General features: G+C 36.7%; 7 protein-coding genes and 2 pseudogenes across 14 annotated transcripts; 6 read left to right on the forward strand and 3 right to left on the reverse strand.

Moving 5' to 3' along the window:
- Positions 1-1,848: 1,848 nt before the first annotated feature.
- Positions 1,849-26,594, reverse strand: LOC306857690 (rho GTPase-activating protein 17-like). 2 transcript variants are annotated; one of them, XM_079397747.1, is made up of 20 exons: positions 26,164-26,575; positions 16,420-16,459; positions 13,934-14,038; positions 13,744-13,820; positions 12,702-12,813; positions 12,443-12,519; positions 12,249-12,366; positions 10,618-10,686; positions 10,397-10,478; positions 8,492-8,619; positions 8,094-8,205; positions 7,926-8,007; positions 7,756-7,836; positions 6,731-6,844; positions 6,547-6,638; positions 6,295-6,451; positions 5,707-5,970; positions 4,554-4,681; positions 3,868-4,401; positions 1,849-3,238 (listed from the first exon to the last, which is right to left on the reverse strand). In XM_079397747.1, the coding sequence occupies exons 1-20, from the start codon at positions 26,214-26,216 to the stop codon at positions 3,123-3,125; spliced, it is 2,541 nt and encodes an 846-aa protein (XP_079253873.1). In that variant the 5' UTR covers positions 26,217-26,575; the 3' UTR covers positions 1,849-3,122. The 2 variants fall into 2 exon arrangements, with proteins under 2 accessions (XP_079253873.1, XP_079253874.1); XM_079397748.1 differs by lacking the exon at positions 5,707-5,970 and having other exon boundaries at positions 26,164-26,594.
- Positions 26,595-27,707: 1,113 nt separating this feature from the next.
- Positions 27,708-34,370, forward strand: LOC306857736 (leucine carboxyl methyltransferase 1-like). 2 transcript variants are annotated; one of them, XM_079397854.1, is made up of 11 exons: positions 27,708-28,083; positions 28,393-28,484; positions 28,578-28,699; positions 28,889-28,965; positions 30,072-30,133; positions 30,238-30,340; positions 32,323-32,443; positions 32,543-32,644; positions 33,547-33,638; positions 33,760-33,857; positions 33,950-34,370. In XM_079397854.1, exons 1-11 carry the CDS (start codon positions 27,998-28,000, stop codon positions 33,970-33,972), a joined length of 978 nt encoding a protein of 325 aa, XP_079253980.1. In that variant the 5' UTR covers positions 27,708-27,997; the 3' UTR covers positions 33,973-34,370. The 2 variants fall into 2 exon arrangements, with proteins under 2 accessions (XP_079253980.1, XP_079253981.1); XM_079397855.1 differs by having other exon boundaries at positions 27,738-28,103; positions 33,950-34,369.
- A 1,299-nt stretch (positions 34,371-35,669) lies between these two features.
- LOC306857745 (aquaporin-8-like) lies at positions 35,670-38,375 on the forward strand. The gene is made up of 5 exons (XM_079397870.1): positions 35,670-35,957; positions 36,482-36,608; positions 36,752-36,966; positions 37,733-37,867; positions 38,106-38,375. Exons 1-5 carry the CDS (start codon positions 35,698-35,700, stop codon positions 38,146-38,148), a joined length of 780 nt encoding a protein of 259 aa, XP_079253996.1. The 5' UTR covers positions 35,670-35,697; the 3' UTR covers positions 38,149-38,375.
- Positions 38,376-40,604: 2,229 nt separating this feature from the next.
- Positions 40,605-42,615, forward strand: aqp8a.2 (aquaporin 8a, tandem duplicate 2). The gene is made up of 5 exons (XM_079397872.1): positions 40,605-40,888; positions 41,268-41,394; positions 41,493-41,707; positions 41,801-41,935; positions 42,029-42,615. Exons 1-5 carry the CDS (start codon positions 40,635-40,637, stop codon positions 42,069-42,071), a joined length of 774 nt encoding a protein of 257 aa, XP_079253998.1. The 5' UTR covers positions 40,605-40,634; the 3' UTR covers positions 42,072-42,615.
- Positions 42,616-46,093: 3,478 nt separating this feature from the next.
- LOC306857761 (hemoglobin subunit alpha-like) lies at positions 46,094-46,740 on the reverse strand (annotated as a pseudogene). Its single transcript has 3 exons — positions 46,645-46,740; positions 46,331-46,538; positions 46,094-46,222 (listed from the first exon to the last, which is right to left on the reverse strand). The product of its transcript is annotated as a hemoglobin subunit alpha-like (transcript).
- A 1,498-nt stretch (positions 46,741-48,238) lies between these two features.
- Positions 48,239-48,891, forward strand: LOC306857763 (hemoglobin subunit beta-2-like; annotated as a pseudogene). The gene is made up of 3 exons: positions 48,239-48,330; positions 48,443-48,665; positions 48,774-48,891. The product of its transcript is annotated as a hemoglobin subunit beta-2-like (transcript).
- Positions 48,892-51,316: 2,425 nt separating this feature from the next.
- On the forward strand, positions 51,317-51,980 carry LOC306858128 (hemoglobin subunit beta-like; the record flags this gene model as incomplete). The annotated part of the gene is made up of 3 exons (XM_079398525.1): positions 51,317-51,408; positions 51,549-51,771; positions 51,852-51,980. The coding sequence occupies 3 exons, from the start codon at positions 51,317-51,319 to the stop codon at positions 51,978-51,980; spliced, it is 444 nt and encodes a 147-aa protein (XP_079254651.1).
- A 1,261-nt stretch (positions 51,981-53,241) lies between these two features.
- LOC306857760 (hemoglobin subunit alpha-D-like) lies at positions 53,242-54,514 on the reverse strand. The gene is made up of 3 exons (XM_079397892.1): positions 54,130-54,514; positions 53,629-53,833; positions 53,242-53,531 (listed from the first exon to the last, which is right to left on the reverse strand). The coding sequence occupies exons 1-3, from the start codon at positions 54,219-54,221 to the stop codon at positions 53,403-53,405; spliced, it is 426 nt and encodes a 141-aa protein (XP_079254018.1). The 5' UTR covers positions 54,222-54,514; the 3' UTR covers positions 53,242-53,402.
- A 12,934-nt stretch (positions 54,515-67,448) lies between these two features.
- LOC306857685 (inactive rhomboid protein 1-like) lies at positions 67,449-104,704 on the forward strand. Of its 4 annotated transcripts, XM_079397737.1 has the most exons (20): positions 67,474-67,683; positions 82,789-82,882; positions 82,975-83,122; positions 83,219-83,361; positions 86,017-86,130; positions 90,263-90,476; positions 90,693-90,899; positions 93,672-93,794; positions 96,178-96,335; positions 96,458-96,709; positions 96,842-96,953; positions 97,033-97,107; positions 97,852-98,013; positions 98,091-98,191; positions 98,277-98,340; positions 98,439-98,533; positions 100,856-100,931; positions 101,136-101,236; positions 101,388-101,541; positions 103,191-104,704. In XM_079397737.1, the coding sequence occupies exons 2-20, from the start codon at positions 82,794-82,796 to the stop codon at positions 103,608-103,610; spliced, it is 2,808 nt and encodes a 935-aa protein (XP_079253863.1). In that variant the 5' UTR covers positions 67,474-67,683; positions 82,789-82,793; the 3' UTR covers positions 103,611-104,704. The 4 variants fall into 4 exon arrangements, with proteins under 4 accessions (XP_079253866.1, XP_079253864.1, XP_079253865.1 ...); XM_079397738.1 differs by lacking the exon at positions 86,017-86,130 and having other exon boundaries at positions 67,454-67,683; XM_079397739.1 differs by lacking the exon at positions 82,789-82,882 and having other exon boundaries at positions 67,454-67,683.
- Positions 104,705-116,309: the final 11,605 nt, after the last annotated feature.

Genomic DNA, 116,309 nt, shown 5'->3' on the forward strand with positions numbered 1-116,309 from the left:
GTTCTTGAACAAATGCATGATCTTCCTTATTGCCTGTTTTTGTGTATTTTTCTTAGTTTCTTGTCAGAACCAATCAACGAGGGAAAAACCTACAATTTGCATTTGCATGTAGCAGAGTATTTCTATTTATATAATGTATTCCTGTTTTGAGTGTTTCTGTATCGATTTGTTATATTGAGTATGTTCTACCAAATTAATTAGTTGTAAATTAATATTTGTGTACAAACTGTTGGCGTGACTAACCTTGTGTTTTCCTGAGCAGTTCTATATCGGCTTCAATATCAAAGGGCCACATATTACTGCGTTTTAATCAGACGTCTAATTTGTTTTGCCTGAATAAATACGCTTTTGCGGAAATTTAATCTCTGTAGAATTATGTTGTACTGTATCCATTTATGGAGGTCTTCTTTAAGAGGTTCCCTTATGGAACTGGCTTCCAAATCCCACAGATCTCAATCCGACTTAGAATCTGTAGGATTCTACTAAATTCTTATACTTTTTACTAATGGAAAAAAGTCAAAAAATGTGGTTTTATGAATTCCTAAAGTAATAGGCTAGTTATTTATTTACAGCTGCTTTACTGTTACATTTAACAGCGGTTTTAAATCTGATTTAAAGGTGTATTTTGTAATCATGTCAGATGGTAGTGTTTTTTTTTTTGTTCCATTTTCGCAATTATTCAAAAATCTTTTTTTTTTTTTTCTTCAGTGCGCTCTCCAAATCCACTATGAATGTCATCATAATGTTCTCATTACCAGGCAACACTATAAGTGCTTCAAATACCAAAGATCTTAGATATATGCATACAGAGTATGAGGATACAGGACAATTGCTAATAATAAACCCCTGCCTGCCTCTTCATCAAGAAATTTGAACCATCTAATTACACAAATACACAAAAAAGTAATTTACTGAGACAAAAAACACATTATGTGGCTAAATTCTCTCTTCATAAATAAATTATACATTTAAGAATGAGATCTGGTTTATATAAGTCCTTTACACCAAGGAGCTCTAAAATCAGAATGAGAAGAGAATCCAAAAGCAACTAACTGAAATTAAATGCATGAATTTGTCATATCTGTGAAACTTGATTCTGGTTGGCCGATTGTGATTATTCACTACATAATTGACTAGTGTCCTCATTGATTCCCCAAAGCTGTGCTGCTTGTTTTTCACTATGGTGTCTTTATTCACATGAAAAATAAAAATAATTATTTTGTAAGTTGGCCTGTAAGCAAAATAATGAACAGTCAGTTGGTCCCTTGAGGCTGTATATGAGTTGAGAAGATGCAAAATTCTGTTAAATGTAATTTCACACAGTGACAGCTTACAGTCAGTGTGCAAAAAGACTAGAATAGGTTCACTAAAAAAAAGAAAAAAGTTGAGCCAACTTAAAATTAAGGCAACCAGCTTCAGCAGAACTTATTTTTGTAGGAGATTCAAAATTTTTTGTTGTATAAACTATATATATATAAAAAAATCTGCTGAAGCTGGTTGCCTTAATTTTAAATTGGCTCAACATTTTTTTTTTTTTTTTTTACAGTGTTAAATTAATGAGCATACAACAATGCAGTCAAATGAATGATGGCAAGTGTGAGGTGTCAGCTGGAGAAATAATCATTCTCTGTTCATTGTCACATTCTCTCCACATCTGCATTCAAATGTGTGTAAAACCATTAACAGACTGTAATTAGAGGCATTGGTGGTGTTCATTTATAGTGTAGGTGGTCACAGTTAACTTAAAATGGTGTGATATTTTAGTTTTTTGCACTCGCTATACATCTAAAACTACTGGTGAAGAAATACATTTCCAAAATTAAATAAATTTGAGAAAACAACAACTATACAATGAACTGTTGAAACACCTGCTCGTTTCACGTTTTTATTTGACTTGGAAGCAGTAATACAAAGCATTTTTTGTCTTTTTCCAAATTCAATAAAGATGTAGTCTCCTAGATGTGAAGTCTCTGAACTTCAAATCCACCGTCAACTTGTCATTTCATAAGTGTGAAGTCAGTTTACTTTCCAAACCTTGGTAAAATAGCTCTTGTAAGTGTACTTGGGTAAGGCAGCATGGTAAAGGCAAGGAAAATATATAAAGAAAAGCTAACAGTGTGCATGATCGCCTACATTTTCCCCTCACACGTGAATCGATCAGAATCATATTCCAAATGTTTTGTTTTTGAAAGAGAGTTTATGGAAATGAGACAAGGAGGGAAAAAAAATGTAAGCAATTATGTCTGCTCTTAGCTATTATACAGTAAGACTCATATCCACGTGGCACATTTTTCCCCACTTTGGTACCATATCAGGGGTAAAAGGAGGGAAATACAAAGCTATCCTTGTCAAGGCCTGGTAAACATACAAACAAAGCCATAAAGTTTCCATTGCAGAATATCACTAAAGCACATATTTTGACCTTTTCCATTGCATAAACTGACAGCTGAACACATAACTTCTAATTTTAGCAATCAAATGTCCAATAACAAATGGCCTTTTTCACATATGATCCAATCAGGATTACTTTTACACATAGCTGAGGAGTGCTCTACCACATATTTTTAGGTCCAGTCATTTTAATGCCCCAAAATTATAAAATCATCAGCTGTCAAAGGCAGAAAACTAATCATTTGCATACCTTAAAACCAAAGTATTGCATGTAATTAGTTTCCAACCTAGAAAAGTAAGGCTTGCAAAAAAAAAGGAATGTAGTGTATTTGTACTGTATTAGATGACTGGAGACCTGCGGTCACAAGCTACGCATAAAGCCACAGTTTTCCACCTTTTAAATTGAGTAATTGCTTTGTTTAGCTAAGGCCACTTAAGACTCACCTCCAAGTACCTCGTTTACCAAATTCACCCCATCACCATACAGACCCAGTTCATCATGTAATACAGGTCATTTTTTTGCTGCCATCGTAATGAAAGGCATGTTTAAATAAACGTGCAATATCTCGGGGCATCTGTTTCCCTGGTGCCACTAGGATTGTTGATTGTCTTAAGCGTAGGGTATTCGAGAAATACAGCCAAGATGATAAACACTTTGGTAATGGTGAGAAGAGCAGCCCTTTAGCAAACCTTTGGTTAAGGGAAAGGGTGTTTGGGGGTCAAGGCCATTTTTACAGGACGGTGCTCTCTGTGTCAAGGTCTGTGTCCTTGAGTTGGGTTACAGGCTTCTCAATGGCGATATCAGGAACAAGAGCTCGAGCCAGTGGTTTAAATGTCATCCCCGAATCTGTAAGACACAGGATTAGGGAGTCAGACCATGCTAGAATTACTAATGGATGACTAAGGGATTGTTAATAATCAAAATACAAAATTAAGCTTAACAGTGCTTAAATTTATTAGACCACCACCACTCAATGTAAGGTTTGTGCTACAGCGGCCCTAAACTAACGGTACTGGTGATTACCAAAATAATTTTTTATGTTTCTGTAATGGTTAATCCACCAAATATGTGTAAGCTCTTAGTGTTTCTAATGATAAAATATAATTATTGTTGTTATCCATGAATTTTTGAATTTACTGATTTACAAGAAATTCGGAAAAAATTGTAAGGCACTTTATTCATTTTTTATCATATTCATCTGTGTAGTATTTCTAAAGTGAAATCATGTCTTTATAAACTAAAACAATGTATTAAACTATTTAAAAAAAAAACTAACCAAGCAGTGTTATTACAACTGAATGCACTTTTTTATTGATTACATTTGATATGTAGCTTGTTGCACTTCCTATATAGAAATTCTTTTCAGCTTTCAGACGCCATCTTCATATGCCCTGAAACCTTATGCAACTCACAGAAGCGCAAACAATCAGGCAGTTAAACAGAAGCTTAGAGTGATGGAAATAAAAGAGCTTCACCCATTGTTTTGAAAGCAGCACTGCAAATTCCATTGCTGTCGCTTCCTGTGGCTGGAGGCTGGGGCGGAGGGGGAACAGTAGGTCTGTTGCGTGGTTTAGGCACAGGCCTCGGGCGAGGAAGCGATCCTGACTGGAACACCGGGGGAGCGGTGGGATTGGGACTGTCGTGAAACACTGCAGTGGGCGGAGGGGTGCTCGGTGGAGTGGGAGTGCTGGGAGGGGAGGGGTCTTCTCCGGGATCAGCTGGAGCGCTGGGCTGGGGAGGGGGCGTGGCCTGCGTGGGAGGCTGCGGGGGCGGATGATTGGGTGCCTGAATGGCAGGCTGGTTGCTGGAGTGGCGACGAGGGGTCGTGTTGGTTTGAGCCTGTGGTTGTGTGGGGCTCAGATTGTTCGGAGAGTGACTAGAAACCGGTCTAGGGGAGGGGCTGAGGGACTGAGGGGTGCCTGAAGAGGCTTGCTGTGCTGACTGATTGGCTGGTTGGCCTGGTGGAGGGTTGGCTGGTTTAGGAGGAGCTGGGGCCAGCTTCTTGGTACCTATAAATAAAAAGAGAATTTAAAACAAGCTCTGTCTGGTGTTCTGAGCTGTTCTCATACAACACCCTGTCTACACCGGACGTGGCCATTGTTGCATTACACAGCGCAGCGGCCGTTTTAGTTTATTTACCTTCTGAGGTAAGTCTACTGACCTATGCGTGCCATGTGAGGACTGGGTACTGTAGATCCAGCCACAGGGGTCCCAACACTCAGCTGTCCTGATCCTCCAGTGCCATTTCTCTGAGCTGGAGGAGTGGACGCAGGGTCTCGGGTCTTTGAACTATTAAGCAAACAGAGGAAAAAAAAATATATACAAAATCAGTAATATTTATTAAATAATATTTATTTGACATTCTGCAACATGCAAACTCCACAAATACAAACTTAAGCCTTACTGTGATGGAATATTAAGTTTGAAATGGTTAAAGCTAAACTCAGTATTTTCTTTTCTTTAAATGTGGATTTTTTCTCAACATAAAAATGAATGAAAAAATGTTTGTTTTTCAGAAAATAATGCGCAAAAAGTAAGCTTAAGATTGTCAATGAGGCAGCAGATAGACATATGTATCATATCTACACCTAAAGTAGTGGTTCTCAAACTTTTTTACTCTAACTATCATCCTAAATATCCATATGTATTTTTAAAGGTTAAAAATTATATTCAAAGCTCCCCACGCCCCATATTTTATATATATATATATATATATATATATGAGACCCTGGACTACAAATCCAGTCATAAATTAGCATGGGTATATTTGTAGCAATAGCTACAAACACATTGTATGGGTCAAAATTATTGATTTTTCTTTTATACCAAAAATCATTAGGATATTAAATCTTTTTTGTCTATCAAAGATATGTATCTGTAATGTATCTGTGATAAAAATTAATATTAAGTTTCTAATATCTTAGAAGTAGATAAGATACAAAGGTCCACGTTTTGAGGGTACTATCCCAGTGATTTCGCACATTTTACCTTCCAATTTAAGCCAATAAATGTGGTTTTGTTTTAAATGGAGGAGCATGAGCAGTCAAATACTACTCTCTTTATCTTGTTAAACTCCCCTTCACTCACAAAATAAATTTATCAATCATAGCTACTTGTCATCTGTTGCTGAAACGCCATATCAGTAAAACTAATTTAATTTTTGGGTTGTTATAGATCACAACAATGTAAACCACTGGAAAAAGGGAGTTGAAAGATCGGTTTTGTCCCTCCACCGCTATTCCATGTGCATGCAGGGCTGATTCATTCGTGCATTGCACTGGTCCGGCACGGTCCGGAACATGCAGGAATCTTACCTGATCTCCTCAGTATGCTGAGCTAGAAGCTGCTGTGCTGCTGCCAGGGCGGCCATCCCCAGCGCCAGCGCGGGCTGACAGCTCTCTAAACCCAGGCCCACCTGCGCAGGCTGCTGGAGCAGGAGTTCAGCCATAGGCTGACCCCCTGCACTACCTGCAGCCTCCACTGGGGGCAGCGGGGGCTGGAAGGCAGGCGAAGCATGCTGCTTTCTAGGTACAGTATTGCCTCTACGAGGATTGTGGTCCATTAATTTATTAGCAGAGCTACAGAAAGAGGAGACAGCAGAGACACCACTAGTGCTAATAAGTTCCCAGGAGAGCGACACCACAGAAACCAAGAGGATAATCTGCACTGGTAGAAATCCCACTTACACCACACACATGGCAGGGTTAAGAGGGAAAAGCAAGAGATTTATCAGTAGAATGGACAACACCGGAGTGGTTAATGGGGAGTGCAATCTGATCCACTATTTTAATTGCATTCTAAATCAACTTAATTGCAGACCTTAATTCCAGAAAGGAGGAAATAACTAGTGTGATAGGTAATCATAGGTAAACTGTTAATTGAGATTTTGTGTGAAGTTTTACCTGTCTCTCCGGGGCAATTCACCATCTGGGCCCACCATGCTGCCAGGTCTCTTCCTCTCTATGGTGCCCGAGTCATAATCTGGCGGGGTCAGGTGGTTGACGTTGTTTGGCAGGGGTGCAGGCATAGAAAACATGCCAGATACATTAAACTCCACATCTGAAGGAATAACAAGAAACAGGTTAATCTTAAAACTGACAGCAATACTGTTTTCATTGGTAAATACTATATACTTAAAGCTTTATAACCCCTACCCTCAGGGAAAAACCAATCTGCATGCTGAATGATGGGTTCAATTATAGTAACCACGTGCACAGAGGTTGCAGCAGCCATTTCTGCTAGGCTCCTGTAGGTAAAGGGACAAAAAAGTTTAAACAATGAACAATTAAATATTTTAACTTTGCTGGAGGTTTGCTGGATATTTCAAAATATTCTGACCCCTCGGTTTTGGCCCACAGTAGATTGGGTCCAAGGACAATGGCAATGTTGCTGGGGGTCATCTTGTTAACATCACTGTCCTGTGCAAGCTTAGCAAGGAACATAATAAGGTATCTGTAAAACAGAAAAAAATAGTCTAAATGAGAACATAGCAATTTAGAAACAATGTTTTTTTATCACCATCTGAAACTGCTTTTTACTGTAGTCATTGTCCTGATGTATAAACAAGTTCTTTCAGTGATCTACTGATATCAGAAAATTTGTTTTTTTTTTACTACAAAATAAAATAAAAGAAGAAAAATGCATTAGGAGAGGTTTATGCTTAAAACAAGAAAAAAAACACATTTACAGGATAAATAACATGCTTATATTCAAGATATATTGTTGAATATTAAATCTCAATGTCTTCATTATTTTTGGGGGTATTTAATTTAAAAAAAAAATATTTTTATAATTTTATTTAATATTATTTATTTGGGGCCGTCATAGCCTAATGGATAGAGAGTCGGACTTGTAACCCGAAGGTCACGGGTTCGAGTCTCAGGTCCGCAGGAATTGTAGGTGGGGGGAGTGAATATCCAGCGCTCTCTCCACCCTCAATACCACGACTGAGGTGAGACCCTCGAGCAAAGCACCGAACCCCCAACTGCTCCCCGGGCGCCACAGCACAAATGGCTGCCCACTGCTCTGGGTGTTCACTGTGTGCGTGTGTGTGTGTGTGTGTGTGTTCACTGCTGCATGTGTGCACTTGGATGGTTTAAATGCAGAGCACAAATTCTAATTATGGGTCACTTCACTTATTATTTTATTTATTTTTATCAGCATAAATTAAATTTAAACGCTCTATTTCTCTAGTTTCTAATACACTTAAACTAAGGCGTATCATTGATTTACAATAAAATTTCAATAAATCTGAAACCTCTCTGCATACACATAAGTTTACAATTTGTGCCATTTCACACATGGAGCCCCAGAACGTTGCACAAGCGGATTAAACCTCACATTAAAATGCAGTTGAAACCCACCTGAAGTTTGCCTTGTTGTTTTTTGGTAACTGATCACAGGTAACCCACAAAGCTTGTAACCGTTTGTCTGGATCAGTGACACTAGACAAAATAAAAGCCCAGTAATTAACAACACAAACACTACAAGATTCCTTTAAACCTTTCTGAAAAAGTACTGCAAGATGGCTTACTTGGATGCCTGTATCCATTCATCATACAACTGGTAAGTCATCAAAGGTTCAGGCAGCTCTCTGAGATATGACTTTAATGCCCCTTAAATCAGGAGAATGCAGTTTTAAATTAACATTCATTAAGTGTGAATGACATATAACTGATACACACAACAAAACAGCACTTACCAGCAACAGCATGCGGGTCGGAGTAAAACTCCTCCAGCTGTGAGGTGGAGCAATCCAGAGCTGCCTTTAGCTTCTTCAGCTTAGAGGCTCCTGCAGCTATTCTGAAAAGACCCTGGAGAACGATGAATTTAAAGACAGATTTAGGGTGAAAGCCAAGACCTAAAATCATCCTTTTTAAATGTTTTGTTGGATAGCTGTAGCAGCAGTTTTAGAGATGTGTTGGTACAATGTGGACACTGTTAAAGGTTGAACAACACTTGTATTGTGGTTCGATAACTGAAAACATTTGCCGATCTGTCTTGAACGGATTGGAAAAGATTACTGTGGCAGATCAACAATACAGTATTTGATGTGTATGATTGATGTATTGTATAAACACTGTAGTGGTCTCGCCGTACCTCCTCTTTCATTCCAGTCTCCAGCAGCATCATGACGCAGGCCTCTATAGGCAGAGCGATCTCTCGGTTACTGCGCTTCAGGTGCTCGTCCAGAGCCGTTCCAAACGCTGGCTTCTCAGTCCACGAATCTACCAGGAAAACAGAAATACCTTTATTTTAAAAAATGTTTACTAGCAGCATCAGTCGAAAGCATCACACTTTTAAAATAAAAGACGTGAATTACAGAATGAGCATTAATCTGTGATTCATCAAGACAAACTACTGTAAACACTACATCCTGTTGTCTTGAAGCCCCCTTCAAGCGGTCTTTTTCCATCTTACCAGATGAACCAGGTGGGTGAGATCTGAGAAATATTACTCATGGCCCACATGCTGGGACACAAAGTCTGTTTGCCTCACATATGCTCGCAGGAAAACATCACAACAACAATTTATAGCACAGATATCCAGGCACAAATGAGAATGAAAACAATTAAGAGTCTCTAAGGACTGCACAGAAAATCACTGAAACACACCATCAGGCTAAATTCACTTCATTTTCGTTTGATATATCTACATTAGTCACTACTGTAGCTGACTACTCTGCTTGATAGTCCATGTAGGTTTTTTTTTTTTTTTACAGGTATTTTGTATATTTTTCCCAGATGTGATTTAACTAGTCTTAAAAAAAAATAAAAAAAAAATAAAAGTCTCTATAGATGGACATCTTTATCTGAAACCAGTATAATTATAAGGTTTCCTTAAAGGCATAGTTGACCCAAAAAATGAAAGTTGCGTCATTATTTACTCACTTTCATGTCATTCTACATCTGTATGACTTTCTTTTGTCAGCAGAGCAAGAATATATTTATCAGTGTTTTTTTCCCACACAATAAAACTCAATTGATGTTGATTTTGAACCCCACTGACTTTCATCGAATGGACAAACACAGTTGAAACATTTTTCTAAATATCTTGTTTTATGTTCCACAGAAGAAAATTTCTGAAAAACATTCCATTCCATCGATTAATTGCATTTAAAATAAAAGTTTGTTTACATAATGTGTGTGTGTACTGTATATTTATATGTAAATATAAACACACACACACACACATACAAACAAGAAATATTTACACACACACAAATAATAAAAAAAATAAAAATAAAAATATTCATATTCATATTTTATAACATATAAATAAATACATACAATTATATATTTAAGAAATGTAATATGTGTGTATTTATATACATATCGCGTGCCCCCGCTCTGCATATTTTGCATGTCTCTCTTTGTTAAGACACCGATTCAGATAATCAGCTCATTAGAAGTGAGCTCCGTGCATGAACTGTGCGCCGATTGACATGGTCCCTACACAGTGTACATTGCTCCCTACTCCCTGAGCAGGGGAAATCCTTTGAGAAGTTTACTTCACTTCGGAACATTCATTCATGGATTTGCGCTGCGCCACAGCCTACAGCGTCTTCACACACAGACGAAACTTACTAGAGAAGCGTGAAGTGTGACATAATATACCTCTGTAAATAAATACAATTTAAATTCACATCTCACACACTTCAATGCCCTCTGAATGGAACATATACGTTCACTTCGAACTGGAATCATGGCGGAATATCCTGTCATGTCCACTTCACAGGGCACTTACAGTCGAATAGAACAAACGTCTGAGCGATAAGAGAAACATACAAAATGTGCAGAGCGGGGGTACGCGAGGACTGGAATTGAGAACTGCTGGATTTGACAGTACTAGTTTTGAGTGAACTATCCCTTTAACACCAATTAGTCAACTAGACACTGATCTTCAAAATATGTAGTTTTAAGGATGCCTGTTAGTCACTAGATGCCAATTAGGTTTCACTGGTAGTTATTTCAGATACACAGCAATAAGAAACTGTGCCGTCACCTTGCTGAGCTTGAATGGTTGGCAGGACGCTCTCGAGCAAGGTGAGAGATTTTCGGTGATGATCAGCTTGTGCCTCTAATAACTGAGAACAGAGCAGACATTGAGGAAGGAGAGACACACAACAGTATGAACAATGGCCATTACAAACATGGAACTGAACAGGAATAAACATAGCAACTGAGTTATTGAACAAATGGATGACAAACAAAAAAACGTCTTACCATTACATAGTAGCTGGCATAGTCTGCCTCCTTTGAGAAGAAATTGTACATGTCTGCTGAAAGTTGATCCTGGAAGGGAAAAAAAAGAATGCATGATTGAAACTATAGGTTTTGTTCTGGCTGAACAGACAGAGAAATTGGATACTACAGGAAAGAAGCACAGCGGTTAGCCACATGCTCTTGATACATTACATTATGCATCGGCAGATGCTTTTATCCAAATTGACTTATACTCATTGCTATACATTTTATCAGTAATGTGTTCCCTGGCAATCAAACCCATGCCGAACAGGAACACACATGCTGAGCCATAAGTGCTCATGTGGTGGTGACGCAGGTTCGAGACCTTCTTTCACATCTCCATTTACCAAAAATGACTATTCAGTCAGAAAGAAAAGATTGTCTGTAATTACAACACTGATTACACATCAGATTTTTGCACTTATAACAGCTGCTGCATCATAAATCAGTCACCATATGGCTGATTAGCAACTCAATAGTTCTGCCACAGGGTAGATGAACTTTCAATTAAGCCGACTGATGTCTAAATTTATTTGAGACTGACTTGTGATTAGAAATATCATATTTTATTATTTAAACAAGAAAAACATTGTAGACTAAGAGCCACAACTTTTATTGGGAAAGGGGGAAGGGAAGTGGTGTGTGGCCAAGTATGATGACCCATACTCGGAATTTGTGCTCTGCATTTAACCCATCCAAGTGTACACTCAGTAGTGAACATACACCCGGAGCAGTGGGCAGTCAATGCTGTGGCGCCCGGGGAGCAGGTTGAGGGTTCGGTGCCTTGCTCAAGGGTCTCACCTCAGTCGTGGTATTGAGGGTGGAGAGAGTGCTGGTTATTCACTCCCCCCACCTACAATCCCTGCCAGACCGGAGACTCGAACCCGTGACCTTCAGGTTACAAGTCCAACTCTCTATCCATTAGGCCACGACTGCCCTTTATCATAACAGAAATCCTTCAGAAATCATTCTAATATGCTGATTTGCTGCTCAAAAACATTGAACAGATAAAATAAAGACTGAAAAGGATGTTCGCATTTATACAATAACTCACCTACAATACCATTCAAAAGTTTGGGGCTGGGAAAAATACAGTTTGGGGTTTGATGAAAAATATAGTAAAAAAGGTAATACTGTGAAATATTATTTCAACTCTTTTCTATTTTAATATCTTATAAAATAGTTTATTCCCAGTGATGGCAACGCTGAATTTTTTGCAGTCATTACTGCAATCTTTAGTGTCGCATGATTCTCCAGAAATCATTATAATATGCTGATTTGCTGCTCAAAAACATTTCTTATTATTATCATCACAACTTACTATTTTTCTGGAAACCCTGATACCTTTTAGGATTCTTTGATGAATAGAAAATAGTTTCAGTATGCTTGGCTGAACATTCTAGCGGTTATCCTTCTATGACTAGCACCCACTTACCTTACCTCAGCAAATCAGTTAAGAAAACTAAGCAAATGTTATGATATTCATCAACCAAGCCGATGAGGTGTATGATGCCATTGTTCTTACACGCCGCTACAATATGTTGCTGTAAAATCCATAACTAAGCAACTCATAAGGGTAAGGCAGGTTTAGGCATGTTGCACATCAGTACCTTACACAGCTCCATTTTGTTCATAGCTTCATCGACTTCTTCTTTAAGTGAGTCTGCTTTGGCTGTCAGTGCTTGTGTGTTTGTTCCTGAGATTATGGACTTGGTCGCCTGCAACCACCTGTGAAGAGACCGTTTCAGTTATACACTAGGTAAAACATGGTGTAATGAAAGCTGATGCATGACAGAAACCTCACCTTGCTCGGGCAGAGTCATAGTCCAGCACCAGCTTGGCTAACTGCCGCCTCTGTTTCAGGATGTTAGGAATATCCACCTGAAAAAAACAATGAGATTACATAAGCATTGTTATTAACATTCTGGCCTATACTAATCATTTTTGTCATATTATGTAAGGTAATCGTGGCTAATAAGTGGCTGATATTAAAATTCAGCAAATGTGATCTAAATGTTAAATTGGGGAAATGAGCATGCATATTCTTTTATGTTTGTCTGTACCTCTGCTAGCTGATTAAGGGGGTCTAAGATGTCCTTTTCAATGTTCATCTCATGCTGCATTAGTTCAGAGGCCAGTCTGTTCTCGGCATCTCCACACATCTCCATCATTTTCCTGCACAGAAGATACTGAATATAAATTACTGTTCAAAGATTTGGGGTCTCTTATGCTGACCAAGATTTAAAAAAAATAAAAATACAGTAAAGTCAGTAATATTGTGAACATTATTACTATTTAAAAAACGTTTTACATTTTTTAAATGTTTTGAAAATAATATATATTACTGTGATATCAAAGCTAACTTTTCAGCAGCCATTACTTCATTCCTCGATGTCATATAATCGTTCAGAAATCAAAATGTTGATTTAGTGTTCAAGAAACATTTCTTATTATCAATGCTGAAAACAGTTGTGCTGTTCAATATTTTTGTGGAAATCTTGATACAATTTTTTTAATTCACTGATGAATACAAAGTTCAAAAGATCAGCATTTATTTCAAATAAATGTCTTTGCTCTTATTTTGACCAATTTATTTCATCTTAGCTCAATAAAAGTATTAATTTCACTAACACTTTAGTATAGAGACCAAATCTCACTACTAACTAGTTGCTTATTAGCATGCCTATTATTAACATATTGGCTGTTTATTAGTACTTAGAAAGTACACATTGTGCATGAGCATATTCTACATCTCTAATCCTACTCAATACCTAAACTTAACAACTACTTTACTAACTACTAATAATCAGCAAATTAGGACTTTGAGGCATAAGTCATAGTTAATGATTTGTTAATAGCGAGAATTGAACCTTAAAATAAAGTGTAGCCTTAATTTCTTTACTGAACAAAACCTTTAATATTTTTACATTTTATACTGTTTTTTCAAATGCATGACACGAGTGCTTTCAAACCCTACGCTTTATTACGCCATCGTCTCATTTAAATGATACAATAAACTAATCCATTACCAATCTAAACAATAAAGAAGCACATTTAAGCAGAAATTGATTAAAATCTATTTAAATGTTAATGTCATCCAATTACCCAATCAGAGACTCCTCCCCCAACTGGTTTCCACCATCCTGCATGGCCTGTGACAGCGCTGTCAGTGGAAGCTTTTTCTGTGCCAGAAAACCAGGGAGTTTTTGTGAAACATTACATGCAAATTCAAGCAGACAAAATAAGTGGTGATGACTGACATTTTGTGCAGTCATAAGCACTGTTATGGCCTTACATGTCTCTTCTCAGCATCGGTGCCTATCTGCCCCTGCAAACATGCAACCATTCTTTTGTGCGTGTTGTGCGAAAGGACTCGCACCAACTCCATACGCCGCTCAATCTGTGCAGAGTAAAACAAACCATCAATAACAACCCACAACCCATATTGAGCTGTGGCTACCACTCAATGTAAAGTCTGTATGCATCGTGTTGAAAGAAAACAGGCTGTAAAAAAATGCCTAAGGCACGTAATGTAATAACGCATGGGAAGCTTCTGTGATATGAAACAGATTTCATAAATTCAGCATTCCATCTTAGCTTTAGAATAGACATTATAGCCTGAGCATGTGTGTCAATTAGCAGGTGTTGCTGTAAGAAATGAATAAAACACTTTTCATAGTCTTGAGGGTGGGGTAAGGTCAAACATGATTTATCATACCACTCCCTGGGGAGGCATGAAAAATATGTTACTTTACATAAAGAAGACAAGTGACTCATCTGCCTTGTTGGGATGCCTAAGATTTAAATGCATGAGCTCAGCAGATGCAGACCAGACTCTCTTTTTCTACTTCATTCTGTTGAAAAGGGGGTGTCGGAGCATGGTTTAGTTCACCATAGATACCTATTCATTTCTATGGGGAAAATTAAATCAAATAAATGGGGCAATTTGGTGAAAATTGTGGAATATTTTTTTTTCCTTTTTTTTTTTTTTAATAATTATAGAACAATTAAACATAAATGATTCAAAGACAAAATAAGTAAATAATCAAATAAATAGAATAATAAACTTAATAAAAATAAAGTGGACCAATCCAGGTAGATGAGATGAATCACAACATCTAATAAAAAAAAATTACATATACACATACATACATACATACATACATACATACATACATATATATATATATATATATATATGTATTTGTGTGTGTGTGTGTGTATACTGCAAAGTTATTTTGTACTGATTTGCATAATTTTCTGATTAGTGGATTTCTTTTCAGGATTGACTGGTAATGTAGTTTTTTATCTGGAATTTGCCATTGACAAATACAATTTTTTATAATTGTATAATCATCATACAATTTATTAAAAATGAAAATAAAAATTGAGACTATTATATTATATTCCATTACACAGAATAAAAACTACATGCAGTGGGATACAAGTGGATTTTGTGACAAAATGAGCAGGTTGCCTAAAAACAACCATGAAAAGAATGTCACTTCAGAACTGTGAGAGCGGTATGACTGAACAAACACTGAGGAGGAGAAAAGGTCCGAATGAGAGAGAGAGAGAGAAAAAAAAAAAAAAAAACTGACTCATGTTCCAAAAACAGCCCAGATCAGGAATTCCACAGGCTAGAAGAGGCGATAACCACCTCCTCGCACTTCTTTGCCTCTTTTACGTCATAACATTCTCTCACAGCCGTCCCAATGCAGCTGGGCAAGCGTACATTCCGCTCAGGCGTCTCCGGCATGAGAACGCACAGAGCCCCGCCACCTGGCAAAGGAACAAGGGGAATCACTGACTGTTATTGTCTGTACTTTTCTGCTGAGGGAGATCCTGTTCTAGGGAAGTTGTTTGGATTTTCTGGTGTGAGAGGTCTTTAAAATGTTTGCCTGTTGCCATCACAGACTAAAAACTGGCGAGCCAACGACAGACTAAACATGCAGAAACAATGAGCTATAGATTTTTTGTAACGGAACATATTATGCTATGTTCAGAAATTGGGGAAACACCACTATAATACTGAATAGTCACTGGCAAAATGAAAGCTGCAGGAACGTCCTGTCCGGACAAGCGATTAGGGAAAACTGGATGCAATTCAAAATGGGAGGATGCCACTCTCTAGTCTAGATCCTCTAGAATGTCAAAAGTGTCCCCTGAATGCATCTGTGAGTGGCACGACCATAGCAGCCCTGAGGAAACACGGGTGTCCACAGCTGAGAATGGGGTGATGGGATACCGCTGTGATCATCCCGGAGCACCATACAGAACCCAGAATAAAAACCAAGCCCCTCTAAGTGCCACAGGGGGATCTCAGCATAATTCTCGCTTGATGTGTCCAAACATCTCAGAGATAATTTTAGACGCAGCCGGCCAAGAGGAATAAACAAGCTGTCACAAACACAATATTGGTGGAAGTTCAGATAATGACTCTCTATTTCATGGAATCAAGTCCCTGCATTTCTAGGAGGTCATTTTGGCACTATTTCCATGGCAACCAAACGTTTTGACAATCTCAAAGGGGGACAGTTTCACATAAGGAGAGCAAAAGCGCCGTGACGCAATCCATCTGCTCATTTTTCAGAAGAGAACATTCTTTCTAATGTGACAAAAATAAATTGAATGGAATGTATTTGCTTGACATCAATGATTTCACCTTTCTCTACCCAATGACTCACTAGTTTCCCACCATTTGATGTAATGTAAAATGGATTACAGCCAAAGAACAGAATGGCTTCACTGCAGACAGAGATGGAAATAAAAAGCAGTCACCTGTAACAGGTCATCACTAAGGACCTCTGTTTTCTCCGCTCTGTAAAAGAAGACAACAGATCATTAGAAACGAAACCCATATCCATTTAAACTGCTCAAAACAACAAATTTTAAGTAATAGGGATGCATGATTTAGGGGAAAAACTTTGATATTTCTGCTAAAATAAAATAAAAATAAATAAAAATCACAACCGCAATTTTTTTTAACAACTGTTTATTTTATTTTATTCTGTGGAACAGTAGTACAAAGCAAAAAGCAGCTGTACAAATTTAGAACCCACCCCAACCCATTTCACCCCCTGGTAGATTTAAAAAAAATTATAATTAATTAAATTAAATAATAATAATACAAATATATTAATTAATATTAATAGGCAAGGCAAGGCAAGGCATGTTTATTTATATAGCACATTTCATACACAGTGGTAATTCAAAGTGCTTTACATAAAAGAAAGTGAAATAGACATTAAAATCAATAAAAACATGGAGATAAAAATAATAAAAACAAGGAATTTTAAAATGATATAGAAAATGATTTAAAATAAATTTAAAGAAAATGATTATACATAAAATGTATTGCAGTCAGTTCGGACATATAGCACAGTGCTCATTCAACAAATGCACAGTTAAACAGATGAGTTTTGAGTCTTGATTTAAATGTGGCTAATGTTTTAGCACATCTGATCTCTTCTGGAAGCTGGTTCCAACTGCGGGCCGCATAATAGCTAAAAGCAGACTCCCCTTGTTTTGTGTGAACCCTTGTTATTTCTAACTGACTCGATCCTAATGATCTGAGTGGTCTGTTTGGTTTATATTCAGTGAGCATATCTGCAATGTATTTAGGTCCTAGGCCATTGAATGACTTATAAACGAGTAAAAGTACTTTAAAATCAATCCTAAATGTAACTGGAAGCCAGTGTAAGGACCTGAGGACTGGTGTGATATGCTCAGATTTTCTGGTTCTAGTCAGAATCCTGGCAGCAGCGTTCTGGATGAGCTGCAGCTGTCTAATGGTCTTCTTGGGAAGGCCGGTGAGGAGACCATTACAGAAATCCACCCTGCTGGTGATAAAGGCATGAACAAGTTTCTCCAAGTCTTGATTGGAAACAAAACATCTAATTCTTGCAATATTTTTGAGATGATAGTATGCTGATTTAGTTATTGCTTTGACATGACTACTGAAACTAAGGTCTGTCTCCAGAATCACCCCAAGATTTCTGACTTGATTTTTAGTTGTTTGACCCCTAGAGTCAAGGTATGCATTCACCTTGAGAACTTCATCTTTGTTTCCAAATGCAATGATTTCAGTTTTCTCCTTGTTTAACTGAAGAAAGTTCTGGCACATCCAACTGTTAATTTCATCAATGCATTGGCAGAGGGAGTCAATGGGGCTGTAGTCATTTGCAGATAAGGCTAGGTAAATCTGGGTATCATCAGCATAGCTGTGAATAATAAATAAAATAATTTTTACAAAGATTTTAGAAAAGAAGACGACATTAAAAGCTGAATGCCATGAATTAACAGTTTTCAAGTTAGATCTATGTATATGAGAAGTAGAGAGTTCCATTGAGATAATGTCCAATAAATACACCGTCCAGGTTCATCTGTGAGGAGGATTCCAGCGGATGACCAGCAATTGTTTTGCAGCTGTTAGAGCCGCTAACAGTAAAGATCTTTGTTGGACGGACAAGGTGAAGTCCCAAAAGTCATTCATGAAAAAATGGTCAAACATATCTCAGTTCCCAACAAATATGATAGGTCCAGTGAGAGCTGAGTCCAAAAAGGTGAGAGAGAGGGGCACGGGCATGCACTCCCAAAAACATTTTGCCTAAAACTCCTTGGGAACAGAGATTACACTTAGGAGAAGACCACAGATTCATATAAAAACATTTCAATGGAGTCAAGTAAACCCTATGCATGAATTTCCAATGAATCATTTGGTGATTAGGGTTTTTAGAAGACAATTTAAACATACCCTATACCTGATCGGAAAATAAAACATGCACATCCTCATTAAGATCCTTAGCCCAAACAGTAGTAATAGATAAAGGTTTGTATGAATGCTCAAGAAGAAAGAGATAGATGACTGAAGCAGAGGAGGGAGATTCCTCAGAAGGAAGGATTAGTTTGCACAAAGGGTGAACAGGCAGTTCCAAGGCACCCCATACGCCCGTAGAGCCGATCTAATGCGTAAATACATAAAAAAGGAGGTGCCTGGCAGATTATATTGAGTTTTAAGATTCTGGAAGGATTTTAAACCACTATCATCATAGATATCTCCCAGAGTGTTTACTTTACTATGAGTCCATTGCGGACAATGAAATGGAGTACTGCCTGACAAAAGGTTATTATTGTGGAAAATAGGCGAATGCCTATGCCATTTTGTAGCTAGTTGTGAACGTCTTTCAATGTCCCTCCATGTGGAGAGGAGATGGGTTACAGTGGGACCAAACCGAGATTTACACTGCCTAAGCGGAACTCCCAAAAAACAAGATGCTTCAATTTATACGGATAAACAATAGATTCCTCAATTGCTCTGCAAGACACAAAAGCGTCAGGATCAAACCAAACTGCTAAAGGGTGGAGGGAAAAGGCTTGAGCATACAGTCTAAAATTAGGGAAAGAAAGACCTCCATGTAATCTACATCGTTGTAAGGTAGTCAGTTTAATACGAGGACGTTTCCCATCCCATATATACCGTGAAACACATGCATCTAGTTTATTCCAGTAGTCAACCGGTGGAGCGAGAAGAATCATGGAAGAAAAGAAATTAATACGTGGGAGAACATTAACACAGCACACACCAACAGATTTTCAACCAGAGTTCCAACTGTGAAGACGGGAAATCTCGCAAAATCTCTGGAGACTTGAGAATAAACAATATACAGTGGTGTGAAAAAGTGTTGGCCCCCTTCCTGATTTTTTATTTTTTTGCATGTTTGTCACACTTTAATGTTTCAGATCAACAAACAAATTTAAATATTAATCAAAGATAACAAGTAACCACAACAGGCAGTTTTTAAATTAAGGGTTTTTTTTATGAAGGGAAAACAAAATCCAAACCAACATGGCCCTGTGTGAAAAAGTAATAATAAAAAAAAATAATAATAATAAAAAAAAACTTCATTCAAAAACCGCATGTTGTGTTATCTTTGATTAATATTTAAATTTGTTTGATGAATTTGTTATACATGCTGTATATATATATATATATATATATAGTTAAATTGCGATTGTAATAGTGATGTAGCCATTTCAGTTTACTCTAAATAATTGTGAAGCCTATAGTATGAAATAATGTTATAAATGAATAATAGAAATTAAACTGTTGACTTTAATAATGATCAAGTGTAGGAGTAGCCAACAGTTGGTCTAATGAAACCAGCTGTCCGAAACGGGAGTCACAGGCATTTACTTTCCCAGGGAATTTTAGCAGTCTACTGTCAGCCTTGTGAACAAATCGTTAAGGCCCTATTAATAGTAAACTAATAGAGGGCTTTGACCATGGCACAGATTATGTCCTGTCTATCTGAGACACAGAATGTGAGAGGACAACACCGGCTCAGTTCACACAGCTTACACACACATGCACACAAAAACATCACTCTACTGTTTCAGAACAATGACTCAGAGACAGGTTGTGTGACCTCACCTAAAAATTGTCTTTGTTAATGAATTTTTTGTTTGTTAACCAAGTGTTTGCTACTGTAAAGACCAGAAAGGATTTCACTATGTTCAATCAAATATACTGAAGTGTGCAAGGAGAACAGGTAGATATTTATGATCTGGATGGATTTATGATCCTACAAGTTCACATCAACATAAAAACTAGCATACAGCAGACTGTGGCAATAAAACATTGTTGAAATGTTTCCTGTGTATGTTGAGGTGCGCCTGTCTCTGTGTCTGCACCTTTTGTTGTGGCAACTGTAACATTCGAAAGCATGGAGGATGTCATGCATTATACAATAGTGTAAGCTTGCACATCATAACCTGGAGTATTAGTTTCACTGTGCACTCACAAAATCTTATTTGTTCTCCAAGAGGCAGACAGCAATTATGCTATTGTTTTACAGCTAAGACCTTATTTTGCCAGTGTCTTGGAAGTCAGTACTTTACATTAAACGTGAATGTAAAAATACTGCAGTAAAATCCTTTTAAATACTGTAAGTAACCACATTTAAGCATTTTGGTGTTTTTAATGTTTTTGAAAGAAGTCTCGTGCTCATCAAAACTGAATTTATTTACTCAAAATACAGAGAGATTTAAAATTGTGACATTATTACAATTTAAAATAAAAAAAGAATGAATTTATTTATTCCTGATGGCACATCTGAATTGTCAGCAGCCATTACTACAGTCTTCAGTGTCAAATTATCCTTTAGAAATCTCTCTAATAAACTGAATTAATGAAACATTTCATATTATTTTAATGTTAAAAACAGTTCTGATTCTTAATATTTTTTTGGAAACCATCATATACTTTTTCAAAATTCTTTAATAAATACAAATTCAAAACAACAGCATTTTTTCTCAAATGGAAATTGTTTGTAATACTGAATGAATGCTTATTCCCAAAGCTAATCAGTTGTATGTATTTTTTAATTATTATTAATTTCATTTTATGCATTTCAACCATAAGGCTCCAGATGTGAAAGCATGCCTTTATATTTACTGACACATCTGTCACCGAAGCTGGCTTGACAGTTAATTATGTTAATTTTAAGATCTTGTGTTTTCTTTTTGTTATAAAAAGTAATAAAACAATTATTGCTATTGTAATTATTGAGGAGCAATCAAGCAACATGATCGCCATTAGCTTCTATTGGAGCTCGACTAATGTTGTTAAAGCAGAATACAGGGTATGAATAACTGAAAAATGATCTGTCAAAGCTCAAGAGTCTGATTCTGTAGCATTTAGTGTCCTCCTTTAGTCTGCCATGTTACCCACAAATCTCAGCCCCAGTTCCTCCTCCTGCCAAAACTCCACGGTTGTAACCTCGTGACAGTAGAGAACAGCTGCTTTCAATTAACACAGAAGGACAAGAAAAAGGGCCTACGAGACTGAAACCAATCCAGATTGAACTCCAAACATCTTGAAAGTATGTCTGAATCAAGCTCTTGATGTCACATGTAAAGATCTGAAAATAAACGCTTTCCAGAGCTTTCTCCAGACACTGTCAGGCTAGCAATTGATAAAAAATACAGTAAAAATGGTACACCAAAATAAAGAATATACATAAAAAAGGACATTTTAAATAACTGTTGTTCTATTATAAAATATAAAATTAAAATGTAATTTATTTCTGTGAAATCAAAGTTGAATTTTCAGAAGCCATTCATTCTTCAGTGTCATATAGTCTTTCAGAAATCAATCTAATATAAAGTAAAGTCGTGACGTATTGTCAAGTATGGTGACCCATACTCGAAATTGGTGCTCTGCGTTTAACCCATCCAAGTGCACACACACAGCAGTGAGTAGTGAACACACACACACACACACACACACACACACACACACACACACACACACACACACACACACACACACACACACACACACACACACACACACACACACACACACACACACACACACACACACACACACACACACACACACACACACACACACACACACACGGAGCAGTGGGCAGCCATGCTGCAGCGCCCGGGGAGCAGTTGGGGGTTCGGTGCCTTGCTCAAGGGCACCTCAGTCGTGGTATTGAGGGTGGAGAGAGCGCTGGACATTCCCTCCCCCCACCTACAATCCCTGCCAGCCGGGGACTCGAACCCGCAACCTTTCGATTACGAGTCCGACTCGCCAACCATTAGGCCACGACTTCCCCATATGCTGATTTGATGCTCAGGAAACATTTCATATCAAAGTCTAAAATCCTAGTGACTCCAGTAGTGTACTTGCCCTCCCAACATCTTCACTGGGTCACAAAGTAAAAAAATATTAAGTATAGTAAGCATAAAGTAAGGTACAAAGTAAAAAAAATAGCTATTTGAAACAACATGATCTCCATGATAGCCATAAGTGCATAAGCACATGTAATTTAACATTTTTATTTATCAATTATCTAACTTTGAAAACAAATGCCACAGTCTCCCCTTTGTTAGCCAGATATATATATATATATTGCTAAAAACCGCAGTATTATCCCCACAGTCACTCACACTCATTAGGCCCGTTCTTACTACTGACCCGTTTTCAAATTTTGTGAATCGCCTGACAGCAACATCTAAATTATACTTTACATTTATCTTACATTATATTCAGTGAAGTGGCAAGTGTGTGACCTGAAGCATATTGTCCATTCATGGTTTGAGCTGAGCATTATTACACACCGATATCAACAGTATTTGATAAAGAAGCTGATTAAGAGCAGATAGTAACCGGAAAAACCTTTGCACTGACTTCTGATTTCTGTAACAGTCTATTAAAACAGCCATGCTTTTACTTTAATTACTGCAATCTTGCTTTTCCTCTCTGCTGAACAAACACAGGCACCCAAGGCCAGTGAAAAGCCTGAGCTTACAATAGATCTGCATCATCAGCAAACTGACAGGTAGTTCTAGTCTTCTGATAAATTGTGAGGTAACGCGGCACTAATGTAGCTTGGGATGGTGTTATGTACAAGTGTGCCATTTAGATCGTGAGGTAGAATCTTATAAAACACAGTTTAAACCCCAGATCATCGCTGGATCTGCCTGAGAGTTGATTCTTTGATTTCATTCATAGAAATGAAACTTCCTCAGTATGACTTCCTGTTTAAAAAAGAATAAGGAGAGATTTCCTCTGAGGGGTTGCATGCCGAACACAGTGTACTGCCTCCTCACAATCACAGGAACCATGGGACCAGCTGAGCCCTGCGCCCAGCCACCTCGACACCCCCCTTACGTCCGTCCGACCCTCAACCGCTTCAAGTCTGCTTTCTGCATCATACTGAAGTGATTTATTGTTCTTAAAATAAATTCAGGAAGAGATGAGAATTCCAGCTGAATCTCTTTTATCCACATGTAAAACGTTTGTGTTTACAAGGCGATATTTAAAGACTGGCTTTGATGTTTCCATGTTATTTAGCAAATGACTCTGTTTACAAAATTGTTAATGAAAAACAAAAGTAAAAAAAAAAATATATATATATATACACATTATATTTTCAAACTGCAGTCAGAAATTTGTGTTACACTATGATTCAAATGTTTGTTTGTTTTTTTTAAAGCAGGCTTTATTTATTTAATTAAAGGGGTCATATGACGATGTTAAAAATAACATTATTTAGTGTATTTGGTGTAATGCAATGTGTTTTTACGAGGTTTAAGGTTAAAAAACACATTATTTTCCATATACAGTACATTATTGTTGCTCCTCTCTGCACCTCCTTTCTGAAACGCATCAATTTTTACAAAGCTGATCGTTCTGAAAAGCAAGGTGTGCTCTGATTGGCCAGCTATCTAGTGCGTTGTGATTGGCCGAATACCTCAAGCGTGTGAAATACCTCAAGCTATCTAGTGCGTGTGACGGAAATGTTACACCCCTTACCATATTTGGAAACAGACAGACAACAATACTATTGATATACTGATTTAATAACAGATAGAACACTACAGAGCTTCATATTTCACTAACAGCTCAGTTATCCCATGAATATTACTCATTCACTGTGCCTGACGCTTGATATTTGAAATTAAATTACTTTAAAACCAAATGATGCTTTGTAGATTCATTACTATGTACTGCAGATCTTCATTTAGAGGTATAATTTGACACCTCACATATTGTGATAATACACTGTCTGGGCTGTCTAGTGGTGGCGGATGTACCGCCCTCTTTATAGCAGACAGTAATTTTCTGAGGCCTAGAAAGATTGAGGGGGCTGTAAAGTTCCTGGTATTCCAAACTTTGCAACAAAATTATAAATCACCTCGGTTATCTTCTTTTAAACTGAACAGGGATGACCTTGCCCCAGTTGGGCTCAGTGTGAACACTAGTAAACTGTTAGCTACTGGCATTTCTCATTGTCATCAGGCTAGCCAAACATCTCTGGTGGCTGATTGAATTGCTCATGTTTAAAGGGAATGAGGCTGCAGACATGGATGCTAAAGGTCTGGTTAACTGCCAGTTAAATGAGCATAGCTGATAGGCAGGTGCTTAAAGTCTGTATTAGGCCTACTCAAAAGGCTTAAAGTGAACAAAATATTGTTTGACGTGAGGAAGAAAAAAACCCAGCATTTATAGCTTTAACACCTCCCTGAGAGACCTGTGCCCTGTATGTTGAGAATTTACAGGCCCATTTACCCTCAAGCAGCTTGTGCAGATTGAAGAATGCAGTTTGAGGCTTTATCAACAGTCAGAGGAGTCAGAAGTGATGACCGTGCACATGCCATTTCAATGTAGGATACAAAGTATGAGTTCAAAGGACACGTTGGCTGACAAACAAACATTAGAAAATACAATAAGCACACATAACATCCAAGAACTGTATTTTAAAAAATAGCCAGGATGTTCTTAATGTACCTATGAAGAAGGAAAATGTGTGGTAGTGATGGAAGGCAGACTTATTCATCATAATTCAGTTCCTAGAACCAGTTGAAAAAAAATGATTCAGTGTTTATATTACGTTCTGATCCCTGGCATCCCCAACATGATGTATTACAGTCAGTACATATACTGAAATGTTCCAGTAAAACAACAGTCACAGCTGTTTATTACTTTTTTTGTTTTGTTTTACTAATACATGTTTATTTAGTAATTTTATGTTCTGTTTGTTTCAGTCATGAATATAATAAGAACATAAATATAATTTTCAGTTTGAGAACTGAGAAGAACCACTCAGACTGATTCATGAGTGAATCGTTCAGTCAGTGAACAAATAGTTCAAATTCGTTTGAACAGATCTGACCAACTCATTTCAAAGACCCAGCTCCAAAGAATGATTCGTTCACGAATAAGACATGGCTAGACTTAAGGTGCATTAACTTTCTTAAAGACTGGTCCAAGTGCTAGTTGGTCAAACTAGTTATTTGTCTTAACATTAGTGGCTATGTTTATGCAACTGGCAACAAGTAGTTTATCGGAAACTTTATTTTACAGGCACAGCATATACAAGGCCACAACGAATCCTACTAACAGTCATTAGTGCTACTCTAAAGTAATTATGTCCAAAAAGTAATATATCTAAAATAATCTGTGGTCAAAGAACTGCATAATCGTTGTATACAACGAAAAATATATACCATTTAAATACATACTATGCTGTTATACTAACTGCTAAATTGCTCACACTGACTCATGAACGAATAGTTCAATCGATTCATTAACGAATTGTTCACAGCAGTTTTTGAACAGATCCGACCGATTCATTGCAAAGATCCGATTCAATAGAAAGATTCATTTACAAATCAGACATCTCTAATCTTCAGTAGTTTATCAGATAGCTTATCTTAAACCATTACCCATTAAGATTTAGTATTACATAGTATCCGCAACAAATCTAACAGTCTAATCAAAAGTAGCAAAAAGTTGAGTTTGTAGTCAAGCAATTACGTCATCTAAATAAATAATGAAGAAAGTTTACTCTTTAGCTAATTGCTGTTATTCTAAGCTGTACATAGAAAAGATTTGTTTAAGGCAGCAACCGCCTTGACAACATAACATACCAAACCTTGACAAGAGCTGCCCGTGCCCACCCGTGAGAGGGCAAACCCGATTCAAAACTTTAAATCTGTACTCGCCTGCCAACTGTTTGATTGGCGAGCTGTCTCATCCGATTGAACTGTTTCTTCATTTTAGTGGCGTCGGCCTCAAAACCCAGTTTTTAAGACGAGGAGAGTGTGTTCGTCGATGCCTCATGAGCCGAAAGATCCTTGAGCGCGATGGTGAAGTCGTGTGGATAATTACATTAAAACAGCCCGGTGTACGGTTAGCTCCAGCAGCTACAAAACTACTAGCCGATCGGGAGAGAAAAAAACAGTAGTGTGGAAAAAGTAAGCTCCGGTGAATAGCGGTGCTCGTTTCATGTCATTCCGTGCAGCAACTGTTCTCATGAGCGGCAGTGAGCGGTGTTTCCACGTATGCCCGCCGGTGAGAGGAAGTGCATGACAGCGGGAGGATCACTGCATCCGTGTCGGTACTGACTGAGTGTGTGTTTCACAGCTCGGATCGTGATGGCATTAGTATAGACACAGAGGCTATCTCGAAACCTAGAGCGCTGACTTTACAGACAGCGTTATTGAGCGTCTGTGATGTCCAAACATGCTGTCTGTGTGGGCAGCTCCAAAGGTATTGAGACACAGCCTACGAAGACTACGTACGTAGTGTCCACTCATATTACCGACTGTGATGACCACAAGGAATTTTACATCTTATTCTCTTAGTGTTTAGCCAAAACTGTCTTTTTTTCTGTTTACAGCGTAAATAATTATATATTCATTTTTAATATATACACAACGTGATCTTTTTATAAGATATTTTACCCCGTCCCTGTCCTTTATATTCCATTCACTTCATGTTACTTACTTTACTTTACTTTTAGTCATTTAGCAGACGCTTTTATCCAAAGCGACTTAGAAATAAGAAAAAGTAACTAATTCTAAAAGTCAAAACTCTGTAAATACTATATACACACATTTAAGAGCATAAAGAAATTAAATACAATTGACAAATGCATACGACAACATCAATACTAAATATTTAAATGAAAAAAATAAAATAAGCTAAAAACAATTCAAAATATTAAAACAACAACTTACACATAGTATGGTTATAAAAAAAGTGTAAATACTAATGTGTGTATACACATTTAAGAAAATAAAGAAATTAAATAAAACTGACATAAAATTACTTGTTTGCATCACACTATTGATTGTATATTTTAATACTTTAAGTACTATATAATATATGAACTATATGAAAATAGTGCTAATAAAATGAAATAAAATTTTGTTTCTGTATTTCTATTTATAACTTTCACTCATTAACAGCTGAAGCTATCCAAATCTACAATAAAGCGATTAATACTTTATCTGGTTTGTTTGTTTTATGTGTGGCATTCGACTAAATGGAAGATTTAAGTGCTATGTTTTTATAGTCCTTCTAATATCTATAAACCATCTGTAGCTAACGGGACATTTACGTGAGTGATGCAGGGGTTTAACATTGTTGTGAACAGTATTATAAAACAGACTCGATTACGATTTGCAGAATCATAAGCGTAAACATCTACACATTAACAGCCAGCTCTGTCATGCGCAGTAAGGTGTCCTCGCTGACACGAGATGCATTATGGGAAAGTTTCGTCAGCGGAAGTAGATGTAAACATGTGATTGTCAATCGGAGCGTTTGGTCCAGTTTTGCGCCTGTGAAGATCAGTATGCGCGATTCAAATAAATGTGCTTGAGAAAATATTTAAAGAATCTGTTGATAATCTTGGCAATGAAGACTTGAATCTTAGACTGCGGCGTTTTTCGAAAGGCGATCAGTTTGGCTAATATTTAGCATTTCTGTTCATACAAATACAGCATGTATATGTAACGCAGTGTTTATCAGTATTGCTTCAAATAAGTGTCCATGGCATCCAAACAGCCATTTACAGATTCAGACATTACTGATGAAGCAATCAGAGCAACTTGCGACGATGCATCGATATGCAAAAGGTAGCACGCCACGGCGTACAGTGAGCAATAATAAAATTATTTAGTTTTTAAATCCTGTGCTTCTCTCTTGACATTCATCTGCAGTGTTATTGAGCATCCTGTGTATAAGTTAATCAAAATGGGGGAAATATATTTCAGCCGTGGTCATGCACAATGTCACTGATATGAATAGCTGTATATAGTACTTAAAAATTATTTCATCATTTACAGATTATTAAATATTTGTATGTTCAGGAGCAACGCTGTAATACTATTTATCAACTTACAATAATCATTTAATATTTCACATAACTTTTTTTTGTTTTATAGGTTTGCTACCAGTAAAGGTTACTGGACTGACCTCTACGTCCAGTATTTAGTGAGACAAATAGGTGAACGTAAAGCACCTGAGATCAACAGAGGTAAGGCAGATTGTTTAAATATCTCCCCCTGCTGGTTAATATTTGCAGCTGCGTTTAATCAAATGCGCTATTGTTTTATTAATTGTGCTGTAGGTTATTATGGTCGTGTCAGAGGGATGAATCTTCTTATTGATGCTTTTCTCAAGAAGACGCAATGTGATTGCCAGGTGGTGAATCTTGGGGCAGGACTGGATACTACTTTTTGGAGATTAAAGGTTTTTTTTTATTATTATTTCATATTTAGCTATTTCAAGATTCAAAAGGAAAACAATAAAACATATATTAGCTATCTCTCTTTTTTATTAAGGAATAAGATATATTCTTATACAGACTCTCATAAAATATTTTTTGATAAACAAAGTATCTTATGTTTGCCTAAGTTCATGTACTATGGAAATTTTTAGGATGAAAACATTATGCCAAAAAAGTTCTTCGAAGTTGACTTCCCAATGATTGTTGCCAGAAAAATACACCACATCAAGTAAGGCGTTTTTACTGTTATAATATGATTATTGTTATTATTTTCAGTAAATTGCTTTTTGACAATAACATGAATGATTTTGGATATGTAGCATGCTCTTTTAGTCATATTCCTGTAGAGGGAGACAGTGTCTCTCATGAGCAGTTTCTAGGACCCTCTGTCTAAGTATGTCCACCCTCCAAAGAATGGTTGGATTGTATATCTGTCATCTATTTTGTAGTGTATTAAATTTGATCAGTCCTTTGGTGCACTTTATCATTTTAAAGTACCCACCTGAAGTAATACTGTTCAATACCTGTTATGCATGGGAATTATACTTGTGGAGGAGGATGTTTTGTCATGGGTTGGCCGTTTATTTTTGAAATGCTACATAACAACAGTCAGTGGAAATTGCTGTAGGTGCAACATACACAAGACTGCATTTACATTTAGCAGTGCATTTGCATTGCATTGAGCAAAAGCTTTTTATTCAAAGTGACTTACAATAGAGGAACATAAGCAATTTGTCAGAGAGCCTACAATATTATTCATAGTCTACAATGCCAGGTTTATTAGAAAGCTAGACTAGGAAACAAGCTAGAGTGGAAATGCAAATAAAAGGAAGATTTTTGTATGTGTTTAAGTGCTTCGGTTTAATAGTGTGTATGTAAGTGACAGAATAGAACTACACACACTGTGTCCAGAGGGAATTACGCAATACTAGCAATACTATACAATCTGACCCTCAGTTCATTAGATAACAGAATAGCAAAGTGTCATCCGCAAACAAATGATACTAGACCTTTCTCACAACCTTTTTTTGCTGTTGACTCTGCGTTGTATAAAGTCAGTTCCCCTCAAGTTGTTATCAAGTTCACATAAAAAGTTTCTGCGTTTTTTGAGTAATATATTTATTATGCAAGTATATTTTTGAGATTGCTATACAATATAGTACAGAGGGTTGTTATAGAATGCAGGGGTCAAACATGTACTTCCTACAAGTTGTGTGATGATAAAACATGAATACCTTTGAAGATTGAAATCTGATAACTGATAGTGATCATGAGATAAAAATAATGTTTTCCATAAAAAAGTTGAGTAAATGATTAACTTTCTATCTATTACAGGACGAAACCTCCACTGTCAAAACCTTTGATTGAGACCCACTCCACTGATTCACTCCTTCTGGGTATTGAAATCAAATTATAATGTAATACAGCATTTTACTTTACTGTTGTGTAGTGATCTTTTTCACTTCAACCTTTCACTTGTTCAACTGTGTCTCTTTGACAGATGGTCACAGCCTGGACTCGGACAGATATTGTATCATCGGTGCTGATCTAAGACACCTTCCTGCTTTAGAGGAGAAACTAAAAAAGTTCCAGATAAATCCAGAGTAAGTGCTGTAACATCACAACCTTGGCTGAGCTAGATATAAATTCAACAATTTTTCAGTTTTTCTTTTATACTGCTTTTTTGTGATGTTTTATCTACATGGTTATCGAAGTAGTTTATGTAGTAAGTGTAGTTACAACATCAGGATGAGCCTCTCTTATCTTTATTGTGATGTACAGATTTGTCTTCTGAAAGGTTTGTGTTTAATTTGTTGCCTCGGTTACATTAGTTAGCGACTAAAATTCATGGTTGTGTATCAGAACAATAGGTTTTGATTTACTAGAAAGTTAACTTCACGATTCTGTGCATCCGAGATAGGGTTGATCCATCCTGTTTGGCATCCCAATAGGAGTTGCACGCATCTGTTGTTTTGTTTTCGTGCATCTCTGCTGATGCCCCTGACGACAATAGTACACTTGGGAGCATTTAGAGTTTCCTCAGATGCGTCAATAAGTGCACGTTTTCTTTGATGTGAACTGATGAGACCCGAAGGAAGCTACCGTTCTAGAAGGTGTATGACATCAATGGCATCATTTCCAAGGTCTCTCACCTTGAGTTTTTTTTAATTAATTTTTTTTTTTTTTTTTTTTGCAACTTCCTGTTCAGTCCACCCTAACGTGGCGTCTTGATGTTTGCCAGCTTGTCTGCAAATCCCATTAGTGTCTCAGATGCTGAGTAAAAAATCTGGAAAATCTATTGTCATAGCATGCAAACCACTCTTCCAAAAACGTGATTTCCTGCTATGTACTTTTAGATATTACCGTAATGATTTGTTTTCAGGAACAAACTTCTTGTTTGCTTCTTGTTTGTTTATAATGCGCGAGCTGAACAAATTGTGATGTTCTCACAAGGAAAAAAAAAATATTCCAGAAAATAACTTTTTTTATATACAGGAAACATGTTTTTGGTAACAAGATTCTTTTTAGTTAATGCAGTAGTTATAATAAACTAACAATGAACATTTTTTTCCACAATAAATACAATAACATTTAAGAGTTTTCTGATGTTTTTGAAAGAAGTCTCTTATGTTTACCAAGGTTGCATTTATTTGATAAACACAGTAAAAACCATAATATTATGAAATATAACAATTTAAAATACTCAAGTCAAGTCAGTATTATTTGTATAGCGCTTTTAACAATGCAAATTGTGTCAAAGCAGCTTTACATCGGCTTGATATAAAGCTGGGTGGCTTTATATCAGCTTTACAGTATTTAGACGGGAAATAGTTTGTCGAAATAGTGTCATTCTCCTCTGGCCAGACAAAATCAGCAGTTTAAATCTAGGCTAAAGCAGAATCAGATTGTGCAAAGGACTCATCTGGTTCCTGTGGTCTTGTCCCGATGGCCGCCTTGGAGACAGCCATCCAAAATAATACAATTGTAATAAATAAACTTTTTTCTAAAGCTGAATTATTAAGCAGCCTTTACTCCAGTCTTAAAGGTCACATGATCCTTCAGAAATCATTCTTATATGCTCATTCTGTGCCCAATAAACATTTCTCATTATTATCAATGTTGCTTAATATTTTCAAGGAAACTGTGATACATTTTTTTGACAATAGTTTGATGAATAGGAAGTTCAAAAGAACAAGCTGTATTTCAAATAGCAATCTTTTGTAACATTATAAATGTTTTTAAAAAAACTTACCGACCTCAAACTTTTGGTGGTGTAGTTAGTGCTCATTTAAAAATGTACTATTATTTATTTATTCCTGTTTGTTTATTATGCATTAAATAATGTTAATTTATACATAAATTGCATTAGTATATGCAGAAATTGATATTAACATAGATTTATAAATGCTATAAAAAGTACTGCTGTTCATTTTTAGTTCATGGTACCTAATGCTTTTAGTGCTTTAGGTTTAGTTATTAATATGTTATTGAATAAAAAATTGTTATCCGTAATTCATAGTTAAATGTAGCCTCTATCTAGAGGAAGCTTAATAATAGGATGGGTGTTGTAATTCTCTCCACCCAGGTTGCCCACTCTGTTTCTGTCCGAATGTGTGCTGGTGTACATGACCCCTGAGCAGTCATCCAAACTGGTGCACTGGGTCTCAGACACCTTCCCCACGGCCATGTTCATTAACTATGAACAGGTGAGTTCATTACGTTAAATAGCTTCATTACTACTGTCATTTCAAAAATTTGGCGCGAGCTCTTGCTGTCTGCAGCTCTAACTGTCCAGATCTTTTCAGGTGAACATGAATGATCGCTTTGGGCAGATCATGATTGAGAATCTGCAGAGACGACAGTGCAATCTGTTTGGGGTGGATGTGTGTCAGTCTCTGGACTCTCAAGTACGGCATCTTACATTTAGGACTAGCAACTTTGTTTATAACGTCATACTGTATGATTGTCGATTGTTCTACTCCATATAGTAAGACAGTGCCTTTCTATGTGCAATCAAAACATTAGACTGGGTTGTACTTGGAATTCAAAGTTGTTTTCCTGCTCAAAATACAATGGGCGATCAAGACTCAGGAAAACAGAGCAGTTAAGCACAAGTCATTGTTTCCTGCGACCAACGCCAACGCTTAAGTCTCACAAGCAGTATCAGTGCAAGTCTCTCAAGGTTAACACCAGCATAGTGACCTTCTGTAGTCACCCTAGAATATCAATGTCACATTGCTTGATATTTGTTTAGATTGAAACTGCGGTAGTGTTTATGATGATAGTAGGTTTTATTTCAGTTTCATTAATGTATAGCGAGTCATATCTTATTTTAACGTTTTCTGTTTTCATTGTAATTTTAAAGATTTAATCATTTTGTACCACCACAATGACCTCAGAATATCTGGTCAACATGGCTTGATATTTGTGTTCAGATTGACATGCGTTTATTATGATAGTGTGTTTTTTTGTTTGTTTCATTAATATATTTGAAATTGAAAATGTGGTTTTTATGATGATAGTGTGTTATTAGTTCTCTTGTAATTAAATCTTATTTGAATGTTTTCTGTTTTCATTTAAAAAAAAATATATTTCTATATAGGTTTTATTCATTTTTATTTAAGTTTCAGTTATTTTAATACTTTGAGTTACTCTGAACAATAATTATAAATGTTGCCTTGGCAATTAGCTAAAATAAAGTATTTTTTTATATTAGATTTTATATCAGTTAACGTGTTTCAAATAATGAAAATCAAATGTTTTTAATGTTTTTATTTAATGATAATCACCCTGATGTATGTTTCCACAGAAGGAGCGCTTTCTGTCAGCGGGCTGGGAAAGTGTAAACGCACTTGACATGATGACGGTCTACAGCATGCTTCCTCAGGAAGATGTAGCTAGGTACACAAGCCAACACTCAAGTACAGTTGTAATCAAGCGTATATTTATAACTGTCCGACCTGTGCCAGGAAAGTCTGAGATCAGAATCTCTACAATGACATTCTTTGTTTTACATTCACAGAATTGAGCGTCTAGAGTTTTTAGATGAAAAGGAACTTCTCCAACAGCTTCTCCAACACTACTGCATCTGCTGGGCTGTAAAAGATAAGCTCAATATAGGTGAGGCTTCCATTTTAACCACTTAACTGCATTCTAGAGTTTCACAGATCGTTTGACGTCACCTGTAACTAATAGCGGACTTGTCTTTTCAGGCCTCTCGCAAATTGGGTTTTAAACGTCAATAGGGACTTGGTTGTAAAAGTTTAATTTGAAACGACATCACCAAGAGTGGACGTCCTGCTCTTCTTGATGCTTTTCAGAGGACAGGAAGGGGAAGTCATTTATATCTTTATTTCCATTTTTGAGCACAATAAAAATGGAGACTACTGGCATCAGCGTCTTTTCTTCTGTTTTACTTGTCTCCTTCTGTCTCCCATGTGACCGTTGTGTCTCACTAAAGTGTCATATTAATTCAGGCATGTTTTAACAAATGTACAGCATAGCTGTTATTAATCAATCGTGAAACATTCATAAGATGAATAATTTTGTTAGTCATATGAATGGTAATGGGTTTTTGTGAAAGCACTGAATATTCATAAACGGTGATGAATAAAGACAAGAGTATAAAATGATGATTAAGTGCATGATTTTATATTTTCACTTTAATTTGAAACCATTTTACATGATGTACATTAAAATTACAATCCTAGGGAGAGAGATGCACATACATTTGCCATAAGCAGCCCTCGATTAATTTCTTTCTGATTATAATGTAGTTATTGAGTTGGTTGATAATGATAGGTATAGAATTAAAAAAACAACAACAACAAAAAGCTCATAAGTTTGTGTCATACCGTGGGTTTTCTTTTTGACTATGTAGTAGCATTCAACACTTTGGGGTCTTTTTTGCATAGTCCCATTCAACAGTTTTGTTGTTGTTGTTTTTTAAGGAAATTTATACTTTAATTCAAAATTTACAGTAACGATATTCATAATGTTTTATAATTCTATTTTAAATACATGCTTTTCATCAACTTTCATCAAAGAATGAAAAATCCTCATTGAGAATATTAAGCAGGACAATTGTTTTCAACATTGATAATAATAGGAAATGTTTCATTAGAATGATGTCTGAATGATCCTGTGGCATTGAAGACTGGAGTAATGGCTGCTAAAATTCAGCTTTGCCATCACAGGAATAAATTACATTTTAAAATACAATAAATGGTAATATTTCACACTTGTACTGTTGTTACTGTACAAGTGTGAAATATTAAAAAATCTTACGATCCTAAACTTTTGAACCGTAGAGTAAGTGTTTTTTCAACGTCACAAATAATCACAAGGAAGTAGTTTTAGAAAACAAAAGGCGATTAAAAGACACAAAAAAAGGAAACGTTTCCTCTTTAGCCGTCAACGCCAGGCATCCTGCAGTCTTGCTCTGTATTCATTTCTGTCAGTGACTCACTGAAGAGAAACATTCACCCAAACCGACCGTGTGCTGTTATTTACTGCCGCAGGAACCCCCGATTTAATGCATGAGAGGGAGAGCAAACGCGGTACCGCGATAAATGCAGATGACCTGCTGCAGGCCATGCTGAACTGCAGAGCGATCTATAATATGCCATTCAATTTGTAAACTTTGAGAAACCGCATTAACTCCGATCAATTCAGTTGCATAAGACAGGCAAGCAGACCTTGACTGACATGAGAGTTGGTTATGCACGTTTTTATTGTCCTCAGTTGTGTAATAGCAGACTGGTGGATGATAAGCTGTATCCTGAAGCCATCACCCCCCGAACAATGTAATTGTAAAGTGTTTTTCCCAAGCCACCAAGAGTGATGACGGGGGAGCCTGTTGACCCGCCTTACCACCACTCCACCCCATCCTCTGTCCACCTTTATCAGTACGAAACCGCAGTGTGTGAGCACAGATCACCTGAAGTTTCACACAGGCAAGATGACCTCTGCGGAGTCCAAGTCAGAGCTCTTTACAGTAGCCACTGGCGATGGAGGTGATGCCCATCAGAATCAGCCGAAGTTGTCCTTCTATGAGCACTACATTCAGCCGTGCCTGGCAGAGGTCCTCGGCTCCACTCTCTTCATGTTTGTGGGCTGTGTGTCGGTCATGGGTAACGTAGGCATCAGTGGGAGCATCCAGCCTGCCCTGGCACATGGACTAGCACTGGCTATAGCAATTGCCATTTTTGGAGAAATCAGGTAACTGCCTTATGTTCTGTGTGCTTGATTTAGCAAATGACTAGACTTTGAAATAGAGAATAAAAATGAAAAATAATATATTTAAATATTAAACAATGTTTAGAATATTTATATTAGGTTTAATATATTTATAATATTAAACATCTAAATTGAACAATGAATAATGTAACCAAAACTGTAAACTGAAAGACATTTCTTTTGCATTTACTTAAAATATCTGATTACCCTGCAAAAAGTTATATATTTTTTATTTCATGATTTTATAAATAAGAAAGTATGAATAAATTTTTATTTCATATTTTTGTGTTTCATTTAAAAATGCAACTTATTTTTTATTTAAATGTAAACATTTTTTTAAATTTAAAAGTATTTAATATTTTCTTGTAGGATTATATTTAATATATATTTTTTATTTATTAAAGTTCTTAACCTGCTTTATTGAAGAAAATAAAATGTATCCATTCATTTCGAACCAAAACTGTACAATGTATGCTTGATTGCTTACATCTGATCTTGTTTTCCAGTGGTGGTCATTTCAATCCAGCTGTGTCTGTGTGTGTCTACCTCATCGGAGGAATGGAATTGATGCTCCTGGTGCCATATGTGCTGTCACAAATGTTAGGTGGAGTGATTGCTGCCAGCCTCGCCAAAGTATGTGTCTAATCTTCTCTATTAATATTTGTGACATGACTTGACCTTGATGTGCAAATTACTGAAAGTTCAATCTTTAACACTGACGATAAAACTTTCCCTTTCCATGACTCAAGTTTTATTATTTATATTTTTTTATTTAGGCTGTCACTACAGATGAGGCATTTGCGAATGCAACAGGAGCAGCATTTGATGCCGTTCAGTCCTCTCATGGCACTGGCTCTGCGACTGTGGCAGAGATGATTATGACGCTCTTCTTGACTATGGTTGTCGGCATGGGTGCCGTAAACGGAAGGACCCGAAGTCATCTGGCTCCTTTCTGTATTGGACTCACTGTGACTGCAAATATTTTGGCTGGGTAGGAAGCTAATATTTCATGCAAACTACAAAAATAAATGACAGTCTTCTGTTTTGCAGCCATAAAGAGCATTTGTGTTAAATATAAAAAAAAACTAATCAATATAGGAATGACTGGAACCACTGTTAGACATCATGTTTAAACATCGGTATATCAATTTTAATTTTTTTCAGAAATCTTCGACCTGAACTATGTAGATGGGTGTGAACTACTAGTTCGCTACTGTAACAACTGTAAACATGGATGTTTTAAATATTGTGCATTTGAATTAAACATGATAATTTAATTATTATAGAGGAAACATTTGAATCCAAAACAGCTAATAAAAGTTGAAAAAAATTAGAACAAATACAACTATAATTGTTTTTTGTTTATAGTGTTTATAAACACATCTATATGATTTATAATAAATGTAATTATTTTATATGTAATTGATATCATGATACTATCATTATACATACTTTAAAATGTATAAAACAATATTAAAACATAAATCTGTAAATATGGCTGAGATCTTTCCTCATTTTCTCACTTGTTTTAATGTGGAGACAGAGGTGTCTTTAATGAACATGGCAATCAAATGAACCGAAAGTCACAGGATATGTTACAGGAAACAAAGACATTAAACAGCCTTAGAACAATAATGGCAATAGGAAATAATAATTCCTAACAATAAAATGTGCAGTATTTGGATCACTTTTTAAGCCAGTCTTCCAACCTCTCAGTTTTCAGGGATTTGACTGATTTTGTTTTCCGTGTTGAACAGGGGTGGAATATCAGGAGCATGTATGAATCCAGCAAGGGCCTTCGGGCCAGCAATAGTGTCCGGTCACTGGGAGTACCACTGGATATATTGGGTGGGACCTTTGACTGGCGCTCTGGTCACTGTCAGTCTAGTGAGGTATTCCTGCTGCTCACTTTTACCTTGCACAATGAATGATTTTCTTGATTTAGGACGAGTGTGAAGTCATTGAGTGTATAAAGATAATTGACTTTGAGGCTGATCAGATTGAAATAAGAATGAAAAGCTCATTTGGGTTTACAGTTTTTGTGTTTGAAACTTTCAGTTCTGATATGTTATGTGAGTATGAGTATCTGAGTATCTATAAGTATCTGAACAATTGCATTATTCGTTCTAGGTTGGTAGTGGGAGACAAGAAGATTCGTGTTATTTTCAAGTGATGGAGAGGGGCCCTCAGAGGATCTCATGTTGCAAGCTTTTTAAAGTCAAGATAACTTGTAAAGCATTGTATGATATTTTCAGACATTTTTTATTAGTACAGTATTCTAATCCTTTCTGTATTCAGATACTTTATTGTCTCTTTGCCAAATGTATTTGTTGTTTTAGTTTTTAATAGCCTGCCATAATGTATTCTGATGTTTTCTGTTAATAAACTGTCTTTTGTTAGAAATTGTCTGCATGTATTTCTTCACTTTGCATATCATTCATAAAGTGAACCTAAAACTCTTACTTACTTTATTTACAGTTTTTCTCGATTGTTAAAACACTATAACCAGGCTTTTGAACAAAAATTTCAAAACCATAACGGCATTTTTCAAAAAGTACACCCATTTTGCTGAACTATAAACACGATTCCCCTGCTTTAACACATGAGTCAGATTTGGTGAACTCTTTTTTGTTAACAACTTTTTATTGAATTTTCTTCCTAAAACAGCAGTAACAAACAAAAAACAACTGTGCAAATTCAGAACCCACCCCAACCCACTATAAAATAATTTTCACATGGATTCCAGAAAAGATGACACAGCATCAAATGCTGAATGACACAGACTTACAGTTTCCACACTCGATCCATGCACACAAGAAATTGAGAGTTCCACCGAGACAATGTCCAACAAACACACAGTCCAGGTTCGTCTGTCCATTGTGTGAGGAGGACAACAGTTGACAAGCAATTTTTTGCTGCTGTGAGAGCAGCTAAAAGTAAACATCTTTGTTGGAAGGACAAAGTGAAGTCCCTAAAGTCTTTCTTGAAAAAATGGCACGGAGTCAAACATATCTCAGTACCCAACAAATATAAGAGCTGAATCCAAACAAAATGAGAGAGTACTGTACCTGGTGCATATCTGTGAGAGGAAAAACAGTATAATAGCTTTACATTGAAGCAAAAAAATTAAATGTTGTGGTCATGTCGGTTGAGAAACCATCACTGTGGCAAACAAGTAATTTCTCAGATCAGAAATTAAATTCTCAAACTACTTGTTCAACCTCCACATCATCTAGTCACTTGTGCACATCATAAAAGCAGTTTCTCATTCTTTTGAACAAGTTGTGATTGCTTTGGTACATTCATGCGACTGATTATGTACATTTGTCTGCTGTTTCCTACATTATCAGTTACTATTGTCATGTTGCTCAGAATGTATTATATAGTTCTCTGTGCTATTGTCTTACCCTTCAAAACATCTAGTCATTAGTTCATTGTATATGTCATTACGGTAAATGCAAAATGGTTGATTTAGTTGTCATAAACTTTCAAGCATATTTTCTGCACATTTCTATTAGATTTTTATTTTTACCGCTGTCTGGCCAGGGTCAATATAGCCTGTGATGTTGAAGAGTTTTTTTGGCCTGTACCAGACCAAAGACGAGATACTGGGGCAGAATAATTATTTTTGTTGTTGTTTGCTGTTTTGTACTGTACTCTACAGTACATTAAATTGAGGAATAAAACATTTGGGGAGTACCACACTTATTACCGGTTTTTGTGGTATTGTTTTTAATTGATCTCATCAGTGTGTAAAACTGTGTTGTAGTGTGTGTGTTTTGACTGTTTGTGTGTCATGTCTGAGAGCAAAGTTTGGTTTTTCAGCAAGATTGACTTGTTTTGAGTGGAGAGCTTCATTTTTAGGAAATTTGGGGAATTGAGTTAGAAGTTATGGATTCGTGTTTAGAGTCTCGCAAAAAAGAGGCATAATTTCAAGAAATGTGTATAAGCAATCCAGAAAAACTGTAATTATTTATTTATTTTATTCATGGACTGTATGATTATTACTATTAACATTCTTATTAATATAATATTATTTTTTATTTAGAAATCAAATCTCTCATATATAATTACTACTATTAATATTCTTATTAATATATATTAAAAAATCATGATCTCTCTCTTCTGATAGATTTTGGTTTCTTTTTATATATACATATACGTGTACGACCCCCTAAGCATATTAATAATATTTGTAATACCTTCATATTCATGTAACACACTGCAGCTCAAAGTTCACCTTGGAGCATCAATATATTGTTGTATAATGCCATGTGCATTGATAACATTTACACCCAAGGTTAGTGAGTTATCACATACTTGACAAGAAAATAAATATCACAGAGATAAGAGATAATAGTGAAAACAATACTGTCCAAATGTGAAGCACCTTACATCTGATAAAGGAACACTCATCTAACTCCAACCTGAAAATGTCTGGAATTGATACCTTATTATGCTCACCAAATCCTTTCATTGTCTCCTAAAACTTGATTGTATGTTGTTGCTGCATCATTCATATATAATCCTACGATAATATATCAGACCTTTCAGGGATAAAAGAATGATTTATGGTTGAACAAGTTAGGTTGGCTCTGTTATCATAGTGCTTCCCTTTGCTACAGTCACAGAGTTACTCAATGCACTGGATGGTGCACAATGTCAGCGGAGGCAGAGAAGCTAGAGCTTGAAGAGCTGGACAAAGCCTTCCTGAAGAAGAATGAACCCAAACCTCTGGGCAAGTACGAGAGAATAATCCAGCCATGTGTTGCCGAGCTGGTGGGCACGACTTTTTTTGTCTTTATCGGCTGTGTGTCTGTCATTGAAAATGTGGAAGCAGCAGGACGATTACAGCCAGCGCTTGTGCACGGATTGACAGTGGCTGTGCTGGTGGCGTGTATGGCAGAAATCAGGTAAGATGTAAAAAAATAAATAAATACACACACACACGTATATATATATATATATATATATATATATATATATATATATGGATTGGTTGCTTTTTTTAATAAGTTTTAATTATTTATGTGCCAAAATATTTTTATTTCTATATTTTTTTACATTTATTCCTGTAACAAAGTATGTGTCCGTTTTAATTGATTGTTATTTAGCCGATGCTTTACAGTACATTTATATTCAGTTGCATTATATTCAATACTACTCCAAATTGTGGGTTTGTTAATTGATTTCTAAGTGCTCAAAGTGATTTTCTAACTCCATTTCTGAAAGCAAATGAGTATGTCTCACCTGAATGTTTTTCTCTCTCTCTCTCTCGCTCTCTCTTTGCAGTGGATCACATTTTAACCCTCCATTCACCATCGCTATCTGGTTATGTGGTGGAATTCAGCTGACGATGGCTGTTCCCTACCTTATCAGTCAGCTTATCGGAGGTGTGCTGGGAGCTGCAATGTCAAAGGTGTGAATAAGAATGCATTTATTACACAAACAGAAGGAGATGTTGTCATTTATTCCCACAACCCCAAACACTACTCAACAGACAAATGTATTTTGAAGGTTATGACATCACACAAGAACTACGTGAACGCTACCGGAGCGGCATTTACTATCCTTAAATCTGAGGAGCAGCTGGGGAAGGTTGTGTTTGCTGAAATGGCCATGACGTGTCTAGTAACTATGGTAGTGCTGCTGGGAGCCATCAATGGAAAGAGCAAAAGCCCCCTGGTGCCCTTCATGGTGGGCTGCACTGTTATTGTCAATATTCTGGCAGGGTGAGTCTGGAACGTCAGGCATTTTTAGTTTGAGAAATGTTATATGCTTATGTAACATATCTGTTTTGTTATCATTTTTGTTTTATTAAAAAGAGGAGACATTTCTGGCACCTGTTTGAACCCTGCAAGAGCTTTTGGACCTGCGTTGATGGCTAACTACTGGACTTATCATTGGGTTTACTGGGTCGGTCCGATTGGAGGAGGCCTTATGGCTGCTGCTCTTGTGAGGTCTGTTTGCTTTGATATCAAATCTACCATTCCTTGTTTAGGTCTTTCATTTCAAGAAATTATTTTTTACAGCAGACTGTATTGTTTTAACAGGCTTCTGCTTGGAGATGAGAAGATACGAGTTATACTGAAATGATATCGGAGCACCTCAACGTGTCAAAACCTCTCAATTCATGATGCCACCGTTAGCCTACATTTAAACAGTCTGAATATTTCACATGTCCAGCCTAACAACATATTGCATTTAAAACTGTGAATTAGTGTACTTGACTAACATGACCAACCCTTTTCTTTTTTTCCAGTAGATGTCAGTAAATTGTCTTTTGATAATGTTTTACATAAAAAAAATATGTTCTGCCTCAGGCTGTAATCTACCATTTACTCTATTTCAGGTCCAATTCTCACTATTAGCCTAACTAACAATTAACTATGACCTCAGTAAACTCATAATTAGCTTATTAAAAGTTAGTAAGGTAGTCGTTAATTTTAGGTATAGGGTTAGATTAAGCAATCTTACATTGTCATGCAGAATAAGGCATTATTATGTGCTTAGAAAGTAGAACAGCCAATAGGCCTAATAAGCATGCTACTTAAAGTGTTAAGTTGTCACAAAGGCTCAATGGCAGCTATGTTTAATTATTTCAATAAAATATTTTTTTCCCAGACAAACTATTGTCTGTACTTACTACCATATGTGTAATAGTTTTTAGCCTATGCCCATCTGCTTTTCTTGATGTTTGTGCATGAGGCTCTTTGATAAAGCCTTTTTTCTCTCTCTTCAGACAATCAAGATATCAGCTTTGAATGATCGTGAATGCCCTATCCAAGACTCACGTGATTCAAAGCTGCTGGCGCATCTCACTCAGTTGAACTTGTTCATGTTAGTTGACGGGTATTTTTATTTCTTTATTTTTCCGTATAGCAGACTATATTTTAATGGGATAATGCATCTTATATATATTATATTAAATATTGTATATAAAATATGAAAAAGTAAAAATATAAATAGCCTATAAGTATATAAAGGTATAAAATAAAAGCATCTAATTTTGATGTATTGTATAGTCTCGAAATAAACCTTGACCGTCTACTTAGTATAAAAAGGCGTACAAATATGTAATGTATAACTAGGGTATCTTAGCTTGAGTATATCCTCCTTGTCACGAATCCTGGCCATGCACTTCCACTCATTCACCACCAGAGGTCACCCGTTCACCACATGGACTTTTCACACTACACAGCACATTGGACTCCATTTCCCATAATCCATTGCACTGACGACACGCACAGCTGTTCACAATTATCACGCCCACACCTGATATCCATCTCGCAATCACCATCACCCAATCACTCACTATTTAAGCCTGGGACTTACTCTTGCTCTGGGCTGAGTATTGCTAGTGTTTATCACTAACCCAGCGATAGCAACTTTACAGAGCCATTGTTCTAGTCTTAGTCTTGCCTTGTTTTCCTGCCGTGTCTGACCCTGCCCGTGTTTACTGGATTTACCCCTTTGCCTTGCCGTTTGGACTGTGTTCGCTCCCCGTTTGGATTATTGCTTTCGTTTCTGGATTATCTCTCTGCAGGGGCGTAGCCATCATTTCAAAAGTGGGGGGGACGGAATGTCTAGTGATATACCTGTTTTTTTTCAGTTAACCCTTGTCTAATTGACAGGTTTTATTTTTAATCATACCTTTTTGCTTAATATGCTTTATGATTATATTATTATATATGATTATAAAACAGAAGGAAAGAAAGAGAGAAAAACGAAAAAGAAAGAAAGAAATACAACAGCTTGTCACTGGGACAGTACCCTTAAAAGGACATCTTTGTACCTTATTTACCCCAAAAAGTTTCATAGTTGTACATTAGATTCAAGATTTTTATTAGTCACATACACCATTATAAAGAGTATAACCAGCAGTGAAATATAAGTCAAACGGTACAAAAGTCATTACGGTACATATTGGTATTCTAAGGTACTAATGTGCACCTTTTTGAGTATAAGTTACAAAGATGTCCTTATAAGGGTGTTATTGTTTACATATTTCAGATTGTATTTTGTGTGTGTTGTATGTACAGTACATGGCACACAGTAATGGATACTTGCACCTTCACATACTCCTTTATTCTGTTCTGTTCTATTATACATTAGTCTGATTAGTCTATGTTAAAAGGTATAAGAAATATCTTATCATAGACAATGCTATAAATAATCTTTACCTCTGAAGCCTCACTGAAACTTTCTGCCTCATTCACTCTCAGCTGTGAATGCACTTCTGCCTCTGTCTACAGCAAATAAAGCAGTGTTTGAAACATGTACATACAGGGAATAGTGACATACGGAAGAAAATAACACATTAAGTACACTGCTGGACAATAACCATTCATTTTTATCCTAAATTATTTTTTAACACTTTAGAATGATAAACACATATTCACTATTAACTATGACTTTTGCCTCAATAAACTCTTCATTTACTGCTTATTAATAGCTTGTAAGGTAGTCGTTGTAGTTGTTAAGTTTAGGATTATGGGATGCAGAATATGGTCATGAAGAATACAGAATTAATATGTGCTTAAGTGCTAATAGACAACCAATATGCAAGCTAATAATTACCTACTGTAGTTAAAAATGATAGCTGAGAAGTTGTTCATCATACTAATGTTATTTTTCTATATTTGCCTAATTATTTTCTATGATTGGTCCATATATAATCCTACAAACGATTGTGTATTAATATATTTTATACAATGTAAAAACAGCCAGGTGTTAAAAGCCACTCTATCAGTTCTTCTCAGCTGTGAAGTGTGTTTTTCTTGTGTGTCGTCCTGATTCTGCTAACAAACCTAGGCTGACTGTTTCTTGGTCATTCTTGACAACACATAAAAACGTAAAATTAGTGCAATAATGACAGAGCACCCCTAAATGAAGATCGGTCCTGTATCAGATCAGTGCTTGCATGTTTGATTGAAATACATCATGTAGAATTGGCAGTGTCACAAAAAAAAATCTTTTAAAATCTCAGTTCAACATTATCTTTATTCTTATTTGAAGGGTTCTGATAACATACATACGTGTTAAAATAAAAGACGTTACAAAAGAGTTACGGAAAAATACACTGAAAATAAATAAGTGCATGTTTGTCCAGGCAGCTTTTTTCCCCTCCATATAATGGTATCAAAACTGGCTAATTATTCAACAAGAGCAATAGGCAGAGTCACTGAACATTGTGCAACACTATTCGGATACCACATGCCAACTTACGCTGCTTGACTTCTTCGTAAAAAAGGAGTGAAGAGTTTCTTGCCGCTTTGAACTCATCTCGACCTCTAATGAATGATAGATTCAGCGCGGGACCGCGGGCGCGAACCTGGGTATGTCGTGACGTCACAAACTGAGTGACTGATTGCCATGGAAACGTAAACGTCATGTATAAATTATCTTGTCTTTTTGAATTTTAAATCATTCTGCATTTATATACATTGCTCCATTAAAACCTCAACATGTCGAGAACACAACTGTCCAATGAAAAAGTGCGGGGGACGACTTTACTTTTTATAAAAAGTGGGGGGGGACACGTCCCCCGCGTCCCCCGCGTAATCTACGCCCCTGTCTCTCTGCCTTGCCCCTTTGGATACTGTTCACCGTTCGTCGACCCACGCTTGCTCCACGGATTGCTCTGTCTTGCCTCTGCCATACCTGTTTGCTGTCTCCTGACCCTGTCTGTATGACCATGTTGTATAATAAAGCTTTGCATATGGATCCGCATGTCTCGCGTCTCGTCAGCCCCGTAACAGTCCTGTTGTGCCAAAATATGGCTATTAAAGTTTTTTCAAGCAACAGGCTTAACTTTAATTCACAATTAAAAATTTACTTTAAAATTAAAATGAACTTTAATGAATTCATGTAATTGCTGTAACTTTGGTGTACTCTGAGTTTAGTGATTTAAAGCAGTTTGCACCGTTCTAACGGAATTCATATGATCCCATAGATTCACGTTTTAGATTTGCATGCATTGCAAATGAATTTAGATTTTGTTCTGTGTCCGGGAAAAACAATGCACAGGATAAGTGTCTCCACATTTGTTTTTATTGACATGTTGCTGACCAAATCGACAAAACAACATTCAAACTGCTTAACAAATATCAAACTGGTTAACGATATTTGTCAGACAATGCCAGGGCCAGTCTTGCAAGGAACTTGTCCATGGCCAGGTGGGCTTCAGGTGTGAAGTCATCAGGGAAGAGCATCGCACACACCACAAGAATATTGTGGGACAGGATCTGTTAAAGAATAACAGACACCAAATTGAGTAAGACAACTTCATAATGAAAACTGTGAAAGTATGGCTAAATTATAAATTAGTGTCAGACACACAGCAGTATATTTACCTTGAAGTTAGCAGGATCGACTCTCAGCTGAAAGGCATGCAGCTCGCTAAGAGTGAGCAGGCCGGCGAAAAGGTCGTCTATTTTCTCCACAGCCAAACCGATTCCACCGACAACCTTCTTTCCATGCTTCCTCACAGGAGCGGATCCGGGGGTCAGGTCGCTCCAGTGAGAGAAACAAGTTTTGGTCTGAGGGTAGACATAGAGCATTCTGCAAAATGACAGGGAGATGTAAAAGCTTAATTAGTCTTAGATCTGCAAAATGTGCATTAGACATATAGGCTAGTCTATAGAAAAAAACTGATTTGACTTCTTACCTGGACAATGCCTCATTGCCGATATCCTCAGCCTTTGGGGGAGATCTTTGCCCAGAGGGCCTTCACAATTGCTTTATCATTAGCAGAGAGACTCATTTTGAATTGATGTCTAAAATGAGCAGTTGTGCTAGGGGCAAATGACTTGCCCACCTAAACGTTGGTCCTCTTTTTAAGCGTTTGTAGTTGAGTGGGCACACCCAAGATATAGCCTAATTACGTGTCAAATTGAACTCCTGCCAGTTAACACTGAAAGTTTACATGATGCCCATTTTCCTCCCTCTTCGTTTTAGGGAGAACGTGATGATACACGCGTGCACACTTGAGTCACAGATCCTAATCCAACCACGTCAGCATCTTCAGTACAAGTAACCCAACAACATGATTTGAATTAATTAATTTATTTATTTATTAAGTTAGTATGTTAGTTAGTTTAGATCTTATATGCAAGATATGACCTGTTATGACCATATATGTGACCATGGACCACAAAACCAGTCTTAAGTCGCTGGGGTATATTTGTAGCAATAGCCAAAAATAATGGGTCAAAATTATCGATTTTTCTTTTATGCCAAAAATCATTGGGATATTAAGTAAAGATCATGTTCCATGAAGATATTTTGTAAATTTCCTACCGTAAATAAATCAAAACTTAATTTTTGATAAGTAAAATGCATTACTAAGGACTTCATTTAGACAACTTTAAAGGTGATTTTCTCAATATTCAGATTCACGATTTTCAAATAGTTGTATCTCAGCCAAATATTATCCTATCCTAACAAACCATAAATCAATGGAAAGCTTATTTTATTCAGATGGTGTATAAATCTCAATTCTGTGACATATTACTGTTACTAAATAATAATATATATATATTTTTAATTACTATTTTACTACTATTGTTAAAATTTAATATAGGCCTATTATTAGTATTTCATAAACTATTGTTATTAATATTATTATTAAACATGTACATTTGTTTACTTACAAGGCACTTATTGTGAATAAAAATGACCAAAAAGGGAAGGGCACAGTTTTGAATTGATTTATAAATCATTTATTTCATTTATTGGCTGTGAAATAATTAAATCAATAAAATGGCCACGCCCTTTTAATTTGGTATTTGATGAGACTGGATTTTTTTTTTTAACACACAGGCATTTCATTTTGAGATCTACGTGAGTGGAGAGTCTGTGACTAGAGATAAGGCAGAGTCGTTTTGAATGTGCATATGTGCGTGAGATAACCAACAGCTGAGATCACAAGTATAATTCATAGTCTTTGAAAGTCACATTTACCAAGGATTTAAACAATTAAATAAAGATGTACTCTACAATCCTATATGCTTTATGTTTTTATCTGCAAAGACACTGTATCATTACCATACTGTTGCTCCTTAAGTCTTTTGCCACTTGCATTAAAACGTCAATGCAAATATGCAAAATCACTACATCTTTAGCGTCCTGCCCACAAGAAGTTACAACCAATCAGACGAGTCCTCTTGTATTGGCGATGCAACCCGATGACATAGTGTCGACACGAGTGGAAAGATATGATTCTTATTCCTAATGGAGAAAAAAAATCCTAAACTGACAACATGGCTGTGTGGACCGACCAGGAGCGTGCCTGCATCCAGGACATTTTCAGCAAGCTGAATTATAAGGACGCTGTCCCCAAAGCTTTCCAAATGTACGGTACCCATGTTATTGTGATCATCATTATCATCATTTATGCACGTTTATAAAAACAGACATATTTTTTCCTTTTATTTTATTCACTTTTTGTATGTTGTGTATTGCAGGACCTTGATTGCGTATCCCTGGACTCAGAGGTACTTCACAAGTTTTGGAAACCTGTACAATGCAGAGGCCATCATGTCCAATCCCAAGGTCGCAGCCCACGGAACTGTTGTTCTCCACGGGCTTGACAGAGCCATGAAGAACATGGATGATATCAAGAACACCTAAGCCCAACTGAGCGTGCTGCACTCCGAGAAACTGCACGTGGATCCTGACAACTTCAGGGTATGTAAACACATCAACATATAAAACTCATACAGACACAGACACTATTAGCTAGTGACTCACCTGCTGCATGACTCTCTTCTGATTTTGTTTTTTTATCCATCTCAGCTGCTGGCTGACTGCCTGACCATCGTGACTGGGTACCTCTTTCACAGCTGATGTGCAGGCTTCCTGGCAGAAGTTCCTCGCTGTTGTCGTTTCTGCTCTCTGCAGACAGTATCATTAATACCTCTAACATATGGGGGAAAGCATTGTTTTGGTCTCTAACACAATAAAGAAACCTGTGCAGTGGGAAGCCATTAAAACTACACTAAGGCTGTATCCGAAATCGCCCCCTATACCCTGAAATAGTGCACTATTTGAGGGGACAGCCATTTTAAGTGGTGTTCGAAACCATAGTGGATGTTCTCGAGTGCACTCATTCAATCCCACAATGCACCGCAGAAACGAGTGTACAAGCGATGTACACTCAACGGCTAGAGAATCCCCAGAATGCAATGAGAGAGTCGCGCGCCGAATGAATTCCCGCGTCTCACCAGAAGATGGCGCCCATAGCTGAATCATCCATCCATTCATTTTAGAAGCGCTCGTCCACGGCGTAATACAACACAGGTACAAATTAATTATAAATTGACTATTAGGGTTTATACATAATTTCCGTGACTGAGTTCTAGATAAATCCTTCAATCTGACTATTGGAGCTGCCCGTATCAAATGATTATTTAACAGGAAGCTAACTATGCAAAAGCGGCAGTCCTTCCGGTGCACTTAGTGTCCGAATTCACTCACTCGTTTTCATTCACTCCTTCAAGTGAACTATATGAGTATATAGTTATACTATATATATATATCGTATCAAGTTCAAGACATGATGTTTTTGTACAGAGCAGCCACAGGCTCAGCACCCTCCTACTTCCTCCTCACTCTTATGAATCCACATCCCACCAGAAGCCTGAGCTCTGTAAGTGATGCCTTGTGGTAACATCACAGAGAGGTATTTTCGTTCACCTTTTCTGACAGCAACGCTAATTTAATCCTATACCCGACCCATTGACATAAAAACTGGAACCCGAATCGCACCTGCATTAAATCTCCTACATGAGGTAGAAAAAAAATCATTTATTAAAATTTTTATTCAAATTGTGAATAGATTAAATACAGAAAGCAAGCAAAGAGCGCTCCCTTTAATATAATCACTACAGCTGTCAATCAGTGGCAGCATGATTGGCTACATTGCTCAGCGTGTACTGGACCAAGTCTTGGTTATTGGACCCGCAACCTGCCTGTGATTGTCACCGTGCGGCCCGCACCGCACCGCACCATACACATAAATATTATTCCACCCGTTACATCAAATATTAGCGATTCACCTGCGTGTACCCGCCATACAGGACTATGGCTTCTCCCTTGTGGTCAACATAGACAACTCTGGCCCCAAAGAGTGATTTTAAATTAAGTTTACATGAAATATGCCTGAAATTTCATTCTACATCTTCTGAGATTTCATTGTAATCCTTCTCATAAAGTCACTAAATTAACCATTAACCGTTCACCTGATTGCATTGCCGTCTGGGTGTGATGTTAGAGCATTGTTGAGAGGGAACAAGAATGTATTGGAAACACACCTGACTCTGCCTGAGAGGTAAGGAAAAATACACTTACCTAAAATGATTTTTTATAGGGCTATCTCTGAAATATATGATAGTATTCTTGAAAACAATCTTTTAATGTATTATTGAATAAAATATTAATTATCAAACAAAGAAAAATTAATAGCCATAATTATGGACTTTTGTAAATGCTGTGATACTGTGATGCTCACTGCTGATTTGACCATTAACTCTTCACCTGAACAGTTTATGTTGCTGTATATGGTATCATTGTAATCCTTGACCATCAAAACATAGGGGTCTTATCATGTTTGGTTCAGGAGATATGACACAAAATACATCATTTGGTTATGGCTGAAAGTAAAATGGTCGCCATGGCAACCACGAGGTGTTTTTGCAGTGGCTCCATTTCTGAACATGTTTAGGGCCGCAAACTATACAAGTGCACCAAATTTCATGCTTTTATAAAAAAGTGAACATTATTTTCACATATCACCTGGACTAACCATGTTAAATTTGAGTTCTGCCAAGGCGAAAATAACAACAAAAACAACAATGTTAGGCTATATGTCATGCCAGATATACTGTAAGTGGTAGGATACTTAATTATTCAACCCGATCTCATGAAAGTGCGTATAAATGGTACGCCAAATAAAAACAAAAGCTCGTGATATTGATACGCAAAAATTGGCGTGTATATGCTACGTGATGGGTAGGATGGGTTGTGGGGTAGATGCGTATCATATGCACGTTTTTATTTGGCGTAGCATTTTCATGAGACCGGGCTCTAACTATTATAAGAACATCCGTTCTTATGGAGAGATATATATAGTATATATATTTTTTAATGATTTCAAAGATTATTTCACTGACGATTTCAAAGTTTGGGTTACAAATTACTTAATTGAGAACATTGAGTTTATCGGTCAGCTGCCGCCTTTCCTCTGCACTATCGGCCAAACACATCTGGCCGAAATACATGGGCGGCTGCCTAGAAGGCCCTATTTAAACAGCTGTCCAGTTGTAAGGCCACAAGACACGATGGTTCAGTGGACAGCTGAGGAACGCGCCGCGATAGAGGCTGTTTTCGCCAAACTCGACTATGAGTCGGTGGGCCGCGAGACTTTGACGAGGTAGGGTAATCTTATTTCTTCCTTGCTTCGATTTTTTTATATATTTTATTGTATGTAGCTTTCCTCAAAGCATGTACTTGTAATCAGCCATTAGCTTGCTACATTAAGGCCTGTTATTGTCTTAATTGTCTGGTTTCAAGACTCTTGGTGGTCTACCCCTGGACTCGGCGGTACTTTGGTGGGTTTGGTAATCTATTTAATGCCGAGGCAATCATGGCTAACCCAAAGGTCGCAGCGCACGGGATTGTAGTGCTCCAAGGTCTGGAGATGGCTCTTAAAAACATGGATAATATCAAGAAAACCTACGCTTCCCTTAGCGTGCTTCACTCGGAGAAACTGCAAGTCGACCCAGGCAATTTCCAGGTTTGCGTCTCAAAGCACGTGGCTATGAAGTTGCTGATTATGTTGGAGCTTTGCTTTACTTTTCTCAACTTCTGCTCCAGCTCTTAGGTGACTGCCTGACCGTGGTGGTCGCTACACGCATGAGGACTGAGTTCACCCCAGACATCCAAGCTGCGTGGCAGAAGTTCCTGTGTGTTGCTGTGGCAGCCCTAAGAAAGCAGTATAATTGATTCATCGACTGAATGAAGAAATATGTAGCCTACTGAGATTGTGTAATGCACAGCAAAAATAAATAAATAAATAATAATGATTATTGACACGATTTCGTTGTCCATTGTGTTGTCTATTTAAATCAAAAGGGGTTACACAATAATGAAGCTCACATTAAATAGGGTATGATTAAAGTGCTAATATTCACATTTTTAAAACTTACAAGAATTTGCATATAGGTATAGCGAAGAACAGTATTTTATGTCTTTATTCATTCTGATATGATTTCCACTTCCTGCTCCTCCCTTCCTCTTTATTTTCCACGCTTGACAAGACCGAGGCTATAGCTAACTGATGCAATGTCCAAAATCCCCTCAATGGAGATCCAAAATGCTTTATAAACATAATTTATGCCTTATTATAAACGTATTTAGGCCTAAATTTTGCATCTGTGTATTTGAATTGCATATGTTCATTCATTTGGATCAGGCGCAGTTTTAACAAACTAATGTTATGCACATTTATCAGTAAAATGAAACCGGTTCGAAACAAATAAGATTTCTGTACTCCAAAAAGATAATTTTTTAATTATTATTTATTTTTATTATTAACTATTTCTGTTTATTTGATTATTTTTAAATCATATTGGTATGCTTTTATTCAGATTGCTTTGCACCATACAGTATGCTTTAAATATAAATGTTTGACTAGCAATGGAAAAAAGCAAAAATCAATTATTGAAATGTGCAAGATTGAAACAAATAAGATTTATTGATAAATATATAAACCAGCACATTTAAAAAAAAAATGTTTATTAGTAATAGCCTATTACAGAAACTTTCCTGTTTTATTTAATAAAGCGGTACTAATGTTATCCCCAGGTAATGACAGGTCTACAGTATAAATGTTTTCTGCACAAGGGAGAGCGTTACATTTCCTTTGGACTTCGGCCAAGATTTCAGCACTTATATCTGGATAGCACCACACCCACATCAAACATCACAGCTATGACCGTGCAGCGCCGTGGTTGCTGATTGATTTCTTTCCTTTTGCATCAAGTAGGCTATAATAACCAATTTCACAACTCAACAATGACGATGACGTCGGAAATTCAAATACCAAATGATGAGGATGACTTTGGAAGGCAAAAATATCAACCAATCAAATTGCATTGACGGCATCACATTAAAAATCACACACACACACACACACACACACACACACACACACACACACATTAGACATTCATACAGCTAACTAAAAAAAGAAAACACATTTTTAACACTTTTTAATTGAGTTTTAATTGATTATTTAATCTCATTACATTCAGACAAACAACAAAGACACACATAGGCCTACTTTGTAAAACATGCAGGCCTATTGTTTATTTATTAAAGATAGAGTTCTCAAAACCATCCCATCCTTCTTCGGAGGCCGGGTCTTCATCGAAACTTTTCGGCTAAAACAGCTGAGAACGCCGAAAGAAACTTGTCTATCGCCGCGTGTGCAACAGGTGTGAAGTTTTCACCCATATAGCAGGCTAACGTCACGAGGATGCAATGATTGAAAATCTGGAAAATGTGAGAAGTTTACATTAGTGAGCTGAAGGAAAAATATCCCATCATATATGTACTGGTTCAAGTGGACAGATAGACATTACATGAACACCTTGAAGTTTGTAGGATGTATTCGCAGTTGATAGGCATGGAACCTGCTTAGTGGTGCCAACGTAGTAGTGAGAGTGCTTATGTTCCTCGCACCCTCGGCTAAAGCCTGGACGATTTTCTTCCCGTGGCAGCGTAAATGCTCTGAACGGGGGCTGATATCTAGATGAGAGAAGTATGTCTTTGTTTTGGGGAACGCTGTGAACATCCTGTAAACCAGTTAGCAGGGGAGAAAAACAATGTCAGCAAGACGCAGACGGCACGAGACCCCCACAGTATTTCCTCCCACGCCGCTGCCTGCGTCACCACTCATGGGAAAGAGCCAAATACTACAAGACCATCAATCATTGTAAAGTCTTTTGATATTCAGAAAACTGAACGGCGAACAGTAAGTCAGACCAAGTTATGTATAATTTAGCGAAAAGCAAACATCCCAGCCTGTCTGTAAAAATATTTTGTTTATAGGAATATCGGTCCTATATTTGCTTGATCTAAGACAGCATACCTTAAAAGAGCCTCAGATCCAATATCTTCTGCCACTGGAAGCATTTTGTCCCATATCTGTACAATCAACTCTTTTTCAGTGTTCGAGAGCATTATAAGCAAAATATAAGTAAGTAAAATCTAAACACAGGTGAATCTATTGCTATATAAATTGAGTTTCTAAACAACGCGTATATTGTTTCGCCGGGTATACTGCGGTTCGGCAGCTTTGCCATATATTTTCGATCACATAATTAACCACAAACTCTGCCTATTGCGACGTAATAAATATAGCACAGAAGAGAGCAGTTGGCAGAAATGTAGTTCCCTGCGGTCGCTGTCTTCATCTCACCGGCCAGAGGGAGGTAGTCTAATCACGTGACAGAATGTTAAGCGTTCTCTGCGTCATATTAGATCATGCTGGGATTCCGACTCTTGAGTGAGATCCGTGATGAATTTTAATTTAGCCATTTCATCAACATTAATTGATCTAATTTTGAGTGTCTGGAAAATAGTGATCTATGGCATTACATTAGGCAGTTTACAGTAGTTTATCAATGTTCTTAGGTTTGTGAAGTAAAATTATAGCCTAGTTTTTATTTTGAAACCTCCCTTTTTTATATTTTTATTTTTTCCTATAATAACACATTGGCTGATGCATTATCATCCTGCATCTTATATTAAAATATGTTACAGCTTAAAAGTAAATCCACTTTGCTCTTAAAGGGGTGCATCTTACTCTATATTAGATGTAACGTTAATTCGATACTAACATTTACAGTTTTTTTTTTTCAACTACTTTACACACAAAATCTTTACTTGTCACACAATTTCTGAAAGCTGACGCTCAAACAGCAGAACCACACACCAAATCTGCAAAACCACACTCTAATTCTCGGCCTTTGACTCGGTTTTCAATGTCATAAAACACTTTTTGCAAAACACACCACACAATTCTCTTTGTAACACACACAAATCCAACAGGAATTTATATTATGGCAAAGGTGTTTGCAAATGTTTGCTTTTGAGATGTGTTTATGCTATTTTGAACACAGTGCTTCATTTTGCAAGAGATTTGCATTTTGTGTGTGCAATTCTTGGATTTGTGAGTAAAGATTTGAAAAAAAGAGACAAAGTTTTGAAAATGTATGTAAGCAGTTGAAAAAAACTGTAAACCTATTAATTACTTATGCAGATGATTTACATGTATGCATGTGTCTGTAGTGGATAATTAAAGTGTTAAAGCTATATTGTCAGCAATTTACTGTTTTTTTTTTATCTACCAATCATACTCATACTCTTTCAAAAGAATATAAACCTGTAGCACCTGCTTTCTTTGTAGTGCTTTCTTTATACACACATAATGCTCAAATGCAGCAGCAAGAAACAATAGTAAAAACAGTAAAATTGTGAAGTGCTTATGCATTTATGATGTTAAATGACATTGACTCTCATTTTTAATGGCTATGAGCATGCACTTCTGTGATAGGGTGGGGTCAAGGCATTGGGACTGATAAACCCTCATGGCTGTTCATATCAGTGGCTCAAGCTGGGGGCTGAAAGGGTGGAAGCTGAAGAGCAGCGTAATCACCCATCTCACTCCTGCCCTGCCCTCCTGCAGACAGACCGTGAACTACCCATGACTCAGCTAAACTGAACACCTACGTCTTTAATAGAATCAACATCCTTTTGCATTTTGTGGAATGTGCAGTTATGACAGGTACATGATTGTGCTCAGGTCTGTTCTTAGTTCTGTGTGTGGGGGTGTTTTTGTTAAGCTGATGCAACGTTAAAGCTTCATTGCATATTCTATTTTTTTCTAATAATTATTTGTATATGTTTTGTTATTTTGTATAATAATTTATTATGTGTTTATCATTGCAATGATAAAAAACATGCTTCCAACCCTTTATGTGTTCAGATTTTTATGTTTTGTTAAATTTAGTTTCGATCTGAAAACAGCTCCATCCTCACAGCCTTAAGTGACGTCATTATTATTATGCAGTATATGATAATGTAAAGTGTTTTATTAAATATTTAGTCAAATAAGCAAGTTGACAAAAGGGTCTTGCCACTTTAAAACAAAAATAAAAGTTTATATCACTTTTTTATGTACCAATTATAAAAGTTTAAACAAGTAATGACAAAAAATGGCTTTAGTATACGGCAAGGTTTCTTTTTGATTAAAATAGAGAGAAAATAGCATATTCACCTGTAATATATCCCCAAGTGCAGTAGTAGAACAACAAGGGATGTTTATGAAAAAAATCATTAGTAGGAAATAACGAGGTTGACAGACAAACAGAAAACTCAAATACAAAAAACAGCTCTGCAGATGTTTTGCTATGATCTGAAAACCTGTCCTTAAAAGACTTTCTCAAATGAATGTGTAATCATTTTGAAAAATACAGAATATAATTAACATTTTTACTGTATTTATTATTATTATTGTTTTATATACAATGAAGCAACTTTTTTTATGCCATGTCACATTCAGTACACCACCATTCAGTAATTTTTTTTTATTCAGCAAGGATGCATTAAATCAAAAGTGTCAGTAAAGACATTTACAACGTTATGCTTTGAATAAATGCTTCTTTCTATACCATCAAGAATTATCAGTCAACAAGAAAAAAGTGTCACAATTTCCACAAAAAGCACACTGTTAGAAATGTTTCCTGATCACCAAATCAGCCTATTAGAATGATTTCTGAAAAATAATGCAACATGAAGACTGGAGTAATGATGCTGAAAACTCAGCTTTGCCATCACAGGAATATTAGTCAATATTAATTTTTACTATATTTTTTGACCGAATAAAATGTAGCCTTGGTAAGCATAAGAGATGATTTTGAAAGGTATTGCAATTGCTTGATAACAGATTTAGCTTCTTAAATTAAAATGCCTGCCTATATACTGGTTAAAGAATTAGTTGTTGAGCTTGCTGTCCACTAGATGGCAATAGCGCACCGAAAGCAAATGTATCCTATGCAAAAAACATATTGTAAATACAAGGGTATTAGGAAAAATTGCATTTGTATGGTACATATATGTACCCATTTGTTAAAAGCTCTGCTTTCCAAACTGTTACAATGAATAGCACACTATGCATATCAAAGCATGTAAGCTACTGAATCATTTTGCATAGGTGAAGAAAATTAATTTTGAAGAAGTGCCAGTTTTGCTAAATAAAGAAGCCTATGGTTAGCCAAAGACGGAACTGCCGGTCATCTCTTCAAAAGACACAAAATACAGCAAACAGGATTACAGATTAATTATTTTCCTCTTCTTTAATCCTACTGATGTGTTGTTTGCTTGTGCACTCACTGCTAGATCACACATGCCACCCACACTGTCTAGTCTCAGTCGGACAAATACTCAGACGTGTTATATTGTGACTGGATGACACACTAATACATTATAACTGCAGTTTACATTAGATTAACGTATTTAGGAAGCCTATGAGTTCTTATGAGGGCTGTAATAATGGTGAAAGGAGAGAGGAAAGGACTGTGAAACATCAATAACTCATTTAATCTTGATTGTTCTGCACATGAAACAAAATATTTGAGTGGTACTTTGAAATCTTGCCAAACAGAGGCCATAAATCATGTGCACTTCTTTCAACATGACTATCTATTTGTTCACCTCTTAGGTCATGTCATGTCTCCTCATCCTGTAAATGCCCCCATGAGGGCCATTAAACATCCATCATTCCATGACAGTTAATCCTCCTTCCCAGGACAAAAAAAAAATCTCAAGTGTTTAAACAGTGTCACAGGCAGCCATTGTGATGTGGAGCTCGGTGGAGGATATCTGTAAGCTTATCTATAATGACAAGCATGTGTGAGTCTTGCTGTGAAATATGTGCTTCTGAAGAACATGAGCATGCATCTCAATCATACCAAGCAGTGTGCAGAAAATTATCATGTATAAATTTATAAACATATACTATATACACTACCTTTCAATTTTTTTTCTGTTATTTCTAACTTTCTATTCATAAAAGTATCCCTAAAACATATCACCATTTCCTCAAAAATATTAAGCAACTGTCTTAAGCTGTGAAATAAGAATTGTTCTTGAGCACCTAATGAGCATATTAAAATAATTTATGAAGGATCATAACCTTACATTAAAACACAAAACAGTTAGTTTAAATTGTATATTATATTATATTATTTATTTACCTATCACTAAATTATCATAAAAGCCTGACATATATGCAAAATGAATCAAATATAGTATCAAATACAGCATATTTAGATCCAAAAGATCTAAAACATTGACTGTGAAGTTTTCTTTCTCACAGTTGCACTTCAAAAAGTTCATTGTTCAATGAAAAGCCATTTGCTCTTAGCTACACAAAAGGGAGGAGCCTTTTGGATTTCCTGCACGTATTGGACAGTCAACATGGCAAGTAAGAAGCTGAAAGGAAGGGAAAAAACAGCACCTTTTCAATGAGAAAGCTTACTTACAAACTTCTGAGGCACAAGTGGACTTTACAATGGTCACATTAAGCCCTCCGGGCTGGCAAGTGTACAAAAAAGAGTGTTCATACATGCACTGAATTGCTGTTACTGTAATTCCTACAAATTTATTCTATTGTACGTGTTTATCATGTTTTAGATAGTTGTAGCGTGATAGAGATATATGCTGATGATGATTTGTTAAAGTATGATGCTTCGCTTCAATTCAGGTTCAATTGTATTTTGTGTACACATACACATACTCTAATCCCAATGCGCCAGACTGTCTAAAATGATGAGGAACGACCTCAGCAATAAATACTGTAAGTCACCAGGGATCTGGAACATCTCCCTTGAACAATATGTCAATGCATAGTTAGAGACAAGCAGTGGATTTACTGTCTGCACTGCTGTTTAGATAAAAACATCAGCAGCAGCCCTGTCTCTCTCAACCCAGAGGAAATAGAAAGAGCTCTTGTTTCTAGCTGCTCTTGTCTGTTAAAGGTCAGTGATTTACAGGAGATCCTCCTACTTTTGCTTTCAGTTGCAAATGAGTACTGGAATAATTGAGTGACTATTGAGTGACTACATGTTACTAACAGGAACCAATTTGCAGTTTCTTTTTATATTGTACTATTATATAAAGCCATATAGCTACGTTGTTGGAAACAAGCAGGTCTCACTGTCTGATGGAGTATGGACATGTCATCAGGTGGAGGACTACTGTAAACTAGTACTCCCTTCTGGCCCCCATAAACTAGAAGGCCAAAGGGGAACACAAGAGAGCAGAAGCTAAACTTCCAGTGCTCATGTGAACAGCTGCCAGCTATGCTTCCTGCTCTGGGCCTCAGCAGGAGAACAGGAACCTTTGAAGTGGTCATGGTGTGTACAGTAGGTGAACAGCATGCAGTGTTAAGAAGCTGTAGAGAGGAAGAAGAATCAGAATCAGAATCAGCTTTATTGCCAGGTATGTTTGCACATACGAGGAATTTGTTTTAGTGACATTAGCTCCACAGACTGACAGCAACAGGACAGGACACAGATAGTAAAAAAAATAAAAAATAAAAATAAAATAAATAATGTACAAATATACAAAAATGGACAATGTGCCAAATAGCACAAACACAATATACAAAATAGACAATTAAGAGTGTGTGAAAACAAGGTTTTTAGAGTGGTCTGCTCTCTAAACTAATTATAATCCAATTTAAGATACCACATAATTGAGAGAAGAGTTTGAAAGTATCAGTGATTCAGCTGTAGGCATGAAGTCGCAAAATCGATATTTAGGCATTGTGAGTGAAATATTTTTGTACAACAGTTCAATAAACATGAAGGTAATATTTAACAACTTATATTTTAGATACAATATTGGCTATTCATTTGTCTGTTTTTGCTTTGCCAGTGAAAACAGTCCCAAACAAGCAATTCGGAGACACACACTGGCATCTTATTATTTCTGCCATATAACTAGTCATGAAATTTACATGGCACAGGTTGATAGGTCCTTCACAAGCAATCACATCATTCACTTCATGGCACAAGCTGATTGGCCTTTGCTGATTCTGCCACCAACGAGATTGCTTGCTCAACATCTAAATAGTATGTTCATACTGAAACCTTCTACCTCCCCCAGCTGCACATGTCTAGATCTGCAAAGGGATTTATGGGGATTTATCCCTAAAGGGACATGGTTGTGGAAAAAAATCGGAAATAAACTTTCAAATGTTTTGCATTCTGTAGAGAAGCTTTGTGTTCCCTCGCAAAACTTTTGCGTTCTCTCGCAATGATATTTGCATTCTCTCTCAAAACTTTTGCATTCTCTCACAAAGATATTTGTGTTCTCTCGCAAAACCAGTTGAGTTCGGACAAACGCTCCTGTTTATTATACAGCTTGCATTGGTTCATAAAACACTTGACGTGGTTTAATGAAGATGATAAAAAAGACCAACTATATTATGTATTAAAAATATGTACTGTGTACTGTAAGGGACCAAGCAGCCCAAGGCAAGAAACGCAGGATTTCCACAAAAAAAATAATTTGTTAAATACAAACAAAGTCACAAATTAAATCACTTAGAAACTAAATAGAAATCAAGAAAATAAAGACAAGTCTGGATCCATAAAAATGGTCAACTGAACAAAATCAAACTTAATGATCAAAAGATAACCAAACAAACAGACAAAGAAAAACGTGACCCCCCCAAGCGACACACGGAGGGAACTTTTATACACACAGGACTAGTCCATTACACACACACACACACCTACACAAAGGATATTACCAACATCACTAAACCCCATCAAATAGTTAACTTAAACTAGATCATAAACAGCAAAATTAACATACACAAATTACAGTAAACGAAAATGGGTAAATAAACAAATAGTCCTACACCCCCCAGCTAGTTTACAGGATGGATTGATCCAGCGGAACAAAATGACGGCAACTGCCGCCAGCCGGTCCTTTATGAGCACGGACCACCACCAGAAGACAGCGCAGCGCCCAATCTCCGCACGTAGGTAACTTAAACTCAAAGAAAATAAATGTTAACACAATATACCATCGATAACTAGAAAGTGTGCACCCAAACTAGTCACCTCTGGTCAGAAATGAATACAAATTGAAAATAAAACCGTAAAGATGAACCAAATCGGTGTCTGTCGTCATTATGAAATGTAAATTCGGTGATCTGTAACCAAAGTTAAATCACATACTAATAAGCAAGTTAAATTAACAAGTACACAACCAAAAAGAGAACAAGTGTTATACATATATACATGTGCATGGATGCGTGTCAAATACCGGTTTACTGTGTGGCTGCTCCATCGGCCATCACAGTACATGCAAGCAGATGTGCCCGAAATATGAGCTGAATTGCACGATCAGCATTTTCTCCCCCATAGAAATGTGGCTTAATATAAAACACAGTGATAAAAAGCCCAAATTTTATATTTGATTAAAAATAGCCTATACACTATGTCCCAAAACCGTGCCTTGAACTTAGCACTGACTTTATTTCTTTATACTTGTCCAAGTTCAAAATAAAACTCTATGAATTGCTCCATTGTGAACATACAATGTACGGTGACGAGTCTGCTTACAGACAGGAGGTTAAGGAGCTGGCTGTCTGGTGCAGTCTCAACAACCTGGAGCTCAACACGCTCAACACTGTGGAGATGATAGTGGACTTCAGGAGAAACCCCCCTGCACTCCCCCCACTCACCATCATGGGCAGCACTGTAACAACAGTGGAGTCATTCAGATTCCTGGGCACCACCATCTCTCAGGACCTGAAGTAGGACAATCATATTGACTCTATTGTCAAAAAGGCCCAGCAGAGGTTGTACTTCCTTCGCCAGCTGAGGAAGTTCAACTTTCCACTGGAGCTGCTGGAACAGTTCTACTCCGCCATCATTGAATCCATCCTCTGCACTTCATTAACTGTCTGGTTCAGCTCAGCAACCAAATCTGACCTCAGAAGACTATATATATATATATATATATATATATATATTTATATATATATATAGATTGTGACGAGCGTCCCGAGGATCTATCAGCGTTGCCCTGGAAACATACCCTGCGCTCGCCCATTACGACGGAAGCGATCGCACCTGTCCCTAATTCGGCCGCGGCCAGATAAGCCGCGCAGTGAGCCTCGCAGTCAGGGAGTCTCAGCTCCAACTCACAAGAGAACTAACCCGCTGTACTCTCCGTTTCCTCCGCAGACACGAGCTTTTGATCGACCCAGCCTGCGCAGACGACAGAGCCGGTCCATCACGCCACGGACACACACCGGAGAGCACCTGTTTGTGAATAAATCCACCCTCCGGGGCGGCCCCTCCCACGGGAATAGAGTAGCTTCTCCGACAACTCGCCAAGGTCAGCCTGCGCCAGCAGCAAATTGTGGAACATCTCACCACTCGGCAGAGCCAAGCTGACCAGGAGATCGCGGGGCTTCGCATGGCAGCCCGCCAGCAGGTTCCGTTACCTGACCCGCGGAAACAGGCCACTCAACTCCTCCCCAAGATGACAGCGCACGATGACGTCGAGGCATTCCTCCAGCTGTTTGAAAAGACGGCCGTCACTTAACATGACGAGTCGGCTGCCTCCCCCCTTATTGTCATCACCACCCCGTCCCGTATTCGCCGCCCTTCACCAGGCTCCCGATGGGAGTGGGTGTGTGAGAGGAGGGGCGCTGAAACAGCCAGGGCTGGCGGCGTGTGATGAGGCGCACCTGATGTGAATAGAGCCTCATCACCGCCGCCGTTTAAATGCCGAGCGCGCCTCTCCTCGGGAGACCGGTCTCTTCCCCGTGCATGCACGCTGGTGTCCTCGTGGGTCCAGGAAGGGTGCGTCGAGTAGGAGGACTGCAGCACCCGTTAGACGGCCGACGGGCCAGGATGCCGGGCCGTCGAGTCCCCCAGAAGCTCCGGGGGCTTAGGAGTAGGACGTCACCGCTGGAGGAAGCCGCCGCCACTCGCTCCCGGACCCGAGAGGGGAGCGCGTGCGGCCACCGGACTCCACCCCTTCCCTGGACCCTTTCCTCCTGAACACTGCCCTCCTTCACAAGTCCCGCAGCACGACGAGGACACCAGATCCCCTGTTTATTTTGGACACTTTTCCCCCTTTGGACACTTTATTATAATATTTTTGTTTAATAAAAACCTCTCCGAGGCCTGACGCCACGACCACTGTTGCTCCTCCCGCCACAATATATATATGCGTGTGTGTGTGTTTTACATTAGATCAGGACACGCAGGCTTATGTATTTCCGTTATCTAATTTTTATTATCATTGAAGGTATAATCATAACCAGACGCCAAAGGAACCATAATGTCTGTGGAAACTAAAAGCTGGGATTTTACTCACAGGCTCATGCTGTCATGATTGATCTGATGATAAAGATGAAAGGAGCAAGAGCATAAAGCAAAAATAGCTCAAAAGAATTCTCTGGCAGGTGCAAGCTTTGACTATCAAAAGGATGAAACCATGATGATCTTTATTGTTGTATGTTCCAAACAAAATCAAGGTGTTCTTCATGACTATGATGGTCCACCAGGTAAAACAACACCAAACCATTCTGGAATGTTCCAGTGATCTAAGACTTTCGCTCTATCATGAGTTAGAATTGGTTACTTACATTAATTTAATAAATAATCAGTTAAACCTCAAGGAAGAGCTGTCTACAATAACTACAGCTTTTAAAATAATTATTGGCTTTTTAGGATCAATATCATCTGTTTTACCACTCTGTAGTCTCTCACATTCCAAAAGCATCTCTGAACAGTTTATAGTCCCAAGTTAATGAACTAGAGAGTGGAGGGTTTATGAAACATCATCTTGGCGCCCCTGAGCTATAGTTTAACAGTAGTGTTTGGGTCCCCGGCTGTCTTTATTTGCTGCTAATAAACAGAGTTTGTGGGGAGCTATGGAAGCACTTACCCCTCTGACGTGTAATCATTTCCGTTCTCTTTTTGGTTTAGCCTGGAGAAATGGCAGAGTAGAGCTTGCCAGTATTGGTTAGTGGGGATGCAGACACAGAAGCCACAAAATTTAACCTCAAATCCTTAATACACCGTGACAGATGACTGACAATATAGAGGAACAGACTCAATGGCTTTTGTATAAGCTTTCAAAATGTCACATAAAAATTGAAGCACGTGTGCCTGATGAATCAGTTTTGAGCACAAGCTACACATTTGCTCTTTGGATAGACACACTTGGAAGACACTATTTTTCATACATCGATGTCTCCAGTGTTTCTGGTATTATTTTGAGTCCAGAATGCATAGCATAGCACTTAAAAACAATTTCTAAAAGTGGTCAAAATATCTGCTGTCACAACAATGTTTGTACACCACAGACTTTGCATGTTATGTAATATGACTTGAGCCAAATCAAAGCTTTTTTGAGGTTAAGATAATATGGTATGATACCTATTACTCAATTATAAGTCAGATTCACAAAATTTCATTTCGGTTCTGATTTTAATGTATCGTATACTGATGTGCATGAGAATTGCTTGAAATGTTCCCTGGTAATGCTATATTTTCTCTCAGATGTTTCATTAATGTTCATTTTACTTACATTGTCTTGCATTAGAGATATAAAGATAAAACTGATAATACTGTTACATAAATTTCACAGAGCAGTGATTCAGACTGATTCTATAGAAACTTTCTTCAGCCATTGGATAAAAAAATGAAAAAGGTAATTATGACTTTTTCTCTCACAATTCTGAGATTATACCTCAAAATTGAGAAAAACAGGCACATTTATGAGATATAAACTCATATTTTTCAGAAAATAAATCAGAAATGTGCAATAAAAAGTTTTTATTTTGCCAGTGTTCTTTGTTGTAATATGTTCAGGTAAAATATTATTTATTTTGCTGTGTTGCAGAAGATTCATCAGCAGGGTACTGAAAGTTTTTTTTTGATATTGAGTAAGCATGAGTGTGAACCATAAAGCAAGAAAACACACAGGGTTCAGACAGGGTTAAATCTCAGGTCAGGACATAATGTCTTCCATATGCTGACAGAGCTAATGACATGCATGTGCTATCCTCTTTCTACCTACATTCCTTCATCAACACAGAGCACTAAATCTCTGATAGCTCCCCCATGCAGGGATTGATTCATTGCAAGGATGATCCTAAGATATCGGTGTCTTTTCTCTGCTTCCTCTGTGTAGCAAATGTGCCCTTATGTGGAGCAGCATATCTGATTTGTTCTGCTTTCAGTTGTAGGTTGATTTTGTTGCTTAAAGTCATATCAGTTATGTGGAATCAAAGCTCTCCACACCTCATGACAAAAGTGTAAGGTTGAGTGGCAAGGAGCAACTGCAGCACTCAAGAACAGAACAGAACAGAACAGAACAGAGCTCTCTGGCCTTTATAAGCATGTAGTATACATACAGTATGTACATGTATGCACATATTCAAATAAGATAAACAAAAAAAAGTATTTTTAATTGTTTCTAGAGGCAATTAAATCATCTTCTATTACATTTCTATTGATATCAATTATAAGTAATTTTTATTTTTGAAAATTCAGTAAGAGTTCAGAAAGAGTTTGTCAGTTAGTGAATAAATGTAGAAATGTAAAATATAAGTCTAAAATGTGCAATTTCACCCCAAGTTAAGCACTGGAAAATCCCAGCCGGAAGTTTTTTCCATCCTGCAGGAGGAATGCTGTTCATTTTCAGGAAGAGGAAGAGGATGCAACCACATGCAAATCCACCCTATCGTCCTCTGTTTACTTTTGTTTCCTCTCATCAAATATGTCTCACAGAGGTTTTCTATGCCAGGAGGAATGTATACCTGTCTGAAATAAAGGCATGCACCACTGCCGGTAAAAAAAAAAAAAAAAAAAATCCAGATGTTACATCCAAGAAACATATGTTAAAGTTTTCTAGCCAAACAGTGTCTCGTCTACTATATCAACATTATCCTGCATCTTCTGAATGTGTGTGAATTCCTGCTGAATAGTTGGTCTTCTCTTTCTAGATTTCCATTATTATTCTCTCATTTGGTTAATTTTCTATGTGACAATCCTATTATGGTTGTTACAGTTACTGTGTCCAAATTCAACAGTGAATACACTGAGCTGGGTCAAAACAGCCTAACTGGATCCACGGATGAGAGATCACATTTTCCATCTCATTACAGTGACATGTAGTCCATGGCGGCACAATTACACTGCCACGAGAAGCTGTCCGTTTAAAGTACTTCAGTTTCCTTCATGTGCAACTGTAAGTGATATGATTTCTACCTTATTCTTTCCACATAATAAGGCAAACGGAAAATGTGACCAACAGATATCAGTAGAGTGTGAAAGTCATATATATAATAGGATAAATCTTTCTATATGGCTGATATTTTGCACAGCTTAAAGATCAAAATGTACATTTTAATTGTGACTATGTATAATTATATACATAAATGTGAAATACCATCAAGTAAAATAACTTTATGTACATAAATTACTCATACATCCAAACTGCTCAGGAGGAAACCCTCAGCTAATCGTCTTTTAGGTTTTAGGACCACAAACTCACCAGTTGATACACATTTTTCATGTATTCTTGCACTTACTCTTAAAGTTTAGTCTTCAGCTTGCACTTATTAGACCTGTGGTACAACAGAAACCACATAAATAATCTATTACAAATTACAATACAGAAGCATTAAAACAGGTTGCCAAGTATTTGACCATATAAAAATGGTCCATCATGAATGAAACCTCTTTTGTTTTTTTTGTTTTAAAATCACAGTGGCTTCAGAATTAAATTTGACCTATAATTATTTATATTTTATAATGCAGAACAAAGCCTCATTTAACATTACTTGATGAGGCTTTTTTCTACATTAATACGGTATTTACCTTATTTTACTCTTAAACCAAACCGCTAGGCCTACTCTAAAAACCCACTGGAAATTATCAAGGAAATTATTATGACCTACGATTTGACATCATGACTGAATAGCTCTATTAAAAAGGCCTAAAAAAATCCATAATCCCTAGACTTTGTTATAGATAAGATTATATTGTGGTTAAATTATATTAGACGTTCAAATGAAGACCCAGATATTATTACGAGTGCATAATGAGGAAAATATGTCCTAAAATATAGGGATCTTAATTTTTATCTCAAGGCAATGTATGTTTGTTCTAACGTAGCACTTGCTGTTTCTTGCCATAAATGACGCACGACAGCGATTTCTGCATCCTTTTGCGGTGAAGCTAGGAGACATCACTAGGCTTTAGTTTTACGCCCATGAGTGGCGCTGATTGGTTAGTGACATCTGTATGTCTCATAGTCTCCGCCCACTCTGTCTCATTAAGCGCGTGTGGGCGTGTTTACAGCTCGAAACGGAACTACAGACTTCAGTGTGGGAATTTACGGGGTGAGCAACATGGTTTTAATCTGCAGCGGTGTTGCAAATTTTGGATTTAGGATTTGACTATGTAAAACCACATTGCTTCCGTACTATTTAGTTATGCTTTGACATTACATATCCTCTGCGAAGAAGGTGCATCACACTAAACGCCGGTTAATGAACAAACCCTGCTGCTAAAATCTGAAAATCCATCAGAAGGTATGGCTTTATTTCAATGAGTCTCTTTACGTTAGTTGTTTTAAAGTTGCACCCATAGTAACAAATGTAGCATCTTTGCTGTTTGAGACTAGGATGTGTGTCAACTCACGTGCAGCTGAATGCATCCTAAATGCATTTCATAGAGAACAGCATATTGAGCATATTGCGTTATGCAGCTGTTGGAAATACCACATTAAATTTCTGAAATGATGACTGTGTCTTAAAAACTAGTGAGCTGCCTACCTAGACGTGTGCTGACCCAAAAATGGCCAAAAAAATGTCTAGGTAGGCAGCTCACGAAGTTTTTGGAGAAATGATTTTGCATGCATCTGTAATCTGGCTGCATGATAATCTGCAGTTGGTGGATTAAGTGCTACTAGCGTCAGTCCTTTAGTCATTTTAATGGACATGGATTCTCCTCAGTCAGGGGCTTTTCTTCATGTTCCAGAAGAATTGACTACAGAAGAACCTATGTCAACCAATGTGAACAATATATGTTTTATATTTTACACTGTATTTTGCCATCTGTCATGTTCTCAAAACAAAAATATTGCCCATAAATGTCAGGCTGGGTCAAGATGTCGCATATTTTAAACGTTATAATGTTAAATAAGTTTGTTTGAAAAAAAAAATCTAAACAAAAAACAATTTTTTTTTTTTTTTTACCTTTTTTTCTGTTTTAAGAATTTTGTGTGTTTGATTATTATTTTTTTGTTTGTTAACTAACTAAATCTATTATATAATATACATTTACATTTACATTGAATCATTTAGCAGATGCTTTTATCTGAAGCATGTTACAAATTAGGTCAATAGAAACAATCAAACCAATAAAAGAGCAACAATATGTAAGTGCTGTGACCGGTAAGTCAAATGCATTACATGTAGCCAGTGTTAGAGGGTCAAGTTATTATTTTTATTATTATTATGATTAAAAAGAAAACAAGTAGATAGAATAGAAAAAGAATAGAGCACGCTAGTGCTAGAGGGTCAAGTTTTCTTATAGTAATAAATAAATCGATGAAACAATTCTTTTTTTTTTTAAACTGGGCAATTATTGCAAAAATGTTTTGTGGCTATGCAAAAAAAAAAAAGACTTCACAGACTATACGGTTATTTTTAGCTATTGAATTCCTTGCAGTAAACTATGAATTAACACAGAACATAAACTGTCCTCATGGTTATGAAAGTTGCTTCAAATTTTAGTGGTTACAGCTGCAGGAATGTGCAAGGTGCACATGCAAAGTCAATTGAAACATCTGACTTTCCTGAAACTGATAATTTTTTCATTTATTTGAATAGCTACAAATCAAAAGCATACTTCTAGAAAAGAAATCAGTGGGCTTGGAAAGCTTTTTCCACATTAATTCATTCTCACTTCTACTTTACTGACTGTCTTTTACTCTGTTACCAGTGGCACTGAGTATTTAGCCCATGGATGCTATTAAAGTAGCCATGAAGGTGAAAGTGTAGCCAAGGGAATACAGGAACACATCCCTGAGTCAGTGCTGTATAAGTTTCCTGGTTTAAAGAACAGGTGCAATTTCCTTCCCAGTTGACCTCAGGGAAGTTAAAAAAATCAATAATTATTCAATAGTGGACACACAGAGACAGCATGCTGCATGCACATTTTTGTGAAGATGATGGGACCAACATTCAGCCATCTGGTGATTACAATGCTCACTGAATCTTGTTTAATACATCATAGATTTGCATAAATATGGTCATTTACTTCTATACTGAGCTTGGCCATTTTAGAGTTCTTGTTCTGCAAAAAAAGATAGGTCTCTCTTTCTCTTGCATGTTATCAGTTAATACATGTCAGTGGCCTTTTTGGCTTTTTAGAGATTCTACAGTGTGAGGTAAACTCCTCTGTTCTAACCCGAGATGAGGCTGTTGTTTGTGAGTTGTATAATCCCATTTGTGGATTTATCGTAAGCTTGGGTGATTTGGATCCACACACTTTACCATAGCGTCTCTTAATTTGGTAATAGCTTGTCAATGTTAGATAAACACAGCAATTGACTTTTTCTTGGAATAGGTGTTGTATTATGAAATCACAGCAGACTGTATACGGATTTGTCACTCATCTCCCTCGAGCTCATGTTAAGTTGTTACACCTCTTCCTTACTCAAGATCATATTATTGCTCATGCTTTTTAATCTTTTAAGATTCCAGTTTCATTCTTAGGTGTTTGGTAATCAGTGTACACACCAGTTTTGCATCTGATTGGACTGAATTACCTACTTCTTGACAGCATTGACAATATGGCATTATACACTATCGATCAGAGGTCTGGGGTCAGTTAGATTGTTTATAAACTAATACTTTTACTCAGCAAGGATGCATTATATTGATTAAAAGTGACAGTAGTAACATTTATAATGTTATAAAATATTTCTTTTTCAAGTAAATGCTGTTCATTTGAACTTTTTATTCATCAAATAACTGAGAATTGGAAATGAGTTTTTATTAAAAATATTAAGATTAAAGATAAATTAAATCTTTATAGATTGAAAATGAATTTATTTTGAAAGATAGATTAAAATATTAAAATAGAATTAAAATATTAAGTAGAACAACCGTTTTCAACATTAAAATTAAGAAATGTTTATTGAGTGCCAAATCAGTATATTAGAATGATTTCTGATGTATCATGTGACACTGAAGACTGCAGTAATGGCTGGTTAAAATTCAGTTTTGAATAAATTAAAATGTAATAAAATAGAAAAGTGCTATTCTAAATTGTAATTATATTTTAGTGGACATAAGATAATTCTTTCAAAAACTTAACAAATTCTTAACAAATTTGAGCATTAGTGTACAACCCCCCCCCCCCCCCCCCCCCCCCCCAAAAAAAGCCACTCAGGAACATTTTGCTGATTTTCTTTAAAATAAATACCATTTGGTTTGATATTTTATTTAATGCATTTACCTTCATACAATTTTAGGTGTGCATAAATGCTTTTTCATGTATGCTGTAGCAAGCAATCGAACAGTCAGGTGAAGAAAAAAAGTTTTCTTCCTGAAAGCAGCATTGCTTTCAGGAAGTATAGACTAGTTCAGACCTATCCCAAACTATGATACAAAAAATTGAGACATAAGAGCTGTCAGATCACAGGTGTGCATTCACTTCCAAATTCCTTTTTAGCAATCCATTCAGTAAATAAGATTCCCAACACCCTTGAACGGATCTTATTTAGATTATTCCTGTGTCAGCAGATTTATATGAGCCCTTATTAATGTTTGCTTTGATTTTGCAAAAGGCCTGTCAGTAAGCCATGTGCAGATATGGTCAGTTCTTTTCTGTGAATCTAATTGAGCACCAGCGTATTGTGTCAGGAAATAACGAGATGAAAAAGTAGATTGGGGATTTGTTGGATGTTTACCACAAGTAGAGAGAATGGCATTGCCATGAGAGAATGACATTATGACAAAAAGAAATGGAAATTAAATGAAAACTGATGATCCAGCTCTTGTGGAAAATCAAATTACCTTGATTCGTGATATTTTTACCTTTATTCTCTCATTCTCTCTTTCTTTCTCTGTTTCCTGGCTGCTGATTTTGGAAGAAAGAGCAGACTGTCGTGGGTAAACCCCATAACCAGCTCTTTCTCTGCTCCTCCGTGTCTCTCTCAATCCTGCAAGTCCTATCAGAAAACCGCAGGCCCCTTCAGTCTCTGTCTGTTGTCAGGCACTTTTGAAAGGATGCCACATTTGTATTAATTAGTACATCTCTAGGCCTCATGCTAACACAAGGAGCGGGATTTGACTGTAATTTTATTGTTTTTGCAAACTGATTTATTTTCCACTTTGCCTTGGAGAAGGAAAAACTATGAAGATTTTAGTTTATCCTGAACAAGCGGGGGGTTTATAATCCCAGTAGCCTTTGTGTGGTTGGGTGGAGCAGCAGAGACATGGGTTGTGTCCGGGCCTTTGGAAATCATCACGTGGCAGGACAAGTTCATCTGCTCTCAGGCAATCTGTGCGTCATCATATATTGCTGAGGCTTTTAGGCTCTTGTCAATGACCTGATTATATCTGATCATTCGACTTAATGCACATAACTCACATAAGGATGAAAATGCCTTTAAAAAAATAAATAAATAAAAGAAAACCACTCAGTGAAGGCAGGCCAAAGTTTACACTTTACGCCCCCACATGCACTTTTTGGCTTCAAGACTTTGTTGCAAGTGTTAATAGTAAAGATCATCAGACATCCCTCCAAAAGGATGGCTGTTTATGTATAACTGAGGCTTATGTGTAACATCTCACCCGAAAATGAAAATTCTGTCATATTCACCCTCGTGTTGTTCCAAACGTGTATATATTTTTTTCTCCTGTGAAACACATAAGGAAATGTTTAGCAGGTTTCTGAGCTGCTTTTTCCATACATTGAAAGTGGATGAGAACCAGGGGCTGTCAAACTCCAAAATTGGCAAAAAAGCATCATAATAGCCCTTAGTCAGACTATTAAGTCTATTATAGCTTGATGCGATCAACTTAATTGGAGTTGTTATTCATTGTAAATCTTTTTATAAAATTTTAACTCCTCCTGAAGGTCCTTTAATCATGTTGATGCATCAAAAAGAAAAATCTTGAAGGATGGATGCAATTACCTCAATTTTTCCACGAGTTTTCGCATTTTACCTGGAAATATGCAGTTTGGAGCTGATCTAGTTTTTCCATCCATAAATATTGTGGAATTAATATAAAACCTTTTTTGAAAGTGACCTTTTAGGTGTTACTGCCAGTAATAAGAATTCTTGGATATACTCAGACAAATCATATTAATCTATATTAGCAGTAAATATCCAAGAGCATGCAGCTACAATAATGATAAACTATGACAAACTTTAATAAGTTGTGGTCTAATAAATGGAGCCCAGTTTTATTTAAAGCTTTTGACAGCCTGCTGCTTCTTGACTGTAAGACTTGAACCTTTCCTGTTCATATAGGGAAGAATTTCTACTAATTCCTACAGAAATAATCACGTCTTTCTGTTAAAACCCTTGTAGAGTCTAAAGTCTTTTGGGGGGTGGGAGGAGATTTGGCTTTCATGTGATTTGAGACCTTGTGTGTGTTTATTTGATCTTGGATGTCAGATGTTTGAAATGTTCATTTTATTGTCTATTTTCTTTTCAAACCCGCGCACCATCTGCGTACAATTAACATTTTATTTTCATACAGTGTGATCCAAGAGAGGAAGTGTTCATGTCAAATTCACAGCATGAAGATGCCTCATAATGAGCACTATTGTGAAAGCAGCCCCTTCTTAGACAAAGGCGACGAACCACCCGCAGTTCTCAAATAGCCCCTAATACAACACCATTTGCCCATCTGCAGTGCTACAGATTCTCATTATCATTCTTGTGCCTTCCTTTGAAAATAAACTGTTTTCACTGTATGGTTGAAAGACATTTCATGTTCTGCTGTGTAATCCTGGAGCAAGGCTTAGCCTGTTTGTGTTACATGTTGTTACATGTTAATGGAAACTGGGATTGTGCAGTATAAAGGAAAGCTTAGATGTCTATTTATTGGGTGTGTTTGGACTCACTAGAATTGCTATGTGAACACAGACGACATTCTTTGAATTATATCCCAAAGTCAAGCTCTTGGCAGACTGAAATCAGTTAATGGAGCCCAGACAGGTTATTTTTAAGAAATGTACAAAGAAAAGACTATTGCACGTGGTATTTCTCTATAATTTGTTATGTGGGTCAAAGTCATGTCCAAAAATATATATTAAAATGCATTTCAGACATACAATAAAAGGATGGTCCACCCAAAAATTAAAAATCTGTCATCATTTACTTTCTGATTGGTTATGGCAGCATTTTGGGTGGTAACTGAGCTCTGACTAGTTAGTGTTAGGACAGCATGCCATCCAGACAAAATCAAAACCAACAGTACTTAAAATTAAAAAAAATTACAAAAATGCCCATCCCTAGTGTGTAATACAGTGAATACAGCAGGTTAATGTCAGTACCCCCCATCATCCACTAGTATGCCTTTTTTCATCCCATGGAGGGTCAAAGAGTTAAAATTTTATGAATGCATGTGCGAATGTTTATAGGTGTATATGCACGCATCCAGTATATATGTATGTGCGAGTGTTTATAGGTGTATATGCGCGCATCGAGTTTATATGTATGTGCGAGTGTTTATAGGTGTATATGCATGCAGCGAGTTTATATGTATGTGCGAGTGTTTATAGGTGTATATGCATGCATCGAGTTTATTTGTATGTGCGAGTGTTTATAGGTGTATATGCATGCAGCGAGTTTATATGTATGTGCGAGTGTTTATAGGTGTATATGCATGCAGCGAGTTTATATGTGCGTGTGTTTATCGGTGTATATGCATGCAGCGAGTTTATATGTATATGTGCGAGTGTTTATAGGTGTATATGCATGCAGCGAGTTTATATGTGCGTGTGTTTATCGGTGTATATGCATGCAGCGAGTTTATTTGTATATGTGCGAGTGTTTATAGGTGTATATGCATGCAGCGAGTTTATATGTATGTGCGTGTGTTGAGGGTGTATATGCATGGATCGTGTTTGTATGTATTAGCGAGAGTCTACAGGTGTATGCATGCGTCAAGTTTATATGTATACGCAAGTTATTCACAAGTGTATATGCATTCATTACTAACATAATATGTATTGGTATGGATTTCATATTAGTGTGCACGTGTATTTCATATATATATATTGAACATCCAATAGTATGTATATGTGAGTAATTTATAGGTGTATATGCACGTGTTTTATGTATGTATTGATAAGCGAAGTTTGATTTAAATCCTACGTGGCGCCTCATACTCAACTTTTTGTTGTATAAACTTAAAACAACAAGTTGAGAAAACTCAAAAATCTGCTGAAGCTGGTTACCTTAATTTTAAGTTGGCTCAACTTTTTTTTTTTTTTTTTACAGTGTTCCCGCTTTCACAGATGAATGGTTGAGGCTGGGTACATAGGATCCTGTAACAAAAAAAAAAAGACACTTTCATTAGTTTCTTAATTTTCATAGGTTTAGCACATGTATAATGATGAAAAATGACAAACAAACATCATGTAAAGGTATTTTTAAGCAGAACAGCAGTAAGAATAGAAACAAAATCAAAGCAAGTCAAAGAATTTTGGAAGTTCATCCATCCATCTTTTCACTCACCAAACCACTTATCCTCTCTAGGGTCGTGGGGGCTGAAGCATATCCCAGCATCTTTGGCCACAAATGCATCCAATTAATGGTATTTAAGCAATATAAGCTCTAGGTAACAATGTTATATAGTACTTTAAATTTTTAATTTTAGAAACATTACAATGTTTTTGAAAAAAACAAACAAACAAATAAATACAAATCTCTTCTGTTCTCTAAGTCTGAATTAAGTCTGCATTTAAGAATACAGAGAAAATAGTAATATTATAAAATATCATTACAAATTAAAACAACTGTTGTCTATTTTAATATACTGTAAATTGTAATTTATTCCTGTGATAACAAGCTCCATTACTCTAGTCTTCAGTATCACATGATCCTTCAGAAATAATTTTAATATGCTGATATATATACAATTGGTAACACACTACGCCGCGAAGGACTGAAATCCTGCAGCATCTGCAAGGTCCCCCTGCTCAAGAAAGCACATGTACATCCATATAAATTCAATAAAATTATAGACTGATCATTTCTTTGTCAGTAGGCAAACGTACAAAATCAGGGGATCAAATATTTTTTTTCCCCACTGTATATGTGACCCATGCTGGCAAAATGAGTCGGAATGCGCACGGGCTAATTTTTCACAAAAATGTGTTAATTAAGCCCTCGTCTAGCGATCTCGGTGCTCCAAATAGTAATTAAACATCTAAAAGTAACTTTATTTGTACGTTTTCTGAGAGGAGTACCTTTCTCCGCTTGCTTCTCGCGCTGAATATTTAAGTATTCACGCAAACATAATCTGTTATATCTTAAGTGAACGTTTAGGGAACTGTTGGGGAAAAACATCTGATGTGTAACATTATATTAGATCCGTTACGACATTACACTATATGTCTTAATATAGGCCGCCTGTCGCATTAATGTTAATCAAACGATAAAATAAATTTCATTCTCTGCCCTTGATTTAACTGTTTTTGTAGTTTTAAATAATACATTTATTTGCAATGAACAAACTTGAGTGATTTTTACATTTTACTATTTGTTTTTCTTACTTGAATGCTAATGTTTAGATATAAAATGAAAAAACTTTACACTTCTTTCTTATATTTGTTCTTTTTTGCATCGGTTCTTATTTATAACAACAAAGATAAAATGCTATATTGTGATTATTAATCTAGTAATGATTATTAAGAAAAGAAGTGGGGGGAAAAGATGTAATGTTGCTGGGTGATTTTGATTTGGAACCTTCAAAAAACTCCATCGAATTCAAACAGGTGTAGCTCAGTCATTTTTCATCCAATACCAAAAAAATCATACATCATTTTGAAGTATTTTTAATGGAGAATGTAAAAATAAAAATAACAAATTTTTGAAAATGTGCTCATTGTGACTCATTTTGCCATCACAGGTCACATATCGAACATTTATCGAACTCTTGTTATCATTTTATCGAGGAGAATTATATTGCGATAATTATCGTTATCGTTTTATTGCCCAGTCTTAAAAAAATATGAAACCAGCATGAATGCAATGCAGGCTTGCCTCACATTTTCTAAGTAGGTTTTCTCCTTCCTTTATTATGGACACTCTTGTCTTTGACCCATAAGTATACCACAGTCCTACAATTCTAGTAAGTTTGGCACTTTTTGTCCATCTTACTGGAAGAGACTTAGATCCGCGTGGCATACAGTATATGTAAATCAGGGACTGGTTTATGCCTTCTCTCTTACGGGTTTTTAACTGCTGTTTCCTGGCAGTTCCACGGAAACAACATCAGCCTCAGGTTTGTGTTGTGTGCCATTCGTGTGAGAGCCAGATTTACTCATTTATGACTGTGAGTTTTGGCCTGTTTTAGCTCATAGTCTACAGTTGTGTGTCTACTGTGCCCTTGGAGAAAAACCTAACCCACAAAATTAACAAAGCGTTCTGCTGGTTCTGTGAATAAAGCTTGAAAGTTCCCTCCATTTTCAACCATTATTGTGCTGTCACAGCATATTAAGTATAAAACAGTCTGCCAGACCAGCCGCTCTGGTAAAGGTTTGTCTGTTTTTAGAGTTGAGACCTATATTATTCTCAAACAGCTTCTTTGGCAGTTGCAAAGACTGATTCACTTGGATGCTAATGCATAATTGAAGGGATTTTCCAGAAGTAAATTGCTTTTGTGTCTGAAATATTGCAATTTTCTTCCCTTAAGTGATGTTATGGAAGTGTGGAGCCATTTTCTCCCTCTGAATTAATGACACAAAGCTACTTTATTAGCACGGCTTTGACATTTCCATCAAAAGCCAGCAAGGATTTTTAACAGCCCAAATCAATACTGACAGCACACACAGCGAGTCCTCTCTAGTGGGAAATGCTCCAGGCGGCCATCACCCTGGAAAGTATTTAAATGGAGATCACATGTTGTTTAGGCATGCATGCACTGCTGAAAGTCCTCTTGGCTGGCGACTGATGCAACCGAGACAGAAAGATGTTTGTTGGCAGGTTGGAAGATGGATCTGAAGTCTCCTAGCAGGACCATTCAACACCTCTGCTTCTCCCAGAATGCACTCTGGGATCAGCACTAGTGCCACTCTGTCAGCACATTGAAATCCAGGGACACTTATTCTGATGTTTTCAAACCACATCAAGCTAAAGCACAGCCACTGAGTTTTAATGGACCGTTTTCTTAATTTACAGAGTCTTTAAAGAGCCGTATGCGTGTTTAGTCTTTAGTATAGAAAAACAGAGGAGCCCTGATGGCTCTGAATAGATTAGTTTAAATGAATTTCTGACTGGTTTTTGCTGGTTTAGAGTTGATCTAGCTGGTCCACCAGCATAGGCGTCAATGACATGACAAAAATTTTTTGTGTGTGTGTATGTTCATTAATAAATAAATCAAAATACATAAATTCAAAAATACAACCGATGTTTTTAAAAGATTTTATTTGATCAAAGATACAGTACAACAGTAATGTTGAGAAATGGTATTTAAAATAATTTTTTTATTTTAATATATTTCAAAATTATCTGAATCATTTAGAAATCGTTTAAACATGCTGATTTTTTATAATAATAATAATATTTCTTATTATTATAAATATTGAAATTGTGATAATTTGTAAAGGATTCTTTGATGATTAGATATTTCAAAAGAACATTTATTTGAAATAGAAATGTTTTGTAGCATCATAAATGTCTTTATTGTCACTTATTGGTCAGTTTAATGCGTCCTTGCTGAATAAAAGTGTTTTATTAAAAAAATCTTACTGACCCTAATGTTTTAAAAGTATAGTGTGTATTAAATTAAATTAATCTATACAGTAATTTAAATACCTATTATCTATATGATGAGCATGTTTGTATTAATTCTTATATTAAAATTAAATTTATTAAATTCATTACAATTTTATTTATTATTGACAACATTTTGGTCTCATGATCTTCATCAGGCATATGCCTGATGAAAGTCATGAGAATGAAACGTTGTCAATTAATTTTTTTTTATACTTTTGCCAGTCTTTTGTGGCAACGTTTCGGTCTCATGAGACAGAAACCTTGTCAATAAATTATTCTAATTTTCTTTTGTTTCTTAGTTTTTTTTAAAACTTTTTTTGGTCTTTTTTGGCACCTATCTATTACCTGCAGGTGTGCAATGATTGATTGTTAATTAAGAATATTGTAGTTAAAATGATTTATTATATGCTTCATTGCTTACTAATTTGTATTATATTCTCTTGGCCTATATAAAACCAACATTAATACAATTATAACACGAGTGCAATTATAAGAACTTGCCGAGTTTTATATATAAAGATTTTATTTCTATTCTTTATCAAGGACACTCCTGTTTGTCACTGACTGATGTTAACCGGCAAACTTAGCCTTTCAGCATTGTCTTCTATTGAAGCATATTGTTCATGCTAGAGACCTCCATCATATTATGACGACAACTTCTGCTGATGACTAGCTGAACAAGTTAACTGTAAAAGCAGGCTGACCCATCATGCAGAGGTCAGCTGAGTCATTATAGTGGACTCTATCCAGTCTTAACCTCATTCGCCAACCAAAATACATGCGGTGAAATAGTGCAGAACGGTTCTAGCAGTCCAGTGGTATGTGCGGCATTTCCCAGAATGTGCAGGGAGCGCTCTGCCAGGCAGCGTGCCTGGATCAGCGGGATTCATGCCCATTCCTAAAGGTACAAGCCAGTTCTTCAGCATCAGCAGTTTACTGATGCCAAATGTGCCATTAAAGCTGTGGAGCCATGAGACCAAATACATGGATGTTTCTTTACCTCTTGTGGCTAATTTTTGAAAAGCAACTGCACAGAGTTGTGTGGAAGTCAGTGGTTAGAGAGTCGGACTTGTAATCCAAAGGTTGTGGGTTCGAGTCTCGGGCCGGCAGGTATTGTAGGTGGGGGGAGTGAATGTACAGTGCTCTCTTTTCCTCAATACCACGAATCGGGTGCCCTTGAGCAAGGCACCGAACCCCCAACTGCTCCCTGGGCGCTGCAGCATAAATGGCTGCCCGCTGCTCCGGTTGTGTGTTCACTGTTGTGTGTGTGCACGTTGGATGGGTTAAATGCAGAGCACGAATTCTGAGTATGGGTCACCATACTTGGCCGTATGGCACTTCACTTTTCACTTTAGACGTTATCACTGGACAGTTGATTATTTAGTCTTTCTCTGTTTAAAATATTAATCTGGATCACTAACTAGAGTAAACATCATAGCAGGCTTTCAGTTATTGGAGTTGAATGAATGTGTCTGTTTTGTGAAGCTTTCTATTGACGTCAACAGGATGAAAAACCCAGATCAGATTCCTGTGGCTTCTGTATGTCTTTGTCGTCCCTCTTTTCTGAGAGGAACTATTGTGTCTAGTGTTGCTCATGGAATGAATTTGACTCAGTTGAGCCAGTGTTTCGAACAAGACCAAAGTTTTTAAGGCATCTTTTGCAGAGAAAAACGCGTGTCCCATGAGTCAGTCAACAATAGGCTATTGAGTTACTGTAACCATTTTGACCATTTAAATTCAATTTAATAGATTTCTGATCATTATCGATTGAATCAAAGCATATGCACAAGTAACAGATAGCATTCACAAATTTGGACATAAGGAAAGGTTTGTTGACTCACATCTTTGAATAGATTTGTGTATGTGAGAAAGAAAACAGAGCAAAAGCATCCCTGCTCAGGAAGGAAGTGCTCTCCAAATGAGATCATTCATCACCGGCCAACAACACATGGACATCTGCCTTCCAGTCCTGTCCACAAAAACTAACTCAGTGTCCTGCTGCAACATCTGGCCCAAGTCAAAACATCACCCATGTCCTTTCCGAGGAGGACTTCAGGAAGGAGAACTACAGATTGCAAAGGGGGGGGATTTTGATTGCAGCTATTAATTACATCAGAAAATTAAAAGAAAATTCTGTTCATAACATGCAAAGAGAAAAAAATCAGTCTTTACGGTGAGTCACTTACAATGGAAGTCATTCAGGACCATTTTTTTGCTATTATGTTATCATGGCAACAATACTGTGAAATGTTTCTTATGTTTCTACTCACACTCTGCTCAGAGTTTTTTACTTAGAGTACTTTACGTTTGTTAAGGGCATCTAAGGGCACTGGAAATTGTAAATCCAAAACAAAACCTCTCATTTGTGGCTGGTTAAGGTGGATTGCGAGCGGCATGTGAGTAAGACGCAGGGTTTTATGCTGAACCGCTGCATGCTGAACTGTTTAGTAAGTTTGAACCTCAGATAATTAAAGAATATTGAGGGCCCTGTTGTGTGCTTTTGATGTTATAAATGTTTCTATACACCACAGTTCTTTGGAAGAAGCGGTACATGCAGTATTTTGTTGTAATAACAAACTTTACAAACACAACAGCCAACTCGTGGGCTCCTTATGTCACTTCCTCTGTTATGAGGAAAAAGTAGTACTTCTGATTAGGTTTACCTAAGGAGGTTTACCTAAGTCACTACCATTGAATGGTTTGACTAAGCTGTGACTAATGAGTGAACTACAGACAGAAGAATATATTTTGTATTCTTTGACAATCATGATAAACAGCTCTGTTTTTCATGTAATGAATGAGAAATGAACACAGCCAGAGTATCAACAGTCACATCTGTGCGTAGGAGTCATTAAGAGAGGGAAAATATCCCCTTTACTGTCAGTATAACCATTGTAAACCATATTTTACATCATTTTATTTGAGAGTTTCAATTGTGTTTTTTAGTCCTCTGAACATCCAGATTAATATTATGTGAAGTGTTCGCTGGGAGACGTGTATCAGGTCAGATTCATGCTAGTTAGTGTTTTTATTGCAGTTTACTTGTTGCAAACAGCTTTTAGCGGAAAGTCTTTATATGGTACAGGCAATTAGGTTACTGCATTCAAGTGGATTTCTGGGAAAATCTTGGTTCCTCTATCTTGTTTCTGTGTTGGTTTTCAGTCAGTCATTGTGGTTTTATCAGCTGTCTAAATGCAAAAGGCTACCAATTCTTGTCATAGAGAAAATACAATATGCTGGCTATATATAAATTCAGAGCTAGTATTTTAGGGGTTGTATCTGTTAGCAAGCTAATCATTTGTCAGTTGTTACATGCTATGCTCTAAAATGTGCTCCAAATACACAGTAAAGTCAACAGATGAAATAGTTCTGGGAAATACTGCATACTGATATATAAATATAAAGGAAAGCTTATATTTTGGTTTATAAGGGTCAGTGCTAACCTTTTGCCCAAACCTGACATTTCTACAACCACATTTTAATGTGTTTGTTTGGATAAAAATGTGGTCTGCAGGAGGATGTGGTGAGATTTTTTTCCACACAGGATGTTATTTGAAGGATTATGTTTTACTTTCTGTATAAGTAGATGCCCTTATTTTCATAAGCAAAAAGTGCTATTCGTTCGCTGTGTTTCTGCAATGCTTCATGATACAAACTGTCTGTAGTCATTGAGAATGGCTTGTTAAGAGGTGTCAGATAGCACTTTTGGCTGATGCTTCAGGATCTTTTGTAGGAAGTCATTTTAAATAAAGTCAATGGGTTCGGTAACAATATTACATTATTTCTATAGTATTCAGCCACGGATATTTAAGAAAACAATGTCCTGTGACCATCTGTCGCGTTGAAAAGTTATATTTTCACTTACAACCGAGGGGTAACCGCTTTAAATGCGTTTATGAAGTCTTGAAGTCTGTAGCTCTGGTGAGCCTGCAGAGAACAAATTCTGTACTTCAGTTATTTGTAGAGAATCGTGCTTTATGAGTGTGCCTAGATTTACATTGGTGTAATACAATAATGTACTGTAAAATAAAAATGTTCTTTATTAATTTGTATTTATATTTTATGTGAGTTCAAAATTGATTTGTATTTAATATGAATTTAATGTTTAATGAAAATTATAATATATTATATTGTTTCATATATAATTACGAAAAATGATCTATACTGTAAGTGCCTTGACAGTATAGGACTGTGATGTTACTCTGCAGTTCTAGTTACCCCAATTTGAAATTGAACAATGTTTGTTTTAGTAGACCTGACCGCCCCCATCCAACATCTTTGAGGGGACACAAATAAAAAACTGCCCTGCTTTGAAGGGTAAAAAAAAAGCTTTTTCATAGTGAATGAATAAGGGGAGTCCCTATATAGCACACTACAAACAATTAAAATGATTAAACAATGAAATAATAGGCGAATTTGCATCCTCTGCTGGAGGAGTAGGGGCAGTGCACTTTTATCACAATTCATATTTTTAACTAAACTGAAGAAATCTTTGACGGGCCTCCTTGAATTACTGTATTGTCCATATATGATATCTTCAAACCTGGCTATTTCTAAAGGTGATTTTAATGTCAGAATGTACACTGAAAATATACCTCAACTGAGCATTAACAGTGTGGGTGCAGAGAGCACAAATGCAGCTGTAGTTTTACACTGATGTGTGCAGTGTGGATGGAGGACAGCACACTGCAGTCTCAGCAGAGCACCATCATGCCACAACAACCAGATGGAAATGCGGATTATCATGGCATGTGTCTTATGTAAGGCAGCGCTGCTGTGTGTGTGCATTGTTCATCCATATCTGTGTTTATGTGTGTTTGAGCTGTTTATTTGACCCGGTCTGATCTTACAGCTGGCTGGTAAGCGGAGGGGCGGCAGTCATGGCCGAAGCTGAGGACGAGAGCAGGAACAGCAGCCTGCAGAGAAAGAAACCGCCCTGGCTCAGACTGGACATCCCCATTGCTCCGAACCCTGTGGAGGAACATAATAACTTTCTCCAGGTGAATATTTGATGTTACACATTTCCTCAAGATATTTTGATTGATTTAAAATAAATTACTATAAAAATCATTCAAATATTTCACTATTCACCACAGCCCGTCATGCGTAACAGCTTGTACCTGCGGAGTGCCAGCGTACCCACTGAAAACATCCAGCTCAGATGCCCGCCGGTCAATCCCAACGCCTGCCGCAGACCCTCGGTCCTGAGCAAACCCTCCATCTCACAGACCATAAAAAGGTAAGACTGCACACATACACTACCAGTCAAAACTTTGGGGTCAGAACAATTTAAATTTTTTTCAGCAAGGATGCATTTAATGAATCAAAAGCAAAGACATGTATAATGTTACAAAAAAATGTATCAACAGTTTCCACAAAAATATTAAGTAGCATAAATTCTTTCAACATTGATAATAATAAGAACGGTTTCTTGGGCACCAAATCAGTATATGATATATTAAAATAGAAAACTGTTATTTTTAAAGTGTAATAATATTTTAAAAATATTACTGTTTTAACTCAGCCATGGTGAGCATGAGGGACTTTTGGTCACACTTTTTTTTTTAAATTCCTATCTCACCATTAAAAAACCATTAACTACGACTCAGCAAATTTGGCTCAATAAACTTCTAATTTGCTGCTTATTAATAATTAGTAAGGTAGGTGTTAATAAACAGTGCTAATATACAGCCAATATGCTAATAATAGGCAGGCTAATAAGCAACTAGTTAATATTGAGAATTGGTCCCTATACTATATCTTGTACCTACAGGCAAGTGAGTGGTAACACAAGGTACTTACCTGAAGTGTATGTACATGGTAACAAATAAGAAACACGGCTGTACTTAACAGTCTCACATGCATGGTAATTAGTTTGTAAATACAGACAAGTGTGGGTAAGAACGGTCACTTACAGCTAGTGCCCATACATGGTAACTAATTAGATACTTTACTGTACTAACTAATGTATACATGGTAAATATGAAGTACTTACGGACACTTGTCTGTATGTACAAACTAATTATCATGCATGTGAGACTGTTAAGTACAGCCGTGTTTCTTATTTGTTACCATGTACATACACTTCAGGTAAGTACCTTGTGTTACCACTCATTGCCTGTAGGTACAAGATATTTACCATGTATGTACCAGGGAAGTACACGTACTGTAAAATAAAGTGCTACCAAAACATCTTACCAACAAAAATCTTACTAACCCCAAACATTTGAACAATGGTGTATATAAGGTGAAGTGTGTGATTTCACTCAATACACTGAACTAAGGATGTTTACATGACAATGATGTACTAAAAATGGAAAAGTTTTTTCTTTTTGTGTTTTTGAAAAGTTTTGCGTACAGACAGCAAAGTTGTGAAAACAATTCCGTTCACACATATTCACAAAAATGTAAAAAAAAATTGCTGTATTATGTATGCCAGGCCAATAGTTGTCAATGTCACTTTGTGAAGAAACACTATGTGCCTGCACACAAACCTATAGACTGAACATGTAATACGCATGCGCATGATGTCACCGTTTTCACAAATTAGCATTTTTTGTAGTTGGGAAAATATGCGTTTTCAAAAACGTTGAAACCCCAAACTTTGCCTCAGTTGAGCCAGTGTTTTGCAAAGGCATAGCATTTACATTTACTGGCTTACTCAAAATATTTTAACATTGTATATATATATATTCCTTTGTTGTGTATATGTACTGTTTTGCATAGTTTTTTTTTAATGCTGTGTTGTGTAGGGTCATTTCAGGGTCTGTCATGGTCACAAGCTAATTTGCCTGCAGGGATGTAAATAGTTACCTGAAAAGTAATTTATCTTGTCTTATTGGCAAACAAACAGATACACCCATGCAAATCCCCATATAATAGCAAAGATGTACATTAGCATAATTCTAGGTGACGCACTAGCAAAACTGATTGCATAGTGTTCACAGCCTTGTTTATTTCAGTGTCTTGTTTAATTTGGTTAAAATTCAGACCTTGTTTTGATGCCAGGCTGCTTTGCTGTTTGAAGAGGAGATCAGGAATAAAAGATTTCTGGTCACCGTTGTTGACCTATTTAATTTCAATGGGGGAAAGATGTTTGTGAAACAGATACACAACTTATTCTGAAGTTTTTTCTTTTTGTACATATTCTGTCTTTAATAATTCATTAGCTCTTTGGCCTCCTTTGAAAATCCATCTTGTGCTTGGAACGGTGTTTATAGCTGGTCAGCCAGTCACTATGTTGCAAAAACAATTTGACCTCCTGAATCTGGTATGACTAATGGTTAAATACAAGTTAAAAACCAGCTACAAAACACTGAAGCTGGATTTTCCAGCAGTCACTTTGTAGTCTCTGATACAATGTCATACTTTTATGCTGTGACAGAGCTAAAAGGCTAATGCATTATTAACGACGGTATATGTGCTAAATAAAAAATAATGTCAAGAGTGTGTTTTGTATCTGTCTTTCGTGCTTATTCTTTTTAAATCGCTGACTGCTCTAGACTCCCGGCCAGTAACAAGCACTGTTTATCTTAATGGCTTTGGATGTTTTATCTTCCTGGCATGGCTTGAAGTCCTCCACTGTGAGGAGACACAGCAGTAAATCACACTAAAGTATTTATGTTCGTTTTGACTGCATGTGCGCATCTCTTTTTCAGCATCTGTTCTTGTGCTCATATTTTACAAAACCAGTATGATATAGAGTCTGTCCACTTTGTTAACCTACTGCTTTTCTTCTGCAATTAATATGATCCTGTCAGCTTCTTAAATGCAACTCAGTTTTTTTCCAGCTGAGTTTTTCTTCTGTAACTAAACTGGTTGCTTTTCTATCTTTTATCTTTTCCCCTGTTTTCTCATCTGCCTTTCCTGATCCTCCTCACCTCGTCCCCTCCAGTCCCACAGGGAAGAGGGTACGCTTTGAGCAGATGAGCACCGTCCTGGTTAAAGGCCAGTGTTTCTCACGTCTGGAACCCCCCAGACGTCAGTCACTGCCTCAAATCGTCCTCAGGTACCGTGGAACCAATATAGACCCACTGAAGTAAAAATTTATAAGAGTACGCAGTCAGAGAGAATTCAGAGATTTTTCTACATACTGTAGTTTAAAGTAATGATCAGTTTGGATCAGGCATTTGGGTAACACTTTAGAATAGGGAACACTTATTAACTATTAACTATTAACTACGACTTTCCCCTCAATAAACTCCTAATTTGCTGCTTATTAATAGTTAGTAAGGTAGTTGTTAAATTTAGGTATTGGGTAGAATTATGGATCTAGAATAAGGTCATGTAGAATAAGGCATTAATATGTGCTTAATTAGTACTAATAAATGGCAAATATTGTAGTAATATGCATGCTAATAAGCCACTAGTTAAGAGACCCTAATATAAGTGTTATCGGCATTTGTTGTTGTCTTAAACTCTTTTATTTAAAAAAATGCATAAATTGTTGTTTTCAACAAGATATGGAAATATTTAAAGACTTTTTAATCAGGTTCACCCACGCTTAGTTTGAAATGAATTATTTAAAATAACATAGTCCCTGATCAGCCATAATACTGTCAGAAGAACACACACAGACTCCTACACAAACTTGAAAAAGAGCTCCTTTCTTCCTCTGCACAAAAACAGGAGCGCATCAAAGCCTTCACATCTGCGTCTATGGGTTTGGCTGTGTTTTAAGATAATCAACTGATAGCCTATTGGCTTTTGAGTCCACCATGTGTCTGCCATCAAAGGAATATCTGAGCTGTGGGAGAAGAGCATGTCATGACAGAAAGTGTTATTCACAATGCTGAAAAAACTGCTATGTGGGTCTCTTTCGGCTATTTTCAACTCTGCCGCTGGTTGTGACTCATGCTTTATTAATGTAAACTTTATTCTGCCCAGGTTTGATGACACTATTATCGATTCACAGTGTAGCAGTGAGGGTTTCTGGAGTCTTGGGGTTGTAAATGTGTTTTGTCTATATTATGATTCATTCAGCTTTAGAAAAACTGTATTAATAATGGTTTTAATTGCATTTACAGTACACAGGCCTACCTTCTACAAGTAAGACATAAGATAAATAATTTATTTTAAAGTTTATACATCTAATAGTAATAGTGAGGAGAAAAAAATATGCTGGCATCTCAAATATTTCCACTTTTTAAAAATAAAAAATAGTAAAAAACAAAACAGTTATGGTGTAAATACTATTTAAAATAAAGGCATAAAATTAAATTAATTACAAATATATATATTTTTAGTAGACATTATTCTAGTCTTCTAGTCTATTCTAGTCACAGTAATTAAAAAAAAAAAATGCTGTGGATTTGGATCAATTTAATGCATCCTTGCTGAATAAAAGTATTAATTACTTTAAAAATAATAATAAATCGTACTGACCCCAAACTCTAGAATGGCAGAATATATATTAGAAAGACGGTATAGGCCTATTATTTATTTGGTAAATTCTTTAAAAAAAAAAAAACATAAAAACAATAATTTAGGAAACATCTTATCTTTATAATTTTATGCTTCATTTTATCTAACACAGTAGGTCCTTATGAAGATATAAAGCTGCCTGTGTTTTATTAAGGGTTTTTTATTTTTAGGGGTCCTGGACATCACCATCATGTACCATCTCCCCATTTAAATCCAGGACTCTACCTCTCCATCACTGACAAAACTATCCACAAGTTAATTGATTCACTGTCCAGACTAATAACTGAAGGGGGTTGAAAGATGTGTAATTTCTTCCACCAGGGTTTTTGAAAGACAGAGTAATTTGCAATGGACTGTTACAGAGGAGACTGTGTTATTGTTTGAGGTGTGTATGTGGGAGCAAGTGTGTGTGCTCACAACTGAATTGTGCAATAGTCCCAGTTCTCACACTTATCTCATGTTTCGGCACGTTCCCTACTCTCTCTCTCTCTCTCTCTCTCTCTCTCTCTCTCTCTCTCTCTCTCTCTTTCTCTCTTTCTCTCTGTTCTCTGTCTCTCGATTTTAGTCAGATGAGCTGGTATTTTACTGGGTGTTTCTTACACTCCTCAAACACTATTTGAGTAAGCGGCAAGAGTAAGGGGAGTTGCTGCCGGTATAGGAATCACTGCTGTATGGTCTCAGACACATTAAGCGTTTAAGCAAGTACCGATCCTTCAGACTTACTTGGAGTATAGCAGGTTTTCTGCCTGAATTCTGACATAAAGGAAATGTCTTGTTTGCCTCTCTGACATCATGTGATATAGGGGGGTAGAAGCAAGGGCAAGTTAATATTTCACTCAGTGTGAAGGCTTCTGTTCCCCCTCTACCTCAGACATGACCTTCCTTGCCTCCTGGGATGAGTTAGACAGGTAGGTCAATGGATAGTTTTAATGATTCACAGTGTCTTTAAGAGTGATGTGGATTTTTTTGTAGATTTTTTTAATCAAATATTTGATAAAATAGTTTTTAATCAATCAGGCAGCTTCTTAAACAGAACATTTAAATTTTTAATGTATTAGTTTAATTTGTGTTATAATTCAGTTACACACTGTTATGGAATACTTGATTTTGATTGGTCAGTTGCTTGTATGTGGTATATTTGATCGTTGTCAGGTTTAGTTTTGATAGTTGTACCTTTATTAATTAATCTCACAAAATTTTGTGAGCTTTCTCCAAAAACAAATCATTATCATATGCAATTACTTATTTCATTTTACATCTAAAGTCAATTAATTAATTGTTTTTTAAAGTATTTTTTTCAGTGCATAGTAGTGCTGTACTTAGCATTTTTATCATCACCATATTGAGTGTTTACAGTTAAGGAGTTTGTTCAGTTATTCATTGGATAGTAGAACTGTTCAAGTTATTTTCTTTTTCTGATTTTACTGAAAATGTTCTTTCTGAAATCATTCCCCCAAAAAGAGGGTGACATTAAGCTGGTGACTCCCCCTCTGCTGCCTTAAAAGGTCTTCCCTCAGCTGGCCTCCCTTGTAGTGATGCACAGCCGACTCTGTTATTACTATGCGTCCTTTACTCTAAACACTGCTGATGTTCTCACTGTACTTCCAACGTTTACACACACTTCAGACACTTGAAGACTCTGTCCAGGATTGTGTGATAGGGGATGCACACTCATGTATTTTTGTCTTGTTTTCCAGTAAAGTAATATCTAAACATCCCTTAAAATAAGACAGGTTGACTTGTGAAGCGATATTGCATAAGATATTCAGAGATTATTATATCTTGAATTAAATGTATATCTTAACCCAGGGGTTTCCAAATATTTTTGTCAGCTGAACCCCTTGAAATCTTAGGGGGTAATTTTAAGTTTAAGTTAATATTTCAATAATTTTAATGATATAGTCATATATTTGTGTTTTTTGATGTTGGTTAATGCTCACGTGACCTGCAAGTGAACAGATAAATTTTTTTTATATTTATTATTATTATTGTTGTTGTTATTATTATTATACTTTTGTAACTCTAATAATAAAAATGAAGATAGAAATGTATTATTGTTGTAAATTACACTTGTCTTGTAAAATAAAAAAATGCTCAATAATTATGGACCCATATTTAATGAAATTGCTGCCTTTGATTTGATAATAGCACTAAGCGATATCATTTCAGTTTTATTTTGATTTATTGTGCAGCCACATTTATTTCAATTATACAGTCAATGTAATTATAAGCATTGCATCAATTTTATTTTTCCCCATTTGGGAGACCCTTACCTTATTGGTAAATAGTTTGTAAATAGATTTTTAGTGAAAAAACTAATTATCTTAATGAAAAATCTGAAAACAAAATCTTATTTATTTATTTTTTACAGTTTTGCATCACAAGTGAATTTAACGTGTCTTAGGGATGTTTTTATTTGTACTTTAAAACATAATACAGAAAAAATCAGTTTGATTTTATCATATTAACAATGAGTTTTGTCCATTAATGTTAGACACTCATGAATCATTCTGTCGAAAATAGTTAATTCATGTGATTGCAGTTGTTTTGGAGATCTCAGGAGGTTAGTTTATTCTGAACCTCAGACTTGTTTTGACTCTTTACTCAGATTACACAGTGGATTTGATCATGTTTTTCCATTCTCTCACTTTGTACACAATGTGCTGTAAAACTGTTGTATTTAGTATTACTATAATTAACAATAAATTTGACTGCAGGGGCACAGCAGACTGGTTTGGGGTCAGCAATGATGTGGATGCCACTCAGAAATGGCAGCGGAAGAGCCTTCGTCACTGTACCCAGCGCTACGGCAAACTGAAGCCTCAGGTGATACGCGAAATGGACCTGTCCAGTCAAGACAATCTCTCCATGACCAGTACTGAGACCCCTCCTCCTCTGTATGTCCCCCCCGCACAGCATGGCATGCAGAGGGTAAGCTGGACACATACTGATCCCTTTATAATGGTACAATCCAAAATAGCTTAAACTGTTCTATTTGAAACCACTTTGTTTCTGTAAAACATTGGACTTTCATTAACATTTCCCATTAGCATTTACTATTGCTGTTGCACACTATGGTGGTTTTGATGGTTTATTATACAGTGATCGTGACTTACTGTGTAGGCTTTTTGTGGTTGGTGTCTGCAGATCGTAGACCCGCTGGCTCGGGGTCGAGCGTTCCGTAACGTAGAGGAAGTGGACGGTCTTAGTATACCTCAGACCCCCATCACCCCCTGCGCCGCTTCGCTGTGCTCCTTCACCAGCTCCCGCTCCGGCTTCAACCGACCTCCCCGTAGACGAAAGCGCGAGTCTGTCGCCAAAATGGGCTTCAGAGCGGCCGCTGCTCTGGTGAAGGTTAGAGCCGATAGATAGACAGCAGTTTAAAGCATGTTGCATCTTCATTGGTATGTTTTATAACAGTGCTTCTCAACAAGGGGGCCGGGGCCCGCTGAAGGACCTCAGCAAACTTCCAAGGGGGACTTGAAATTATTTAATTATATGTACTAAAACTCAATTAAAATTCATTGCTTTTTTTCTCCTCAGTAAACATGTTTTTATTGAACAACATACTGAAAGGGATAGTTCACCAAAAATGAAAATTCTGTCATTAATTGCTTACCCTCATGTTGTTCCAAACCCGTAAGACCTTCGTTCATCTTTGGAACACAAATTTATTTTTGATGAAATCTGAGGCTTTCTGACCCTCCATAAACCACCACACAACTGACACGGTCAAGGCCCAGAAAGGTAGTGAGGACATGATGTGACATCAGTTGTTCAACCTTAATTTTATGAAGCTATGAGAAGACTTTTTGGCACAAAGAAAATAATAATAATGACTTTATTCAACAATCTCTTCAGTAACACTTTCTATGAAGCCCGTATTTATAATGCATTATAAGGGTATATAATGGCATTATAATGAATATTATAATGAATGCATAATGCATTGTAAAAACCTTGTAATGTGTTATAACATTTCATGAATAATCATAACAACAATTATAATATAGTATAGTACTTACGTATTTGTGGTTATAACTTTGAAGAGTATGATTATTTATAACACACAATGAACACCATATTAAATCTACTTCATTTATAATGAGCTATATCGTAGCTTGATATTGTTTATTTAAGATCTGCACAGTACCTTACTACATCTCTTGAGTGCAATGTTTATATAACTAATTGTATTAGTAGACTTAAGTAGGGTAGGTAGAATGTTCACATACTTGCAAAGTATCCTGTACTCTGTATATCTGTTGAGAAACCATCAAAATAAAGTGTTAGCATACAGTATATTCAGCAGACACACCACTAATACTCTCATGACTGCTAGTCGACATGTAGTTGCAGAGTTACTTATCAACAGCTGTCTAAAGGGTGCCATCTAAATAATCAAACTGATATTATATAAAAAAAAAAAAATTCAAAGCAAATGTGTCATATTACACATTCATCTGATCTGATCGTATGGCTGTTTGAGAAAAAATATTTATATATATATTATTATTATTATTATTACTTAAAAGTGGTCTTTGTCTGCTTTAGGTAAAGTAACATAAGTAACGTTTCAAGATATGAGACTTATAATACATTATAACAATGAGAAATATGAGAAATTGTAACTTAAGGAGATGGATCGTGTGTTATAAATCATCATACTCTTAAAAGCTAAATCGACAAATAAGTAACTATTATAAGACATTAAATCTGTTCTTATGAATATTCATGAGATGATACGACATATTATAAAGTTATTTATAATGAATTATGCATTCATTATAATGCCTTAAGAATACCTTTATAATGTATTATAAATACAGGCTTCATAGAAAGTGTTACCATTTCTTCTCTTCGATGCACATTCACGAGAGTACCACGACGCATCAAAAATATCTTCATTTGTGTTCTGAAGATGAACGAAGGTCTTACAGGTCCTTACAGGACTTACAGGAACGAAGGTCAAACGACATGAGGGCGAGTAATTTATGACAGAATTAAAATTTTGGGAAGAACTAATCCTTGAATCAGAATCTTGAATTATTTGGAATCACAATTAATTTGAGTTGTGGCGATTTATTATTATTATTATTTAAATATTAGCATTCCCAGTTTTATGTTAATAAAAATGTTTGAAAACTGTCATAATCCAAACAAAAATGCCAGAGGAAATATCTTGCCCAATTTGGGTGGCCCTCAAGTAAAAAAGGTTGAGGACTACTGACTTCTACCATTGTAGAAGGTCTACTTTAGTTGCATAGAACTGAATAACTCCAAATACTGATTTCATTCCCGGCAACTAGGGGGTTAAGTGTCTTGCTCAGGGACACATTGGTGTCTCACAGTGGATTCGAACCCGGGTCTCTCACACCAAAGTCATGTGTCTTATCCACTGCGCCATCACCACCCAAAAATCATGCTTTAGTTTTATTATCATCCCCCAGACATGAACACAACAAGATCCCAGACAGGAACAAACAACAGGATAAAGGGACAGACTCAATTTCTGACATTTGCTGGAAAAAAAATCACCTTTTGATTTGACTCAATAATCATTCCTTAAAATTCGGAAATCTCCTTTGAGCTCCAGCCCCTAATGTCAAAATGACGTGAATGCCATTGGAACAAGGCATCGGACATCCAATAAACCCAGCCGTGGTGATTATCATAGATTACTTCAGAGGCTCACTTTGACGTCCTTGTAAAGATTGCAATAAATATTACCCTCCCCCATATAATCTGTTATGTAAAAGTTTATCTCTGGCTTGATTTGTTGGCTCTGGATTTGGCCCAGTTCCATTTAGTGCCTGAGCCCATTTGACCAGGCTGCAGGCCGGGACAACGCTAACAGATGGTTATGATAAGTCCACTGGAATGTTCAGCTGTTAGTCCGATAGAATATTCTGGAGCAGGTTGAGGTAATCCCCTGCTTGGCCACAGAAGCAGCACAGCTGCATTGGAAAGGACATTAGGATTTTACCCATTGTTTGTGATTTATAACATGTGATCTATAATTTCACAGTTATGTTCATTTCTATTCATTATATAAACACAGCATAGTAGTAAGCATGATGCTGTTAATGAGGATGATAGTAAAGATTGTAATGACGGTGGTCTTAGGGACGCTCTCTGCGGGAAGGTGCTGCTCGGCGAGTGCATCGGCGGAGTTTCGCCACAGCTAGTTTTCTGGATGAGGACACTGTGGATTTCCCAGATGAACTGGACACCTCCTTCTTTGCCAAGGTGAAAGTAAATACAAAACCTGAAGTTTACGACCCAGACCATTTCAATGCTGCTACCTAGGGGTTGATATATGTAAAGTTTATTGCAAATGATCTAATGAGTCATAATTTAAATTGTTAAATTGTTGTTAAGCTGAAATGTAAAATGCACCACTAGCATTATCAAACTGAGGAGCATTATAATAGCTAACATTTAAGTGAGATGAGTGTTATTTTAATGTTATTAGTATTAGTATTTATTTTTATATATAATAGTGGTGTTTATTAATATTTTTAATTAGCTTTTATTTTTTTATACTTTATTTTCATTTTAATTTTCATTTAAGTTTTAGCAATTCTATGTGCTTTTGTCATTTTTTTTTTTGTTATATATATATATATATATATATATATACAGTTGTGGTCAGAATTATTGGAACCCTTGGTAAATATGATCAAAGAAGACTGTGAAAATGAACCTGCTTTGTTAATCCTTTTGATCTTTTATTAAAAAAATTCACAAAAAGCTAACCTTTCATTGGATAATAAGAATTTAAAATGGGGGGAAATATCATTATGAAATAAATGTTTTTCTCAAACACACGTTGGACACAATTATTGGCACCCCTAGAAATTCTTAAGAGTAAAATATCTCTGAAGTATACTCCCATTCATATTCACAATTTTGAGCACTCTAGGGTGATTATGAACATGAAATTATCCAGCCATGGCTTCCTGTTTCACAGAAATATAAATAGGAGGGAAAACAAAGCCCAAATTCCTTTAATCATCCATCACAATGAGAAAAAACAAAGAATATATTTCTGATGTGCAGCAAAAGATAATTGAGCTTCACAAATTAGTGAAGTGGCTTTAAGAACAGAGCTAGAGCAGTGAAAATCCCCATTTCCACCATCAGGGCAATAATTAAGAATTTCCAATCAACAGAAAATGTAATGAAACTGCCTGGAAGAGGACGTGTGTCTATATCGTCCTAACGCACGGTGAGAAGGAGAGTTTGAGTGGCTAAAGACTCTTCAAGGATCACAGCTGGAGAATTGCAGAAAATAGTTGAGTCTCGGGGTCAGAAAACCTTAAAAAAAAATTGTCAAACAGCCCCTACATCGCCACATGTTGTTTGGGAGGATTTCAAGAAAAATGATCCTAGCTCATCCAAAAACAAACTCCAGCATATTCAGTTATCAGACAGGACTGGCACTTCAAATGGGACGGGCTTCTATGGTCAGATGAAACTAAAAAATGAGCTTTTTAGCAGCAAACACTCAAGATGGGTTTGGTGAACACAGGGATAAAAAGTACCCCATGTGTACAATGAAATATACTGCTGTATTTGTGATGTTGTGGGCCTATATTTCTGCTGGAGGTCCTGGACATCTTGTTCAGACACATGGCATCATGGATTCTATCAAATACCAACAGATAAAAAATCAATAAGTGACTGATTCTGTTAGAAATCTTATAATGGGCCATGTTTGGATCTTCCAACCGTACAATAATCCAAACACAAACCTCAAAAACAACACAAAAATGGGTCACTGAGCACAAAACCAAGCTTCTGCTGGCCATTCCAGTCCTCTGACCTGAACCCTGTAGAAAATGAGTGAGGTGAACTGAAGAGAAGAAGCACCGTCATGGAGCTGTGAATCTAAAGGATCTGGAGTGATTCTGGATGAAGGAATGGTCTCTGATCTCTTGTCAGGTGTTCTCTAACCTCATCAGGCATTATAGGAGAAGATTTAGAGCTGTTAAACTGACAAATGGAGGTTTCAAAAAGTATTGAATAAAAAGGTGCCAATAATTGTGTCCAACGTGTGTTTGAGTAAAACATTTATTTCATAATGATATTTCGCCCCATTTTAAATTCTTATTATCCAATGAAAGGTTAGCTTTTTGTGATTTTTTTTTTAAATAAAAGATCAAAAGGATTAACAAAGCAGGTTCATTTTCACAGTCTTCTTTGATCATATTTACTAAGGGTTCCAATAATTCTGACCACAACTGTATATATATATATATACTGTATATACAGTCTGTTTAGCTTTAATTGAATTTTATTCCAGGTTTAGTTTAAGTACTTTTAATACTTCAGTTTAGTTGCCAAAGCAACATTTCAAAAAAAAAAAAATTCTGATTTTTAAAGATTTACTTTTTCAGTTAATATTTATATTTTACCATATGTTAGCATTATTTCAATTTCTGAAAACAATTTTTTTATAGTTTTTTTTACAATAACAACACTGGCTTAGTTAGGGAAAATGGCTTGGAGCCTATTTTAACATTTGAAAAACACTTAAGCTAAGTAATTAGACAGTTATTATTTTTGTTGTACACTTAAATGAATCCATTGTATCTATCCATCCAATGTAGCCATTCTGTCATTTTAGGATGGGCTTGCACATGAAGAGCTGTCCACATACGCAGACGAGGTGTTTGAGTCGCCTTCTGAAGCTGCCATTAAAGAAACTGATGCCAGTAGAGACGAGAGGGATCTGACAGGCAGTGCCCTAGAGAGGACAGAACTAGAGCGGAGCCATCTTATGCTGTGAGCCACATGCACACATGACAAACATGTTTGAGCTTTTCATATTATTCTGAATGCTTTTATGTGGACTTCTCAGTCTGTTTTTTAAAAGCTAATTTGTATGTCTTTCCATCTCTCTTCAGGCCTCTTGAGAGGGGATGGCGTAAGGGAAAGGATGGTGCTCTGATTCAGCCTAAAGTGCGATTACGGCAGGAAGTGGTGAGTGTGAGCAGTCAGCGGCGTGGACAGCGCATTACTGTGCCTGTTAAGAAACTCTTTGCCAAGGAGAAGCGTCCTTATGGGCTTGGCATGGTGGGTCGACTGACCAACCGCACCTACCGCAAACGCATTGACAGCTATGTCAAGAAACAGATAGAGGACATGAATGACCACAGGTATTAACAACAGTATTGTGGGTGGGAGCCTTTTTAAAATGCATGCTATAGATAGTCTCTGAATATGTTTGAGATACTGAATTATAGTTGTCTGTACAGGGTGATGAATTGGTGTTTTTTTTTATCCCACAGGCCTTTCTTCACTTACTGGATGACCTTTGTCCATTTGCTGATTACCATCTTGGCGGTTTCCATCTATGGCATTGCACCTGTGGGCTTTTCACAACATGAGACAGTTGATTCTGTAAGTAAAACAATGTGTATTTGGTTACACTGTACTTCTGATTAATATGGTGTGTAACAGGTTATGTCACCTGCTGTAGGTCTTACGAAACAAAGGAGTTTATGAAAACGTCAAATTCATGCAGCAAGAAAATTTCTGGGTTGGACCAAGCTCGGTAAATATATACATTACTTTAATTGTGTAAATGGTCATTAAAAGTGAAAAAGGAGGAGTTGTTATAGAATACAGTTATTAAATGCCAAAAGTGATTATTTTAAAGTATTAAACTAAATATTACTTAAAAGCGATAATGCTTTTATCAAAGTATTTGCATATGTTGATAGACGTACCATGGTATGGGGCCTTTATGGTTTATTTTCAAACTAATTGTTTTGCTACATCCATATTCAAATACAACAAATCTTTTTTTCAATCATCATAAACTTAAAAAACACATTTTCTTTCAAAGGAAAATGCGTATGAGGCCATAACTGCATGTGTAATATGTTGAACAAGAATTATTAGGCTATAAAATACTGTTTTGAATAGTCTTGGATAAATAATGTTCTTAAGTAATACTAAAACTGTTATAAATTCTTTTTGTAAGTGAAATGAAGCGAAAATAAAATCATTCAAAAAATAGTGAAATATTATAAATATTTAAAGTCTGAGCTTCTAAAATTACTCAAATTAAAGCTGAAATAAAAATACAGCTAAATAGAAATATTTATAAATAAAAATAAACACTAATCAAAAATTACAAAAGCACAAAATTAGTTAACTACAATGAAAATGAAAATTGAAAATATGTAAATAAAAAAATAAAAATAAATACTATTATAGTAAATAAAATAAATTGAGTTTAGTATGTTCCCATTGTGCTCTTGCCTAATATGCAGTTCTTGTTCCTGGCCTGCAGGAGGCACTGATTCACCTCGGGGCTAAGTTCTCCCCCTGCATGCGCCAGGACCAGGAGGTGCACCAGCTCATTCAGGAGAAGAAGAACAGTGAGCGGCACTCGGCCTGCTGCGTCCGCAATGATCAATCAGGCTGCCTGCAGACCTCTCAGGAGGATTGCTCGGTCAGTTCCTGTGTGACCTCACATATCGACATTAATGTCAACCTATTTTTACACAAATGTCCTTGTAATGTTCTCAGAGTACACTGGCATTATGGGTAAAGTGGCCTCAGCACCCAAATGCTCCATATCTGGAAGTGAAAGTGCGTCAGTATGGCTCTGTGTGCCATCAAGACCCTAGGTACAATTATAACCCTCTTTGATTTGTTACCCATTCACATCGCCTGTGGATTTAATTATCTTATTTAACACATTTATACCTTTAGGATTTGTTTGGAGCCTGCCTCGGTTACTCCTCACGAGTGGCCTGATGACATCACTAAGTGGCCGGTGAGTTTGCCACAGTGATGGTTTCTCAACCGACATGACCACAACATTTAATTTTTTTGCTTCAATGTAATGCTATTATACTGTTTTTCCTCTCACAGATATGCACCAGGTACAGCACAGTGAACCACACTAACCTGCCACACATTGATTGTGCCATTACTGGCAGACCCTGCTGCATCGGAACCAAAGGAAGGTGAGGAAAACCTGCTGACACCCATTGCACTGGGAAAAAAGGCTTATCTTACTTAGTATTTTTGTCTTGTTTCTAGCTAAAATATCTTAAAATTCTTAAATCAAGATGCATTTACTAGATAAGCAAAATGACATAAGATCTTTAGTTGTTTTTTTCTAAAACAAGTAAAATTATCTGCCAGTGTGGTGAGTAAAATAATCTCGTTTTAAGAGTATTTTACATACCCCACTGGAAGATCATTTTACTTGTTTTAAGCACAGTTCACTTAATTTACATGTTTTTCCCCCCCAGGAAACAAGACTAAATATATTATGTCATTTTGCTAGTAAATTCATCTTGATTTAAGAATTTTTGGTAACACTTTATTTTAAGGTGTCCTTGTTACACATTACATGTTCTTGCTATGATAATAACAATGAATTATGCATAATTACATGAAAGTAACCCTAACCATATAGAAAGTACACGTAGTTCATAAATATTACTCAGTACTTAAATGTATAATTACACTGTAACAAGGACACCTTAAAATAAAGTGTAACCAGCGGTGTATTGCAGTGTATTAACAAGTGATTCACAACAAAGACTGGTGACAGGGACAAATTCTTTTAAGAGATTAAAAAAACAAACAAAAAAACATTATCTTAATGGTAAACATCTAGTATAACAATGACATAAAAGCATATGAACTACGCTATAATGTTTGGGCTTGTTTTTTTGTGTGTGTTTTGGAGAGAAGTCTTTTATGCTCTCCAAGGCTGCCTTCATTTAATCGAAGACAGTAAAAACACTGATATTGTGAAATATTATTACAATTTAAAGCAACTTTTTTCTAATTTAATATATTTTAGAATTTAATTTATTCAAGCTGAATTTTCAGCAGACATTACTCCAGTCTTCTGTGTCAGATGACCTTCAGAAATCATTCTAATATGCTGATTATTCCATTTTGATCAAAATAATACATCTTAAAGTATTAATTTCTTTTTTTTTTTTAATTACTGACCCCTAACTTTTGAACAGTAATGTTTCAAAACAAATGGCTTCTGCTGTGACTACATTTTTGAAAATGTATTATTTAATTTATAAACTTTAATTTACATTTATTAAAAAGTATGACTACATTAGGGTGTTTATGTAGGATTGTATCTCAATATCTCAATCTTCTTTAAACATTATTTAATTGACCTCAGCTGCTGTAACCCCCCCCCCCCCCCCCACCCCAAAAAAAAAACAAACAAACACACAACCATTATTTTTTTATTTTTGTGTCTCAGTTGCATCGAAATAGCTGCCGACTCCTAAAATCACATGTCAGTCACTACTGGATGTGCCACAACATTCTTCATCATGTTCTGCTATTTTCATGGGCAAATGCCACAATCCACTGACACATGACACAAGATTTAGTGACATATGCCACAAACCACTGACACATGACACAAGATTTAGTGACATATGCCACAAACCACTGACACATGACACAAGATTTAGTGACATATGCCACAAACCACTGACACATGACACAAGATTTAGTGACATATGCCACAAACCACTGAAAACCAGATTTGTCTTTAAACATAGCAGCATGTGTTGATGGCTTCTGTGGATATGATGCTATGCAACTTAATGTTAATACTGCCTCTCGGGCCATGCTAACCAGCCAAATCTTGACCCCATGCTTGTGACACACTACATTAATGTTAGATAAATGTAAAAATGGAAAGTCTCATCTAGTAACAAGTCAAGTGTCAGTATATCAGATGGTTTAGGTCATGAGAAATGTGATCAAAATCATACAACAGTTGCAAACTTTTGACTGGTAGTGTATCTATGTATATATTGTATATTTTGTGTTTATTGTGTCCTTTGGAAATCAAATTCCTTGAAAGTAGCCAAAACTTAGATCAAAAAGTTTACAAAGGTGTCCTAAAATGGATCCGTATGAATTGAAAGGTTTAATCCAAGCCTTGCAAAGAGATATAATCACTTTAAATAAGGAACAGAATAAATTTAAGCATGCATACATGCACAGTGGTAAACATGGAAGGTCAGAAGTTACGCACACACGCAAGGCTTCTGTGATTTGTTCTGTTATTTTGTTCATCATATAAAATGACCAAACCGCATCTCTTCAAAAGATGTGGATCAAACCCCTTTATAATCATTTTGGACCTTTTAAGTTTTGGTTACCTGGACTATCAATGGTGTTTCCAAGATTACATTTTATGGGTTTGTAATGACGTGAGGGTGAGTATACACTAACAGAATGTTCAATTATTGGTGAACTATCCCTTTAAATGTGAATTGTGATTTGCACAGGTGTGAGATTACATCAAGAGAGTACTGTAACTTCATGAAGGGATACTTCCATGAGGAGGCCACACTGTGTTCCCAGGTCAGTGAGCATTTTACCTGTTGACAAATAAGTACAGATCAATACGTTCTGTTCATTTGTGAAGCAGTAGTGCAATGTTATGAATTGCCAGCAGGGGGTGTAAAGACCTTCAGCTGTACCAGTGTCTGTAATTAGAGTGTACAGAACTTTAGCTATAAATTGTAATTTGTGTAATTATGGATAAAATTAATTATCTGCTCTCAGGTTCATTGCATGGATGATGTGTGTGGCCTCCTGCCGTTCTTGAACCCGGAGATCCCAGACCAGTTCTATCGGCTCTGGCTCTCTCTCTTCTTGCATGCTGGGTGAGTAGGAAGCGTGATCCGTTGCAGGGGGCCTATTGTGAATTTCGCAATAAATTAAATGCAGTGTCAGATTACTTATCCTGACTGCACTTTCTTGACAAAGGTAAAGCCGTATTTGATTGATGGCGTAAGTCTCTTCCTGTCTCTGCAGGATTCTGCACTGCCTGGTGTCTGTGTGCTTCCAGATGACCATTTTGAGGGATTTGGAGAAGCTAGCGGGCTGGCTGAGAATCTCCATTATCTATATCCTCAGTGGGATTACAGGAAACCTAGCCAGTGCCATCTTCTTACCGTACAGAGCAGAGGTACAGGAGTCTAAACTCACATTTAGTTATGAAATCATTTCATCCAGAGTGTTAGCAGTTAAATCCATCCTGCATATCATTTCTTACTTTTTGTATTGACCTTTATTGTTAAGTAATTTTCCTAAAGATTTTAATGCATATAGATAAAAAACGGCTGTTTAAATAATAATTATTTTTTTTTTTTTATTCAGGAAGGAAGCATTAAATTATCAATAGTTACATTAAGGACATTTATTATATTATAATACACTTATATGTTTATAGTTATAAAAGATTTTTATTTCAAATAAATGTAGTCCTTTCTAACTTTATATTCATTAAGCGGAAAAAAAAGCACATTTCCACAAAACATTAAGAAGCTTTTTTTCACATTGATATTAATAAGAAATGTTTCATGGTCACCAAATCAGCATATTAGAATGATTTATGGAGGATCATGTGACACTGAAGACTCAGCTTTACCATCCCAGTAATAAAAATTATTTTAAAATATATTATAATAGAAAAGTTATTTTAAATAGTAACAATATTTCACAATATTACAGCTTTTTTCTGTATTTTTAATCAAATAAATGCAGCTTTGGTGAGCACTATTTCTTTCAAAAGCATTACGTCACACTTTATTTTAAGGTCCAATTCTCGCTATTAACAAACTATTAACTACGACTTTTGCCCCAATAAACTCCTAATTTGCTGCTTATTAGTAGTTAGTAAGATAGTTGTTAAATTTAGATATTGAGTAGGATTAGGGATATAGAATATGGTTATGCTGAATATGTGCTTTCGGTAACACTTTATTTTAAGGTCTCTTAACTAATTGCTTATTAGCATGCATATTAATAGAATATTAGCCATTTATTAGTAGTAATTAAGCACATATTAATGCCTAATTCTACATCGCTAACCTACCCAATACCTAAACTTAACAACTACCTTACTAACTATTAATAAGCAGCAAATTAGGGGTTTATTGAGGGAAAAGTCATAGTTAATAGTTAATAAGTGTTCCCTATTCTAAAGTGTTACCGTGCTTTCTAAGAACTAATAAACAGCCAATATGTTAATAATAGGCATGCTAATAAGCAACTAGTGAGAATTGGTCCCTATACTAAAGTATTATCAAACATTGTTTATAAATACACATGTATATGTATTTTTCAAATTGCTTATTACAGGCCTAAAACACAGATGCCAACATGCATTTTTAACCTTGATGATAACAACTCGCATTAGTTGAAAATGTAATGCATGTGCTGATATAATTGCTGTGTTTTAAATTGCGTAATATGAGTATGTACTGCATTTGATGGCTTGCTTGCTTCTTGACTGTTAATAATGTATGTTCTATAAGTATGTAGTATGTAGATAATCCACCATGTTTGAATTGGCATGTGATCTATGATGTCTGTTGAGTCAATGAAACACATGGCATAGTACATTCTCAATCGGATGCACATTTGGCAGAAGTAGAAGGTCCCCTTGGCATTTTTAATGCTCACTTACTAGACTGTTTTTCAAATAGTAGCATAGTAGACATACTCGGATGCCTTACCACCTAGTTAGCATCCTCCAGGTGATTTGAGTTTCAGACCACTGGTCTATGTGGATAAAACATGATAGTAACTGCTGCTCTATTCTTCTAATGCCAGGTGGGTCCAGCTGGTTCTCAATTTGGCATACTGGCCTGTCTGTTCGTGGAGCTGTTCCAGAGCTGGCAGATCTTGGCACGGCCATGGAGGGCCTTCATCAAGCTCTCCTGCGTCGTGCTATTCCTCTTCGCCTTCGGCCTGCTGCCCTGGATAGATAATTTCGCCCACATCTGTGGCTTTGTCTCAGGCTTCTTCCTTTCCTTCGCCTTCCTGCCCTACATCAGCTTCGGCCGAATGGACATGTGCCGCAAACGTTTGCAGATCCTAGTGGCACTTACTCTATTCCTGGGCATCTTCTCCAGCTTGGTCGTACTCTTCTACGTTTACCCCGTCAAGTGCGAGTGGTGTGAGCTTCTCACCTGCATCCCGCTGACAGACAAGTTCTGTGAGAAATACGACCTCAATGCTCACCTTCACTGAGGCCTTGCAGAAGAAGGGATAAACAGTTGGACACCAACTTCATCTTTCTGCAGGCCTGGAATGATCTGATTACAGTCTCTTTGATTTACAACATACAATCTTTTTATATAATGTACTTTCTAAAGAAGGTTTTATTGTTTTTAATTTTTCTGGCTCAGAGAAGAGCCCACCCCAGGAGGGAACAATAATAATTATGCCAGTCATGCCTTTTCACTCAGTACCAGCTACTGCCATATCCTACAAGATCAGAGCACTTCTGAGGCCGACCAGTGTGTAGTGCTACTACATTGGTAATGTTTGGTAGTGTTTTAGCTACCTGATCACATGTAACGCAAAATACAATGTGACAAAATCTCTAAGTCTGCCTTTTTTCTTTTCTTTTTGTTCCTTAAAATAATAGGATTTTGTGAGTTTATTTGCATAGGGACAATATAAAAAACATAATTTAAGTTAAAAGACTAAAAAAAGATGCTAATTTGCATCTCAAATAGTGCTTTAAGGAAGGCACTGCACCCAACTAGTGTCTGTTCTGAATAGGAAGCAGCATAATTATGCTGTCTTATAGGGGAGGATCACTGTGTCCTTTGTGGGAAAAGCAATGCCATAATGACTTGCAATAAGCTCATTTCTATTGCTAAAATTAATTTGATACTAAAATGCTAAAAATCAAGTACAAAAAGTAAAACAAAATGTTAAATTTATTGAATCTAAAAGTTAAAACATATAGAGATTTACACTTAACAATTAAATTATACTGTTTATATACACTTATTTAAAGTTTGGTTTCACAAAAATATTAAATAGCACATCCATTTCCAACATGGATAATAAGAATGTTTCTTAAACACCAAATCAACATATATGAATGACTCTTAATTTCTATTTATTAATAGTTAGTGAGGTAGTTGTTAAGGTCAGGTATTAGGTATTAAGGATGTAGAATATGGTAATGGAGAATATGTGCTTTATACGTACTAATAAGTACGCTAAGCTAATAAGCAAGTAGTTAATATTGAGAATTGGTACCTATGCTAGTGATAATAATCATATTTGAGAGTTATCGGCATCAAAAATAAAAAAATTGTGTGTAATTTAACAAGGACTATTGAAATCAATTGTGAGCAATGCCTCTGTTCACTTTGTGCAAACAGCATCAATTGTAAGAGTTGCTGGATTTCCATTCGGCAAGAAGCGTGGTTTTACGGACCTAGAGCCCTGCCACGTGCACTCACACGTCTGTTCTTCAGACAGCTGCATGTGTTTGCATACTCATCTGTGACAGAGGATGATTGGCCCGGATCTCAGAGCAGCTCTTTGTGCCGTAAGTGTGTGGGGGAGGTTCACGGTTTGTGTGCGCCACACTGCCTGCCATCATCCTGAAGGATCTGCGGGAGTCTGGAGAGCGCATCACTGCATTAATGGAGCTCCATCTTCATGGTCCAACGTCTCTCCTCCACCTCCTGTAAAAAAAAAAGAACAGAAAAAAAACAAGAGAAAAAGGCTTCTCTATTGTGAGCTATGCTAATTACATGTCTCCCATCCCCCGTTTCCCTAATGTAGCAAACATAACAAGCAAACCCAGTGTTAGTTTAGCCGAGATGGTAATTAAAATCTAACTAATTAATGTGTGCGTTGGGCTCTGGACTGCAGTGGTCACTCAAGTGCTCTTCTGTAGCTGTTCACAAACAGAGCCACTGTGGCTTAAAGTCTCAGATCTGTCACAAGGAACAGTTCCCAGCAGTTCTTCGCTGACCCGTCTGCTCCTTCCCCGATTCTGATAAGGACAAAGGAGCAGCTGAGGGAAGCACTGCAATCTGATCTTTTTAGCAGCTCTATACATCAAACCCCACACAGGCACTTGAGAGGAAATTAGCCATCTCTCCCCCAGCCCCCAGCCTTTCCCTCCACTGGCCAATAGAGATGGTAATTTTAGGGTAAGAGGGCCATATCGCAAATCATTGATCAGAATCAAATCAGCATGCAGGGGGATCCTCTAATCCGGCTACTTCAATTGTGCATAACAGCTATTTGCTGATTAGCGGGCCGCTCGAGAATATTCGAGATACAGTGCCTTGACGTCTCTCTCCATCAATCTCTTTCTCTAATCTCCTTGATTTCTGTTTTAGTGCATCCTCATCTGTTTTTTCAATTTTACTTATTCAATTGACTCCAGGAACAAAAAATTAATATATAGGTCTCTCTCTGTCATATATTTAAGCATATAATTTTTAATGGAATAATACAGTGGGGTTCCAAAATCAAGCCCAACAAGTTCATGAAAAACCTGATGATCATGTTCTCCAGCATGACTTGAATTGATCTTTAAAGCATCTTGTGCTTCAACAAGTAAAAACATCAGAACTTTTCATATAGTCAGTATCACAATTGCATCTTCATTTTAAATTGTTCATTACTCATAAAAAAGCTAATAAACTAAATTTTGGATCACAAAGTGGTCTCTTTTGGACCCCACTACTTTTGACCAATAATTCTCAACCTTTTTGAATTTAGGGCCCCCCATTTGTCCAACACAATTTTCAAGGGCACCTCATAAATTGCTAATTCTGCTAAATCTAATTTTAATAACAATTTAATTCATCCTGAGGCCTTCTAGTAGGTCCAGGGTCCCCTGGTTGAGAACCACTGTACTAGACTGCATAAAGATGCCTCGGTCATATTTGGCCTGGCTGAATATACAAGTACATCTAAAAAAATTAGAATATCGTGAAAAGTTCATTTTTTTTCTTGTAACTTATTTCAAAAAGTGAAACTTTCATATATTTTAGATTCATTACATGTAAAACATTTCAAAAGTTATTTTGTTTTAATTTTGAGGATTAGAGCTTACAGCTCATGAAAGTCAAAAATCAGTATCTCAAAATATTAGAATATTTACATTTGAGTTTCAATTAATGACTATCCCTACAGTATAAATACCAGGTATCTCTTGTTCTTTGAAACCACAATAATGGGGAAGACTGCTGACTTGGCAGTGATCCAGAAGATCAAGCTTGAGAATACTGTCAAGCAAAGCTGATTCAAACACTTGGGAGAGCTTCACAAGGAGTGGACTGAAGCTGGAGTCAGTGCATCAAGAGTCACCACGCTCAGACGTCTTCAGGAAAAGGGCTACCAAGCCACTTCTGAAACAGAGACCACTTCAGAAGCGTCTTACCTGGGCTGTGTCCTCTTTTCAGATGAAAGTAAATTTTGCATTTCATTTGGAAATCAAGGTCCCAGGGTCTGGAGGAAGAGTGGACAGGCACAGAATCCATGTTGCTTAAAGTCCAGTGTGAAGTTTCTACAGTCAGTGATGATTTGGGCTGCCGTGTCATCTGCTGGTGTTGGTCCACTGTGTTTTCTGAAGTCCACAGTCAATGCAGCCATCTACCAGGAAATTTTAGAGCACTTCATGCTTCCTTCTGCTGACAAGCTCTATGGAGATGCTGATTTCATTTTCCAGCAGGACTTAGCACCTGCCCACACTGCCAAAAGTACCAAAAGCTGGTTCAATGACCATGGTGTTACTGTGCTTGATTGGCCAGCAAACTCGCCTGACCTGAACCCCATAGAGAATGAGGTATTGTCAAGAGGAAGATGAGAGACACCAGACCCAACAATGCAGATGACCTGAAGGCCGCTATCAAATCAACCTGGGCTTCCATTACACCTGAGCAGTGCCACAGGCTGACTGTCTCCATGCCACGCCGCATTGATGCAGTAATTCATGCAAAAGGAGGCCCAACCAAGTATTGAGTGCATAGAAATGAACATATTTTCAGAAGCCTGACATTTCTGTTTAAAATATCCTGTTTTTATTGATCTTATGTAATATTCTAGTTTTCTGAGACACTGAATTTTGGGTTTTCATTATCTGTAAGCCATAATCATCAAAATTTCAAGAAATAAAGGCTTGAAATATTTCACTCTATGTGTAATGAATTTATATAATATATGGGTTTCACTTTCTGAAATGAGTGACAAAAAATATTTACCTTTTCCATGATATTCAAATTTTTTTGAGATTTACCTGTAAACATTTACCAGATTTAACAGTTGACCCCTTCGGTCAGTAAGGGGACATTTTTGTCTTCCAGCTGTTGAAAGATTAACCGCACTTCTGATCAGTGAATTGAGACATCCTTGCAGTGCAGTAGACTGAGGCAGGATGTGCTTTTACTGAAATACAAACACCAAACTCAAGACCAATTCTTGGCTTCACCTCTTTTTGCATCTATGGTAAAGTGGTTATCACATGCTTCAGTCATGTTTAGCTGTGGTGCAGCTTATTGCTATTCCACATCTTTTTTTTTTTTTTTTTATAAAATACCCAAAATAGAAATTGTAAAACTAAAATTGGTCCTTTCAAGCTAAGCTCTCCATAAAGCCATCAGACCCATCTATTGAGTTGTAAGTTGCAGCAATATTAAAATTCATCATGATATGGCAGTTAACACAATTGTTTATTCAATTTTGCCTTGCTAAATTACAAAAGAAAAAAACCTGGTAACACTTTACTTACAGCCTTTATGTATAATGCATTATAATTATTCATAATGTGTGTAATACTGTACATTGTATCTTGTCATAAATAATTGTAACCTAATTTAAAATGCATAGTGTAACAATGAATTGATAAGTGTTATAATGTATTAACTTTGGTTACAATTATTCATGAGATTGTAGAATGCATTAAGATGCATTACAAGGTATAATTAATGCATTAAAACTACTTTTATAATGCATAAATGCTTTAACTACAATCAATCATTTTATGCCCTAAATTTGAGCATCACAAATGTACAGTACGAAAATGTTGCTGTTATGATTATTTCTAAAGGAAATGTACAAATATTTTTAAAATGCATAAACTTGAGACTTTATTATATTATATTATATTATATTGTACTTTTTTTTTTAAATGTTTTAAAAGTCTCTTTTGCTTTCCAAGTCAGCTTTTATTTGATAAAGCTAGTAATTATTCTCACAGTATGACAAGATATTAATATTTGTTTTAAAGATTAACTTTGAGTCTTAAATGATGGCAAAGGTCATCTACATGTAAAAAGAGAGGAAATGGGCATGCACAATTAAATATTCAATATACAAAAAAAATGTATTTATCAGGCAATAAACAACGTATCTAGCTGTAAGTAATATTCCAGCAGTGCTGTGATGGGGATGATAAACAGCAGTGTGTGTTGTACCTCCATCTGATCAGGCGGAGGCATACTGCAGGCAGAGGGGTAGAAGGATGGGGGTGGGTGCTGAAAGCTGATTCTGAAACAGGAACCTGGCAGCTGCACAGCAGGTGGTCAGTGGCAGGCTGTCTATCCTCATTGTCCCGCAGATAAGCACGTAGGCCGCAGCAGACCCTCAGAGCCACTGCTGCAGGTCAGGGGCTTACAGGTGAACGAGCCGGGGGGATGGGAGCTGGATGGATATGCACCTGCTTCAGACGCAGCAGTCATGGCTCAGTGAAGAGAGAGGAGCCCCTGGTCACAAAATGTGGTCTATCTGCCACCTGTGCTGTGCCCCCGTCATTTTAGAGTGGGCGAGAGGCATCATGTAGATGAATTGAAAGGGTTATCTGTCAAAACACGCTAAATACAGTCCATTGACCTCACTCTGAAACTTTTTATTATCTAATGACGGCAATTAAAACCAATGAAAGTGATTGAAACCTCAATTAATTCGATTTTTTTATAGCAAGCACTCATCATAAATGCCATTTTGGTTTATGATGGTTTATGGCTGTCCTTCACGGGTGTTAGTCTGAGCTGACAAGGGAAGCATTGCCTTTATTTATTAGATTAAAAATAAAGCAAAACAGTAATATTATGAAATATTATTACAATTTAAATGTATAACTTATAGTTTTAATATATATTTTAAAATGTACTTTATTAATGTAATGGGAATTTTCAGCATTTGAAATGTCTTTATTGTACCTTTTGATCAATTGTGTCCTTGCATAAAAGAGTAGTTTCTTTAAAAATAAAATAAAATATAACATTTTAAATGGAAGTGTACCTTGCAGCTGGACAGTGAATACATATCTAATGGAAGTGGGGGAAAAAATGCAATTTGGACACTGGGGATCTTATTGAGAAAAAACCCCAGACAAGTTGCAATCCTTTATTCACAACTGCTTCTATTTAGCCTTTACGCTTCATTCTGTGTGACAGCCCTGTCAGTTCAGTGTTTCAAGAGTTAACCGTCTTGATTTCCATCTCCTTTGGTTCTTTCATTTGCCTACTCAGCTGTCAGATCCAGGCCTCAGGCTGCGATGGCTCTGTCTCCCCCAGCAGCACTGATCCTCAACCCTTCATTCTTGGCTCCACAGCCCTCTGTTTGTAAATTACATTTCTGCTAGTTAGGGACGAGTTTAACGAGCTCCTCTAAGCCCACACAATGCCCTCTCGAAGAAAAATGAGTGACCTCAAGGTAGCAGATGCACAGCTGGTCATCAGTACTCATACAGCCAAACTGATGGTTGTTTATATACATCCAATTATCCTAAACATATTCTGATAATTACCTCTAGAAAACACACATTAAATATTTGACAAGCAAATATGTAAGCAAATATCAGACCAATGTTTACCAATGGTTAGTTACATCCTTATTTTAAAAAATCATTTTTAAGGAAAGATCATCATATGTTTAAAAGCTCAACCAATATTACTTTTTTATGACTAAAACAGATATGGAATGCTTGTAAGGGTCTGATAATTGAACTCATTATTAATTATTGTTTCATTTAAATAATAATTAAATAAATATTAAAATATACACCATAATTAATAATATACATAATAATTAAACACTATTATTATTATTATTATTAACTTTGTTCATAATAATAAATAATATTGATTCATATATTTATTATTTAATATTTATTCTATGGCAATACAATAAATAATGAAATGCATGAAGTTCATACATTTTCTTATTAATAATGACAAGAATTTTGATTAATATCAAAAGAAAGAGTGGATTTGTGTTGATGAACAGGTATTGAACCCATATTGCTGGGGATGTTGGGGTACATTAAACACTGCGTTAGACCATCCTCGTGGTTTTAGGAACTCAAACGAATGCTAAATAGAATACTGGTTCTGCCACATGTCAGTGGTTACCACCCCCCACTCACTCAAAATTGGCAAATCTAATGATGAATCCAAACTTACAGCATAAGTATCCGTTTTCATAACCGGAAAAACAGAAGGTATTACAAGCTGGACCTCCCTAACGCAGTTTGACCCATTGTGCTGAGGAATGGTGCATTGTTCTCCCTCTCGACTAGCGTGTGTAATCAGTAAACAGAGCATGTGTGAGCTTGCCCAGACCTGAGGTGCGGCTTGTGTCTCAGGTTATTCTGTACTGGATCAGCATCATGAAAGAACTGGTTGGAGCATGAGGTTGTCAAAGATATTGGAGTGTCTCACTCTGAGGGGGTCATTCTGAATAACTGCATACAGATGATAGTTGCGGAATGAGGAACGTCGCAACTGACCCAGAACTGTAGTAGATGGTGCTAATGCTGCTTGCCATCCATGAGTGCTATGAAGTCATGGAAGCCAAGCCAGTTTGTCGTGAGCCACCTGATTAACATTTAGATTAAGAACATTCATCTCATAACACCTTCAAGCACTTCATTAAAGCTCATCAGCTGCAATAATGAGAGATCTGACACTGGAGCGTTTTGACATGGATCACCACGCAGATTTTAAGCCAACTGCTTTATTCCTTTTCATTTTAAATGACTGTTTTATTAAATCTATCTATCTATCTATCTATCTATCTATCTATCTATCTATCTATCTATCTATCTATCTATCTATCTATCTATCTATCTATCTATCTATCTATCTGTCTGTCTGTCTGTCTGTCTGTCTGTCTGTCTGTCTGTCTGTCTGTCTGTCTGTCTGTCTGTCTGTCTTTCTGTCTGTCTGTCTTTCTGTCTGTCTTTCTGTCTGTCTGTCTGTCTGTCTTTCTGTCTGTCTGTCTTTCTGTCTATCCATGTACATTGCATCCGGAAAGTGTTCACAGTGCTTCACTTGTTCCACATTTTGTTGTTACAGCCTTATTCCAAAAGAATGAAATGTATTATTTTCCTCAAAATTCTACAAACAACACCCCATAATGACAACGTTAAAGTAGTTTGTTTGAAATCTTTGCGTAAACAGTCTTAACATTCTCTAAACTGTGAGTGCAAATGTCACAACTGTTTGCTGGAACTTCAGAACTTTATTGCATGTCTGCAAAATGTAGTTACTCACCCAAAACATTTCATTCATGCTTCAAAACCTAGTTATCGTGTCAGTAATTTGGCCAAGGCCACCAAAATATAAAGTATTTTTGTCATTGTGTGAGCCACACTGGTCAAAATGTTTAGTTGTTTTTTCACCATGACAGTCAACCATAGAAATTATGGTTTCATAAAAAAAAAAATCTGATATTTGTTGAGAAGAGTCAGTAATACATAGAAAAACAGTATATGAACGGTTGTATTTATACAGTACATTTATTTTTGTACGAATGTATTACAAGTAAAGTAGTGTGAAGGGTAACAGTGCACTCTGTTACAGTAGTATTACCTGATGTAAACTATGGCAACAGTTTGGATGACAGTTACTGTACTGAAATGCAGAAGGCTGCACTTCTTATGTATGCCATATATCCTTTCAAAAGTACAAATTTACACATTACTGTATGTGGGATATTGATTGAAAGAGACTGTTTCAAAATGTTTGAATTATTGAGGATATGGTCGATTTCCTAATTTTTAGCTGCACCCTTCAGCCATTGTAAAGCCATGATTGACAACATTATTTCATCTGATATGCACCTCTGTCCTTGGCCTGTTCTTCCTCTTCCTCTGTTTTGCCTCTGTACACTTCCATGCATCCTTACTCCTCTTCTTGAATTGGTTGATCTATATTCTCTTTATTAGTGAGAGTCAAGATTCATCTGCACAATTCATGGCAAATTTACAAAAAGTCTAATAGAGATGTGTAGAAAATATGCTTGACAGTTTATGACAACTAGATCAACCATTTTGCATCTAATGACTTACACGATGAACTAATGACTAGATGTTTTGAAGGGTAAGACAATAGCACAGAGAACTATATAATACATTTTGAGCAACATGACAGTAGTAACTGATAATGTAGGAAACAGCAGACAAATGTACATAATCAGTTGCATGAATGTACCAAAGCAATCACAACTTGTTCAAAAGAATGAGAAACTGCTTTTATGATGTGCACAAGTGACTAGATGATGTGGAGGTTGAACAAGTAGTTTTGAAAATTTCATTTCTGTTCTGAGAAATGCACCAAAGCAACTGAGAAAAACTGTAAAAAAAAAAAAATCACATGAACATAAGTATTCACAGCCTTTGCTCAATCCTTTGTTGAAGCAACTTTAGCAACAATTACAGCCTCAGATCTTTTTGGGTATGAGGTTACAAGCTTTGATCATCATCATTTGGCAATTATCTACCATTCTTCTCCTCGCCTCTTCAACTCTCAAGCTCTGTCAGGTTGGATGGGGGCAGATGTACATTTTCAGCCCACAGCATGAGGCTGCTACCTGCACACTTTACTTTTGGGATGGTACTCTGCTATCCATCCATCCATCCATCCATCCATCCATCCATCCATCCATCCATCCATCCATCCATCCATCCATCCATCCATCCATCCATCCATCCATCCATCCATCCATCCATCCATCCATCCATCCATCCATCCATCCATCCATCCATCCATCCATCCATCCATCCATCCATCCATCCATCCATCCATCCATGTCTATCTGTCAAGATCACATTTAGATATAAATATAATAATGCAAATGTTTATCTATTTGTCTACCTTTTCTATGTATATCTATATTGTTCTATTATATCCCTTCTATTGCTGTTCTGTCACTGCTTAGTTTGAATCAATAAGGTAAACTTTCAGATCATTTTCCAAGCCTTGCTGACTTCTTATCCCAATTTGTACAGCTGACCACCTCAGTTCTTCTCAACAGTAACTCAAGCTGAATTAATCTCCAGATGGAGATAACAGAGCAGAACAGAATTTCCTGCTTCAATAAAAGACATTTCTGGGAACCATTCATAAACCATGTGATTTTGCGTGCTACATGAGCTACCTGTTCTGTACTATGATTTTGCTGACCATTCATTACAAGTCAGTCTAAGGTTATAGGGTTGATGCGGGCATGACATCGCCAGGGCGAGTTGAGACATGTTCGAGAAGCCCTCCCAAGGACCAGGCACGTGTACCGTTGTACTAGAAACAGCTCTTATCCAATCACAGCCTGCAGTCTCACTGAATGGCCTGCCAGCTAAATTACAGCTTTGCTGATTTGCGCTGGAGTGGCTCTCTAAACAGGATAATCAAGTGTTGTCTTCAAAGCTGACCGATCGACTCACAACGAAACTCAAAGTTCAGAGGAAGATTACTTCAGCAAAGTCACAATCCTCTCAGCTGCTGATCAAGAACCTTATTCATATATGTACTCATTGTTTGTTTGCCATGTTAAAAGCTCAGGTAAGCTCAAAATTTCTCAGAATTTGGACTCAAAACCTTACAGTTCTGCGATTTAGCACCTCCTGTGTGACAACTAGCCCCGTTCTCTTTAAAGGATATCCTGTCACAAACACCAGACAGTTCATTCTTGTCCATTTCTTTCAAGTGTAACACATCCAAAATAGTGACCCTCGCCTTTGAAAGCACCACATAAACTTGAGCTATCTCATAAAACTAACAGGCGTGCCATCCGCTGCACGACCGTATGGTAAATCAGGCATGCATTGTACCCATTTAAAGACGTTCAGTCCAGACTCTTAACAAGAGCTTTACAATGCTTTGCGAGTCGCTCTAGTGAATGAACACACCGATGGATGAGGCTCAGCCTTGGGAGGCAGCTCAGCAGGCCTCCATTGTAATGCTAAAACAGAATCAGGGAGCCAGGATACACATTTAAAGGATAAGACATGAGGAGAGACTGAGAGGGCCGGAATCACAACACTCCCCTTCCATCAGACCCCACCCTGAGAGGGAAAACATGTTCAAGGAACTTTTATGACAGCAGCTTTTTACTGAAGCATTTAATAAGTTGTGTAGCAATTGCACAAGAAGTGTGTCTGTAAAAAAAAGAAAGAAAAAGAAAAATATTTTGCCTACTTTTGCTGTAATACAAAAATAAAAGGTTTGCAATTATATTATTTAGCATAAATTGCCAAACATGTGATCATTCAGCATTTACTATTATGAAAACTATTATGAATTGTGGATACAAAAAATTATAAATGTTGTTTTGGATATAGATATAAATGGCAGACAGGAGTTCTTCAGGAACAGGCTGAACTTCATGAATGCATGAACCAAATTGCCTATCACAGCTATGCTGATGATACCCAGATTTACCTAGCCTTATCTCCAAATGACTACAGCCCCATTGACTCCCTCTGCCAATGCATTGATGAAATTAACAGTTGGATGTGCCAGAACTTTCTTCAGTTAAACAAGGAGAAAACTGAAATCATTGCATTTGGAAACAAAGATGAAGTTCTCAAGGTGAATGCATATCTTGACTCTAGGGGTCAAACAACTAAAAATCAAGTCAGAAATCTTGGGGTGATTCTGGAGACAGACCTTAGTTTCAGTAGTCATGTCAAAGCAATAACTAAATCAGCATACTATCATCTCAAAAATATTGCAAGAATTAGATGTTTTGTCTCCAATCAAGACTTGGAGAAACTTGTTCATGCCTTTATCACCAGCAGGGTGGATTACTGTAATGGTCTCCTCACCGGCCTTCCCAAGAAGACATTAGACAACTGCAGCTCATCCAGAACGCTGCTGCCAGAATTCTGACTAGAACCAGAAAATCTGAGCATATCACACCAGTCCTCAGGTCCTTACACTGGCTTCCAGTTACATTTAGGATTGATTTTAAAGTACTTTTACTCGTTTATAAGTCACTCAATGGCCCAGGACCTAAATATATTGCTGATATGCTCACTGAATATAAACCAAACAGACCACTCAGATCATTAGGATCGAGTCAGTTAGAAATACCAAGAGTTCACACAAAACAAGGGGAGTCTGCGTTTAGCTATTATGCGGCCCGCAGCTGGAACCAGCTTCCAGAAGAGATCAGATGTGCTAAAACATTAGCCACATTTAAATCAAGACTCAAAACTCATCTGTTTAACTGTGCATTTGAATGAGCACTGTGCTATATGTCCGAACTGACTGCAATGAATTTTATGTATAATCATTTTCTTTAAATTTATTTTAAATCATTTTCTATATCATTTTAAAATTCCTTGTTTTTATTATTCTTATTTCCATGTTTTTATTGATTTTAATGTCTATTTCACTTTCTTTTATGTAAAGCACTTTGAATTACCACTGTGTATGAAATGTGCTATATAAATAAACTTGCCTTGCCTTGCCTTGCCTTGCATGTACTGTACACTGTGACCACCGTTTAATGAACATCTGTGTATTTTCTATGCGAGGACCCAAGCTCACAATGGACATGAATCTTTGGCATCAGTTTGTACACTGGACATTGAGTTTCTTTTGCATGCTCCCAAGTGTTTTTGAGACTGTGTTTAACTGGCACAGGGCAGCAGGCAGAGTTTGTCTGGAATAGAGTCAATTC

Source organism: Barbus barbus (genome assembly GCF_936440315.1).
Source record: "Barbus barbus genome assembly, chromosome: 38".
Lineage (NCBI taxonomy): Eukaryota > Metazoa > Chordata > Actinopteri > Cypriniformes > Cyprinidae > Barbus > Barbus barbus.

Bases quoted from the DNA above. Each gene is read 5' to 3' on its own strand.
- aqp8a.2 (XM_079397872.1), top strand. From the start codon at position 40,635: ATGTCAGCGGAGGCAGAGAAGCTAGAGCTTGAAGAGCTGGACAAAGCC. The intron at 41,395-41,492 runs GTGTGAATAAGA...TGTATTTTGAAG, and splicing joins TGGGAGCTGCAATGTCAAAG to GTTATGACATCACACAAGAA. The intron at 41,708-41,800 runs GTGAGTCTGGAA...TTTATTAAAAAG, and splicing joins ATTGTCAATATTCTGGCAGG to AGGAGACATTTCTGGCACCT.
- LOC306857685 (XM_079397737.1), top strand. From the start codon at position 82,794: ATGGAGGACAGCACACTGCAGTCTCAGCAGAGCACCATCATGCCACAA. The intron at 97,108-97,851 runs GTAAATATATAC...CCTGGCCTGCAG, and splicing joins TCTGGGTTGGACCAAGCTCG to GAGGCACTGATTCACCTCGG. The intron at 100,932-101,135 runs GTCAGTGAGCAT...ATCTGCTCTCAG, and splicing joins AGGCCACACTGTGTTCCCAG to GTTCATTGCATGGATGATGT.
- LOC306857736 (XM_079397854.1), top strand. From the start codon at position 27,998: ATGGCATCCAAACAGCCATTTACAGATTCAGACATTACTGATGAAGCA. The intron at 28,966-30,071 runs GTAAGGCGTTTT...TATCTATTACAG, and splicing joins AGAAAAATACACCACATCAA to GACGAAACCTCCACTGTCAA. The intron at 30,134-30,237 runs GTATTGAAATCA...TCTCTTTGACAG, and splicing joins CACTGATTCACTCCTTCTGG to ATGGTCACAGCCTGGACTCG.
- LOC306857690 (XM_079397747.1), bottom strand. From the start codon at position 26,216: ATGAAGAAACAGTTCAATCGGATGAGACAGCTCGCCAATCAAACAGTT. The intron at 13,821-13,933 runs GTAAGGCCATAA...TTTCTGGCACAG, and splicing joins CCGATGCTGAGAAGAGACAT to AAAAAGCTTCCACTGACAGC. The intron at 8,008-8,093 runs GTAAGTGCTGTT...TCCTGATTTAAG, and splicing joins CGACCCGCATGCTGTTGCTG to GGGCATTAAAGTCATATCTC.
- LOC306857745 (XM_079397870.1), top strand. From the start codon at position 35,698: ATGACCTCTGCGGAGTCCAAGTCAGAGCTCTTTACAGTAGCCACTGGC. The intron at 36,609-36,751 runs GTATGTGTCTAA...TTTTTTATTTAG, and splicing joins TTGCTGCCAGCCTCGCCAAA to GCTGTCACTACAGATGAGGC. The intron at 36,967-37,732 runs GTAGGAAGCTAA...CGTGTTGAACAG, and splicing joins ACTGCAAATATTTTGGCTGG to GGGTGGAATATCAGGAGCAT.
- LOC306857760 (XM_079397892.1), bottom strand. From the start codon at position 54,221: ATGCTCTCGAACACTGAAAAAGAGTTGATTGTACAGATATGGGACAAA. The intron at 53,834-54,129 runs GTATGCTGTCTT...ACTGGTTTACAG, and splicing joins GGATCTGAGGCTCTTTTAAG to GATGTTCACAGCGTTCCCCA. The intron at 53,532-53,628 runs GTGTTCATGTAA...CACATTTTCCAG, and splicing joins TACATCCTACAAACTTCAAG to ATTTTCAATCATTGCATCCT.